The sequence below is a fragment of the Saccostrea cucullata genome, unplaced genomic scaffold (genome assembly GCF_032062105.1).
Source record: "Saccostrea cucullata isolate Sc308-1 unplaced genomic scaffold, CSIRO_AGI_Scuc_v1 ctg263, whole genome shotgun sequence".
In the NCBI taxonomy this organism is placed as follows: domain Eukaryota; kingdom Metazoa; phylum Mollusca; class Bivalvia; order Ostreida; family Ostreidae; genus Saccostrea; species Saccostrea cuccullata.
In genome coordinates, this window is record NW_026926479.1 from 43 (window position 1) to 144,221 (window position 144,179).

The 144,179-nt window shown below is 35.2% G+C and overlaps 6 protein-coding genes and 1 long non-coding RNA gene across 19 annotated transcripts in view; 3 read left to right on the forward strand and 4 right to left on the reverse strand.

Annotated features, from left to right (window-relative positions):
- Positions 1-5,503: 5,503 nt before the first annotated feature.
- Positions 5,504-34,019, forward strand: LOC134271787 (potassium voltage-gated channel subfamily B member 2-like). Of its 9 annotated transcripts, none has more exons than XM_062753997.1 (7): positions 5,504-5,528; positions 18,517-19,327; positions 27,236-27,271; positions 28,363-29,439; positions 30,519-31,209; positions 32,767-33,588; positions 33,674-34,019. In XM_062753997.1, exons 2-6 carry the CDS (start codon positions 18,737-18,739, stop codon positions 33,576-33,578), a joined length of 3,207 nt encoding a protein of 1,068 aa, XP_062609981.1. In that variant the 5' UTR covers positions 5,504-5,528; positions 18,517-18,736; the 3' UTR covers positions 33,579-33,588; positions 33,674-34,019. The 9 variants fall into 9 exon arrangements, with proteins under 9 accessions (XP_062609981.1, XP_062609985.1, XP_062609977.1 ...); XM_062754001.1 differs by lacking the exons at positions 5,504-5,528; positions 33,674-34,019 and adding exons at positions 10,557-10,808; positions 31,690-31,751 and having other exon boundaries at positions 32,767-32,905; XM_062753992.1 differs by lacking the exon at positions 5,504-5,528 and adding an exon at positions 10,563-10,808.
- Positions 34,020-39,997: 5,978 nt separating this feature from the next.
- LOC134271788 (WASH complex subunit 5-like) lies at positions 39,998-54,345 on the reverse strand. Its single transcript, XM_062754002.1, is given in 29 exon segments — positions 39,998-40,791; positions 40,794-40,808; positions 41,010-41,097; positions 44,650-44,806; positions 45,142-45,238; positions 45,534-45,663; positions 45,978-46,081; positions 46,271-46,350; positions 46,439-46,619; positions 46,747-46,837; positions 46,938-47,062; positions 47,190-47,369; positions 48,634-48,735; positions 49,102-49,182; positions 49,270-49,401; positions 49,490-49,609; positions 49,771-49,846; positions 50,006-50,172; positions 50,331-50,443; positions 50,588-50,717; positions 50,838-50,962; positions 51,339-51,516; positions 51,624-51,737; positions 51,843-52,068; positions 52,656-52,778; positions 53,006-53,106; positions 53,464-53,548; positions 53,679-53,785; positions 53,880-54,345. Coding segments are annotated over 29 exon segments (3,501 nt in total). The 5' UTR covers positions 54,105-54,345; the 3' UTR covers positions 39,998-40,743.
- Positions 54,346-56,189: 1,844 nt separating this feature from the next.
- On the reverse strand, positions 56,190-65,763 carry LOC134271789 (mitochondrial enolase superfamily member 1-like). 4 transcript variants are annotated; one of them, XM_062754003.1, is made up of 16 exons: positions 65,601-65,763; positions 63,586-63,688; positions 62,745-62,860; positions 61,038-61,124; positions 60,841-60,867; positions 60,617-60,657; positions 60,488-60,519; positions 60,159-60,197; positions 59,570-59,652; positions 59,425-59,459; positions 59,229-59,316; positions 58,051-58,185; positions 57,431-57,602; positions 57,202-57,301; positions 56,944-57,025; positions 56,193-56,594 (listed from the first exon to the last, which is right to left on the reverse strand). In XM_062754003.1, exons 1-16 carry the CDS (start codon positions 65,685-65,687, stop codon positions 56,484-56,486), a joined length of 1,338 nt encoding a protein of 445 aa, XP_062609987.1. In that variant the 5' UTR covers positions 65,688-65,763; the 3' UTR covers positions 56,193-56,483. The 4 variants fall into 4 exon arrangements, with proteins under 4 accessions (XP_062609990.1, XP_062609989.1, XP_062609988.1 ...); XM_062754006.1 differs by lacking the exons at positions 63,586-63,688; positions 65,601-65,763 and adding an exon at positions 63,346-63,376 and having other exon boundaries at positions 56,190-56,594; XM_062754005.1 differs by lacking the exons at positions 63,586-63,688; positions 65,601-65,763 and adding an exon at positions 63,802-63,984 and having other exon boundaries at positions 56,191-56,594.
- Positions 65,764-66,662: 899 nt separating this feature from the next.
- On the forward strand, positions 66,663-109,334 carry LOC134271798 (nucleoprotein TPR-like). Its single transcript, XM_062754021.1, has 63 exons — positions 66,663-66,842; positions 69,535-69,639; positions 69,849-69,922; positions 70,017-70,113; positions 70,322-70,425; positions 70,530-70,643; positions 70,872-71,015; positions 71,150-71,230; positions 71,517-71,673; positions 72,999-73,070; positions 73,164-73,342; positions 73,457-73,669; positions 74,694-74,824; positions 75,248-75,349; positions 75,769-75,853; positions 78,921-78,980; positions 79,426-79,607; positions 79,752-79,830; positions 80,159-80,302; positions 80,671-80,844; positions 81,250-81,390; positions 81,560-81,670; positions 82,053-82,119; positions 82,250-82,360; positions 82,599-82,693; positions 84,181-84,321; positions 85,392-85,526; positions 85,707-85,781; positions 86,146-86,223; positions 86,339-86,449; positions 86,623-86,747; positions 90,316-90,463; positions 91,649-91,797; positions 92,121-92,285; positions 92,543-92,605; positions 93,979-94,038; positions 94,076-94,105; positions 94,647-94,688; positions 95,851-95,892; positions 96,106-96,147; positions 97,223-97,301; positions 97,538-97,807; positions 98,152-98,347; positions 100,487-100,668; positions 100,843-100,961; positions 101,058-101,293; positions 101,388-101,480; positions 101,562-101,615; positions 101,726-101,921; positions 102,075-102,122; positions 102,227-102,275; positions 102,384-102,521; positions 103,531-103,620; positions 103,736-103,822; positions 103,956-104,051; positions 104,296-104,395; positions 104,638-104,801; positions 105,247-105,347; positions 105,516-105,610; positions 105,709-105,934; positions 106,193-106,269; positions 106,461-106,559; positions 108,634-109,334. The coding sequence occupies exons 1-63, from the start codon at positions 66,671-66,673 to the stop codon at positions 108,858-108,860; spliced, it is 7,422 nt and encodes a 2,473-aa protein (XP_062610005.1). The 5' UTR covers positions 66,663-66,670; the 3' UTR covers positions 108,861-109,334.
- Positions 109,335-110,691: 1,357 nt separating this feature from the next.
- On the reverse strand, positions 110,692-112,807 carry LOC134271781 (tektin-2-like). The gene is made up of 5 exons (XM_062753988.1): positions 112,623-112,807; positions 111,742-112,159; positions 111,387-111,601; positions 111,040-111,262; positions 110,692-110,919 (listed from the first exon to the last, which is right to left on the reverse strand). Exons 1-5 carry the CDS (start codon positions 112,790-112,792, stop codon positions 110,692-110,694), a joined length of 1,254 nt encoding a protein of 417 aa, XP_062609972.1. The 5' UTR covers positions 112,793-112,807.
- A 6,487-nt stretch (positions 112,808-119,294) lies between these two features.
- LOC134271790 (inactive rhomboid protein 1-like) lies at positions 119,295-137,417 on the reverse strand. Of its 2 annotated transcripts, none has more exons than XM_062754008.1 (16): positions 137,287-137,417; positions 135,548-135,612; positions 133,570-133,795; positions 132,531-132,629; positions 130,079-130,122; positions 129,707-129,763; positions 129,248-129,442; positions 129,011-129,122; positions 127,250-127,328; positions 126,431-126,588; positions 125,427-125,515; positions 124,269-124,335; positions 123,815-124,009; positions 122,992-123,092; positions 120,508-120,661; positions 119,295-119,932 (listed from the first exon to the last, which is right to left on the reverse strand). In XM_062754008.1, exons 2-16 carry the CDS (start codon positions 135,565-135,567, stop codon positions 119,456-119,458), a joined length of 2,073 nt encoding a protein of 690 aa, XP_062609992.1. In that variant the 5' UTR covers positions 135,568-135,612; positions 137,287-137,417; the 3' UTR covers positions 119,295-119,455. The 2 variants fall into 2 exon arrangements, with proteins under 2 accessions (XP_062609992.1, XP_062609991.1); XM_062754007.1 differs by having other exon boundaries at positions 119,296-119,932; positions 126,431-126,592; positions 127,254-127,328.
- Positions 137,418-142,392: 4,975 nt separating this feature from the next.
- LOC134271782 (uncharacterized) overlaps positions 142,393-144,179 on the forward strand; it is a 2,740-nt gene continuing 953 nt past the window's right edge. Inside the window, exons 1-2 of the long non-coding RNA XR_009993090.1 lie at positions 142,393-142,840; positions 144,036-144,179. The exon at positions 144,036-144,179 is cut by the window's right edge and continues 953 nt beyond it. This is a non-coding gene — a long non-coding RNA (uncharacterized LOC134271782). The remainder of the gene's footprint in view (positions 142,841-144,035) is intronic.

Genomic DNA, 144,179 nt, shown 5'->3' on the forward strand with positions numbered 1-144,179 from the left:
TAGTTTTTATTGTTTTCATGACGAGCATATTATAAGTTATATTAAAATTAGAGGTTCTGTGAGCAATGAGCTCACTAAATGATACCCCCGCCTCCGATATGGTAAAATGGCAAAGTCTATGATTTGCTCAGGGAGACCCGAAATAAGTGTCGAATCAAAAAGTAAAATAGGAGGTCACAAGGGCATTATGTAATAATAATAAAGAATCTGTGAAAGTATTGTTTAATTCTATTCAGTGGTATAGGAGGAGTTGTGGATAAGAGGTCATCTTCGCTAGCCAAGGGGTTTCGGTCCGCACCGCTCCCCATGGACAGAAAACCTTTGGCTAGCGAAGATGATAAGAGATGGGTACCCTTCAATATTATAAAGAATGCTCGTGTCCGTGTTTTGCTCCAGGAAACCAAAAATATGTGTCCAATCAAAAAGTAAAATAGAGGGTGCAAAATGGCACTATCTAAAAGATTATGTGAAAATTTCATTAAAATCCATTCAGTAGTATAAGAGGATTAGCGGATAAGAGATGGGTACCCCAAAGCGTAACAGACTGACGGACATTCCGATCACTTTATACTCTTCAACTTTTCAAGCAGGGAGTATAAATATTAAGAAGAAAATAGAGGTACTGTGAGCAATGAGCTAACTAAATGATACCCCCGCCATCCATATGAATATAGTGGCAGTGTCCATGCTTTGCTATGGGAAACCCAAAATATGTGTCGAATCAAAAAGTAAAATAGGAGGTGTATAATGGTAATATGTGTTAAAGATTCTTTAAAAGTCTCATGGAATTTCATTCAGTGCCAGTGGTATGAGAGGAGTTACGGATAAGAGATGAGAACTCCAAAGCGTAACAGACAGACGAACGTACAGACGGACGGACATCCCGATTACTATATACCCTCCCGCTGTTCAAGCGGGGGTATAAAAATCTGAATTTTCCAAGACTTCTTTTATAGGGTACTACATTGTTAGTACAGACTAAAATATGATATCCTTTAATTCATCAATGTATTTGTCGCGTCTCTTTCTGTTTTGGTTAGCAATGTAATGAAGACATGCAGTAGAAACTATTCTGTTACCCGCAAAAATTTATTTCATGTGTTTTAACTACAGGAGACATAGATGTATCATAAACAAATTGTCTTATCTTCTGCAGAGAAGAGTTTTATAAAATGAAATAACTATAGTCTTTGTTGACCAAACTTGCAAGGGTAACGCATACACCCAAAGATGCACACAGCTGGACATTTTCAGAAGCTGGAAAAAGTTTTTGGAACTATGCTAACCAAATTTGTATTTGAAGATTTATTTATAGATGCACACTAATAGAGTTGCTTTGAATGTGGAATCTGGCCTACATTTTCCAGTTTAGTGACTAGGTTAAAGTTTTTAGTGCAGTTTCAATACCAAGACATTATATTAGGCCTTTCTGAACCAAACTCGCATGAATGATATGCATCAATGAATGGACACTAATAGATTTGCTTCTGATGCTGTATTTGACTTTCTTTTTCAGTTGAGTGACCAGGTAAATGATTTTGGAACATGCTTATTCCAGAGTAACTTCAAGCCCTACCCAGATCAAATTGCATGGATGATGCATCAACAGATTAACACTCTTAAACTTATTTCAGACGCTGGATTTCAGATTTTTGCCGGATACTGAGCATTTTAAATTTAGGAAAAATTAATTTCCAGGTAACTGCAAGACCTGTCATGGTATCAAATGGCACAAAGTTGATAACAGCAAAATATCCGAATTTTAGTTGTTCTTTATGATAATTTGTAACAATTGTTAAAACCTTGACTTCAAGCACTTAGAAGAAAGCACCAATAACTTAGGTTGTGATATGGCAAAATACAAATTTTAGTTTGGCAGAAAACTTTATTTTAGTTTTTTTTTTAATTTGCTCAACAGAACTGCAAGTTGACATACTGTACGAGAGGTTTCGCGTTTTGGTCCCTCCCAACAATTTAATTCTTTTTTTTGGGAATTTAGTTAAGAGCTGAAAAGTTTGTTTATCAAATAAAGTTTTTACATTAGCAAGTGTTGTATAGGATTTTCTAAGTATTTTTTGGATATTCTGAGAAAATGGTTTACAAGAAAACGTAGCAATTATTTCAAATTATCTTTATTAAGATGATACATGTGAATATTGATATAGGTCGACAATATTATCAAACATTAGACTTCTTGATCCATAATGAATACCAGAGGCCAAAAGGTCACTATAAGAAATGACAAGAAATGATACCAAAATAGAAGTAATTAACGGCGGAATAAAAAAGTGCCGACTCTGGCGGAATGATTCTTTGCGATTTGGCTTTTCGGTAACTTTGATATAAGGTTTATTAATCCGAAGGAAGCAATTCCTGAAAGAAGCTTTCTTCATGTCTTGGTCAATAGCCTTATTCAATTACTGAGTCCATTTTTGAGTTGACTAGCCATCATCTGATTTATATTCATGTATATATATCTATGTTATATTCATTTTCACTGCGCTGGGTAAGTCTGCACTAGGGGCTGTTGTTAAACAGAATCGTTGATCTTGTACATTTAGAATAAATAGGAGAAGTCAAAATTTTGCAGACGAGAGTTTTCTTCTTGAAATGTGGTGATAACGAATAGTATATTAAAGCTCAAAGTCCAATTAACAATACTAATCGGTCACACTATCTTGTGTGTGGGATGGGAAAAATGTATGTTTCAAATATTTCAAAATCAAGGATTGAAATATGTATTTACGCAATTATTATATATGTAAGTCAGAAACTCCCCTGTATATTGTAACAGATAAAAAAATATTCAACATTGAAATTGAGGGTTTGTAAAAGAAAATAAAGAATGTCTGTCTCTATGACTACGCCTATGGAACTTTACTCAAAACATGTCAAAGCTTAACCTCTCTTTAATTCGATAACGAAAATAATATGTGAATATACTAGTCTAGTACATTGTATTACATCTATTTAAGGACAGATGATACCAACAAAAAATGGATGCCTGGATTGGTATATATTTTTGGGTTTATTTTTGTTGTAAATGATGCAAATAATAAATTTCTCAAATATTAAAAAATTGTAAACCTTCCATGATGTTCAAAGTTCTACCTTTCTGCAACCGTCCTTATTAATCTATACAAATATTTTTCACTTTAAATCCGTTTTTTTGGTGAAATTTTGAATGAAAAATTAAAAACTACGCGATGAATCTTGTTTATTTTAATCATCTAAAAATGACTCAGTGTGTTATTTTCACATTTTTTGACAAAAAATTATTTGTATCATCTGTCCTTAATCTGAAAAAATTTAGATGTATGAATTGAAGAACGTAAAATGTAGCAATCCTGAAATCCATCGTAAAAAAAATCAAAATCTTACAGGAAAAACATGAATACTACGAGGGATGATCAAAAAGTTCGCGAACAAATTAAATACTTTCATAAATAACATTAGGTTTCAGTGTTCATATGTTACATTGCCCTCTATGATTTAAATGTGAAATCACACAGGAACTGCATGCGCGAATCACGTGATTCCTGTCTGTTTCATGGCTTGTGTGTGTTTACGACAAGGGGTCCTCCAAGAATATATTTGTTTCGAATACTTTTTGTTTCACAATGAGATTCGATTTATCCTAAGTATGTCAAGAGACAATTTCTAAAATAAAAGATGTTTTAGGGATTTAATAATAATAATATTATTGTTAAGATATCCAGTCATTTTTCTAGCTGTAACTTGAATTCTTCGCAGTCTTTCACGAAGCCACTTAAAAAGATAAACATAATTGCACAATGATATATAATCCTCAGTTTTTTTCTTAATAAATTATACATGTATATACTGTTAACAGATATGTTGTCCCGCTATTGCCGTCAAGGGGCTGTAAGTAAACAATTTTTCAAAATGCTACTCCTCCTACAGTTTATATCTGATTTCAATAATAACTTGGCACACAATGTGGGGTGAAATCCTAAGTAATATATAATTCTGTTTGTTGGTTTTTGATTTTGATGAACAGTGTCATGCTTGGTTTAAAAATGCAGCAAGTAACTGTAAAATATAACAAAGAAAATATTTACCAAATACAGTTTTAGTTTGATTCATAATGTTATTTGGCTTGATAGTAGATGCACTGTATATGTTTTTAATTATCAGTTTTGTGTTTCTTGATGAAAATGTTGCCATGGTAACTAAAATTGAAAATTCTGTAAAATTTTAACCAATACCCATCTTGCTGTACAGTTATATTCTTATTGCAATCTTGCCAAAAAAGAAGACTTAATCAAGGATCATTATTCTACGAGTATTTATTGCTTGTGTGTGTTTTATGTCCCAACTGAATATATTTCTCTTCCTTTTGTTTCACAATGAGATTTGATTCATCCTAAGTATGTCAAGAGACAATTTTTAAATCAATTAACGTTTTTTTTAAAATGCATGTTTTTCTTTATTCCAGCTTTCTTAATTTTCTTTTCTATTTGAGGGTTTTGATTGTATCTTTACAACTACATGAAATGGTAACGTCTGTCTGTCTGTAAACAATTTTTCAATACATTTCATTTGGACACTTTTGGTATGATTTCAATTTACTTTGGCACACAAGTAGACTAAACTAAGATATATAATTCTGTGTATCGGTTTTTGATTTCGGTGAACGGTGTTGCCGTGGTTACTAAAAATAGAAATGTCTGTGAAATACTTTTTAAATGCTTCTCCTCCTACAGTTTTGGTCTTAACTATATAATTTAAACTGATAGTCCGGGAGTGATTCTCTATGTCATTTCAATTAACATTTTTGACTGGTAGCCCTTGAAAGTTCTGCCAAGATTTTTCTATTGTGATTTATGTCACCTGCTTGGTGCAGTGGTTAGTATATATTTGCTTTGGTGACGAAGTTATCGGTCCTTTTGATGAGAGCATATAAACCGTGGTCCCCTATCTCAGTAGTTGCTGGCATGCACGAAAAGAACCCTAATGCAGTGCTCAAAAGCTGTGAGTGCCGGGTACTAATGTCAATCTGAGTGAAAAGTTCTCGAAGGGACTTTCAACAATCAAAGCCAACCTATGATAAAATAAAACATGGCGATATTACACTTCTGTAGAATTCAGTTGCTTTTGGTATCAACTCTGTCATTGACGTACATAACCTTCTTTTCCTTTGCTGAGTAGAAGCCCGGAGAGGAAGAGGTGGAACTATTGTTTTCTGTTTTACAGAAAAATCCTCCCTTCATGTCAATATAACGTTGATTCTTGTTTGATACCATGCGAAATTCTGCATCAATTATACAACACAATAGTTCCTTAATTCTTCACTCTTGTATCAACGTGCGTAATATCAAGATATCTAAATTCAATTTGGCTGTGATAGCGTGCTCGGTTCCTGGGAGTTCTGAGAGTTCTGTACATCAATAAGATTTAATACAATCACCAGATAGATGCCCAATGCATAATTTACACTTCCATGAGCTACTGCACCAGACTTATGTTTTGTGTTGATGAAGATTGTATTGAAATTAACTCGAGGCGTAAGTACCAAGATAACCTCTAGCCTTTTTAAAATATAAATTAAAAAATACTCTGTCTTTAACACACATTGTAAGTTTCTGTTTGAACAACTTCTTTAAATTAAATCATTTTAATTGGTAACTATAGAATAATAAAGATTTGTCGATCTCGTTGATTCAGCTTTTAATGAGCATTCGTCACATTTTAGGGAATTCTATTTAATAAAAGGAAGCTTTCCCGGTGTCTGTTTCCTTTTCTGATGCCCCGTGATCGAAGGTTCGGGGACGTATATATAGTTTTTCTCCTGTCCGTCCACGTCTGTCTGTTTGTCCGTGACAAGACCTTTCTTTGGTTACCACCAAATTTGATCTCTTGACCTCGGAGTTTGACCCACTTAATCAAAAAATAATCTCACTGTAGCCTTTGTGATAATTTTTGAACAGTTGGTGCTAGGGCTTTCATACTCCACTTGTGTATTCATTGAGACAAGACCGGTGTGACCAGTCGACAGGGGATGCTTACTCCTCAGTGGCACCTGATCCCTTATTTTTTAAAGTCCTTGTTTGCTCTGCACCTGATTTGTATTGTTTAAATAGACTTTTGAGCTTGACTATAGTATTTTGCCTTCTTATTTCATATTCAAATATTGATATTTAATTTTCAGAATTTAGTCAGGGTTTCAAAATAGTCTGTTGTTGATGCAAATCAATTTCATGTTCGATCCTATAAGTAAAGTAAATGTTAGTTTAGACATGTATTCGATAAAGTATAATGTTTCGGAGCAGCAGCATCGAATTTGAGAAGATTACTCATGTATGTATTGTCCATCTTCAAATGTGAAAATTTACACCTTTAACTACTATGTTTGCTTTTTTTTTTATTTTTGACTGCAGCAAAACTGAGAACAGCTGTTCTCTGTTTTAAATGATTATCCTGCTTATTTTTATTATATCCCCGTAATCAAAGATTCGGGGGAACATAGTTTTTTTTGCTCTATCCATAAAAACTTTAAACTTGTCAACAACCTTTGCTTGGTTGGAGCTTTGCTTTTCATATTTCTTGTGACAATATCTTTCTTTGGGTACTGTTAATTTTTACTTCTTTTCTTTCAATTGACCCACATTTGCCAAAATTAACAAACTTAAACCTCGGAAATAACTTTTGAACGATTAATATTTCTTTTTGAGAAGAGCTTATCTTGGGTACCAATAACTTTGACCCATTGAAATTGTCTAGTTTTGAAAAAAGCTCTAGCCTTAGCCTGACTTTTGAGCAGTTGGTGCTAGAGCTGTCATTTTCACATGTATATTGTATATTCCTTGTTACAAAAGCTTTCCCTAGATTTCTTCAATTTTTAACCCTTTGGCCTTGACCTTTGAGATTGACCAGTTTTCGAAAACTTAAGCCTTGACTATAACCTTTGAATGCTTGGTGCAAGGGGTTTCACATTCCTTTTGAGATATCTCATCCTTCGGCATCAATATTTTGACCCTTTGATCTGGACCTTTGAGTTGACATTTAAAAAATGGCCATAACATGGCCATAACATCTAAACGATTGGTGCTAAGGCTTTCTTGTTAGACAGTTGCATTTGTTTTGACAAGAGCTTTCTTTGGGTACCGGTAATTTTGGTTTCTTGGCCTAGAAGTTTGAATGGTATTTAGATCTAAGAAATTTAAAAATCTTTCATTTTGTTTTCTTGAAAATGCATATCCAATTACAGAAGTTCACGTCAGTACAGATTTATTTGTATTTGAGCTTTCCTAGAAGTTTGAATGGTATTTAGATCTAAGAAATTTAAAAATCTTTCATTTTGTTTCACCTGGCATTATGAAAATGCATATCATCAATTACAGTCCAAATATTTGTTGTCTGACGTCACGACGTCAGACAGTACTAGATTTAACCAGGGCTTATTTATGCGGTCGTTCCATGAAATTGTTTAGATAGTTCGATGGTGGAAATTTCGATACATATAAATTTCCAAAGACACATGTAGTTCGTCCCAGGAGGAAATGAGCTTTTATTTACATTACTGAATGATCTTGTCTTTAGTATAATCCGTTCTTTCATTATTGAACATGTCCGCTTCAGTTCTCTATAAAATTGCTTTATTATATAAATCTCACTGTTTTGTGTTGTGTATCAAAGATTAAGTCATTTTACATGTTAAGGTTAAATAATTGATTGCTTATTTTCAGTAAAATTATACCTTGACAATGAATTACTAGTACCTTAACATCAGACACGTGGTCAAATATTTTCCTTAGTTGCCCTGCTCCAAGTATTGTAAAAACTGAAAATACGGTACCTGAGAAAAATGCAGTGAAAACAAGTTCGCTTTTAATTCTTTATTGTGTAAATAGATCTGTATGTTAGCTGTAGTGTTATACTTTACTTCCATCCAACGAGTATATTTTACACCATATGCATCTTCTTGGTTTTTTTTCCCCAGAATTTCATCAATCAATTACGTACCAGTGTTAAGTAGAGAATCACTGTACATATCAGCATATGTAACGCTCTGTCAATATTGTTATCGCCAGGGTTAGGGTTAGGGTTATACGCGCCCATTAAGTGATCAAAGATCTTCCCATTGATTTCATCATTTACAACCTTCATTTTATTCTGTTTGTTCAATAAAAAATCAGATAGGTCATTTAACATATAAAACATTACTTGAAAAATGCTGACCCAGGATCTTGAAACATCTTAAGCCTAAGTCGATCAAAATCTTTATTATACCCCCCCCCCCGCTTGAAAAGTGGGAGGGTACACTGTATATAGTAATCGGTATACTTAATGCTTTGGGGCCTTGAACTCCTCTCATACCACTGAAGGAAAGTTAATAAAACTTTTACAGAATCTTTGATACATATTGCCATTGTGCACATCCTATTTTACTTTTTGGACATATATTTTGCAAGGGGCCATTATATTCACGGGGGTATTATTTAGTGATTCCTTTGTACGCACAAACGTCCACATCATTTCTCAAAAAAATATTTAAAAAAATTTAAAAATCGGAAAAGAAAGAGAGAGGGGGAGAGGATAGCGAGACAGGCGTAATATTGTAAAGCGTACTCAAAATTTTTGCCAAATATTAGTAGATAATTTTTAAAATAAAAAGAATACTTAGAAACATTTAGAATTAACAATATTTTGATTTTCCCTTTGAAAATCTGGACCTTTGAGTTGACCTTTAAAAAATATTTTTGGCCATAACATCTAAACGATTGGTGCTAAGGCTTTCTTGTTAGACAGTTGCATTTGTTTTGACAAGAGCTTTCTTTGGGTACCGTTTGGGTACCGGTAATTTTGGTTTCTTGGCCTAGTACTTCTATTTTATATTAAAAGTTTGAATGGTATTTAGATCTAAGAAATTTAAAAATCTTTCATTTTGTTTCACCTGGCATTATGAAAATGCATATCATCAATTACAGTCCAAATATTTGTATAATTCCTATTTTTACTGAGTCTGACACCAGCAGAAAAGTTTTAAATGAAGGTTAATGTATGGATGGTCAGTTTACACGTCAAAGGCAATACTAGTAAGTCTTAACAGAGCCTGACACGATTTACCAGAAGTTTGATATGAATGAATATTGTAGGTTAATGAGTTATCTTGTATGAATGGTCAAGTTACACGTCCAAGGCAATACATCATCTCAGGTATCAGTGTTTTAACTCGATGTTCAGCATCAAACTAAAATGCTTTTCTTTGCAAAAGTCTCAAAAGTCTTCAGATGTTATTTCTTTGAAGTATGATATGTGGATAAAATTAATATACAAAATGTATTCTTGGAGTCATGCAGAGAAAGGCCAATTATCGTAATTATGTTTTTACGACCTCATCAGTAGAGTAGCGAAGGAGGGCGAATTTCAAGAAAAGAAACAAATTACATGTTTAAATTGTTAATGGCCTGGTAATATTCTTCTTTCTGCAGACTCTGTCTAGCGTGTGATTACATGTTTGGAGGGCTCTCTCGGCGATTACATTCACTCTTGACAATTATGCTTCAGTGTGCTGTGTTTCGCTTCATCATTGATTTTCCTTTATAAGCTCTAGAATATCAGCAATATTTAAATCCAATCAAATCTGAATGTAGCCACGATAATCATTCTTTATGATATATAATTATTTTGTATCTTACGTAATTCGCATCAAATTAAGCCTCGAAAATATATTATTTTACAAAGCTCTTCATCGGATAAAGGAAACACAAATTAACATTTACAACATACATGTATTCAAAAAATGAGTATGTCATAAAAGATATACGGTTAATCTTTAATTATAATGATTGCAACATTTACACAGATGCTGTAAAAATTAACAACTGTTTAACACTTGTCTATTTAACCAATAAGTCACGGTGCAGTGATTTCAGCTATGACTGAATATTGATTTATTTAATTTTATGCCATTAAGTGACAGGAGATATTTTTACCCCCGGAATATGGACTGATATTGACAATCGGCGAAAACAATCGTTATGTAATCGGTTAATCTGAACCTCGATACCGATAACTTGTCAAAGCCCCACGGAAACCTGACATAAAAATTCACTTGTCGTCTGCCAGCCACATTTCAAAGTCACATGACCCTCGTCATTATGAATACAGGAGCCATGGAGCTAGTGACGAACTAGAAATTCTTCCAAGAAAATGGTGTGATGTTAAATAATTGATACCAGCTCAATATGGAGGTTGACATAATGTGACGCGTTCTCCAGATCGAATCAGTTGTATCGAGTCTGTCTGTTCACTATATTGGATTAGGTCATGTCGTCTGCTTGACCGTTAACCTGTTAAAAATCAAAATAATCTTTGTCACATTTAAGCAGATGTAATCTTCTTCAGTTATCGAACAAAAACTCGGATTCTGTGTCACGGTTTTCTGTTTTCTCGACTTTCAACTGGCAGCTCAATATAAAGTAGAATTTCCAGCAGAATACGGAAGGTCCGCAATTTTTGGCACGAAGTTGTCGCTGACAGGACCCTTAGTGTATTGTGTACTGTAAGTTTCAAAACTTAAAACAACACAAGGATTTACGTACAAGACAAACTTTTGAATTGCGCACTTTTGCTTTCTTTTTGCCTTTTTTCCGTTTGCCTTAAGCCTGTGAGCATGGGAAACTATGTAATGGTTTTTGCCAATTGGTCAAGGATTTAGTCTGCTGGCTTCTTTAGTGTACATTTGCATGATAGGACCCTAGTTGGTCTGAGTGGGGCTTTTTGTTTTAGACACAATATATATCCATGATTCAAGTTGGAACCTGTGCCGTGGCCAATGAGGGGTAGGTAGTCATTAAATTTTAACCTCATCTCTGAATTCTTTTTTATTTTGGCTTCACTTTATTTTTTTGAAGCTCCTCTGGCACGCTTGTTATGCTATTTCCTTTCTTTGCCTTCCAGATTCAGCTGTGAATATTATTGAGTTACGGTCACAAAGAAAATATTATTAGCTTTGCAATGTATTGGTGTTTACTTCAAGACTTAATTTCTCCATTCTCTTATTTCTTCTTTGGATTATAACAGAATAATATAGATATAAACTCTAAACCCTCATCCTCTTATCATGAATTCTGCATAATTTGACCAATAAAGATTTTCTGATTACGAAGCACTTCATCGAAACAAAATGTTTCGAGGGATTACTGTACTACAATTGAAAATTATGTGTCCACATTTTTGTTGCATAAGGTGGATGAAATATCGCTTTCTTTTTTTGAGTTTATCTTGCAGTTATATAAGTTGAATCAAAATAACGCAAGATACTAACGAAATGTTAATAGACTATAAATTCAAAATACCATAGACCACAAACCTTTTGTGAAAATGTAAAACAAAAATGATCTTTTGATGAATATTTTATTTGTGTATGTCTTGAATCTAATTGATGCTGTAAAGTTGCTGGCGGTTTGAGATAAAATGTAGGCTGCATCTCAAATTGGGCCCCCGTCATTTCGCTAACTTAACCGACTTGGACAGATTTTTCGCTTAAATAGATATAGTTTGTAGCAAGCTTACTTGCTCATGATATAATGATATGGCTTTGTCATAAATATGTCAGATTCCCTTTTTTGTCAATACAGAAAAAATTGCGTTGGCTATCGAAGTGTATAGCACAATGTATTTCTGGAAGAAACAATTCTGTGGCGCTATTTCTTCATCTGTTGAGCAAGATAAAAATGCAGGAAGTTACGGAGATAATATTTTTTGTTGAGATGGCATGTTAATGTCCAGAATTGATGTAATAAAACGATAAAGATTAGAGGATTCTATCCTCTTCATGATTGATGAACCCTCAGTCGCCATCACTGATCCGTAGTTTTAAGAAGGAGTAGAAAATGTTGTGTATGTGGTAAGTTAAAGAAATGAATGAGGATAGCTGAAAAAGCAGGTACCCGTAATTTAATTTACAGTCGAGATGTTCATTGTTCTTGGTGCTACCCGTTACCATTTGCCATCAGATGAATTGGAGAAACAATCGATAGATTGACGAACAGTCGAGTACGCGGGATACCTGTTCACTATATGTTATCGATTTTATCGTTATAGTCGATGCATTATTAAAATATTCCACTTGTGGTCCATAAAATTATTTGTTGAATATCGGTTTATTAGAAAAAATAACAAACACAGTGTATTGTTTTTCCGGCTCCGTAAGAACAAAAGAGGTGTAAAAAGAGGGTGTTCTGTAAAATTAATGTTTCTTCATGCAATAGTTATTTTTATTCAAAATTAGCTAATGTCTCAGTAATAAGGTCAAAAATGGAAACATTCGAAGTTGGAATTGCAACTGAAATCAATTTTATACCCTGCCAGTCCAAATCCCGTTCTTGAAATATTCAGCAGCAAGGCTGTCGGAACTGTTTTCCTGATAGTGATGTTCCAATAGAAACTGCCATAAATTACAGAAGTGTAGCAATGCATATTGGATTTCGCAAAGTTACAACTTTTTTTTGAAATCTTATTTTTCAAAAATAATTTATTTACTTATTTTAGATACTTTTTATTTATTTATTATTTAGAAATTTACTTATATTTACTTTATTTACTTTATTTACTTTAAATATTTACTTTTTTAGAAAGAAATAATCTGACAATAATCATTCTTGAAAAACGTAATAATAAGAGGCATTTGCATAATACAAATCTTCAGCATACTGAGGGCAAAACGGCATCTCTGCAGCATATATAGAGACAGTTGAATTATTAAGAACATATCGGAAGCATACAGATGGCATAAAATCTACAGCAATCAGTTGATGAGATCACATGTAGTGATACTGATAAAATCAGTTGATATGGTCATATTCTGAGGATAGTGTAAAAGAGATTCACTACACTGATGACATTATAACATACAAAAGATTGACTGCACACTGATGATATCATTACAGATTTACAGTAAACTGATGATATCATTGCAGGTTTACAGTAAACTGATGATATCATTGCAGATTTACAGTAAACTGATGATATCATTGCAGATTTACAGTAAACTGATGATATCATTGCAGATTTACAGTAAACTGATGATATCATTGCAGATTTACAGTAAACTGATGATATATATTGCAGATTTACAGTAAGCTGATGATATCATTGCAGATTCACAGTAAACTAATGATATCATTACAGATTTACAGTAAACTGATGATATCAATACAGATTTACAGTAAATTGTTGATATCATTACAGATTTACAGTAAATTGTTGATATCAATACAGATTTACCGTAAACTGATGATATCATTCATTGCAGATTTACAGTGCATCGATTACATTGTCAGATATTTACAATTTTAGCATAACTGCAGAGTACAGCATATAGACTTACGGCGTAGGGATAGCATTTACAACATACATAATCTTTTACAACAGAATTACAGCATACTAATCATTCTGCAGTTTTACAAACACTTTTTAATAACATTATAAAGGATAATTTAAAGTTTTCTTCAAAAATCTTCAGCTTCACGGTGAAATGGTTTCTGTTCATTTGATGGTCTCAGATGTGCCATATGACTTCGAATTGGATCATAATTGAAAAAGTTAAGCCAATCAATCGCCATTTCCAAGTAAAATAACAAAATAGAGTCTAATGTGATAAAGCATTTCGTCAAATCAAGTTTGTATGAAAATAAAAAATTGAAATAAGACTAATACATTTCTACTTCTAGTTACCAGCAATTGCTGCATTTTGATTATGTACATATTTGTTGTTTTCCTGTCATCTATTCTCTAACTGTTGTTCCTTGGTTAAATTTCGTCTAACTGGTAAACATACACGCATTTGTTATGCATCAAAAGTTTGAACTCGGTCTTAATGAAAAAGGGGGAAGATAACGAACAGCTAGTGATATACGTAGCTCAACAAATACTTCCATTCAGACATTACAAATCTGTGAACTTGAAATGATTTCCAGAGGTGGGATCAGGTGCCTGGTAAGAGTAAGCACCCCCAATTGACCAGCACACCCGCCATACAAAATGATCCATTGGGATGCGATCCATCATAAGGTCTTTTGTCTGGTTCCCATATAAAGAGGAGCTATATCTTGTTCTCATATCTTTAAAATGACTAGAGATAGTTAAACACAAGAAGCTAGAGATATGGATTATAATTCATGCGTTTACCCCCAACTCAAATGAAAGCTAAGAAATATGTCAAAATTACACAGGAACGATAAATTGCAAACGAATTTACTCTTTTATACATTGTTTAAGAAGGTTTTAAGATTTTTATTGCAATAATGCTGTTAATCAATAACAAAGCACATGAAGTGCCCTTTCTGATATATTTTGTTTTATCAGTATAATACATGTATAGCTTGCCCCCCCCCGGGGGGGAATTGTTAAAACTACATTTCTTCAGCCCCAGCTTACTTGTCTGGCTTGAAGCTGATCAGAAGCGTACACAGTTCTGTTGTAACATCGATACAAAAGAGTAATCTTTTTTAATCTTATATCAATATCAGTGAATGTCTATCCAAACATTACCGAAGGACTAATATATTTACTTTATTCACATAATTACAAAACTAAATCAATTTTTGGTGCTGTTCCCAGATAGGACATCCCGGGCTGCTGTAGTTCAAGCAGGCGATGTTAATCATCGCTAATGGTAGGTATTGGGCATCCCATCTCATTCACTTGATTGATATTTACAAACCACTCCCCGGAGAAATTACGATCATTTTACATATACCGAACATCATATAATTATAATTATTGCTGTAGATGTGAACGAAATGACATGGGGTTTGATTGGAAATGCGAGTTGATATTTTTGCTCCTATGTGTTGTTTGCTAGAGGAAATTTTCACTTGTGAGTACATTTCATTATGATTATTTTATTCATTTCAGACATCTGGTTTTAATGTCGGTTGCATAATATTTTTTCCTCACTTATTAAGAGTATTCATATATTACATTTTTTTGTAGATTCTTCGGATGTCAACTCTAAACTCTCTCTTACTAAAAGCAATTTAATTAACATATTTATGTTATCTTGTTTAAGTGATAGCAAAGGATTACGATATAAATATAACATGTAGCAAGAGAAAACATTATGCTATAAAATAAAATATTGTTTATTGGAAAATTTTACACTCTCTAAATGAAAAAAGAAATGCATGTTAAATTCTAATCTCATGAGGTGCCTGAAGCTTAAAAACGTACAGCTTATAATATATATTGAGCTCAAATAATGACAAAGAGACAATACTAGTATCATAAAGTTATCAAAACTTTGAAGGCGACGTTTAAATCATAAATATCTATATTTTCACTAACTCGGAACAGTGCCAATGCCCTTTGCTACCATACATAATGAGACAAGGGCTTATGTATAATGCTATTTGACCAGCATGCTAATGCACCTTTGAGCAGTGGGCTAATGCGCCTTTGAGCAGTGAGGGATCTTTTCCCCTCTTCAATATAGGCTTTTGTATGGTATTTGAAAGGCATAGGCAGGGATACCACCTACCTTTCCAGCTAAACATGACGTCATAAAAAACCGCCTTTTACGAAGAAATTCTTAGAGTATAAGGAGTTATCCTTGCCTCGCATGGTCGAATCCCACTTCGGAACATGGAGACCGGTCCTTTGGATGAGAACGTATAAACAAACATCCCGTGTCGCAGTAGGTATTTGCAAGAAAAGGATCCCTCAGTGCTCAAAGGTCCTCATTCTGAATTTGCAACCCTATTTCGGCAAATGTTGGCCTCTCAAATTGAGTGAAAATTTTTCTAATGGACGTTAAACAAACGAGGCAATATCGGATTCATTAGTGATTTTTGATAAGGTTTAAAATTCTAAAAATGTACATCAAAACTATGTAATTTTCTTTTCTTAAATTATCCTTTGTCACTTGAAACACTATTTTGAGAGCAACTTCTCTGTTGTTCCTCTGACAGGGGGAGAAGTGCTTCTGCTTAGGTCTCATTGGTCATTCTTACAATGGAAAAGTCTGCAGTGTCGTCTGGTGTTCGACAAAATTCAAATCGGTTCTGTTCTTAAGAAAGTTTTATCCTTCTTTTATCTGTTAATCTATTTTATTTAAACAGTACTAGTATGTGTTCATCCAGTAAAAAGTATTGAATGTCTTGGTTTTTTAACATTTAAAAAAAAAATGCTGTCTAGGACTGTTCGCATATGAAATAAGGCCATGTATTTAAATAAGGTTCTGAAATATCTGTAAAATGTTCACAAGCGAAACACTAAAACATTTTTTTTTTTGGTTTTTGAAAATTAGTTTCTAAATTGGCGTGGGCGAGGAAAGCGCGTTTCCTAGATGGTTGTTATGGTAACAAGTGAGTAGAGACCGTGCGGACAGATCTTGATAAGATGAGACTGGTTTCCGTCTAGCGTTTGTTGACTGGGTCTAAGAATCATTTCCCGTCAATGTCGGAATTTTTCAAATCGATGAAATACAAATCACCTTGTAAATTGAGCCAAAATCACCTCTAAAAGCGAGGCGACATAATCACCGAACGTGGGAGATATACCAGCCACTGGCAACACGGTTTGACAGGGGGCGCAGTCTTGAACGGAAGTATGATGACGTCATAATAATTTATATGTTTTCTATTTTAAAATTAAATTAATTCTTTGTGTGTGTTGTGTTTGATTGTATTTAAATTCTCAAATGTCTATATGAGATACAAAGTTGATTTTACTGTGGCATTGAAGCAGAAATTTTCTGACCACGTGCCATTTCCTTGGAAAACATCGTTGATTTACGAGTCAAAATCTACAATACAATTTTATTGTAGTTTTAAGATTGTATATCTATTAATTCAAAGGTAGCTACAGATCTGTAGCTCTCCGAAAAAATATATACTGATAGACCGGAGACGGTCTATCAATAATTTTTTTTCGGAGAGCTACGATCTGCAGCTAATTCAAAGGATCCCTTTAAAATAAAATTGTTTTTAACATACATAATTAGACATTTTAAGGTGATATAAGAACAGAATTCGTTGTTCGCGGCTTTATGGTACTAATGTCTCTGGCGTTTTTTCACCGTGTTTCGCACAAATTGAGAGTGAAAGCTTTAGACAAGAAAATTACAGGAACGGATTACATAATAACAAAGGATCACAGTTATTCTGGAACTAAATAGGTTTCTGGGTTTTTGTTTTTTTTTGCACTCATGTTAGATGTATATGCTTTGTAAAGAATATTCAAGCGTCGTGTCAGCTCGGGTCTGGGTTGCGTTTGGTACAATACAGCTTGGTTAAAGTTTACTTTATACCATGCATGACGAGTATGTTTTATTTTGCTCCGTTAATGTCTTGGCGTGAATCAAGTAACATCGATTTCTCTTCTTGTTATGCAAGTGGTCTCGCTTTCTGTGGCTTACGTCAAGTGTTTAGGTGAAAATCTCGCACGCTGTAAAATGTTGCATTCGTAATGTTTACGATGATATTTATTATCGATTTTTCTTTCTCTTTGTCATGCTGGGAATCTATAAACTAACGATAGATTTTTAGATACATACGCGTAGATTTTAAAGATTTTATATAATTGTTGTAAGAGATATGCCTAATCCGTAACAGTGAATGTTTCGTTCGTATTAAGATTTAGGCCAATCACTGCCATCGTAGCAAACCGAAGTCTTAACCACTACTCAGCAAGACTGTTTTGTTGAACACGATCCTTCCCCCAAATTTTAATTGATAAACCTTTCATACGTGTGTTTATTATCTCATCTAATCCACAAATTACTTTTATACACGTATTATTTTATCGCTGCCAAGTCCATGTTGTTCGTGATAGATCTGTATCTCTCAAATTGCTGAGAATGAAGACGGGCATGCGTATATCGGGGTAGTCGCGTTTCCCTGCTGAGACAACTATATTAATTAGAGTGCAACACTGATAAACCGGAAAATCTTTTGTTTCAGTGGCAGCATTTTTTAGAAATTACATTGTTACAAGGGACAATATACTTCAATAAAAACAGTGTATATAAAAACCACTGGTCTGCCGATGTAGCGAAAAATAACTAATGACTAGAAATCGATATACCATGATGCGTGTGTTACTAACTCCCCATCACGAATGCGAAGTGGAGGCCTGTGGCCGTGTTTCTACTGTTTACACATTCAATGGGACCTGTTTCAGGTCATAAATCGAAGGAAATGCATAACTTCCTATTCTAGTGCAGCTTCAGATTTCTGCGACAAAATTATTGTTTATTCTGGGTGATTATTAACATCGATCAATCTATAACGGGAACAAACGACTGACGTCTACCTGTTTACCTTGTGTTTTTTTTAAATTTACACCAGGATGTTTTGATTTCTTTGTGAGTAGTGTATGACATCATCGTCTATCTCATATTGATGTCAGCTCACTGTTAGTTCTAACCTAATTCCAGTTGTTTTGAAGATGTAGATATTGCGTAAGCATGACATGTGGTATTTAATATCTTGCGGGTCTGGGTATCCGATGAGATGCCTTAATCAGATTTGTTGATGTTCTTTACAGGTCTGGGTCCCAGGGACACGACGGGGAGTCGGCAGCTTCATTAGTCCATCGAGTGTCATCACGCCGGAAGCGGGAATCCAATGTTAGTGTGGACCATTTCTCTGTCCGGAGACCCCGTGACAGTCTGAAACCTGAAGTAAAGATAGCTCCAAACCCTACCATCACGTCATATCCGCCGGCAAGCACTGGCACCTCAGATGCCGAGAGCTCGCCGCTCATCATGGGTGTGCAAGGTGGAGAGACGGGCGATAGTCCGGGACGGTATTATCCAGATGATAAGGAGGGCGGTCCCCCGGACAGTGAAGCCATCATGAGGAGCAAAAGGGTCTCCAAACGGGTGGTGCTAAATGTTGGTGGTGTAAAGCACGAGGTAATGTGGAGGACGTTAGATCGCATGCCACACACACGACTGGGGAAGTTACGCTCTTGTAACACTCACGAAAGTTTACTGGAAATCTGTGATGATTATTCTCTGGAATGTAATGAATATTTCTTTGACCGACACCCAAGGTCTTTTTCTTCCATTTTAAACTTCTATCGTACGGGTAAATTACACTTAGTGGAGGAGATGTGTGTGTTGTCTTTCAGTGATGATTTGGAATACTGGAATATAGACGAATTGTACTTAGAGTCGTGTTGTCAACACAAATACCACCAAAGGAAGGAACACGTGTACGAAGAAATACGTAAAGAGGCAGAAAGTCTGAGACAACGAGAATCCGACGAGGACTTTGGAAATGGCATGTGTGCAAAATGGAGGAAAAAAGTCTGGGACTTGCTTGAGAAGCCCCAATCTTCTATGGCTGCTAGGGTGGGTATTCTTTGTTGTAAGTGGAGACCTTTATCTCCCTTTTCTGGTATTTCTGTGTTTATTATTTTGACACTGTAATTAACTATCTTTCTCGTAATGCGTTTACTGGTGATAAACAGATGCTGAGATAGGCCCCTGTTATTTGACACCTCAACACTCTCAATCTGTTAACGAATGATAACACTCCAAGCAGGGAGTCTGTCCATCACATATAAACCAGTTGTTCTCTAATTCCTTTCTTTATTGTAAATAGTATTAATTCTTTTAAAAGAAATCGATCAAAAATCCCCATTGTTACTTATACAGTCGATAGAACAAAAACACAATAAAAGCCCTGAAATATTTTAAGAAAAGTTCTGATGAATGCTTCAAACTACGCGTAGGAGGGAAGAGCTATAAGAATCTTATTAATTGAGATGGTTAATGTGTAAGTTCACTGTATAATGATGGGGAATGGCGAGAGCAGGTTCTCTGGGGGTCAGACGGTGATGTAGGGAACTTAGAAAATTGTCATTCCTCCATGGCTCCCTGTCAGAAAAATCCAGTTGCAAATTAACCAATTAGCTGTGTATTGGAAACAAATTGTGGGCCGGAATTTACTTTTGGGATGATCTGGAACTCTGTGTAATGGGGGTTTATTTCCCTAGCTAGAAGAACATACTCACTGAAATTGGCCATCTTGTAAAGAAGATTGCTGGGCATGTGAATTATTGAACCCTGTTGCTCGGCTATGGTTTCTGTTCGTGATTTATTTTGCTACGTTTATTAATTTGCGATTGAAATATGTTCTGGCATAATTGAAATCAATACAACTGTAACCTTCTTTTTTTCTTTCTCCATGTAGCAATTTTCTTAACTTTCTAGATATTATCTGATAAAAATGAGAGTATTTGCCTTTAGTTAAGGGAAATTAGGAATGATTGTTATATAATTCATTTCCCAAGATAACTCATTTCATGGAAAATATTTTCATCTTAATTCAAGTAAAACTAATGAGATCCACGCTATCCGTCTTTTGGCAGATTTTCCAAAGAAAAGAATTTTGTTTAAGACATTTTGAAGGGCGAAGCACATTTGCTTTGTTGTGATAATTATTTTTGCACGTGTTTATGATTTTTCTTGCCCGAATTACCTCCACTAGACTCCCCCACTTGTTTATGTTATCGTTTCACGGTTAAACAGCAGTAGCATAAAATAGCTGTAGGCAGATGGCACTTATTTCCATCCTCTCTCGCTCGGCTCTCCTGCTTGGGATTCTGTTTTTATGGTCGTCCTGTCTTAGATGATCGATTTCTTTCTATTGTTTTTATCTGAGAATGTATGAGAGGAAACTTAGGTTTTTACCTTTTTTCTAAATTTAAAGATGCAATCATAAAATGCATTCATCGTCTAATTTCAGCATTGATTTGAGATATACGCGAAGAGCTTTTTAAACACAAACTTTTTATTTTCTAAATTCGTAAATGCAAGCCTATTAAAAAAGAAATAAATAACCTTTATTACCAGAACTGATAGATAAAATAAATCTTACTTTAAAGTTAAATGAATTTTAGCTAGATTTTCATTGGAAGAAGATAAAAATTTATTATTTCTTTTCGTTGTAAACACTTTTCTAAAGCTAAGTTATGTGCGTGGGTGTAGGCTTGCCTTCACGTCTGGGTTACCGTAGTGCTCATCAGTGGAATAAGTCTGACAGTTGTAAAGTTCCAGACGTATTACCAAGATAACGGCTCGTTGTGACTTCAGAATAGGTGTCAGTCTGAGAATGACCTGTAGCGCCCTGCTACTCGGTACTCTTTGCCCTTTAGTTTAAAATTTCTTTCTTTCTTTTGTTTTATAAAATCACCACACACTAATACATGTTTCCAAAATACTTGTAAATGATAAAAACACTTGTCTTTGTGGCATGACATTTCTTAGGTGAGGTAAAAATGAAACAAAATTGTTGCAACTTACAGCCAATAAAACACTTGTCTTTGTGGCATGACATTTCTTTATGTGGGATAAAAAAGAAAAATAAAGGGGAAGAACCTATTAAAATTGCACCTTCCAAGGGGGGGGACAAAATCGTTGACCATGTGATTCTGGTACTTTTTCTAATATTAAAAATAACCAGTATGCCCCGTCCTGCCTCAATGAAACCCGGAAATTCTACAACCTCTCTCATACCTTTAAAGTCTGTAGATTCCATTTACTTAACTTCGATATGTTTCATCCACTTGGACTTTATTTCTCTGTATTTTAATATGCAAACAATCTACTACAAATGCAAATGTACATTGCATTGATTGCACTGAGGGGTTTGTTGTTGTGCCTTTGAATGATAGAGTACTTCTTCTTCGGTTTTGATCTTTTTCACTGTTATTTACACTCCAGCCAATGTTAAGCATATGTAGTTTAAATTCATTGGCATAACTGTTCATATTAACAAGAAATCATAGTCAGAAATCAGAAAACTGACATCAATGCTTGGTATTTCACTGTGTCAATGTAAAAGTACATGTATAGAATTTACACCCGCCAGCTGCAATACATTGGCCTATTACTGTAAAATGACATGGATTTTTTAATTTCACTGTGTTAAGAGTTTTTATTTTTCGGAATAAAAACAATATGCTCTAAAAATTACAATCCAAATATTCAGCAATTATAAGTGGATGCCCTCGTCTTGTTTCTGCAACACGATATTTGTTTACAAGCCAAGAATCATTGATACTCAAGTGGCGCTGGGTCTGTGTATATTTAGGAATGTATGAAAACGTTTTTGATACGGCACAGAAAAGATGTTATGAAGGATTTTTATGACTTATAACATTATCTGTTGCAACTCTGGTAATACAATCATAGCAGTTTTCAAAGCTTTCCTGTTTACCGTTCCTTGGAATAAGACGTTTACAGAACTTGTGGCCGCTATTGCCCTTTCCATGGCCGAGATTGAACATCATTAGGAGAGTTATTATATTACGTTAGGAGAGTAATAACTCTGTTACACCATTTCGCCTAAGAACTGGTAGCAGGAGTTATTATCACGTTACTGTTATATAATATATAGACAGCTATTTTGTCTACATAATCATGATGGTCGTATGTTATTTGGTTTCTGGCTTTGATAGGGGGAAGGAAGACATGTATTAGTACTTGTAGTATCTCAGACATCCAGTATTTTTATTCTTCACGACTTCTGTGATAAAAATTCTTCGTAGACAGCCTTCACTAGCAATACAGCGGGTATTCCGGTTTGTTAGCCTGAGAGAGAGGCCATCTGTGCTAAATGTCTTGGAATCCATTAGGATCAATGCTGGAAACACTGAAACTTAATTTGCAAAATCTCAGATTTTATTCAGCACAGTGTAAAATTATTGACGTTTTTGTTTCATGGGCAATTGGTTGGAGCATCATTCAGTCCGATTCACATAGAACTCATGCATCAAAACATTTTTAGAAACTTTAAAATTCGTTTGATCTGCAACATGAAGTTAAGATTTGTTTCTAACTTTTATTTTCTTTTTTTAAATGGTCAAGCAGTTTGTACAAACTGATTTAGATTTGTTTCCCCGTAAAGCACCTCGTCAAACCTTAAACCTTAAAGGAAATTCAATGTAACGACAGCTGAGGTTGAGATTTAAATCTCTGATATACTTTTTTTTCAAATATAGGGTAACAATTTAACTTTTAATCAAGTTTAAACAAAACTCTTTACAAAAATTCATAAAGCTAAAACAACTGCAGATTTCGGATTGAAATCTATACTAGCTTTATCAATCTGGCATCATTGTTATCCTGGAAGCTGCATTTTGTAACTTCCTTCTTTAATTATAGATTCTTATTATATATGAACAGAATACCTTGTGTTTTCATCAGACAGGCTTTCGAAAATCAACACACATAATATACCAGATTTCTGATCAATACGCCATCATAAAGCAGCATGCTTGTCAAATTAATTTGGAGCGAGCAGAGATTTTATCTAACATTAATCAATTTGACTGTCAATGTTGTTTCATATTTTCTTTGAGACGTCCCAGTACATATCCTTTATTCAAAGGGATGAGTACTGAAAATTTAATTCCGTATTCCAACTAGTAAACCAAAACGCTGATGTTCCTAAGCTCATGGAGAAGGGTACCATTTCTCAATTGCATGTCAAACTCCCTAGCTCGTAGTCAAAAGGTCGAAATTGTTAGTAACACGGTACATAAGGAAAGGTCTTGTCTGAAGGAATACATCTGAGAAATATGAGTGTCTCTGCAATAACGTTTCAAAAGTAGATAAACTCAAAGGCCATGGTCAAACTAAAATGTCATGGTTAAAAGGTCAAAATGTTTGATTGAGAGAACGGTCATAGGCATTTTTGCATGTTGTTCAATCCATTTCATCAATTTGGATAAACATATTTTAAACCAAAATGTTTTTTACCCAAAGAAAGCTCTTGTCTGTTCACCATATGGAAATACGTTGCAATATGTATATGTGAAATGCGAGAGCCGTAGATTCAGCCATTTAAATAAATAAGGTAAAATGGTAAATGTTAATTTTTTCAAGAGATGGCCGAGATCAATGTCAAAATTGGTTTCCAAAAAAAAGTTCTCGTCAGACGAAAAAAAAAAATACAAAATATGAAAGCACTAGCTTTAACAAGTCAAAACTCATGACCAAGATAAAAATATTTCAAAAAGTGTGTTAAACTCTCATGTCACAAGGTCAAATCTTTTGGCACCTATAAAAGTTTTTGACACAAGGAATATACATGTGAAATATGTCAGCACAAAATATTTAAAACTAATCTTGCTTATGACTAAGGTTTAAATTTTTCTAAAGGAAGATATTCTCCAAGTTCAATAGATTAAAATTAGTACTTTCCAAAGAAAGTTTTTGTCAAAAGAAATAAATTTGAAATATTGAACTCCTAGTACCAATCGTTCAATGTCTTGACAAAGGTTGAGGTTTGGTAAGAGAAAAGAGGACCAAACAGCAAGGTCAAAGCCAAGAGGTCAAAGTCAAATATAATTGTATCCAAAGAAATTTCTTGTCACAGGGAAATCACTTGTAACGGTTGAAATCCCTAGCTCTGTGTCCAAATGATTTTCAGTAATAAACAAGATTTTGTTTTTGTGGGGTGACAGAGAGACAAAAGCAAAGAACAATTTGACCCTGAGTCTTCAGTTACGGGGGCATAAGGGGAACGTTATTTTTAAAATAAAGTACTTAAGGAAGTTAACTTGGACTTGTTTGTTTAACAACTACTGTAGACAAATCTTCTTTAACACCGTGCGTGACAAAAGATTTTGGATGCTTCAAAATTTCAATATTTTTTTCATATAAATATCAAATACAGTAATTGTGAGATTTGCCAATTTCTTAAAATTTTTAAAAACAGACGAATACTTTTTCTAAATTTTATAAAAAGATATAAATGTTTGTTTTAAAGCGTAAATTTACTATAATCAACTGCTGCTCAAAATATTGCGCAGTTCAAACCCCAGTCACCCGTAAAATCAATAACGAACCATCGGTAAATATTCTGAAACTAACAAAAATAAAAACCTAAGGTGAAGAAGAGTCGGATTTGATCAATGTGAAAATCATACGCCATGTTGTAAAGAATATCACTATATAGCAACTGTTACAAGTTCTTTTGTTTCATAGAATTGTTAATTACATTTCGTCAAGGACAAAGAAGCGGAAGATAATAACTATGTGCTAAAATATTGATATTAAATAATATGTTGTTTTTTCAATACTGAAATCGATTTAACGTAAACGGTGGAGAGAACGGACAATGATCGATCTAAAAAAACAACAAACAATACAAATATATAAAGAGGGCAAAAACACGGACTTCTGGGAATTCCAGAGGTGGGATCAGGGGCCTAGGGGGAGTAAGCGTCCCCTGCTGACCAGTCACGCCTACTGTGAGCCCTTTGTATATAGATAGACGGTTCAATCGCATTGCATTGTAAGAAAGGAAACTTTAAAGGGCAATAAAGGCGATGCTGATTACATTAGTATTTAAAATTCTCAATTTATATTTTTAGGAATTTTTTTTTAGGAAGCTTTCATATTTTTGTATTTTCATCGTCCAGAAAAAAACAAGAACATTTGAATAAAATGCAAAAAAGGATAAGCCAATGTGATAAAAGTGTGTGAATACAATTTCGATCATGTACATTCATAAGATTTTTAGCTCACTTCAACGAAGTTGGGGGAGCTTATTGTAATACCCTCGGCGTCGGCGTCCTGGGTTAAGGTTAAGTTTTTTGGAGCAGTTTTCTTTTTAAGTACTTCTATGTCCTATGATTAGACATGCATGGAAGATGTTTCTAGTGTGTTTCATTGTACCAGTCAAAGTTTCAGATGCTGCAATTTCAGCAAAGGAATGACCAGGTTAATGTTTTTGGAGCAGGTTAACATTTTTGAAGCAGTTTTTGGTGTAGGTCTCATTTCCGAGTAACTATAAGCCTATGTTGACCAAACTTGCATGGATGGTACATCTTAGGATGCACACTACCAGGCTTGCTTCGGATGCTGAATCTGACGCATGAGTGAACAGGTTAATGTGTTTGGTGCAGGTCTCATTTCCAAGTAACTATGAGCACTATAGTGATCAAACTTGCATGGATGATACAGCTAAGGATGCATATTACCAGACTTGCTTCGGATGCTGAATCTGACCTACATTTTCCGGTTGAGTGAACAGGTTAAATTTTTGGTGCAGGTTTCATTTCCAAGGTACTATGAGCCCTATAATGACCAAACTACAAATATATGGATGGTACATCTTAGGATGCATAAAACCAGACTTGCAAATATATCGGATGCTGAATCTGACCTACATTTTCCGGTTAAAAAAAGTGAACAGGTTAAAATTTTTGGTGCAGGTTTCATTTCCAAGTTACTATGAAGAACTATAGCCAATACAAATATATAAAGAGGGCTAAACTTGCATTGATGATACAAAAAGGATGCATATACCAGAATATATTCAGATGCTGAATCTGACCTACATTAAAAAAACGAGTGAACAGATTAAAGTTTTTGGTGCAGGATTCATTTCCAAGTTACTTTGAGCCCTATAATGACCAAACTTGGATGGTACATCTAGGGGTGCATTCTACTAGGCTAGCTTCGGATGCTGAATCTGACCTACATTTTCTGGATTAGTGAAAAGGTTAGTTTTTTATGCATGTTTCATTTCCAAGTAACTTTGAGCTCTATGTTGAGCAAACTTGCATGGATAATACATCTTAGGATACACACTAATGGACTTGCTTCAGATACTGAACAACGACATACATATTTCCAATGATAATGGACAACAAACAATAAAAGTATATGGGTGCAGGTCTATTACCAAGAAACTATAAACCCAACTTGCACAAATGATGCAACAAGGGATGAAAACTCTCGAACTTGCTTCAGATGCTGGATTTTAATTGCGTTTTCATGATGAAGAAGTAGTTTGAAGTTTTCATATAGGTCTATTCCAAAGTATCAAATCAAAATTGCATAAATTTTGCATTTTTGGATGTACACTTTTTGTTGGGTAATTGTGTGACTTTGTCTTACTTAAAGACAACATTCGTTGAGGTGAGCTCTGTAATCTCTGATTACCTATGTTTAAAGGATAAGATGTTTAGGAATCGTGTCTTGATACTAATAGAAAATTTAATTCTAGGATAAACTTTACAGCCAAGCAATGTATTTATATAGAATGGAACATTTGAGACAAATCTTAAGGTGTTTATACATAATTAATATAAATGTATTATATGTTTCCCGTTTTCTAGATAATGGCATTTTTGAAAGTTGAAAAACCTTGTATTTGAGATAAATTGCTCCAATGGAAAGAAATTCCTGGGAGACAAGGTTAACTGCAAAGAAAATGACAATTTTGGGATTTCATTTCAGACTCCATTTGAAAAATTTTGGGCCTACCTTGGCCAGGTATAGTACACAAAGCCTGTGTGTGTTACCACTTCCCTGAGAGCTCCGTATAATACCAAACGTATCGTACACAGATATGACAATACCACAAAAGAAGGCCAAATTTCAATGAGTTCTACCACAGCTTTCATTCTTGTAATGAATTGCAGGTTCGTTATGAAGTATATTTTGTGTAAGCTCGGTATTGTCATATCTCTGTACATATATTTGTAGCGGCTCACCCAACATTCACCATAACTAAAAAGATAAAGATTGATTTTGATCCAACTTGAAATATTTATAATAAGTAGCTGATTAAATGTATCTATATTCTTTTTTTCTTCTAACACATTCGGCTGTCACAAGCTCAGAATGTTTTCCTGCATAGTATGGCATTAAACAAAGGCTCACTTTTTATTTCGTTATATTGAGTATACATAATGCATGTCAATTTTTAGTTATTTTATAAAATGAGTATATTGCGTAGTTCGAAGGCTTTTTAGAGAGAAAAGATTCTGAATCAAATTTAATATTCTGAAGCCGCCTCTAGCTTGCTGATATAGTGTTAAGTTTTGTACCTATCCCTTGTTAATTGTTACTGGTTGATCGCATGTGATGATCTCTGTCTTATAGTAGGACACAACAGAAACTGAACTTAGAGTAGGTTTTAGACTGCATTGTTCTGAAAACTGTGAAATTAAATCTCCATTCAAAAATAATAAAAAAAATAATGTACAATTAATATTCCAGAATATCAAATGTTGTTCTCTTCGTAAATACTGTAATTTGTAACTCAGAATGACGTATTTTACATCATCTTTATCTGTACTGGTTCTCATCAGACACTATTGTTGTTGGTGTTCCTATACATTAATCTGCCATTGTTTACAACAAATACATGTACATTCCCAAGAATTTAACTTTTGTGAACTTGGAGGAAAGAGAAAAAAATCACAGTATTTTTCAGCGTACTCCTAAATCTTTTTGTTAATATTGTAAAGCATAAAAAATATGTAACTGCTGTTAGGTCGATATTTTGTATATACATGTATAATTCCCAATGAAGAATTTTGTACCACGTGATCATTAAACTGGTCTCCTTTCCTTTGCAGGTCTTAGCAATAGTGTCCGTACTGTTCATCGTTCTATCTACAGTCGCCCTCACTTTGAACACCATTCCCAGCCTCAACGAGGATAGCGAGGCCTCCAACGATCTGGAAATCATCGAGGCTGTGTGTATATGCTGGTTCACCTTAGAATACCTAGGAAGATTCTGGGCGTCTCCTAATAAGTGGAAATTCTTCAAAGGTCCCTTAAATATCATTGACTTATTAGCCATCTTGCCGTATTTCATCAGTTTAGGGTTGACGGAAACTAACAGACATACGACAGAACAGTTTCAGAACGTTCGTAGGGTAGTACAGATTTTTAGAATTATGCGAATTTTACGAATTTTAAAACTTGCGCGCCATTCAACAGGTTTGCAGTCGTTAGGATACACACTGCAAAGGAGTTACAAGGAACTAGGTCTTTTATTAATGTTTTTAGCTATTACTGTGTTATTGTTTTCAAGCTTGGCTTATTTTGCCGAGAAAGATGTAGATAAAACGAAATTCAAAAGTATTCCCGAGACCTTCTGGTGGGCTGCTATCACCATGACAACCGTAGGATACGGTGATATTTATCCAATGACTACACCGGGGAAGTTGGTGGGTGCAGTGTGCTGTATTTGTGGTGTGTTGGTCATTGCACTCCCCATCCCTATCATTGTCAATAATTTTGCCGAGTTTTACAAGGACCAAATGCGAAGAGAGAAGGCCTTACGAAGGCGAGATGCTCTGGAAAGGGCTAAACGTACCGGGAGCATTGTGTCGGTGCATTCCTTTAATATAAGAGATGTGTATGCAAGAAGTGTGGACCTTTTAGACGTTAACGTGGAGTCTGGCGGTGGCAGGGGGTCATGTGACAACGGACACAACTGTGATGTTGGGACTGTCAACAATGACGGCAAATGCGCAAGCGCACCACAATTCGTGACGAATTCGTCCGAGTCGGCCATTAAATCATCGAATGATCACTGTGATTTGAACAGTCTTCCTGACTATAAATGTGCAACAAATATAATAGAGACAGAGGAGGAAACAGACCCGAGGCTTTCCTCTAATCCAGCTTTACATTCGGAACATCAGGTACTCTTCTTGCAGTCTTTTGCATATTTCTAGTTCGCAATAAAAGCTCACTTTTTAAACAATTTAATGCTAATATACGATTCGATTCTTATTGTACATATGTTTTATGGATTGCTTGCTTGATTTTTACAAGATATTGGTTTTCCTCTTCTGAAATTTGTCATGTTCCAGTCCATTTAATCTTGATTGTTCAGAGTTCAGGTTCTCTTGCTTTTATTCCTTATACCAATGGATAATTGTAAATACAAAACTGCAAAAAGAGTCATGCTATCTATAGTGTGATACACTGTACTTATATATATGTCCCAAAATTGAGAAAATTTTTGTAAGCTAATCACAGGCCGTGGTCTGGGAAACAAAGTAGGTTCTTTGGCTAAACATCACTTTACAGAACTGCAACATAATGCCGTGGAGTTACCAAATTAATTAAGAAAGAACAGATCAATTACATTTACAGTGGACATGGTCGAAGTTGATTTCCTCATGTTTTAAAGAAGAAATCCAATAATAAAACAGACTAGTGGAGAAAATCAATTTTCTCTCAGGGGTTATCTTTTAGATACTTTTTAACGTTTTACACGCAGACCTCCACACCAGCAGAGAAACACAGCTTGAATATTGATCAGCTCTCATTAACGGAGATCTTTATCTCTAAGTCACATGTGAATACATTTAATTATCCTGACTGAAATTATGAAAAAAATGTAGCTTAAAATAATCAGATTTCAAGTGGAAGATATCTAAAGGATAAGATTATGTAATAAAGCAAACAGGCAACAAGATGAAACATATGCACATGGAATCTGCATGTTTAAGATAAACCAAGCTTGTCTCTAGATATCTGCATGACACCTCTCTGAAATCCTTTGCACAGTTTAAATTAAGGGTATATCAATCTGACAACGAAACCACTTTTGCTTTTTCAGACTTTCACCTGAATATGTAATTTGCTAGAAAAAGGCTGCATTTATATTGAGGCTTGAAATTTCAAAAAAAAAATCTTTTTTCATCACGTTAAAAAAAAAATGTTAAAACTTTTCTTTCTTTTGGTGAAATGACTTTTACCTTAATTCCTTCAGGGAAAGCTTGAATACCCATCAACTGCTGAAAATCTCATGCATGCGCGTTGTACCATTGAATTAAAACCGTTAATACGGCAGAGCAGCAACACAAGTACTGACACATTTAATAGCTGTCTGACTCACCCCTCAAGCCCCGGAGGCTCAGGGGCACAGGGTCATCTACAGAACAATTGCAACAGACATAATGTTTACATTAATCCATTGGAGAATTCCAGACTTAGTTCACTTTTTAATTTGACAGACAGTAGTTCTTGTAGCAAGCCGCTGGATTTGAATATAGATTATAAATGTCCCGAGAATGTATTTACAACTGACAGTGACTCTGTTCAAATTGTTCAGAAACTAGAAGATGGATATACTACGACTTGGAATCGCAGTGTTCTTCCAAACAATCAACCAAGTCCTCCACCACGACTTGTCCATCAGAAGAGTTCCGAAGAATCACCGAGAGCACCCGAAAGATCTCTTCTCAAACGTCACAAATCTGAGACGGGTAACCGACAAAGCAAAGTTTCTGGAATCAAGGAACGATCCTACTCGTCTTCGGATAACATTCATGATGAGAGCTCAAGCAAATCAAAAACTGCTAAATTTCGTAAAGCGGTGTCGTTGGCCAGTAGACTTCATTCAAGTCCTTCCACTGGTCGGAAATTAGCTAATTACCATTTAATCGCCAATCCACAATCAGGTATAGTCTTAGAATGACGACGTTCTCTATAAGTATGCATATTTAAGTGAAGGAGCTTAAATGAAAAATGCAAGTGAGCGAAAGGGTATAATAATCATTTTGTTTAAAAAAAAACATGGTAAGAAACCCTCGATTCATTTTTGGATAAATACAGACCCTTTGGAAGGAATGGAAGCGTTCATGAATGATTTTTAGAGAAATTTAATCAAACATTGTACCTGCATGTTTCCTTTGCTGTACAGCGCTCCGGCTTTAGCATTTTCTCTGCATTGTATCTTCACTAACAGCATCTTCATTACAATATGCATATTTATGTTACATGTACTAATGTCAAAAGTATATGTAGTTTGCCATGTTCAAGTATTTGAAAATATCATACATATATTCGTAAATTCACCAAGTTCATGATGATGATTTCAAACAAAAAAATGATAAAAGAAATGAATTTAAATGGAACATATTTTAACTGTTTGATTCCAGACGAGAAATTCCTTCTCTACTAACAAGCAGACGACAGAAGAAAAGAATGTGATGGGTTTCAGGTGTAGTACAGCGTTGGTGTGACCTTTGACCCTACTGTATTCTAGTTCCATGGCTTATCCCTCTGCTTTTCACTTGCTATGTCTGCACTGTACCTGCAATATTTAGTCCTCCAACCAAACCTTAAAAGTACTTTATACTTTAAGAATAATTCGTATAATGAACTTTACAATGGTAAAATTAAATACTCTTTGTTCTTTTAGGGTTTTGATATGATTTTAACTTTAAGTTTCACAGAGCAGCTTTTTATTCCCCTTTCCTTGCCCTACACTTTGGAGGTAAACCCGCAGCATGTGTGGTGCCGTTCTGCAAGAGTAGGATGTTGTCTATATTCGGCTTTTAGTCGTGGTCACACCAGTGTTATGTGCTTTCCTGAAACTCTTTCATGTATTATTACATTGCGATTTTGTCTGTGCCTTATCAATGCTTCATTGTATCAAATGACGTAACTTACACAGCTCAGATTTGCATTGGAATTTTAATTTTTCAATTCTTAGATTTGCAGGATAAATAAAAACTCAAAATTGATTTACAAAAAAAAAAAAAAAAAAAAAAAAAAAAAAAAAAAAAAGAAAGAAAGAAAAGAAAAGCTCGAGCAATTTACAAATCTTTATCCCTATAGAATTTTTTTCCATCTTTAATTCAATCCACGCAAATGATATCAATTTTTGCATTTTGCATATGAGTTCTACTTAGTCTATTGAACAATGATGGACAAAGAAGGTCATGTAATTTTTTGTAGCGCATGTCAAGCTCTGAGAGTCGCTGTCATGTTGGATATTTTGCTTCACCATCCAGTGCTTTATAGTAGACTTGCTTTATTTGCTCTGAAGCCAAGATTTATTTCAATTAAAAATACACCTGTATTAGGACTGTTAACATTTTATTGCACTCGATTATTGTTTGAGTCAGTTTGCTTAGAGCAGATGGATGTTTTTATATGCTTATGTATATGGATACAGTAGATAGTGTTCTTCCAGTACTGTCAGAAGACATAATTGTTTTCGTTTATTTAAGGTAAAACCAGTGAATGTGGAAAACTTCAAAACGGAATAACTACTGATTGTGATACTTGTACTCCATTCGAACCCCCTCAACCAGTGATGAAATCTATACTAAAAAAAGATTATAACGTCACTTCCGGTGATGACACTGAAACGCTTTTACATAATGCGTCAAATGATTGCGACGTATTTCAATGGGAAAATTCTCCAGAAAACCCTTCCAAAAACATTACACCCACGTCATGTTTTCCGGAAAGCGATCTACCTTCAAAAAAGGATAATGGAAATGAAGAAGACATATTTCCGGTGAGAGAAAACAGTGATGCAAAAACACTTCCGCTTTCTTCCTCCTTAAATTCATGTGGAACTCCTCTGACGGATAGGTTTGATGATTATAGTTTATTTGATTCTTCTGAAAATCGTGGTGAAGATGAGCTTGAATTTAGCGATAGTGTAGCGAGTCCCCAGAAAGGAAACTGTTGGAACAGAGATAGTGGGAACTCTTTGCCGTGGCAGAATAACGACACCAGCCCCTCTGACAATTTGGATATCGAGGAGAGCATGATCGGGTCGAACTCACTGGGACGGTCCCCGTCTGATGACAATAGTCTTTCATCTCATAACTTAATGCATATATCCCCTGTAGAAAATAATTCTAATACAGATCCAAAAAAGGATTTACAACAGACTGGCTTTGAATTTTTAACTGAAAGTGATTTAAATGGTCAACGAAAAGACTATCAGGTGGACACACTGTTAAATAATATCGGGCGACTGTCCTCGGACGAAAGCACCGAAATCTATTCCCAAGAAGCCAGTGGATAAGTGTTCATTTGTAAGTGATGTGAATGTGATAATCTTGTTTATAGTCATACCTTACGGATCACTATTTAATATTCTCGATTCTGTTCTTTTTTCAGAATATTGGAAGATAAGCTTCATTCGTTTTCAAAGAGAAGAATAGAACTAAAACTTTGTAATTTTTGCAGTCGATAAAAGAAACATTTTCAGTATTGTTAAAAATTTTCTTACTTAATTTTATTGCACATTCGTTGTTACGAATTTACAATTGCGTCAGTTGCAGGGGAATATTTTCTTTCTTATGTGATTGTTACATTTTAAAGTAATACATGTTATTTGCACTTTCCTGCAGTGTTTGATAGTTTATTGATTATTTGTTGTATAAATTTGTACAACGCCATCTTGTTCCTTCTAGAATTCAGAGCGTGCAAAATGAAATAAAATTGTTCTATTTGTGCGTTTTAATCAGTTTTCTAAATATCAATAGCAGTTGGTCTTATGTTTGGTAACCATTTATCGCCCAATGAGAAGCACGTTAAGTGTTATTTGATTAGAACTTAAAGTGTTCAGATCGTCCCAATTCTAAGACATTCTGTAAGTAGCAGTGTTGGCTCTCATTTCGATCTAAAGAATCGAGATGGCATTTCCTAGAACTTACATAATTAATTCTCCAAGAACTTTCTGATTTTCAATGTAGAGTCCTGAAAGATACTATTTTGGGATCGTATAGCTAAACAGGTTTATGAATTGACAATTATGAGCAAGTGAAAAATTCATTTCAGCTCAATACAAGCAGTAGTTGCTATGAGTATATCAACTTGACAAGCTTATTGCAGAACAGTATACTCTCTGATTGAGAGAATTTAGCTCACCTCAACGAAGTTGGGGAAGCTTACGTGATACCGTCGGGGTCGGCGTCCAAGGTCAAGTTTTTTGGAGCAGATTTCTTTGTAAGTCCTCCTATAGATGCCCTATATTGATTAGATACTAGTATGCATGGAAGATGCTTCTAACAGGGACGTAGCATCCGGGGGGGCCTGGCCCCCCCCACTTTTTTCCCCAACATAACCTTTACTATAGTAAATGTTAATCGATAGGATGGTTGGCCCCCCACTTTATAACCATAGTATAGTGATAGCAAGGATTGTAAGGAAAAAAATTGAAAGTGATAGTAAGTGGGCTTTGAAAAAGTTGGCCACTACCCCCCCCCCCCCCCCCCCCCCCCCCCCCCACGAAATAGGATTTTCGAGTTTGGGCAATTTTTAATTTTCGTTTTTTTTTCTTTTTTTTTTTTTGCTTGTCAACTTTTTCAGGTAAGTAAAAAAAAATTTTTCTCAGGTTGGCCCCCCCCCCCACTTTCAAAAACGATGCTACGTGCCTGTCTAATATGTTTCATGTACCAGTCAAGATTTCAGATGCTGCAATTTCAGCAAAGGAATGACCAGGTTAATGTTTTTGGAGCAGGTTAACATTTTTGATGCAGTTTTTGGTGTAGGTCTCATGTCCAAGGAACTATAAGCCCTATGTTGACCAAACTTGCATGGATGATACATCTAAGGATGCACACTACCAGGGTTGTTTCGGATGCGGAATCTGACCTACATTTTACAGATGAGTGAACAGGTTAATGTTTTTGGTGCAGGTCTCATATCCAAGAAACTATAAGCCTATGTTGACCAAACTTGTATGGATGATACATCTAAGGATGCATACTACCAGGCTTGCTTCGGAGGCTGAATCTGACCTACATTTTCCGGATAAGTGAACAGGTTCAAGTTTTTGGAGAGGTTTTATTTCCAAGTAACTATGAGCCCTATGATGACCAAACTTGCTTGGGTGATACATATAAGGATGCACACTACCAGACTTGCTTCGGATGCTGAATCTGACCTACATTTTACGGATGAGTGAACAGGTTAATGTTTTTGGTGCAGGTCTCATTTCCAAGTAACTATGAGCCCTATGATGACCAAACTTGCATGGATGATACATCTAAGGATGCACATTACCAGACTAGCTTCGGAGGCTGAATCTGACCTATGTTGACCAAACTTGCCAGGATGATACATCTAAGGATGCATACTACCAGGCTTGCTTCGGAGGCTGAATCTGACCTACATTTTCCGGATATGTGAACAGGTTAAGGTTTTTGGTGCAGGGATTATTTCCATGTTACAAGAAGGCCTATAATGACCAAACTTGCCAAGATTGTACATCTAAGGATGCATAATACCATGCTTGCTTCGGATTCTGAATCTGACCTATACTTTCTTAATGAGTGAAAAGATTAGTTTTTATTCAGGTTTCATTTCCACGTAACTATGGGCCCTATGTTGACCAAACTTGCATGGATAATACATCTCAAGATGCACTCTAATGGACTTGCTTCGGATGCTGAATTCGACATACATTTTCCAGATAATGGACCAGGTAAAAGTTATGGGTGCAGGTCTATTACCAAGAAACTATATGGCTTATATTAACCAAACTTGCACAAATTATGCATGAAGGGATGAAAACTCTCAAACTTGCTTCGGATGCTGGATTTGAATTACATTTTCTTGATGGTTGACTGGTTTGAAGTTTTTAGATAGGTCTATTCCACTATTCCAAAGTAACTGCAAGCCATATGAGATCAAAATTGCATAAATTTTGGATGTACACTTCTAGAATGTTGGTTAATTGTGCGACTTGGCCTAACTCAAACACAACATTCGTTGATGTGAGCTCTGTAATCTCTGATTACCTATGTTTACTTCTATTCTCGATACTTCTTAACCATTCATGGTTCGGTATTATAGCAAGACTTTAACATGGACGTAATGCGAATGTTTAAAGCTGATATTCCAGGAGCAAATATGTATGGCACGCCAAATTCACAAAAATGAGCAAATCATAGTTTCACAATCGATAAACTAGGTTTATCGGTTGTAAACTATAGTTTACGGACTGTAAACTATAGTTAACAACGTTAATCTATATTTTACATCCGTAAACCATAGTTAACGCGATAATCTATGTTTCACAACCGTAAACTATACTTAACACTGAAAACAATCATTTGCGATTGCAAAACATAGATTATCTGATAAATAAAGTTTCACGATTTGTAAACTGTAGTTTACAAACCGTTAACTATAGTTAACGATCTGATAAATATAGTTTCACGATTTGTGAAACTATGATTAACAACTCTTAACTATAGTTTACGATTGTAAACTATTATAGTTTGGTATGTTTATCAACAAAATCTATTGTTAACGCTTATTACAGACAGATAAACTTAGATTATCATTCGTAAACTATTGTTAACAACCGTTAAATATAGTTTTACAGATGAAAACTATACTTAACGAATCGTTAACTATACTTAACGAATCGTTAACTATAGTTTACGGTTTGTAAACTATAGTTTACAGTCGATAAACCTAGTTTATCAATTGTGAAACTAGGTTTATCTCATTTTTAGCTCTACTGGTCAGAGACCAGAAGAGCTTATGCGATAGTAATGCGTCCGGCGTCCGTCCGTCTATCTGTCTGTCCGTCTGTAAACAATTTTTCGAAATGCTACTCTTCCTTCAGTTTTGGTCTGATTTCAATTTAATTTGGCACACAAGTAGACTAAACTAAGATACATAATTCTGTGTATCGGTTTTTGATTTCGATGTACGTTGTTGCCATTGTTACTAAAAATAGTAATTTCTGTGAAAATCATTCAAAATGCTACTCCTCCTACAGTTTTGGTCTGATTTCAATATAACTTGGCACACAAGTAGACTATACTAAGATACATAATTCTGTGTATCGGTTTTTGATTTTGATGGGTGGTGTTGCCATTGTTACTAAAAATAGAAATTTTTGTGAAAATCATTCAAAATGCTACTTCTCCTACAGTTTTGGTCTGATTTCAATATCACTCGGCACACAAGTAAACTTTACTAAGAGACATAATTCTGTTTATTGGTTTTTGATTTCGATGAACGGTGTTGCCATTGTTACTAAAAATAGAATTTTAAAAAAATACTTTCAAAATGCTACACCTTCTACAGGTTTGGTCTGATTTTATTATAACTTGGCACACAAGCAGACTACACTAAGATACATAATTCTGTATATCAGTTTTTGATTTCAAAGAACGGTGTTTCCTTTGTTACTAAAAATAGAAATTTCTGTGAAAAACATTCAAAATGCTACTCCTCCTACAGTTTTGGTCTGATTTCAATATAACTTGGCACACAAGTAGACTACACTAAGATACATAATTCTGTATATCGGTTTTTGTCATTATTCTATTTATTGCTTTTGTAAAGTTTTATATCCCAACTACTACTTTTCTCTTTCTTTATTGTAAGTACAAACCAGTAGAGCTACAGTCTCGACAGAGACTTCTGGTTGTGAATTTGGCTTGCCATACATATGGCTTAGTTGCAGAACTATCCGTTTGTGGTTGAGAAAATTCAAACAGACAAAGAGAGTAAAAGATCCTTGAAGCATTGTAAAAACCTTTTATTTACGGCGACGCTTTTTCGTCGCTCGCTTCGGGTATTATTTCTTGTATAATCGTTTCCCGTTACTTCTATTTCTGGGACACTATTTATTTTTCAACGGTTCCAAACAGATCTACGTTGTTTATAGCCTTGGAATGTCAGCTTTAAACATTCACATTCAGGTGTCCATTTTGAAATCTTGCTAGAATAGTATAGAATTATAAAGAATAGGATTGATTGATTGTATATTGTTTAACCTCCCTCTCTAGAATTTTTCACTTATATGGAGACGCCACCACTTGCCAGTGTAGAGCTGCAAATTTTGCCCTATACTCGGCACTTAGGGCCGTTGAGCAGTGAGGGATGTTTTTCGTGCCAGCACCTACTGCGACAAGGGACCTCAGTTTATACGTTCTCATCTGAAGGAACGGTCTCCACGTCCCAGTGGGATTCGAACCCGCGACGTATAAAAGATCGACTCCTTACGTCGCGACTCTTCAGCAATTGCTCTAACCACTGCGCCACGCGGGCGACTACAAAGAATTGGAGTAAAATATTAGTTATGCTTAAAGCGAGGGAAACACATCTCGGTATCCTAGCCTAGCAAAACATGCAGGACTGTTTAACTGGAACCGTTGAAAGGTTAATAAAACATGAAATGATACCCGAAACAAGCGGGAAAAAATTGTCGCCGTAAATCAATCCTTGGATCTGTGGCTCTGGTTTGCCTGTCTAGTTTTTTTTTTCAACCAGAGAGCTTTAGTTCTTCAGTTACAACTACAAATCTGGTAACGTCGTTATAACAATTCAATATACCTGCGGGTATAAGATTAATGCTTAGTTTAAGGATATCCAATCCCTAGCCAGGAACGATAACTCTTCAAATTATTAATTTTAATCAAAATATTTCAAAATTAAGCTCGATATAAAAATTAATCCTTTCGTACAATTTTTTTAAATTCCAAATTCTTAAAACTATCCTGGGTTCTTGGAAGTCTTAGAAACGGACCTATAAAAATTTAACATTTGTTTTCCATAAAAGTAGAAAAGTAGACATTTTTAAAGAAATTAAATCCTCTAGCTTAATTCATGCACCAATATTTATTAACATATGACATTGGAAGTGATCTATAATGTTTTGTGTTTATGTGAAACGTTTTTACACTTAAACCATATAGTTTTCATATAGTTTTTTTTTTTTTTTTTTTTTTTTACAATTAGTTCATTTACAACAATATAAGTAAATGAACTAATCTAGTATTTTAAAAAATGCAATTTTCAATTAGAAAATACGTATGTACTTGTATTCCTTATTTTAATACCCCCAAGTATATTAATTTTGTTGATCAAGTAGAAAATGCACAAGGGTACTTCTATTTTAGTTTCATGTATATTTAAGGAATGAAGCTTATTTTAACTTTTGTTATATGGATCTGAATATCGGACTTGCTTGAACAGGATTCAATGTCTGACTTTTTATTCGCTTTCTGATTTTGATATAGCCTAGAACAATATACATGACTTTAGAAATTCGAAACGGAGCTGGTAATTCAGTTTAAAAAAAATGGAGGTAATCTGAGTTAATGAGGATCATAACAAAAAATATTTTCACTGAGCTAATTAAGAATGGCAAAAGATGTAACTAATAAATTTTTTGTTTTAAAAAAAAATATTGGTCTTAAATGTGATCATCAGACTCGCAACTAGAATTGACTCAACTACATGTACGTTCCCTAGACAATTTTAGTTTAGTAATGAAAAGGCATTATGATTTATATCGTAGTTCATCGAAGTTTTCGTAATCACAAATTTATTTTATCTTGCTCAGTTAAATAATTGTGTTATAGTGGTTTGTTGTGTAACACATTAAAAAATAAATATATTATGAAACCTGCGTTTAAAACTCTTCATAGAGACAAATTCTCTCAAGCAAAATAAGACCGCAAGAGCAGGGTTCCGTCCCCTTCACCACAAATAAATCCTGTGTTTGCAAAACCGTCTCGTGTTTATGCCGCGTAAACTATGAATATAATATACTTTTTCTGTCAATTTATATTCGCCCTATAAAATACTTTCTTTTAGTGTAATAAAAGAACAAATTGACGTAAGCAATAGTTTTTTTTCTAAAGATAGAGTAATGTTAATGTACAAATTTACTTAACAGTTACAATGCGTTTCTCGTGTTTTGGGGCTTTGCCGTTTTCATTCGCCTAGAGACCATTCTATTGGACAATAAATCAGACCGCTGACTAACAGGAAACCGACAAACCCGGAAACAAATTTCTCTTGAGGGTAATCCATCCTCTTTTCCAGTGAATTAGAAAGCTTCTTAAAATATAAGTGAAGAACATCTGATTCCTGGCCTGGCATTTAACTGTCCCCCGAGATTTCTGAATTTACTTCTACAGGAATTAAATTTATAATCCTTTGTGCAGAGCTTAAAACATATCATGTTTAGATGGACATGTATAATTACTATGAAATTAAACCCTTTTAGAGAAAAAGGCTAACATCTTTTCCATTGTCACTCCCATTTTCCATTACGGATATATCAACTCAATTCTTGTATTTTCTGACATCTTTCATTCAAATATAATTTTCAAATATCAATGTATAACAATATAGAATAGATAAAATATAAAATGTCTGGTAACAATGGCAGTCAGATATTGCACACAATATTTGTTCATTATTTGTTTTTCTCAAGGTGCAAACTGACTCCTGTACTCATCAAACAAGTAACTGGGTGTTTATGGGCCTCAATCACCTGAAAAGAGAAACCAGCAAAAACTTACAACTTTTTCCCTGGCTCCTTGATGCAAAACAAATCTATGATAGGGAACCAGGTACATTATGCTCTTATGAAATCGTGATCTACACCTGTCAATTTAAATCTGTTAATAATATTATGACAGAACTTTGGAATGATAGTTGATCAACAAACAATATGGCTCCCAGCGTAACTGACCTTTCTTGAGAGTCCACTAAAATAAATAAAGTCCTCCAGGAAAATCAGAGCATTTAGAACATCCTGGGACCCCTCCTGTGTCTTAGACCTGAAAATAATGTCAACAAAACTTCAATCTAACTCATTCATTGGAATAAGTTATGTCTTAGACCTGAAAATAGTGTCAACAATACTTAAATCTAACTCAACCTCTAAAATAGGTTTTTCTTTACTATCCAAATTATAAAAAATGTTATGAACCTGCATATAAATGTATTTTCATTATATAATCAAAAGAGCCCTTCCTTACCACCGAAACCCCTTTTTCAAGGGCTAAGAATATCATTGAAAAAGTCACCCTTGCTCATTAAAATCATGCAGTTAGTTTGTTTGCTTAATAACTTTGGCTTAGGTGAGCTAAAATGCATAAATTCTCCTCCCTTGTATATTTGGCAAACAGACTAAGTACAAGGTTAAGGTAAGCAAGGGCCTCTTCAAACAAGAGGCCCCTGGGCCTTATAGGTCACCTGAGCATTATTCAACAACTTTCCAGTGACTGAATTTGATCCATGTTTTAAGCCAGATGCTATAGCATTTACAATCTGGTCATCATAACTATACACTTAGCAGTTCCTTAGTTTGGTTACTTTATACCCATAGGCAGGGTAGGGGAACAAAAAATACATTTCAACTAATCAGTAATATTCAGCAATAATCAGTAGTGCCGCTACCACACATGAACCCTTGACTCTTAGGCCTAGATCCACACATTGCACTATTTTTGGAAAGGCATACTTGCTTTTCAAAAATATTTGATTAATACCAAGGAGCACATTTCAAACAATTCATTCATTTTCAGTACATAAGTACAGCCTCCCCCCCCCCTATGGTACAACTGACCCTGGGGCCTTGAAATTTACAATTCTTGAAGATTAGGGATTGCTCATAACTATATAGTTAATTCATCTGCTTAAAACCTAGGAGCAAAGATGAAAATATTCAAAGATTTAATGTTTTTTCACTATACATGTATAATCAATACAGCCCCGCCCTAACATAGAATCCCTGACCCTGGGGCCATAAAATTCACAATTTTGGCAGAGGCACTCTTGTTCATCATAACTATGTACTTAGTTAGTTTATTTAATACCCAGGAGTAAAGAAGAAGATTTTCAAAGAATTCATGTATTTCCTCTATATAATCAATACAGCCCCACCCTGACACCAGAACCCCTGACCCTGGGGCCATAAAATTCACAATTTTGGTAGTGGCACTCTTGCTCATCATAACTATGTACTTAGTTAGTTTATATAAAACCTAGGAGCAGAGAAGAAGATTTTCAAAGAATTCATGTATTTTCACTATATAATCAATAGAGCCCCGCCCATAAACCAGAACCCCTGACCCTGGGGCCATAAAATTCACAATTTTGGCAGAGGCACTCTTGTTCATCATAACTATGTACTTAGTTAGTTTATTTAATACCCAGGAGTAAAGAAGAAGATTTTCAAAGAATTCATGTATTTCCTCTATATAATCAATACAGCCCCACCCTGACACCAGAACCCCTGACCCTGGGGCCATAAAATTCACAATTTTGGTAGTGGCACTCTTGCTCATCATAACTATGTACTTAGTTAGTTTATATAAAACCTAGGAGCAGAGAAGAAGATTTTCAAAGAATTCATGTATTTTCACTATATAATCAATAGAGCCCCGCCCTAAAACCAGAACCCCTGACCCTGGGGCCATAAAATTCACAATTTTGGTAGAGGCACTCTTGCTCATCATAACTATGTACTTAGTTAAATTATATAAAATCTAGGAGCAGAGAAGAAGATTTTCAAAGAATTCATGTATTTTCACTACATAATCAATAGAGCCCCGCCCTAACACCAGAACCCCTGACCCTGGGGCCATAAAATTCACAATTTTGGTAGAGGCACTCTTGCTCATCATAACTATATACTTAGTTAGTTTATTTAATACCCAGGAGTAAAGAAGAAGATTTTCAAAGAATTCATGTATTTCCTCTATATAATCAATAGAGCCCCGCCCTGACACCAGAACCCCTGACCCTGGGGCCATAAAATTCACAATTTTGGTAGAGGCACTCTTGCTCATCATAACTATGTACTTAGTTAGTTTATTTAATACCCAGGAGCAGAGAAGAAGATTTTCAAAGAAATAATGCATTTTCACTATATACTTATTTAGCCCCGCCCTAGTACAAGAACCCCTGACCCCAGGGCCATGAATTTCACAATTTTGGTAAAGGACTCAATGCTGATTACAATCATGCAAACAGTTTGACTGCTTGATGTCCAGGAGTAAAGAAGAAGATTTTTGAAGATTGCATTAATTTTAGTGGGGGCAGGGATCATGAAATTCACAATTTTTGTTCCCCTTCACCCATAGATGCTTTGTGCCAAATTTGGTTGAAATTGGTTCAGTGGTTGCAGAGAAGAAGCTGAAAATGTTCAAAAAACCGATTGACGACGAACGACGTACGACGAACGACGTACGACAACGGACAAAAACAGATAGCAATAGGTCACCTGAGTGACTCAGGTGACCTAAAAATGTGAAATTCATAGCCCTGGGTAAGGGGTTCTGGTGTAATGGTAGGGCTGTGAAAATACATTCTTTTCTTCCTCTGGGTATTACAGGGAGCTGGACAAAGTTGCATTGCCATTTTTAATTTTCAATTTTATATTTTACAAAATATTCTCTGTTTAATGATTTGAGCTTACTTGAAAATTCTTATAACTCAGTGATATAAAAATTCATCATTACACCATCCCAAACACCTGTTATAAACAAGCTCTGTATTAATTATACCCCTGGTCCAAAGGAGAGGGAATGCATTGTTTTACCCTTGTGTGTCTTTCTGCCTAGTTGTCTGTATCATTTTTCTGAGGCAGTTTTCTCAGAAACTACACTTTGCCGATGCTTGAAATTTAAGCTCACACTTTATTTTGGCATTGCCACTTGGTGGAATTTATTTTTGTAAGAATCCAATGTCAACTTCCTGTTTATCTATGCATCTGTCCATACCAAATTTCTGTCACAGATATCTTATCAACTACTGAAGAAACATGCTTGAACTTTTAGCTCACTCCTTTGTTTAGCATTTGGCTCACAGACTTCTTGTTGTTAATGTTTACAGTTTACCATATGTTTTCAATTTATTTACTCTGCACACATCAACAGTACTTGTGATACGATGTTTTTTTCTTACATTAACATTACTATACTGAATTTTCTTGATTATAGTTTAATATTTTTCATTAATAAACACAAATTGTCCTTCTTTCTTAAATATAGAGGATAAAATTGACTTCATGAAGATGCCAGGATGTGTGTCAATCAATTGCATCAAAAAAGTCATAACTGTTTTAAAAATTTTCAGACAAAAGCGTTCTAATCATGCTTTTATTATATTTAGGTCTAACATACTATTTCTCTTGCTTTTAGGCTATATCTACACCCATTGGAGTATTTTATTTTATTTTGTACTTCTATGGATCCTTTACTATGTTGTATTATACTCTGGTGACCATAAAGGCCTTTGGCCTCTTTTTAAAAAATGATCATACTTTCTAAATTTGATCAAATTTGATATAGTAGGTAAGGTAGATAAGACAAGATCTCCCTTACCCTGGCAAAGCATCCACCTGTGACCTGACGTACTGTCCCAGGAGAGCTAGAAATATGTCGGTGTTCTCCTTGTGGTACTGCTTCAGCAGAGTCAGACAACCAATCACAAACGGTGGGGCATCCAGGTGGTCAGTCACCTTCTTACTGACCAATCCACCTGTAGCAAATTTGTTACTATAAATATCTTGTTACTATAAATATCACTTAAGGTATATTTTCAATAGAAATAGAAGGTTGCAGCTTAATCAAGAATTTCAGAATATTTCTATCCTCTACCTTTAGTACAGCAAATTAAGTGGATAGCAAAAATAGAAGGATAAAGAAGTCCAAATGCTAATGAAAATGCTCAAGTGGGGAAAATAAAAAATATAAGGATGGTACCTTTTTAAGATAAACTCGTTCCCTTTTCCTTATACCTTTACATTTAAATACATATTTAAATTTGAAACAAGAACACTGTAACCTAACCAATGTGTAGCTGTCAACACTTACTGATAGTTCTGCTATATGTTAGCTTTGGAAGATGGGAAACCACTAACAGAAAGTTGAAGAAAGAGAAAAATGGAAGCCTTTTTGTGGTAACATATATCTGAAAAAAATTTGACAATTAAAGTATCAGTAAAACGTGTCCCTCACTTCTCAGTAAATGTTCAGCTGAGTATATAAGTGTATATGTAGTAGGTATGTTATTTTAATATCTACATAACTTTTGTTCCTATTTCTGACTTCTTTAAGATTGATAAATCAATAAGTTGTTTTTCTCCAGGACATCTCGGACATTTTATGATACATACCAGCGACATTTATGTCAATCCTACATCCGGATAAATCTTCTCTTTACACTTAATGAAATTAATGATGTGAAAACCTAAGATAACACAAACCTTCTGTAAGGGATCATGAAATCCAGCTGATTCTAAATAAGACGTTAATTCAAACATCAGAGGATTCTCTTCTTTGGGATAAGGTAAAGTGGGATCCTGGTAATGCCGCTCAATGTCTGCTATAAGGGCACTAAAAATTGTCATCATAAAAAGGACTTTAAATTGTAGCATATAAATATTATAACTGTGTATTAAGTGTAAGACATTAAAAAAAACATGCATATGTAATACCATTTATCATTTTCATTATTTTTTACTAGCTAGTAAACCAGGATTGCAAACTGTAAATACGGTAATGATTGTGAAATTCTAATTTATAAAGTAATGTCATAACGTAAAACAGGATTTTTAGCTGATTGCTAGCTATTTTAATAACTTGAATATATAACATGTATAACTTCACATTTGCTGTAATTAAGTATAAAAAAAAAACTTGTTCCTCACTCATTCATGGTTTGAAGGGCACTTGAAAATATTTTGGAGTCAAACTTGCATGACGTGCTTAACTCATGTTGAATCTGCCTCCTTAGAAGCTGCATCTGTCCGACCTGTAAAGTATAAAAAACTATAGTGATTCCTGGTACACCCCCCTATATTCTCCACTTAAAGTGAGCTCCATTGTCTGTTCAATGCCAGATCAAATTCTCAATTATACTGGTATATGATGTGAAATATCATGCACTTAGTACATATCTAGAGTCAGTAGGTAAGTTACGTGCATAAAAGTACTGAAATACCTTCAGGATAATTTCAAGAAATGCTGGCCATATTCTAGTCATTTTTGACATCATACTAGGGTAGACCTTCTGTGGATGGGCTGAAATAAAAATATATCATCATAAGCATACTGCATGAAAAAAAAGGGTTGCTTTACTCATATACCAGACCCAGTATAATTTCCTGACCTACAAGTGTCTTGACATGGCCCAGACTCTTGGAGAAGGCATCCATTAGGTCGTGATATTGCCTGTCTTTGGCATTGTTTAGTAGTCTGGTACACATTGTCTGGAATGTCTGAAGCTCCTTCACCATCATAAAACACAGTAACCGGTCCAATCCTGCCAAACCAAAGCTCCCAACCGACTTCTGTAAAAAAAAAAATAGGTTTATACACATGTATCCTTACAGGTTTATAATTTTTATATTGTATTATAACTTCCTCATTCTTCAAAGACTCAATATTTATTTTAGGAAGTACAATTCTCAGGCTTACCTGTAACATCTGGAATAGAGTTCTGTTGACTTGTTCTGATTTGGTTTTTACATCATACCAGGCCTTCATCTGATCAATATATGCTGTGATTCTTTATAAAAAAACAAAAATATAAAATTAAAATAAAAACAAGGGACTCACCATGAGTAAAAAAAATTCTACATTTAGAGGTAGATTAGAAAGTAAACTACCTTGGATCTGTGATCCTAATGATTTCTCTGGCCAGTCTCCCAATGAAGTTTACACTTTCATCAACAGGAGAAAATCTGGGGATAGGTATGGCTGTGGACTGATAAACACTCTGCCAGTCCAGTATCTACAAAAACAAATGATGATTTATAAAAAATGAACTGTGCCAAAATCAAAAAATAAAAACATTGTTTTCTAGAGCCAAACCTCTTCTTTAGTCCAAGGAAACTTTTGGTCACCTGCCCCTCACTAACCTTGGTTCTGAGGAAGCTGTTACACTCCTGCTCCACGTTGTAGTTGATGATCCTGGAGACCTCCTCCTGCCAAATCTTCAGACCGTAAATATTGACGTAGTCTTGGATGTACTCAAAGGACCTCCGGAATCCATCCATAGTTTCCCCGAGGCTCTGAAGACGGGGCATAAGCTCACTCACCTAGCAATATGAAAACTAGAACTGTCCAATTGGGACAAAATACCCCCCGCTGGGTTTTTCAGAAGTAAGTTTTTGCATAATAAAGATATGTATCAAACACGAATTATAAAATTTTTCTTAGTGACCTTGAACTTCCCAAATGACCTTGGGTCAAGGTCATGACACACCCTTGGGTCATAGGCAATCTTTGAGTAAAATAAGAACCTACCAAGTTTATCAATAAGAAAGATATGGACCGGACACAAATTATGAAATTTTTCTTCCAGTGACCTTGAACTTTGACACACCCATAGGTCATGGGCAATCTTTGTGTGAAATGAAAACCTACCAAGTTTATCCTTTAGAAAGATATGGACCGGACACGAATTATTAAATTTTTCTACCAGTGACCTTGAACTTCTCCAAATGACCTTGGGTCAAGGTCATGACACACCCTTGGGTCATGGGCAATCTTTATGTGAAATGAAAACCTACCAAGTTTATCCATAAGAAAGATAAGACCGGACACGAATTATGAAATTTTTCTTCCAGTGACCTTGAACTTCCCCAAATGACCTTGGGTCAAGGTCATGACACACGCTTGGGTCATGGGCAATCTTTGCATGAAATGAGAACCTACCAAGTTTATCCATAAAAGATATGTGTCAAACATGAATTTTGAAATTTTTCTCCCAGTGACCTTGAACTTCCCCAAATGACCTTGGGTCAAAGTCATGACACACCCTTGGGTCATGGGCAATCTTTGTGTGAAATGAGAACCTACCAAGTTTATCCATAAGAAAGATATGGACCGGACACGAATTATGAAATTTTTCTTCCAGTGACCTTGAACTTCCCCAAATCACCTTGGGTCAAGGTCATGACACACCCTTAGGTTATGAGCAATCTTATTGTGGAGTAGTAGATTCTAATGTCCCTCTGTAAGAAAGATATGGACCGGACACAATTGCACAGACAGACGGACAGACCGACAGACAGACAGACAGACGGACAGACAGACAGACGGACAGACAGACAGACGGACAAGGTGATTCCTATATACCCCCCCAAACTTCGTTTGCGGGGGGTATAATGACAGTTTTGCTGAAAATAATTTCCATGCATAGACTTTGATTATTTATTTTCAAAGCGGAGAAAGCAAAATTAAAACACAAAATAATTTTTTTTTTTCTGAAAATGAATTTTCTTCACTTTATCCTGTTAACCCCTCCCTGTAAAAAAAAAATCAAGACATATTCCACTGGGGTATACATATAGTCCTCACCTTAGCCCTCGGATTAAACATCAGCCCTTTGTGTAGAGCAAGAGCCACCTGCTGTACAAGCTCTTTACGAATTCCATCTTCCAGGAGTTGCTTTGGATCTATCTGTTAGAGTGAGTCAATGAAGAATTACTTTTATTAACAGTTACTTGAGTAAGAGTTGCTTAGCAGTAATGTAATATCTATCTGTAAAGTCAAGTTTATTAACATTTACTTGACATCTACCCACGGTTAATAAAGTATCTTCTTGGACAAGGATAATCAAAGAACAGCTCTTAGAATTTTCAGCATTTGTCAGTTCAATCACATGTAATTTGTAATGTAGGTTACTAAAGATTCTTCTATGTCAGGTTAAGTTAATTGATACTTATTCTGTAATAGACTGATAACTCTTAAAAAATATTATTGAATAGGAATAATTAATAATAATATTTGTTCTCTTTAAAAAACACTGTCATTTTCATTACTAACCTTTATTATACCGACAAGTGTTGTTTTCATCATCAAAATTCCCTCAGTAAAAACTGATATGGCATGTGTGAGTTTTGCTACCTGAAAAAGATATGATAAAGAAAATGAAAATAGCTCCTGCTTCTTCTCAGACCTGTTGACGTGACCTTTACTTGACCTTTGACTGACCTCGTATCTTTCGTCCAGTTGAGCAAACTCCTTCATCTTGTCCTTCTCCAGTCTAGTGGGAACTTCCTTGATCTGGGTTGTCTGCAGATTTATGATTTTAGCTAGAAGTCCAAACATGGTCTGGGGAATGATCTACAAAAAATGCAGCAATTAAACCTTAGCCATCCAATTATTAACCCTGACTTATGATTACTGGACTATGAATAGACAAATTATTAACCTGTAGAACTTTTCTGACATATGCCACAAGTTCCCCTGAGTAGTACTGAGACACACTGAGTAGATCAGGACTGTTGGCTTGGTTAATTCTCAGTAGAGGTAGGTCTAGAGCTGAAGCCATCTGATAAAAACACAGATATTACAAACATTACTACAATGTCCTATACAGGAACTGAATACCAAATTATATGTTTTTAAAAAGAACTGTATGTTCTATATTACCTAGAAAATTCCACTTTATGTATTCAAGTATCATTTTTTCAGAAGGGCTGTATATCTTACCTTAAGAAATGTTGCTCTGAGTTTTATGACAAGAGAAGGATCCTTTTTGATGCCTTGCTGCATATACATTGTATAACTACAATAGATATTGTACATAATCATACATGTACTACAATCATTATAAAACTGTAGACTCAGCCACCGATATCTACCTATCCATGATGTTCCAGGCATAGGAGAGATCCCCTACAATCTGTACAGTGATAAGAACTTCCTGTTTGATGTTGATACCTACCTATCCATGATGTCCCAGGCATAAGACAGATCCCCTACAATCTGTACAGTGATGAGGACTTCCTCTTTGATGTTGATAGTTCTGATCATCTGATGTAAATACTTCCTGGTGTCGGCAAGAAACTGCTTGACCTGAAGGTTACTCTCTAGTTGATGGAACTCCTGGACCTAGGTATGACAAAACAGGAAGGGGTATTAAAACACATACAGAAACTTGACTGCAATATTGGAAAAATAAAAAGAACAATCAAATTTTCAAAATACCAAGAATCCTCCTATAATTAAGCGTTAAGTGACTTGGTAACTAGACATTTAGAATAACTGACCTCTTCCAGAGCTTGAATCAGCTGGACAATTTTACGTCCAGCGCTTGTGGAATCATCGTAGTTAAGGGAAGTAATCTGCTTGGCCATTTCTGTGAACCATGCTTGTAGATTTTCTAAAAAAAAAAATTGGGGTTTCATAAAGATAACATTTTTCTATGAATAACAAGGATTTCCTTATTTCCTCTCCTGCAATGATTCACTTTTTTTAATGATAAAAGAAAAACAAAGAAAATGTGCATAATCCTTTAATAACTGACCATTCTTCTCAACTCTGGTTAGTGGTTTAGTCCCTGAGAACACTTCCCCGAGTTCAGCCATTCTTTCACTGCCCTCTTTCTTATGGTCTTCCCACTTCTGTTGTTTTTCTACCAACATTTGCTTGAACATCTGAAATGTTATCAGCGAGAACAGTGTCATTTCACTGGATTACAGCTGTATTTACAATGCTAAATTCATTTTAATTTATAGATGAACAACATAAACATCTACATGTATATATTCACTGACCTCCTTGAGTTTGAATTCAAACTGTCCTGTGTTAAGGAGAAGCTGGAACACAGCTAGAGGGTTGTACTTAGAATCCACCATCACTTGTTCTCGGAGAGCTTTACATCTCTTATTTTGCTCAGCACCTGTTACACAAACATTGAAATCAATTTTTCCAGTTTCTCTCTGAAATGAAGTGAAGGTTTCATACTCTCATAACTTACACCTATCAAGAGACAATCTTTGGATCCATGGGAAAACAAGGTTTGAAAAAACACAAGTCTTCTAAATTTCTAAATTCTAGAAAATTCCTGTAATGGAATACATTTATTTGTGTTGCATATAATCCTCAGTTTTAAACTATTAATGAACCAAATACCAGATTTATGACACATCCAGATAAAAATTAAATGTGAGCTTTGTTCATGAAAATTACATGAATTTAAGATTAATACACACTGTACATGTAAATTCATTTGATCAAAGCAGATTACACACTCTCTGTGGGAACAAACAACTCACTTGGTGAGAGTCCTGCACTATGTAACATCAGCCAGCGTAGAGCAACATTACTATCCCTGAGAACGTTCATCATCTTAGGAATGTTATCCAAAACAAACTCCTCTGTCAACACTCCTTCCTTCAAGTACTTGTCCAGCGGAGCCATCAACTTCTGCATTTTTGTGGCATACTTCACTGACTGTACAAAATAGGCATAAACTGTTTATAGCTGTATATCAGCTAGGTAACTGAATCATTTCAGCACTCAGCAGACAGACCCCTCTCAATAGACGACCAGATACCTACCTGTTCTCTGACGTTGGAGACTTCTAAAGTGTTGTTTAAGGCCGTACAGGCTGCTCTGTAAGGTGCCCAGGCATCCAGTAAATTAACCGTCATTCCCATGTAAACACCTATCACCTGACAAATTAATTTGACAAGTGAAAAATAACTAACTACGAAACTTGAATGATTCAGTAAAGATTGAAGCAGAGACAGAAATATGTGAAGTATAACTGTATTTACCCAGTTATCTGGGAAGTGTTTGTCTACAATTTCCCTCATTTTTGCCTGCTGGTTGTGAAGAATTTCGGGGTCAAAGTAGAGGATGACATAGAGCATGCTGGCCTGTGTGGCTAATGCTGTGGACCGGTGCTCTGGGAGGGGGTAGGCTGAAATCTGATTATAAATGTCATCTGAACGTAAACGACCAATCACCATGTTCACAAACTCTGGGTTAATAGGAACTCGACTGAAATCAATTCAACATAATTTTTATTTTTATCAAATTTGAGTATCTTTTCAAAGAAAATTTAGAGTAAGGAAAATGTTAAGCAATTTTCAATACATTTGAAATCAATATATTTGCAAAGTTATTTAAGAGAATATCGGTATTTAGCCAAAACCCTAATTGGTTTCAATAGCCATAGCATTGTTTAATTAAAATAAGGATGAAAGCAAATATATGGACATTGCATTTTTTTTTATCCCCTACAAAACTTTAAACACTAATTTTACAAATTTGTCAATTACTTTGTATTGCACTGAATTTTAACACAATGAAATTTACATCTTTCATGTAAAATTAATATTTAATTTCAAAAAATGAACTGTCATGTATTTGTGTCTGTGTGTCTTTTTAAAAATTCAACTCATCAGAAAACTTATCACAGATATAGTGAAGTAGTCAAGTCACAGATCCCCAGGACATCACAATCACTAAAACTAAAGTTTTACTGTACCAGGTATTAAATAACACATTTTTTTAGTCTTCTCATTTTGAAAACAATAATAAAAAGATATGACATTGTATTTTCATGGTATTGATTAGTTTGTTACTTGAAATAGGATTCTGGGTAGTTTGGTGGTCTCCTTGCCGTGGCGGTGTTCTGATATCCTGTACCACACAACAGCTTACAGACATCGTCAATGTTCGAATCACCGGCTGCAGCCTTCTGAGCACTGAGTCAAAGACAAGGATTACTTAAAAAAGATGTGTGTTCCTATTTTAAGTCTGAGTAAATATATGCACAAGGTTAACATAATTTTGGTGTTTTATATTACCATTCTTTGATATTCTTTAAAATAATGTATAAAATTGTTATGACTGTGTCACACTGAAAGATTCTATTATAGAAACTAGGATCCCCTCCCTTACTTTGCTGTTACACTTACAAATATCTAATTACCTGTATCTATAGTAAGAGACTAGGATCCGCTCCCTAACTGTTCCCTCAATTTTGTTATCTATGATGATCAGCATTACACCATAAAGAAAGAGGGACTCACACTATTAAGAAATACAACAATGAATATTAACCATGGTAGTCATGCTTCAAAGTTCAAACCAATACAAGTATCTCAAAATTTAAATGATTTTGTCCAAATACAATTAGGAAACTCATATTATGATGAACTAGGAGAACACTTAACACTTTTTTCAATTGAATTGCAAAAAAAAAAAAAAAAAAAAAAAAAGATTTATTGGAATATTAACATTTTACACTAAGTCAATTTTCATTGTATCAAATATAAGGTAAAATTATATCCTTTTAAAAAAATAATTAAGCAGACTTGATCTTTTATCTTCTTATGTGCATCTTCACAATTGTGCATATTTTGTTTGGTATGACATATATCTTTTTACCATTAATTGTTTTCCATCATCATTGAGAAGAACACTTTCTAATGTCTGTTGAATGTAAACTCCTTCATCCAAATCTTCTAAAAATCTATGAGGAATGAAATCAATTATAATAAAATTATATAATGTATCTAAAATCTGAAAATCTTTCATTGAAAGAAATTGTCAATGATGGAAAAAAGAAATGAGCTGTAAGAGTGGAGCAGAGCTTTTGTTACCTGTTTAAATCCACAACATATTTATGAACACTGGCAAATGCTTGATAAAATCTGGTCAATATATCAATATGATTCTCGCGGAATTCTTCATCTAAATCTTGGAGTTCCTAAATTGAAAAACAATCTTTAACATGTAAATTGATTTTAAAGGATACTTTCTGTAGAAGAAACTTTGCATGTAAATAAAATGTATAGACTTACGGGCTTGCTATCTATCTTGTTGTCATAATATTCTTGGCTTTTAAAATATGCAAAATCAAATATGATATCTCCATATCTTAGTCGGTCTTGCTGTGTCTCTAATTTAAATACTGGTGGTATAAACTCCGCTAAGCGGCGCAGTTCGGCAATAATTGCATTTCCTCTTGAAGCTAACCGCAGGATATTTTGACCACAAGGATTGTTTTCTGCCAAAAAGTCTGCCATCGCTTCACTCCTTCAGTTTAGAAATCCTACTTTCACTTTCACCAGGGGGCGTGTTCGTTACACTTTCTTTCATCGATCATTTAATAAAAGAGGAGATGAGTAGCCCATGTAGTTATCCTGCAAACTGTATATATTTTGGATCCATATGATCAGCACAAATTAGTTGAAATATGTCTATGCACTGTCAGTAAAGCTCATGTGACGATTTTATCGTCTACGCCACCTAACGACAAAAATAGACTTCCGGTTGAAGCAAAAGTGAAAATCAGTTAACTCGGCCACAGTTAGGTTTGATTTTCTGCCAACGACTTACACTAACAGAAACTGATATTTTTCAATAAACATGTTAACTGTTTGAATAAACAATTGATTAGATTTTTTCAATTTCTGTAGAATTGATAGATTTCACACCAAGTTCAGGTCACCAGAGCTTATCTGAAGAGGAGATATTTTTTATCAAAATAAAAATTTCATGATAAAAAATACTTATATGTATATTAAATGTCTTCTTTTTCAAGATAAAATTTTGTTATAAAGACATAGCAACAACTTCAAATTGTTAATTGGATTGTTTCACCTTTTCTGGTCTATGGTCTTAGTCATTTTAATCAAGTTTCATTTAACATACTTATTTGTTATCCTTCCTTGAAAGAAAGCCCATGCATCTCTTCATTTTAAACAATTTTTTTTAACAAAAAAATCCTTTGTGACTAATTTGGTTAAGATCAGTCAAGTATAGTTTGCAATTTCATAATTTCAATTATGTGAGCCTTTTTACTAAGGTGAGCTAAAAAAAATATCACAAAAGAGAACAAAGAAAACTTTTAACATTTTATTTAGCATTACTTTATTGCACAGTTATATTGTAGCTTCTGCAATTCATGAATTGAGCTGTATATACTTTAAATCCTCACAAAAATCTAACCACATTCATTAAATAACTTTAGCAATATATATATATATATATATATATATATATATATATATATATATATATATATATATATATATATATATATATATATATATATATATATATATATATATATATATATATATATATATATATATATATATATATATATATATATATATATATATATATTAACATAATTAAATTGTCACAGTTCACCAGATCAAATAATAATTTTGTTTCAAAACTATAAATTCACTATAAGTATTTAAGTTTAAAACAAGTAAGTGGATTCATTGTAAATCATGGAGGCAGGGATGGGGCAATGTTAATTTCCTGGTCTGTATGGAGATTATTTTGTAGCCTATTAAACTTGTACTTACCCATACCAAAGATTCACTTCACTGATATTTAAAATACATGTATTTTCAAATTTAATGTTCAGTTGGATGTAAATTTATTAAGGGAAAGGATGACCAATGAAATCCAAGAAAATTGGTCGATCCCCATAAAAATATTGAATCCACAATAATTGTTTTCTTTTTCATTCATAATTTAAATCTAGTAATCTAGAATAAAATAAATTATCCATTCAATGTCCATCATGGTCTTGGAGAGATGACTATGACAGTATAGCTTGTTAACGTAAAAATGCTAGTAACAAATTAAGGTCTTTCCACCCTCACAATTCTAATGGTTCAAAGTACAAGAACTGCATTTATTTTTATTTAATATAGTTTCAATTTACCAATTATCACAAAAAATGTATAGGTCGGCATATTATTAAAGTTTGGAGACATACTGGTAAATAAGCATACCTATATGTCAACATAAAAAAATTGTACATTTTTTGTAAACAGTACGTATTATAAAAATTATGTAAAAAACTGGTTCAAATGCATAATTCTGATGCTGAAAGTTCGTATTTACTTGAGACTTATCAGATACTTTTGAATTTTGAATATCAGGGAAACTATTTTACATTAGAAGTGCAAAACAGATTGTGCCTAAATGAAGATACCTGAGAAGGAGTTATTGCCCTTGTCAACATTTTTTGAAGATTGAATAATTGATTAAATGAAGAAAATATTCATTTTTAAAATTCTTCAATTTAACAATATTTACCATCATACCTATTGCGAAGCATTCTTTCAAAAGATATTGTTCTATTAGGTATGGATTAATATAAATAACGGTTTTTGCAAAAACCTATGACATCATACGAGGATGGAAATACCTTAAATACTCATAACAATTTGCACTGAAAACTAAATGCACATTTCATAAATATGTACACTGGCTTATAAAATGAATATTTCATAATAAAAAATCAGGCACTTTAGTTCTTAAAAAGTTAATAATTCTGATCTGGTTATACATGTAAAAAGACAATAAATTTCATAATTAATATATTTATTGGCACTGATTGGACTACACATTAATTACACAGTTAATTGTTCTTTCACTCATTCCTGTTGAAACAATCCCTCCTTAAACATCCGCTGCCATTCGGCCCCCTCTGGGTAGACAAAATCAGCCAGAGACTGGTCCTTGATTCCCATAACATACCCTGGTGTCTAGAAAATAACACATATATTTTGATCATTGAAACTGTTTTAAAATGCTTTCTTTCTTTAATGCAGGAATCATCAGTTGCAGTCATTGCAGAAAAAAACATATTTTAAGAAGAGGTTAAACAGCTCAGGTGAGCTAAAAACCTATTCTGATTGGTATGTGAGAATTAATGGATGGAATAACAATATCTTTTCACAGAAAAATTAATGGGAAATTATTCAGTGGGTGTACATATAAATATATCACTATTAGGGGTGAAAAAAATCTTCATTACAAATAAAATATCATGAGAAATAATGAAAGAAAATAATCAGTAAGTGATAATGACATGTATTTTTCCTGAGAGTTTACCTTAGGTGCCATGTATCTTCCTCCTTTTAAGACGACTGGCGCCAACATGTGTTCATGAAGATGATCAGCAAATTCTATCATCCTAAAGGGAGACAAGACAGTACATCATCAGATTCATACAGTGTGTGACAAACTTGGCAGTAAATATAGTTTATCAAATTGATTTGCAGTAACAAATATAAGATTTTCTTGCAAACCCCTAACAGTAAACTTTTATGTAAAGCTAACATGAAAATTTTCATTAAAAAAATGACTTACCGATTTTCCATTGTCCCCGAAACACAGATGAAGTCAAACATGGAGAGATGCTGAACAAGTTCACACAGTGCCACGCCTCCTGCATGTGGACAAACAGGAACTAGAGGGAGGAAAAGGGGAGAATTAAAAGTTCTTTAAAAATTATCAGTTCCTGTAAGAACAATGTTAAAATCTTGACATTGCTGAAATTTTGGATTAAGAACTGAGTCTTTAATTAGTGATGACAAACCATTGTATTTGGCAGCCAATAGAATTACAGCCAGAACTTCATTAACTCCGCCTAGTCGACATGCATCAATCTGACAATACTGCATGGCCTTGGCCTTCAGAAACTGTTTAAACATGACTCTGTTCTGACACATCTCTCCAGTGGCAACTCCTATACCTAGAGGTACAAGGGCCTGGAATAAAGGTTTATATTTAGTTAGGATGGGATCGTAAAGAGCTATACATGGAAAAGAAATATACATGCATACATGACTGATAGTTTACATTATATAAAATAACAAAAGATTGAATCAGAAAAGATCTGGGCTTGATAATTTTCAATCAAAATAGCAAGGTAAAATTCATTAATTATTAAAATTTTGAATAAATGTCATTTTCTTTACATCATATCTAAAACTTATAACATCATGGTTGATTAAATCATCTAAAACTTGAAAAACTGCAAATATCTCCACTGGTTTAGAACTTAATTCAAGATATCTCCTTCAAAATTTGATTCTTGGGACAGATATTTATAGCTATTATAGATTTTAGTCTTTTCTTTTCTATTGCAAAAAACTAGCTAATGCTGATGATATGGATAAAGATTTATAAAGATTTTATTTAGGTAAGACCCCTGACCTCTGCGATGGCTGCATGACCCATGACATCATCAGGATTGGTTGGTTCCTCTATCCACAGAATCTTGTAGTCAGCCATCTGCTTCATCCAATCAATGGCTTCCTGGACCTCCCATTTCTGGTTAGCGTCCACCATCTGTCAAAAACAGTCAAATTATGCGATAAGTTTTTTATTACTGGATAATATCCTGTATACCTTAAACATAGGTAATCAAAGGTTATGAAGCTCACCTCAATGAATGCTATCTATAACTACAGCAAAATCTCATACCAAATAAATGCTCTGGTAGTTTGATAGTCTGCAAGATGTATCAGCTAGAAATGCAAATTTGTTCATAAGGCTTATACCGGTACATATAGTTACCTGTTAATGGATTGTGCCAAAAACTTAAACCTGTACACTTATCAGAAAATGTAGGTCAGATTCAGTAACCAAAGTAAGTCTGCTAGTGTGCATCAATTACTATACCTAGATGCATCATTAATGTTAGTTTGGTCACTACAAATTAATGCTGCATGAAAATGGACCTGCTAGAAAAAAATTGATCCCTTAACTTTTAACTTTGTTAAATATACAAGTAGGTCAGATTCAGCATCCAAATCTGATCAGGTAGTGTGCATCCCTAGAAGTATCACCCATACAAGTTTTGTCCAGGTTCGGCTCATCTTTACTTTGGAATGAACTTGCTCCTTAAACTTGAAAATTAGGGGCAGTCACATAAGTGCTGGGGTAAAGGATTATTAATTACATAGTCTTTTAGTGACAGGGTATGGGATGATACCTGGTTAGTAAATTTCATACCTGGCGAGGCGAAACCGAGTCAGGTATGAAATTTACTAACCAGGTATCATCCCATACCCTGTCACTAAAAGACTATGTAACGAATTTACCCCACCGATGAAACATTTACGTTTTATCTGTAGTTTATAAATGGTTTTCTATGTTAAATGCTTCATCACGCTTATACTGTGCCTATTATGACGTCACGTTTGTGTTTGTGACGTAATACACCGACCGGGTATAGATTTACAACTGACTGGGTATAAGTAATCCACCGCCTTCACGTGACAGACTTCAACCAATCATAAGCCAGGATTTCACGGAAAAATCGACAGAGGTGGGGTAAAAGCTAATCTATAACTTTGTAGAGGTAATCCAAATATGCACAATATACTCGCCAGAAGCATGTCTTCTTTGATCGTCTCCCTGAAGATTTTGGCGCGTCTGACATCATCATTTACATCTCCTCCTACTTTCATTTTAAATCTAGATAAAGAAATAAATCCTTACTATTATAACTTTTATCACTGCCTAAATACACTAATTTTCAAGGAAATTAAAGAAGTTGAACAATTAAGGAATAAAACTATTTACCTTGTCCATCCTGCTGCCATGGCCTCTGTTGCAAGCTATGTGTAAAACAAAAGAAATTCTTAATTTTAAAATGCCTTTCACTTCCACATTGACTAAACTTTATAAAATATTTCCTATGACACTGCTATGTATTTAGTAAACAAACCTTTTTAATTTTCTCGTCTGAGTACCCCAGCCATCCACAGGAGGTGGTGTAGGCAGGGAAACCTTTGGCCAGGAGCTCCTCCTCTATAACAAACATTTCCTTTAATTTGATTGATACCCAGTACATTCTGTTGAATATATTGCAAAGGAGAAACCATTTTCTTGCATTGAAATGCAAATGGTCTCAAATACTTTGTACTCTGTATAACTTCAACCATGAAAACCATCATCAGAACCCACGGGTTCACTCTTTGTTGTACTCCCACCTTTTGTGTCCAAAATATCCATGAGATTTAATAAATTAATATTTTGCATTCAGTGTAACAGAAAGAAAACCCATGGGTTCCGACAATGCATAAAAAATTGACCCCATGAAAATAACTGATTTTACAGTGTTGACTATGAAAAATCAGCTCATGAATATTTTTTATTCACAGTGTATATCAATAATCAGACTATTGAGTATACCCAATATTAAATTTCTTGTTTAATATTTATTTACATGTATTTATATTTTTATATTTGTTAGAAATCTACTATGTTCAATCATTAACTAAATTAATGATACAATAAATTGTTGCGACTGATACCTCTTGCCTTCTTTCCATCTTGCATTTTCTTCAAAATCTCTGAAGAAAAATAAAACATTCAATACATGTATATAAGATTTAAATCGTCTTGATACATTCACTTTCATCTTCATTTTCTTTTAGTTAACAACAATGCTTTTGTCATTGTTTGGGAGATAGCTGTAAAGAGGGATCTTAATTTGGAGCAGAGAAACTTGCCATGGGAAAGTTTTAAGGTCGATGCACATAAATTCTCACATGCAGGGAAAACCTGATACAGCTTTGATACATGTGTAGGGACAATGAAGTACAATCTTCAGAAGGAGAGGACAATTGAAATAGTGCTTTACCTATAGCTTCCTCTTTAGTCAGAGTATCAGACCTACAAAGTTTGGTACAGATCAGACGATTTCATGGCAGTCATTACACCTATTTTACTCTAATAGAGGATACACTTTTAAATAGATGTAGAATCTTACATATATCTGAAATCAATAGTAGACACAAGCTTTTCTGGCTCCTGAAAATAAAAAAAATAATTCTAAAAAGTTTGATGCCTTAAATACAATTGAACTTACATGAAAGTTTTGTTTCATACCGTTACATAACTGCTGTATGTACATAACTGCTGTATGTACATGAATGATGTGCAATGAATACTTGTATCATTGAATTATTCTATCTAATTTTGAAAGAGACTCACCATATCTACCAGCAATTTCCAAAGAGGCTGAAAAATACAGAAATTTATTTAATATCGGTGAGAAAAGTGATAGAGTTTAATGTATAAATTGACAACAATATCTACTTAGACCACAAATCATCAGATTTTTGTATGATAAAAATATTATGGCATACAAATCTATGTAACTATTTTTTCATTTATAATAGATATAGAACCTTGTTTTCTATTTTGGCCCACAAATCCCACAATGCATTGACAATGGCTGCTGTTGCTAAGTGAATCACTCCTTTTTCCGGACCAAGCTGGAAATAAATTTGATGCATTCAGACTATACACTCAGGATTAAAATAAAAAGATTTTGATATTAATTTATCACGAGTTAAATAAATATTCTTAATATTTCTATTTGAAAAATAATGATACATTATGCTTCCTGTGATATTACAAGACTTATCCTCACAGAAAAAATACAATGACTTTCTTTGATTTGGTCCTCACTGAGAAATTACAGAGACACTTATCTGTGAGATTTGGTCCTCACTGAGAAATTACACAAACCTACTTGTCTGATTTGGTCCTCACTAAGAAATTACAGAGACTTACTCGTCTGATTTGGTCCTCACTGAGAAATTACACAAACCTACTCATCTGATTTGGTCCTCACTAACAATTACATAGACTTTCCCATCTGATTTCGTTCTCAATGAAAAATGACACAGACCCACCCATCCAATTTGGTCCTCACTGAAAAATAACAAAGACTTACCCTTCTGATTTGGTCCTCACTGAGAAATGACAAAGACTTACCCATCTGATTTGGTCCTCACTGAGAAATGACACAGACCTACCCATCTGATATGGTCCTCACTGAGAAATTACAGAGACTTACTCATCTGATTTGGTCCTCACTGAGAAATAACAGAGACTTACTCATCTGCTTTGGTCCTCACTGAGAAATGACAGAGACTTACCTGTCTCATTTGGTCCTCACTGAGAAATTAGAGGCTTACTCATCTGATTTGTTCCTCACTGAGAAATTACACAGACTTACCCATCTGATTTGGTCCTCACTGAGAAATGACACAGACCTACCCATCTGATTTGGTCCTCACTGAGAAATAACAGAGACTTACCCCTCTGATTTGGTCCTCAATGAGAAATGACACAGACCCACCCATCTGATTTGGTCCTCACTGAGAAATGACACAGACCTACCCATCTGATTTGGTCCTCACTGAGAAATGACAGAGACTTACCCCTCTGATTTGGTCCTCGATGAGAAATAACAAAGACTTACCCGTCTGATTTGGTCCTCACTGAGAAATAACAGAGACTTACCCCTCTGATTTGGTCCTCACTGAAAAATAACAAAGACTTACCCTTCTGATTTGGCCCTCACTGAGAAATGACACAGACCTACCCATCTGATTTGGTCCTCACTGAGAAATGACACAGAAGAGACTTACCCATCTGATTTGGTCCTCACTGAGAAATGACAGAGACTTATCCATCTGATTTGGTCCCCACTAAGGAATGACAGAGACTTACCCATCTGATTTGGTCCTCAATGAGAAATGACACAGACCTACCCATCTGATTTGGTTCTCACTGAGAAATAACAGAGACTTACCCATCTGATTTGGTCCTCACTGAAAAATAACAAAGACTTACCCTTCTGATTTGGTCCTCACTGAGAAATGACAAAGACTTACTCATCTGATTTGGCCCTCACTGAGAAATGACACAGAAGAGACTTACCCATCTGATTTGGTCCTCACTGAGAAATGACAGAGACTTATCCATCTGATTTTGTCCCCACTAAGGAATGACAGAGACTTACCCATCTGATTTGGTCCTCACTGAGAAATAACAGAGACTTACCCATCTGATTTTGTCCTCACTGAAAAATTACAGAGACTTACCCATCTGATTTGGTCCTCACTGACAAGCGACTGCCAGAAATTCCCAAAGTCATCAAAGATCTCTGTGAGCTTTTTACCCACTAGCATCTTTTCAAAAACCTCCACAGCACAACAAACTGAAACAGAAAATAACAAGCTAGATAAAATTTCTCACTTCTTTTGCTTAGAAATAACCCAAAGAAAATATTTCAATTTATACTAAAATTTTGTGGTTTATCTATAATAGATAAAATTTGATGCATTGAGGTGCATATATAAGCATGATTATTAAGAGTTTGTCATGACTGACTAAAGATGAAGTTTCTTACAATTAATATGTCAATGGAAACTTACTCTGAAACTAACAAATTAAACACTTTACTTAACTAGCTACTGTCCTCACCATTAATTAAGCCCACCTATGTGGTTCCCTCATTCTACAGTAAATGTGGTGCCATTATTTAAGCCTACCTGGTGCCATTATTTAAACCTACCTCTGTGGTTCTCCCATACTACAGTAAATGTGGTGCCATTATTTAAGCCTACCTGGTGCCAGTATTCAAACCTACCTCTGTGGTTCTCCCATTCTACAGTAAATGTGGTGCCATTTTGTTCATACTACCTATGTGGTTCCCTCGTCCTACAGTAAATGTGGTGCCTTTCATTAACCCTACCTATGTGGTTCCCTGTCCTTCAGTAAATGTGGTGCTATTAATCCTACCTATGTGTTCCCTTGTCCCACAGTAAATGTGGTGCAATTAAACCTACCTATGTGGTTCCCTGTCCTACATTAAATGTGGTGTTATTAATCTTACCCATGTGTTCCCTTGTCCCATAGTAAATGTGGTGCCATTAAACCTACCTATGTGGTTCCCTCGTCCCACAGTAAATGTGGTCCCATTTCCCTGAAGAGCAGAGTCTGTCTGTATGGTGACATATGGACAGGAATAATCAGGGGCTTTATGCTAAAAGCAAAAAGCAGATCAACAAATAAATGGTTATAACGTGAGGCTATGCAGAGTTGGACTGAGCTACACAACAGGCTGTGGTGACATGGTCAGAGAACACTGAGTTTTACCAATGTTGGTCCCTCTTCCATTAGCAAATGTTGTTCCATATGCAGTGACATCTGAGTCCGTTTTCAGTGTCACATATGCTGCAGAATAATCTGGAGACTTATGCTACAAAGTAATATGTTGTAACTGACGTGTGAAATCTGAATTACATATATTTCTAATAGAATAAATTTGTCATCGTGAGTCAATTATGAACTTTACAATATATATGTATGAGTACATGTATCTTTTTCAACTCCACGAGCATTCCTATCAAAAGCCCCCGCCCTCCAACTTAAAAATATCAATTAATTAAAGTTCTTTAAAATTAGATTCTATTATCCTTGATAATAGAATCTAATTTTAAAGAACTTTAATTGATATTTTTAAGTTGGAAGGCGGGGGCTTTTGATAAGGATAGGAATGCTCATGGTGTTGAAAAAGATAATGCACTTTAAAGATTGTACACTTAAGTCCTAGCTGATGTGTCAACTACCCTCTAAAATGATACATAATACATGTGTTCAATATGGTCAATCAATTTTTATTTTTGCATAATTATCCCTGAGTTTTAATTCCAGTTAATCCACAGATTCTCCCCTTTTCATTTTACATTTGGTGCCCTGGCCAGGATTTGAGAATATTTTGGTTGTGTTGACCTGGGCTGTCGACCTGGGTGACTAATCATATAAGTGATTAGAGCACCTGACTTATTAACACGTCATGGCTCCCACAGCCAGATTCTGGTCCTGTCATAAATGCTTTCCTTTCTCTGTTTTATTTGGTGCTGTACCTCTAGGATTTGTATTTTAAAGTCCTAAATCAATCTAAATCGTGTTTCAATATGAGATTGAAAAAAAACTTATAGAGGGAGAAATATGTGGTATATTTGGGATTTAGTTTAATATAGTTAGATGGATTAGTGGATATATCCACCTGACTGGCAATGCACCCGACTGGCAATGCACCTGACTGGCAATGCACTCGACTGGCAATACACCCAACTGGCAATTTAATGCACCTGATTGGCAATGCACCTGACTGGCAATGCATCCGACTGGCAATGCACCTGACTGGCAATGCACTCGACTGGCAATACACCCAACTGGCAATTTAATGCACCTGACTGGCAATGCACCTGATTGGCAATTAATTAATGCACCTGACTGGCAATGCACCCGACTGGCAATGCACTCAACTGGCAATGCACCCAACTGGCAATTTAATGCACCTGATTGGCAATTAATTAATGCACCCGACTGGCAATGCACCCGACTGGCAATGCACCCGACTGGCAATGCACCTGACTGGCAATGCACCCGACTGTCAATGCACCTGACTGGCAATGCACTCGACTGGCAATGCACCCAACTGTCAATTTAATGCACCTGACTGGCAATGCACCTAGCTGCGTCTACCATTGCATGACTAGCAATGCAAGAGTATTGGGTACCCTTTTCAGTCCACATCATCCACCCACCGATTTCCCTTTCCTCTTACAAAACCATTTGTAAGATAAACTTCAGCTAACTTTTAAAAGTGTTGAATTTCAGAAAAAATATACAGCATCAAGGATTTCTTTTAGGAATTGTCTATATAATCCTAGGAATTGTCATAAAAACACATGTGCATACATTAGTTTAGGATCACATACAGAATTGTTTTCATTTCAAACATCATGCATAACAAAGTAAATCATAAAAATTACTACAATAATATTCAACAGTTAAATATTTTACACTGATCACCTGATGTTTGCTTGAGAAGTTCAATTTCACTTAGTTTAATTTCAAAAAAAGAATTATTATTCATTGTTGTTTACCATTGCATCTGATCCATCCTTCTCTAAAGACGTAGGGAATCTTATATCTTTCACTGTCACTGCCGTGATCTTTGTTGGACGTGACATATTTTGGCTTTGGAAGTAAGTCTTGATCTTTATTCAAAAGGGGGCGGGCATTGAAGTCACATCATATGTAAACTAGTTAGCAATTTAATGTTTCAATCCAAAAAATAAATTATGGGGATAGAAATAAAGATGTGCCCATTTGTTATTTATCTGATTTCCACATGATAAAGTCTTTTACAATAATAATTAAAATAAGAAAGTTATTTTTTCACATTAAAACAAAAAAATGAGTGGAATAGTTTTACCCAATTCTGCTCTCGCGTGCAACACTACTTCCGTCGCGGTGCGTCGATTTACCCAAAAGGACCCAAAAGGACCCAAAAGAACCCAAAAGGACCCAAAAGGAACCCAAAAGGACCCAAAAGGAAATCAGAAGGACCCAAAAGGAAATTAATAACAACCCAAAAGTACTTTAAATAAAGATAATAAATGGATATATAATAAACATTTTCATATTTTATTAAATCTGAAACTAGTTTTTTTGAGTGGAAAGTGTGTGTTTGGACTAGAGGTGGGAGGTCCCCCACCGACGCCCACCCCACCCAACCCCGATACCATATGCCTATAACATGTCATAAAATAAAACTTTTTTCATTTATTAAATATCATATAGTAAGATATGGTAAAACAAAAGGAGAAGTAATAATACTTTGTTAATTTCAGCTAAAAGAAATCAAAGCATACCTGACCAGATTTAGTGTTTGATGTGCTATAAAAGTTATATGTTATTGTTATAGTTGCAACAATATAAATGTATGTTTTTTGTAAACTTTTACGTAAATGTATAATATAATATTCATAATTTAATTAAAATTATTAATTTTCAATGTATTATAATATATTAATTAAAGTCCTTTTGGGTCCTTTTGGGTTCCTTTTGGGTTCCTTTTGGGTCCTTTTGGGTTCCTTTTGGGTCCTTTTGGGTTCTTTTGGGTCCTTTTGGGTCCTTTTGGGTAAATCGACGCACCCCTTCCGTCGCAATCATGGCGGGCATTGAAAATTTTAGACCACCTGATTTAAACAATATTTTGGAAGAACATGAATTAAATCAGTTGTCTGGTGGTGTGAAAGAGAAAATTCAACGTGCTTTTACATCTAGAACGTCACAGTATGAGGAACTGAAGGTCAAATACGAACGTCTTTCCGTTACCTCAGGTATTGGACGAGACGCCGGTGTAGGCATTTTTTAAATAACAGAAAATACGCACACATATTTGTGAGCATTAGAACAATACGGCTTAAGTATTTCTTTGTATATTATAACACATTTGAACAGTATCAAGATATGTATTGTGATATTTCACCTTTCATAATATTCTGTGTCCACATGCTTCTGAAAGGAGAAATGGAAATGATTATTCCTTCAATTCTCAAATCATCAGTGCCATATTTAGCTACATATGCGATTGGACCCCTATATAGCAATAGTTCACCTATATAATATAGACACCTTGAAAAAAAATGTTTTTCTTATCTCTCAACCAATCACATTAAGCAGGTCCAGCACAATCTCTTGATTAAGCTATATAGCTTTATTAAGCTATTCAAAATAGCTTGATAAAGCTAATATGTTTTACGGTGTGACCGTTGGGGCGAGCGCAGTTGTACCATCGTATAAACTTGAAAAATATTTATCCGCCATTTCAAACATCAGGCCGCACGAGACGTCTCGACTACCTGTGACGTCACACGATGTCACAGAGCTCGTTGGAGATTACGGGGACAGCCGAGCATCTGGCTGAAACTATAGACCTAGAGCAATTCTGGTCGAAAAACTTTGCAGAGTTATTTTTTGTTTATTTGAAAAATATCTACAAACTGATAGCCTTTCATGCTTTACGTTATTATTTATTATTTATTTATTTATTCGTGCAAAGGACATTGGGTAATCACAATTAGGAATGTTTCACAGAAAAATTTATCCAGCGTATCCAAACAATCCGAATGTTCTTTTTTGTCTAAAAGCTCGCTTTGCGAGAGTCACTTCGCGACGCTCGCTGTGCTCGCTATTAATATGCACTTTTTCACAAAAACGTTTTTTGCAAGAAATAAAAAAAAAGTCGCAAGTATTTGAATATTCATATATGTACTATGGACTATCAAAAATACAACCTAAATCATAGAAAGTTTTAACATTGCTGCTGTTGAATATAGCAAAATATGAATTTCCATTGTTTATAACTGTGTGTACGTGGTTAAGTATGATTGCTTATCATGTGCTAAACTCTTAATAATCAGTTATCCTGTTGGCCATAACTGGCCTCCTTTATAATTTCATTCAAGAAGTAACTGTGTGGTCATTCATCAATAGCCCTAAAACTTTGAGTACAAAGTCTCTCAAGGAGATGCAATTTGGTAAGTGATTTTTACATGCATTGTATTCAGAAGAGTTTAAACTTTAATATTCCCACTGCACCACAGTGCGACTTTTTGCACATGTTGAATAAAAAGTCTTGCAAAATAGCTTAATCAAGCTATTCTGAATACCTTGATAAAGCTGTATAACTAAATCAAGCTATATAGCTTAATCAAGAGATTGTGCCGGACCTGTTAAGCCATTTTATGATAAACAGCTAGTTACATGTGCATTGAAATCTTTTTCACATTTATATCGCAGTAAATATGAAAGTTTTTATTTGATTAGTGCTTCTCAATCAGAGAAGGCTTCAAGCAAGGTCTAAAATATCAAGTGAAACTGTCCATGGGACCAATGGCAATGTGTTGACTCATGGCATTGTGAAGATGTATGCAGTGTTTGTCTCCTGATACTGTTTTTGTCCATTACACAAGTATGTATCGCAACACCCTTATTTACATTGACTCTATAATTCTACAATTTAAAAGACCCTTTTAATGTGAAGCTGCTTGGTGAAGCATGTACAAATGTTAATGAGCATTTCGTCCTTATTCCAAAGGTGTTGAAATGGTTAAGTAGTCAAACAAGATTCCCAGTCTTATCATCTTTTATAATTTGTTTTCCACTTGATTTGGAAGGTTAAAAGTCACAAACTCAATCAAAATCAATAACAGCACATGGTAGTATTGCAAAATTGGACCAAATTTACAATCGATTATCAAATTGAATTGGAAGCATACAGTTGATTATATAATAGATAATATGAACTTTATTTTAAACAAAGTTATAAACCATGAAATTTTTATATATCATTGGAAATGAAAATGCTATTTCAATACAAATCTGTCAATTCAACATACCCAAAAATCAAGGTTCGGTCATAAAGGATTTATTTAATTTTTTTTGGCTAATGTACAATCTCACATATTAGCCTAATATATAAATAAATAAAGTTTTTGGTTTAAAACATTTATTTTCACTCTCCATAAATGTTTCAATAAAAAGGATCAAACATCCACAGACTGAATTAATCAGGTGTGGTATTTACAGTGTACAGTTATGTTTGAGTTGATAGATGATATAATGATGATCATTATTCATCATATTTAAGGTGAATGTTTTCTAAGCTGAAATATTTTATATCTCAAATAAAGTTACAATTAACATTCTTGGTAAAAATTAAATCAGCTGATTGATCAAACACAGATTTGGCAGGGAAAAATCCACCCAACTAAAACTTGAGTGGGCCCCATTTTAAGAAATAAAGGAACGTCTTTTAATAAAGTTCAAAGATAAACCATTTTGTTTATTTAGCGACTATCGATTTTAAAACTTTCTATCGATTGTTGCCAACATTCTATCCTCAGCGATGATTTTTTGATAGTCATTGACTATCTTAACAACACTATATAGCACATGGCATTATTCATTAAAGTTTAGAAGTCTGTTTTCACTTTATATAATGAGGTTTTGGTCTGAATATCATTCTAGAACAAAGACAGTTAGAAGTTGAGAGTCAGCTGGCAGAGATCCAGGGAAACCTAGAAAAGCTAGCTGCAGAAAATGCCCAGTTAAAGACAGAGTTGGCCGACACAGGTACATGTACTTGTTAATTTGTTTTTAAAAATATAAAACAGTCATTTTTAATTGGACTTTTTGTGAAAATGAAAATTTCTTCATACCCTCTGAAAAGAAATATGATACTCTTAAACTGGGTATAAACAAGCAATGTTCCAACTACACAAAGTTCATTTACACTATATTTGTATGGTATATTTGATTTATTTACATATTGATATTTTTAGTTGAAAAGTTAACAACAGCAACAGAAAAATTGAAGTCAACTCAGGAAGAAGAAAACTCTTCGCTCTCTACACAGGTACCTGTACACTGTTGTCAGAGTTTGTGTTTAATTCTGTGTGTGCCAGTTGAGGCTCCACAAATATTGCTATTCCTTATCCTTTTTCTTTCAGCTCCGTTTGACAAAAGCAAATGAAACCCTTGAATCAGAAAAAAGGGATCTGACAGTTTTACTGGAAAAGAGGAGTAAAGAGATAGAGAGACTAAATGGTAGGGAATGCTGAACCTTATTGAAAGTTAACTGTACCCGTAATTGACCTCTTTATCATTCATTCTTTTAATCTCTGACTGCTAGGACTTTTCTGCTTTTGCCCACCAAGCTACATGTGTATATCCCTGGAGTTTTTCACAGTTCATGCTTTTTTTACATTGGATATGACTGCTTTAGTTAGTTACACATGATTATTTATGATTACAGAGGAGTGGAGTAGTTTGTCTGATAAGTTAGCTCAGGCCAACAGAGAGAAGACGGAAGCTCAGGCCCAGACTGCTGAATTCCAGAGTCAGGTTGTCACATCACAGGTAAGTTCACCAGATTAAATCATCCCTGACTAAGGATTACATGATTTTTATGTGCACCATTACTCTGAGAGTTGACATTTAGATTTATATCCATGCTGTTGTAGTTTACACAGAAGAGACTGGAGGAAGAGAAGGAAGCTCTACAGAGACAGATTGATTTGTTAAACAAGGACTTGTCAGAGAAAACCCAGCAGTTATTTAATGTCAGGAAGGAACAGGTAACAGTTACACTAATTTCTTGTGATAGCTAAATCTTTCTTCTATTATACCTTTTTAGATGTTATATTAAACAGTACTTAGAACTTATGTAGCCATATAACATTAGACTATTTTAAATTAGAGGTACTTACTTTTCTATCTCAAAGTTATATAATAAAGAAAAAAGCACATGTATCTGACTTGCTTGTTAGTGTTAAATTTCTATATTTATTATGTTTTTTATACAGTCTGCAAGGAATTTGGACCTACAAAGTCGCTTAGAAGAACAGACAGATGAAAATCAACATCTGCAGAACACGCTAGAAACACTGAGAAAGACCAATGCAGAACAAGTCAAGAAGATTGAACAATACATAGAAAAACTACAAGATGTAAGGATTCTTCATTTGTAACACATACAATGTTGTTTGTACAACAATTGAATAGAAAAATCAGAATTTCAGTTTTCATACAGGAGAGTTATCTGCCATACTAGTGCATGTGTAAATATTTTTTTCTATATCAGGCCCATAACAATCAGGTTCAGGCAGATGAACAATTCAGACAGGAACTGGAGGCCAATCAGAAATTGTCTGATCTCTACAAGGTAAAAATAATATCTGTAACTCATAAACAGCAGCATACAAAGAAAACAACATCTGATACATGTATTCATATTTCATAAGTGTATGTGCATGTCGCAGAAAGTTACCATCTTTAAGCACAAAAGAAAAACACCATGTATACATACAATGTAGTCATTTCACCATGTATACATACAATGTAGTCATTTCAGGGCACAAATACCTGAACATGTGTATATTAATTGCCCCACACACCAAATGCTATGGGTATTGAAGAGTGAGGTACATATATTTGTGTGTGTTGATCAGGGTCAGGCCACGGACCTGGAGGAGAAGTGTAAGGAGTTGATGGGGGCTGTGGACGAGCTGAGAAAGTTACTGAAGGACGCCTCGATCTCCTACACTGAGCTACAGAGGCAGCACCAGACAGACGTAGAACAACTCAATGTGGAACTCACAGATAGAGGTACGTAGAACAACTCAACGTGGAACTCACAGATAGAGGTTAGATTAATAACGATAAAGTATGAGGGCGGGTGTAAAAGGTATAGGTACTAAATTAATAAAAGGAGTTTTGTGTCCGGTGAAAATATGAGAATTTTTGAAGCTAATGTTTTTAGCTCACCTGAGCCGAAGGCTCAAGTGAGCTTTTCTGATCACATTTTGTCCGGCGTCCGTCTGTCCGTCTAGCTGTCCGTCCGTCTGTCGAGCTGTCCGTTTGTCTGTCTGTCCGTAAACTTTTCACATTTTCGACTTCTTCTCAAGAACCGCTGGGCCAATTTCAACCAAACTTGCCACAAAGTATCCTTGGGTGAAGGGGATTCAACAAATGAAGGGCCAGGCCCTCATTCAAGGGGAGATAATTGGGAATTAATGAAAATTTGGTGGCATGTTTTAAAAATCTTCTTCTCAAGAACCACAGTGCCAGGAAAGATGAAACTTATGGGGAAACATCCTCAGGTAGTGTAGATTTAAGTTTGTTCAAATCATGACCCCCGGGGGTAGGGCGGGGCCACAATGGCCGACCAAATTTTTACATAGAAATATATAGGAAAATTCTTTAAAAATCTTCTTCTCAAGAATAACAAAGCCATAATTGATCATATTTATATGGAAGCATCCTCAGATAGTGTAGAATCAAGTTTGTTCAAATCATGACCCCGGGGGGGAGGGCGGGGCCACAATGGCCGACCAAAGTTTTACGTAGAAATATATAGGAAAATACTTTAAAAATCTTCTTCTTAAGAATAACAAAGCCGTAATTGATCATATTTATATGGAAGCATCCTCAGGTAGTGTAGAATCAAGTTTGTTCAAATCATGACCCCGGGGGGTAGGGCGGGGCCACAATGGCCGACCAAAGTTTTACATAGAAATATATAGGAAAATTCTTTAAAAATCTTCTTCTCAAGAATAGCAAAGCCATAATTGATCATATTTATATGGAAGCATCCTCAGGTAGTGTCGATTCAAGTTTGTTCAAATCATGACCCCCGGGGGTAGGGTGGAGCTACAATGGCCGATCAGAGTTTTACATAGACATATTTAGGAAAATTCTTTTAAAAATCATATCTTCTCAAGAATAGCAAAGACATGATTGGTCATGGGAATACTTTTGGATTTAAACTTTTCAATAATAAACCAGTTCTACTTTTTCCTATCCACAGTGCTCAGGTGAGCGATGTGGCCCATGGGCCTCTTGTTAAGACATTATGTTATAGTGACTAGTGACTTGCCAAGTCATGTTCATGTTTTGTTGCAATGCTCAATTTATGGTTTCTTATTTTACAGAAAATCAAATACAGAATTTGAGAAAGGAGTTGGAGAATGCTAATGAACTTATTGAGGAAATAAAAAAGAAAGGTAACACACAACATAAAGATGATTCAATATTAGTAATTTCAGAACAAGAAACTCAGACATATTTGTGATCTTTCTCTTATGTCTATTATTTAGCTGCCACCAGTGAACATGTGGAGACCCTCTTCCCTAACGCAGCAGCTACGAGTAAATTGGTAAACTCAGGAATGTCCCTAACACAGATCTATAATGAGTACATGCAGGCCTCTGAAAATCTCTACTTGGAGAAGGAGGAAACCAAACGACTTAACAGCTACATTGACACAATTCTCCAGGTATCATGCTTTTTGTCTCTGATATTAATTTAACCTAAAATCAAGGTGGAAAATTTTTGATAGATAATATCTTAAGAGTTATTAATTTTATTTCTCTGTGATTTTTTTCTGTAGGAGATAGAGGAGAAGGCTCCTATGATCCGTAAACAGCGGGAGGACTATGAGCAGACTCTGGAGACAGTAGAGCAGATGAACAAACAACTTGACGCCGCTTTACTGGAGAGTCAGAACATGAGGATCGAGGCAGACGAGGCCAACAGGAAATACAACTACATGAAACGGGAAAATCAGAAATTACAACAGCAGACTGAGGACCTGTCAAAACAGGTTAATACAGAAAAATTTGCTTCTCCAGAGATTAACAAATATAGATACTGATGTAGATATTTTAAATTGAGCATTTAAATATATAAGTTATGTTACATGTGTCTTAATTTGAGGGAAATTATTTCACATGGAGTAAAACCTCACCAATTGAGTGTTTCACAATCTTTCAGCAAATATGTATTATTGCATTGTACATGTGGTTTGGGATATTTTGTAGCTGTTGCTTATACTTAACTACATGTAGGTGCAGTTTCTTGTGTAAACATGCAGGTGCAGTTTCTTGTATTTACATGAAGGTGCAGTTTCTTGTGTAAACATGCAGGTGCATTTTCTTGTATTTACACGAAGGTGCAGTTTCTTGTGTAAACATGCAGGTGCAGTTTCTTGTATTTACATGAAGGTGCAGTTTCTTGTGTAAACATGCAGGTTCAGTTTCTTGTATTTACATGAAGGTGCAGTTTCTTGTGTAAACATGCAGGTGCAGTATTTTGTATTTACATGTAGGTGCAGTTTCTTGTATTTACATGAAGGTGCAGTTTCTTGTGTAAACATGCAGGTGCAGTTTCTTGTATTTACATGAAGGTGCAGTTTCTTGTGTAAACATACAGGTGCAGTTTCTTGTATTTACATGAAGGTGCAGTTTCTTGTGTAAACATGCAGGTGCAGTTTTTTGTATTTACATGTAGGTGCAGTTTCTTGTATTTACATGAAGGTGCAGTTTCTTGTGTAAACATTCAGGTGCATTTTCTTGTATTTACATGAAGGTGCAGTTTCTTGTGTAAACATGCAGGTGCAGTTTCTTGTATTTACATGAAGGTGCAGTTTCTTGTGTAAACATGCAGGTGCAGTTTCTTGTATTTACATGTAGGTGCAGTTTCTTGTATTTACATGTAGGTGCAGTTTCCTGTATATGCACATAGGTGCATTTTCTTGTTTATACCTGTAGGTGCATTTTCTTGTTTTTATCTGTTGGTACAGTATCTTGTTTATACCTGTAGGTGCAGTTTCTTGTTTATACCTGTAGGTGCAGTTTCTCGTGAAGGAGATAGAGGAAGTGAAGGGTAGGAGAATCCTACAGGAGGATGACATTTCTTGTGTTGACATCTCCAGTACCACCTCATCAGAAGTCATCTCAGGTCATCTGGTTACATTCAGGTAAATAGTGTCACCTGGTTACATTCAAATGAAATAGTATCTTCTGATTACATTCAGGTAAGTAGTGTCAAATCACATGGTTTCATGGACAGTTTCTGATTACATGGTTTGCATTCAGATAATATAGGGACATAATAGACCATATGGTCACATTCAGGTTATGTAGGGTCAAGTAAGATCAGCTTGCCTGGAATGGTGATCAGCTCCCTGATGTGTGTTTAATTTAACAAGAATGGCCCCATTTTACCACATAAAAAAATTTAAGTATTATGTGTAGTCATATAGTACATGTAACAACACTGTTAAAAATGTTCCCCATAAGAATCATGTGCATCTTGTCTGTCTGACAGGATTGAAGATTTTTTACAAGGCATACTTCACATTATTGAGGGTAATATATGCCCATAATTAATTTGTTGACAGAAACATTGAAGACTTACAGCGACAGAACCAGAGATTATTGGGGGTGGTCCGAGATCTCAGTGAGAAGAGAGATGAGGAGGAGAGTCTCGCCGCAGAGGAAAAGTAAGGTTTATATACATGTAGATAGAGGGGCACAGAGGAAAAGTAAGTTAATTGGGTGCAAAGGAAGCATAAGAGTAATGTCGGTAGGAAAAGCAAATAGAAATGTAGGAATAATAATTGTGTAGATAGGAGGAGACATGGGGAAAAGTAAGAGTAATGTGGATAAGAGGGATGCAGAGAGAAAAATAAAGTGTATATTTTATAGACGAGGGTATCACAATAATTAGAATTAGCAGCAGATAATGCAAACACATCAAAAATATTGTATTACAAAATAACTCTCAACCAAGTCAGTGCTTGAATACTTTTTCTTTATTGATGACAAAATGGTACTTTCCAATATTTTTGTTGATATAATCAACTAATCAACACAGGGTTTATATGTGATATTTTCTGTACATGTATAATGTATTTTACAGAACTAAGGATCTGAAGGATCAGCTGGAGAGAGCCCTCAGTGAGATGCAGGAACTCAAGTCAGCCAGGGACAGACAAGCTACCATGGTAAGTCAGCCAGGGACAGACAAGCTACCATGGTAAGTCAGCCAGGGACAGACAAGTTACCATGGTAAGTCAGCCTGGGACAGACAAGGTATATTGGTAACTCATCCAGGGACAGACAAGCTTTATTGGTAAGTCAGCCAGGGACAAACAAGTTAACATGGTAAGTCATCCAGGGACAGACAAGTTACCATAGTAAGTCAGCCAGGGACAGACAAGCCACCATGGTAAGTCAGCCAGGGACAGACAAGTTACCATGGTAAGTCAGCCAGGGACAGACAAGTTACCATGGTAAGTCAGCCAGGGACAGACAAGCTATCATGGTAAGTAAGCCAGGGACAGGAAAGATACCATGGTAAGTCAGCCAGGGACAGACAAGTTACCATGGTAAGTCAGCCAGAGACAGACAAGCTATATTTGTAAGTCAGCCAGGGACAGACAAGCTTTATTGGTAAGTCAGTCAGGGACAGACAAGTTACCATGGTAAGTCAGCCAGGGACAGACAAGCTACCATGGTAAGTCAGCCAGGGACAGACAAGCTGCTATGGTAAGACTTAAAATTCTGTTTACTGGACTATGACATCTTCGCTAGCCAAGGGTTTCTGATACGCTACCTTCCTCAGTGAGATGCAGGAACTCAAGTCAGCCAGGGACAGACAAGCTACCATGGTAAGTTAGCCAGGGACAGACAAGCTACCATGGTAAGTCAGCCAGGGACAGACAAGTTACCATGGTAAGTCAGCCTGGGACAGACAAGGTATATTGGTAACTCATCCAGGGACAGACAAGCTTTATTGGTAAGTCAGCCAGGGACAGACAAGTTACCATGGTAAGTCATCCAGGGACAGACAAGTTACCATGGTAAGTCAGCCAGGGACAGACAAGCCACCATGGTAAGTCAGCCAGGGACAGACAAGTTACCATGGTAAGTCAGCCAGGGACAGACAAGTTACCATGGTAAGTCAGCCAGGGACAGACAAGCTATCATGGTAAGTAAGCCAGGGACAGGAAAGATACCATGGTAAGTCAGCCAGGGACAGACAAGTTACCATGGTAAGTCAGCCAGAGACAGACAAGCTATATTTGTAAGTCAGCCAGGGACAGACAAGCTTTATTGGTAAGTCAGTCAGGGACAGACAAGTTACCATGGTAAGTCAGCCAGGGACAGACAAGCTACCATGGTAAGTCAGCCAGGGACAGACAAGCTGCTATGGTAAGACTTAAAATTCTGTTTACTGGACTATGACATCTTCGCTAGCCAAGGGTTTCTGATACGCTACCTTCCTCATAATCCCTTGGCATACGGTCTTGATAGAAGTTGGGTTTTTAGCTCTACTGGTCAGAGACCAGAAGAGCTTATGCGATAGTAATGCGTCCGGCGTCCGTCCGTCTGTCCGTCTGTCTGTCTGTCTGTAAACAATTATTCAAAATGCTACTCCTCCTACAGTTTTAATCTGATTTCAATATAACTTGGCATATAAGTAGATTACACTAAGATACATAATTCTGTGTATCGGTTTTTGATTTCGACGAACGGTGTTGGCGTTGTTACTAAAAATAGAAATTTCTGTGAAATTCTTTCAAAATGCTACTCCTCCTACAGTTTTGGTCTGACTTCAATATAACATGGCACACAAGTAGACTACACTAAGATACATAATTCTGTGTATCGGTTTTTGATTTCAACGAACGATGTTGGCGTTGTTACTAAAAATAGAAATTTCTGTGAAATTCTTTCAAAATGCTACTCCTCCTACAGTTTTGATATGATTTCAATATAACTTGGCAAACAAATAGACTACACTAAGTTACATAATTCTGTATATCGGTTTTTGATTTCGACGAACGGTGTTGGCGTTGTTACTAAAAATAGAAATTTCTGTAAAATTCTTTCAAAATGCTACTCCTCCTACAGTTTTGGTCTGATTTCAATATAACTTGGCACACAAGTAGACTACACTAAGATACATAATTCTATATATCGGTTTTTGATTTCAATGAACGGTGTTGGCATTGTTACTAAAAATAGAAATTTCTGTAAAATTCCTTCAAAATGCTACTCCTCCTACAGTTTTGGTCTGATTTCAATATAACTTGGCACACAAGTAGATTACACTAAGGTACATAATTCTTTATATCCGTTTTTGACTTCAATGAACATTATTACCTTGGTTAATAAAGATAGCAATTTCTGTTACTCTCAAAATGCTACTTCAAATACAGTTTTAGTCTGATTATAATATAATGTGGCATGCAAGTAGACTACACTAAGAACATAAAGAGACTTATTCAAGGATCATTATTCTCTTTTTTGCTAGTGTAAAGTTTCAATTCCCAACTGCTTAAGTACTTTCCTCTTCCTTTGCTATAAGTACAAACCAGTTGAGCTTCAGTCTCGACAGAGACTTCTGGTTTTTCTTGAGTTCTGATTGGGATTCGGTACACCCGGTTGACCAATCAGCAATTGTTTTTTGTAAATGACGATATTTGCGTTCCAGATACATCTTGACTCTTTAATCTCGGGAATGAAAAACGCAAGTAAACAACAATTCGTAAGATAACATGCAATTCATGGAATAACTATGATGTAATCCAATATCCTCTAAATACGTGATTAAGAATCTATATTGAAGCTTCAGATTTGTACTATAAATAATATATAAACATAACTCAATTATTGCTTCTTAATTATTCTTATAAAAACTTTGATTTCATTTTTTTTAAATACATGTCTTTATTTCTGTTGATAACGCAATCTGTGTGTACCTGGTAGATTCCAGATCAAGTGACGAAAACAATCCTGTCTTTTGACTTTACGTATGCCAAGGGTTCATGAGGAGAGTAGCGTATCAGAAACCCTTGGCTAGCGAAGATGGGACTGTGATAGCTATGTACATGTATGTACTGACAACTGACTAATGTCTGCAGCTTTTACATAAAAATCTAAGAATAATGATGAAAGAACTGATAATTCAAACATTATTCTATGGAAACAAATTATTTTAAGTTGCGAAAAGGTAAATGTATAATACAGTATGTGTATGAAATTGGAATGCTTTTTTTTCTGTAGGTGGAGTCCATAGTGAGACAGAGAGACTACTACCGGGTTCTGTTACAACAAAAAGAAGATGTAAGAAACACAAATAAACCTTTAATTTGACAAGAATTTTTTCCTCATGCTTCATGATATTTCAATACAAATTATTGCATATAGAAGAAAATCTGAAATCAATGCTATGAAATCTTTTGTAGTGGAAAAGTGCTGTTTTGTACACTTGTTTGTATTCTTGACAATGATGATAAGATAATTATTCTTGACATAGAGTATCACTTCTTTTTTTTAAAAAAACCCTCTTTCTCGAAATTTTTTTATGTTTTGAACATTATCTGTGATCACTTAAGATGATACAGAGTTAAGAAAAATCTGTTGTTTTCTGTTACCCATAATTTGAAATGAAGGTCTTTGTAAAATACATGGAAGTAAATATTTCTATATGCTAGTCTACAGATTATATTCTGTGGTAAACAGCCTAATGAGTAAGCAGTCTCACTGATTAAGTCTCATATTAATATAGGGTCAGGTGCTGGAAACGACATCAACAGCAGCTGTTACCCCCTTAAAGAGCCCCATGTTGAGAAGTCCCCTGAAGAGCCCCGCCCACGTCCCTGACAAGGCCCTGGAGGAGGTCAAGTCTGCCTTCAAACAATGTCAGGAGGAGTTTGATCGACACAAAACGGAAATGAAGGAACAAGTCAGGTACCTGTAGAGTATATACATGTAATTCTAAAAGTTGTTGTACATGTATCTCAATATTTCTTGTAATCTGTCAAATGCCTTTATTTTCTAGGTGATCGTAGTCAAACCTTAGCACTTTGTCTTATATTTCTTTTTAATTTTCAGAATGCTGAATGAAGAGTTGAGAGAAAAAGAATCCAAAATTTCAGAAATGTTGAGGCAAAACATGAAGTTATCATCACAGGTAAATTACCTCCTATCCGACAAAAGACACTGTAATATTTCTAAGTTCAATTTTTATGGAAGAATAAGTACTGTATTTAGTTCCAATGACCTTCACAAGTAGAAAGATAAAAAAACACAACTGACTGAACATAATTTAAAACCCCTAGCAAAATAAAATGTGGTTCATGAATGAAAGTACAGGTATCTGCAACTGAAACTTTTACACTTTTCAAAAATACTTGTACATGTTAGTCAGGTTGACTTGGTTTGAAAACATAACAGACAGGTTTCTGAAGAAAGTGACTGTTGACTATTAAATGTAATATCTCTACCTATTTTATTTCCAGCTGGAGTATGGAGCAGAGAGAAATAAAATTCTACAAGGGAATGCTGAAGGTTACAAGAAAGAGCTGGCCTCTCTTGGTGAAAAGGAGAAAAAGTTATTTTCCTCTGTGGCTAAACATGAACAGACTATCAACACACTTAGACAGGTCAGAATTCATCTTCTTTGTGTCCAGTAAATTTTACATGTGACATTGACATAAGTGGGCCAAGAAATATCTAATATGTGTCTCAGAACCATGTATTTCAAAAAGCAGGTCTCTTTTATGTTGCTTAAATTTTGCAAAAAAATTTTGGTTCTGTAAAAATGATCAAAATAAAACATAGAATTTCAAAATTTCATTTTTTTTTTCAAATGGAATAGAAATCTAAAAAATCATAAGGCAGAAAAAATCCTTTCTTTAAAATATACGTATAGTTCAAGCTGCAGTGATTGTTTCTAGTAATAAAATAAGTCAATTGAATGAGAATTTATAGAAAGATTCGCTTGTTAAACAGAATCCTACTCTTTTAACAGGACTTGCTGTCGACTCAAGAGAAGCTGTCTAGAGCCGAGGCCCAGTGTCATCATCTGAGGACCGAGAAGGAACTGTTAAGGAGCGCGGAGCAAAGACTTCTACTGGACATCGACAACTTACGGAGAGAGAAGACCTCACAGAGCATGCTTATGGCTAACTTACAGTCTATACAAGTATAATTTCTCTGTGCAATTAGAATCTTTTATTGGAAATCAATGCAATTGACTTCAAATGAAAGATTGATTTTAGTTTTGACTACTGTTATTTTCTGCCAAATATTTATCATTATGAAGCTTCTACTAAAAACAAATGATACTTGTCCAAATTTCATTATTTGTGAAACAATATAAATATAAGTAAATTGAAGTTCTTTATTTTGAAAGTGGATTGACAGTTCATGGATTGCTGTAACTTGTCAATACAGGTTTAGAATTCTTTCAGGTGGGGGTGGATGAGTTATGTGTTGAGACGAGCTGGACTGGGGTGTAGAACTATGATTTGGGTTGGGGTGGTTTTAAGACGACTGAATTCCAGAAAATATTCTTCCATTATTAAATATTTCTTGGCTTATGTTTCAGAATACTTTAGAACACTCAGAGAGAGAAGTGAAGACTAGATATACGAATCAGATAGAGAAGTTAGAGATGGAACTGAACTCAGCCAGGAGGAATCTGAAGGCGACGCAGGACGAACACCGGGCCGTGGTGGAGCTCTGGGAGGTAACGGCAGCACGAGGGATCACTAGAAATAAAATATAGATCGCCGCAAAATATAACTTTATCATAGAAACTTCATTACAATTGATAGTGCTGGTGTTCCTTTTCCAAATTCTTGAAATGAATAAGCTAAGTGCTTGTATGTAAGCAATTTAATTTTACTTTTGTACAGAATCAAACAAAACAACTTCGTCAGCAATTAGAAGGGGAGATAAAAAATCACGAAAATGTCAGAAAAATTCTACAGGACACTCGCAGACAGCTGGAAGAAGCCAAAGCACAGGTAGGGCTGAAAGAGATTCATCATTACAACACCCAAATACCATATGTGTTCTTTAAAAATCTGGCTTCATATTTTAGCAGCTTTGGCACGGATATTGATGCAGTAATTCATGAATACTGATAAGAATCGTATATAAATTCAAAATAGAGTGCAGAAGTGTGTGTAGGGCTAAGTCAAAACCCAGTGACTGGGCTAAATTTTGAATACACCACCACCTTATGTACATGTACAGTATAGTATTTCTTGTGTACATTTTGTTAAGTAGATACTTGTACATGTATATAGGAAGCACCACTTCTTGTTGAATAACTATGAACAGCAGTAGATACAGTATGTGTTACTGTATGAAAACAAAAATGTTTACAGTACATTTCATTTACAGTTAAAAACTACTGAAGCTAATCTTGCTGAGGCCCAGAGAAGATCAGAAAGTAACACGGTCAGAACAGGTGAGCTGATGAGTCGATCTGACATGTGGCTCTGTATTTGTGTTCACTTAATGTCAAAACATTCTGTACCATTTTTGGGATAAATTGTCTCCTCTAACGTTGAGGTTTTTACCATGTTTGTATCTGACAGATGGACTGAGGACTACTCCGGCAACCACCCCTGTAAGAACCCCCACTGCAAACACGGACGAAGTGAAGACACTGAAGTATCAAGTATCAGAGGCCAAGAGGGAGGTTCAAAGTAGGTCATCTCTGCTTCATATCACACTCACAGTAATGCTACTTATCTAATGATACTTGTATATACTTATATACATGTAATTATTTGTCAAAAAGTAATATTTTTGAAAATGTATTCCATCCAGCAAATATTTTTGCATTTAACATTCATGTAAAAAAAAAAAAAATTGAAACCGGCAGTAAATGAAAATGCAACAAAGTCTGCATTCATAGAATTTTCCATATTACTTCGTTTATAGATCTGAAGGAACAAATAGAGAGGGGTAAACAGCATGTGACTGAGTACAAAAGTATTGCTGACAACTTACAAAAGGCCCTCACAGAGCAAACAGAGGTATCATAGCTCTACAGTACATTATGTGTGTTTGTAGTCAAATGCATAAATAAACATATATTCACAAAACTTTTAAATAATCAACATATACATGTACACATAATTTGAAAATCTTTAGGATGCAAAATCTTGCTAAATCTATAAATTCGTGTGATCAGAGTTCATTATAGCCTTAAAATTTTAAATCTTGAATTGTCAAAAATTTTGCTGTAGGCAGAGACTTGGTAAAACTTATGATGTCTTTAAATTTGCATTATCAGTGTACTTACTAAATGAGTTTACTTTAGTTTGAATATAAGTATTTGAATAGGAAAGGGCGGGGCTTGAGGCGAGAGCGATACATCCTTACAGTAGGGGTTCTAAATGACTTGTGACATGACCTTTCTAATGACCTCACCAATTTACATTCATATTTGGGTACATATCTCTCAACCAATCAGATGATTTTAGCAGAAAGTTGATTTAGTATCCCATTTTAAGCATTCGCAACTGAAATGCCAAGTGAGGTGGACGTGCAGGTAATTATTTACTATTATTTTAAAAATAATTATTTGAGGGATGCAGTATATAATTTGTTTTCCAAAAAAATTATTTAGATTTGATTGGGTAGGTTTCTTTTTTTTCTCAATTCAGCTCTTGCTGACATTCTTTTTTATGTAAGCTATGAATTAATGCAAAACATTTTTATATATATATAAGAATCATATTTTGAAACAAAAATGCTTCGGGGATATCGTATACTGAGAGAAACCTCCGACAATATCCTCTAACCTGTAATCATATACAAAATTGAAATAAACAGATGAAAGAAAGGGGGGGGGGGGTATTTTACTTTCATGTTTCATTTAATAAAATGTAGAGTAACCAAAGGGGGGACTCACACTTGCCCCCCCCCCCCCCCCCATCCCACCCAACTTAAAGTTTTTTTTTTCTTTTTTCGCTTTTGTAAATTATTTTTGCCAATCGTATATACATACTATTTTTAATTTATCAACAAGTAACGATTTCACGCACATAGTGTCTTGATTGATTACAAACCTACCCCCCCCCCCCAAATACGATTTTCAGGGGTTTTTTAGGGGGGTCAAGGTAGCCCTTTTTGATCGGCCCCACTCCCTCCTTTCTAAATTTTTTGAATCCGACATTCATATAAGTTTATTTTGTAAAATTTTATTCTTAATAAAATCACCTCAAATTTTGAGTAATTACTAACAGTGCTATCATGCGAATTGAACGATTGTTGTGTCTGAATATGAATACGGCTTTCCGTCATCGCTAAAAATAAACCGTACTGTATCTTTGATATTTTGCAGATACAGTACAGTTTCTGCTCATTTGCATAAGAAACGCCCACAAAAAGTGTTCTGTATCGCAGTTACAGTACGGTTGACTTCAAAGGAAAACTCGCCGGGTCATGTCACAATTTGAATAGGAAACTTAACATCCTTCTGGGGTTTAAATGTTGATCAGCTGATAATTTCTTGCAGTGTACCAATCAGATGGAGGAACAGCTGAGGAGGGAGAAGGAAGAGAAGCAGGCTGGACTAGAGAGACTAAAGGTCATGGAGAGAGAATCTCAAAAGCAGACAGAGGAAATGATGAAGGGGCTAGACGAGCAGCATAAACTGGTAAGTCCGTAGTCAGAGAGGCTCAAGACCATAGAGGGAGAGTCTCAAAAGTAGACAGAGGAAATGATGAACAGACTAGATGAACAGCATAAACTGGTAAGTCTGTAGAGGGAGAGTCTCATAACAGAGGAAATGATGAAGGGGCTAGACGAGCAGCATAAACTGGTAAGTCCCTAGTCAGAGAGACTAAAGGCTATGGAGGGAGAGTCTCAAAAGCAGACAGAAGAAATGATGAAGGGACTAGACGAGCAGCATAAACAAGTAAGTCTTAAGAGGGAGAGTCTCAAAAGCAGACAGAAGAAATGATGAAGGGACTAGATGAGCAGCATAAACAAGTAAGTCTGTAGAGGGAGAGTCTCAAAAGCAGACAGAGGAAATGATGAAGGGGCTAGACGAACAGAATAAACTGGTAAGTCTTAAAAGGGAGAATCACAAAAGCAGACAGAAGAAATGATGAAGGGACTAGACGAGCAGCATAAACTGGTAAGTCTGTAGAGGGAGAGTCTCATAACAAAGGAAATGATGAAGGGACTAGACGAGCAGCATAAACTGGTAAGTCTATAGAGGGAGAGTCTGAAGGCCATGGAGGGAGAAACTCAAAAGCAGACAGAGGGAATGATAAAGGGAGTAGATGAGCAGCATAAACTAGTAAGTCAGTAGAGGGAGGGTCTCAAAAGCAGACAGAGGAAATGATGAAGGGTCTAGACGAGCAGCATAAACTAGTAAGTCTATAGAGGGAGAGGCTCAAAAGCAGACAGAGGAAATGATGAAGGGAGTAGATGAGCAACATAAACTAGTAAGTCAGTAGAGGGAGAGGCTCAAAAGCAGACAGAGGAAATGATAAAGGGACTAGAGCAATATAAGCTTGTAAATGATATGCTGTATAAACATGGATATCACAGCAAAATAGACCTCTGAATGTCTTAGATGTATAGATTATAGTGCCTGCAATCTAAAGAGATTCATCATAAGAGTTCTCTTAATAGGGAGATTAACTTTTACCACAATGTGTGACAAGCTGAATTTATCTGGATAGGAAGTTAACCTTTCCCTCTTATTTTGTCACACAGAATAGTGATCTGAAGAAGCAGTTGACCAAACTCCAGATGGAACTAGAGGAGGCAGTGTCCACCCGAGACTCGGCCCAGGCCCGGGAGTCAGCCAGTCGGGAGGAGTGTAATCAGCAGGTCCAGATGGCCAGTGAGGTATGGAGTGTACTCTGTATATTGTTTTCTGACCTAATTACGGGGTCATCTCTGTCTGTAGTTTATTTTACAGCATGTACATGTGTACTTAGAGTATTAGTAATCTGTAAAGAGATAAATGTAAGACAAATAATTGATATTTGGCAAAGTTTTCATACTTTTCTGATCTTACTTCTGTAGGCCAAGGACAAATACCAAAGAGAGCTGATGCTTCATGCTGCAGATGTGGAGGCACTGGCCGCTGTCAAGAAGCAGGTCAGAAATCAGAGTAAAGCCTGACATGTATTTAACAACATCTGACATTGACATCACTGTCAGAATACTGACTGTGCAGTAGGTTGTATTTTATAAGCTGATCTTGACAGAATGCCCACTATGGCTTATACCTGTTCACACCCAGTGGTGGTAGCAATCTGTGACAGTTTTCTTTATACTGGCTGTACATGTAGCATACACATGTAAACAGATGATATTTATGATGACATTGACAGCAGAATCAAGATTGTTGGTTGTCTTTTTCAGTAGACTAGTTTTATGACTGTGATTGTATTTGTGAGCTTTTATGCACATTGTATGGAACATGAAATGAATGGTATTTTTTTCAAAATATGCTTTTCAGCTTGAAGATTTCAATTCTAAGTTGGCAACTGAACAAGAAATCAGAATAAAAGCAGAAAAAGACTTGGAAGAAGGAAAGGTAGGTTTTATGTTATCCTCTAGATCTATGTTGCTATATAGAACTGAATAGTCTGCAGAATAGTTAACAGATGGAACAATAGTTACCCGAGTTTTTGTAATGTTTTCTGTTTTAGACCTCGTGGTTGGAGCAGGAGAGGATCCTGAAGGAGGAGTGTGAGAGGCTGGAGAAGAGGAGTGAAGAACTCTCCAGCCAGAACGACATCCTACACCAACAGATGGAGAAGGTGGGCGGATACTTAATTACACTAGATCATAGTCACAGAGAAAATTATTAATTAAAAAACTGAGATTTTCAACTAAATTTAATGCTACTGTGGATACACGAATTAAAAACTGGTATCAATATAACTCTGAAACAATTGTACAATATAAAACAATGATTTCTTTCTGACTGTAGATGAGCAGTGACGTATTGTCCATACAGAAAGCGGTCACTCGGTCCGGATCACCTCAGAAACTGGCCGACCTATCGTTTGATGAGGACACAGCTCGGTCCACGGAACAACTGCAGGAAGTCATCAGGTACCTAACAGTGATAACAATTCCTCTGTTGATAGTTTAACTCATTCATAGAATTGATACCTTTGTTGTTTATGGAAGGGAATTACCGCCAAAAGTCTATGTATCTTGCTTTTATTCTTATTCTGCCTACTTCTTTATGCTTTGTTATTATTGTAATTATATGTCACTTTATTGTTTTCGTATTCGTCTTTATTACATTACACTTGAGCTTTTATCGCTCTTTATATTGTCCTTACTTCTATGTTGCTTTATTCTTGTGAATACATTCTACTTTCTTTTAATTTGATACTGTTTTTTAAATAAACTATCTTGATTATCTCGATTACGAACGTAAATTCAATCATGTAAACAATTCTATGTATAATGCGGCACTAAATTCAATGAAGATATATGTATTACTGCGAATTTAGTGCCGCATTATAACGCTAGGTGGCAGGGTGTTTGCTATACGAGTGTTGGTAAAAATAGGTAAGCAAACCCGGACCGGGGTTATTAAAGATTTTTCAATTTTCTGCCTTATTACTTTATCAATCGAACTTAAATTTTCAAATGATGTTTGTTATAAGTTCAGGTATGTACCCGATAATGCCATTCCCTCGGAAAATGGTAAGTTTAATTTCCCCTGGAAGACTGACTACATAGTGATGCTTCCTTTGTTACAAAACAGACTATTCAAATTAAAGCCCCGGGGAAGTTTCAATATATAGCTAGTCTTCCGTGGGGAATTTTGTATATAGCAATTCGTCCCCCTACATAGCAACCCCTATAATATTTTTTTAAATCGTAAAACAATGTTTATATGCTAACGTTTTCAGTTTTTTAAGAAAAGTTATACGTCCTACATGAATAAATGTTTAAATGAAACCATTTAATAGTGGTTAATAATTAAATCATTTTAACCATTTAGTTTAACATAGATAATCTTCACGAGTACAAATGGATAATGAATCCCCCCCCCCCGGATGCCCCTCCACTCGGGTGCAATCGCCCGCGGGGCACTGTGGTTACGGCTTTTTCTAGGGTCACGAAACACAGTTAAGGAGTCAATCAATACGTCGTGGGTTCGAATCCCACTATGGGACGTGGAGTTCGGTCCTTCGGATGAGATCTAGAGCGTATTATTCGAGGTCACGTATCGCAATAGGTGCTGGCCTTATCAAGAATCAATCCCCCACTGCACAATGGCTATATGTGCCGAGTATATAGGACAAATTTGCAGCTATCCACCGGCAAGAGGTGGTTTCTCCATTTGAGTTAAAAATTCTCCAATTTAAAGGGACGTTATACAATCATACCAAGTCTCAATATATATATACTGACTTCCGTCTGTACGACCTCCTATGGGGTAAGTTTCACCGGTAGAGGGGAGGATGCCACGAAACATTTTCCTAAACGTAACATACTTTTTACTACTGGAAAAGTTCAGCGAGGTGGACTTGTTGCCCCCATCCCTTACACTTTTTGTTGCAGTACTAATCACATGCTAATACAATGTAGTCAATTCATATATTAAAGTAGTTATGTACTTAGTGGCATATGTACATATGAGTTATATTTGGTACTGAAAAAAAGATTTATGACCCCCCCCCCCCCCCCCCCCATATTCACACCACCACCATCAAATATAGAATTTTCAAGTTTTAAGATTTTTTTTAACTCTCCTGAGTCCTGGCTGATGTATAATACGGTGTGTACTAAAAGATATTTCTTTTCTTTATTAAAAAGTGCTATTTCAATATAAAAATTAATGCATGAAAAAAGACTGGGGAGTTTCTTTAACAGCCTGGGGTGTAGCCTGGTTCCAACTTTGCCTACCAATAACACTCCTCACTCCTTTGCAAAGCCCCGTCCCTAGAATCACACGCAGGGGCAATTACTATCTGTCGTGAAATAAAGTTCAAGTTCAGTGGAACCAGTGACGGATTTAAGGAGGGGGCGTTTTGGGTTTTAAAATTGTCAAAGTTAACATAAATCACAGTTTCGTCTAGAAAATGTAAATATGCCTACATGGTAGACCTCATTTTTATCCTACAAAATCTCTAGAACCCAGGGGCTTCCGGGGGTTTAAAACAGCCCCCACCAGGACTTTGCCCTTGACCTACTGGGAGCCTCAAGGCGGCCTCCAGACCCCTTGCCTTCTTTTGGCGCCCCTCTAACTTCAATAGATCCACGCCTGGGAATGTCCTAAAACAACTCAATTTATAAATTTATAAAGGGGCATCTAGTATCAAAATATTTAACATTTTTATGTCAATTAAACTGTAAAGCGGGAATTCAATTATCCAACAAATAACTTTAGTGGAGTGATATTTTTCAGGCGAGAGAACAGTGACGTAGCATCGTTTTTGAAAATTCAAGCTATCCACAAAACAACTTGACAAGTAAAAAAAAAAAATAAACAAAACAAAACAAAACAAAAAAAAAAACAAAAAACAAAAAACCAAGGAAATTGTCCAAACTTCAAAATATATTCGATTTGAATCTTTTATTTGTGATCCCCACTTTTTCCCAAAGTTAGACTTAGTATAGACATTGAACATTACTGCGTAGGTTTAGCCCCCCCCCCCCACACTTTCCATGGACTCGATGCAGATAGGTTTTAAATGTGGAAAGTGGTGATGTTTTGAAAAAAAGAAATTGGCACTGAAATTTGAACACCCCCCCCACCACCACCACCACACACACACGATATAGGATTTTTGTGTTTGGACAGTGGACATTTCTCCTTTTTTTTTTGCTTGTCAAGTTTTTTTTTTAAGGTCTTAAAAAATATTTCTTATATTATACCCCCCCCCCCCCCCCCAACTTTCACTTTGCTTCCGACGCCAATGAAATCCTATTTCGGGGGCGGGTGGGTTTTGGGTTAGATTCAACTTCTTCTATAGAATCAAATTCAAATTTTGTCCCTACTATACTACTATACCTTGTTTGACCCTTACCCTTACAAAAAGTGGGTCGGCCTTTCAATGAACATGTTCAGTAAAGTACCGGTATATAAAGTTATGTTTAAAAAAAGAAGATCTATTCCTGTGTTCCCAGAGGAGATAAATATGGAATGGTGGTGATCAGATTCGGCCTTCAGATGTTCGATTGATAAAGTATTAAGGCAGAAAATTGAAAAATCTTTAATAACCCTGGCCCGGGTTTGCTTACCTAGTTTTACCATCACTCGAAAGCGAACACCTCTGCCACCTAGCGTTATAATGCGGCACTAAATTTTGACAACTTGTATTCGTCTTCATTGAATATGCTTATTCTTTGTGTGATTGAATTCACGTTCGTAATATATAATCATTTAAGAAACTGTATCAATTTTAAAAGAAAGTAAAATGAATTAACAAGAATAAAGCAACATAGAAGTAAGGGCAAAATGTAGAAGGATAAAAGTCAAAATAAATGCAATGAAGACGAATATGAAAACAATAAAGTGACATATAATTACAATAATAACAAAGCATAAAGAATTATAGGCAGAATAAGAATAAAAGCAAGATACATAGACTTTTGGCGGTAATTCCCTTCCATAGTTGTTATAGGTGCTAAAACAAGAAAATAATTTATTTTGTAGATTCTTACGGAAAGAGAAAGAGATTGCCCAATCCAAGTTAGAGATAGTTAAGACTGAGTGTAATAACGTCAAGTATAGGTACGAGACACAAAAGAAGGAACTGGAGGACGTGAGAAAGGCACTCACAGAGCAACAGATAAAAGCACAGGTATAATTCTATGTACATGTACATTTGCTTAAGATAAATCTATTACTGCGAAATCACATATTTTCATGGGGGGTTGATTATACCCCCCGCAAACAAAGTTTGGGGGGGTATATAGGAATCACCTTGTCCGTCTGTCTGTCTGTCCGTCTGTCTGTCTGTCCGTCTGTCCGTCTGTCTGTCCGTCTGTCTGTGCAATCGTGTCCGGTCCATATCTTTCTTACAGAGGGACATTAGAATCTACTACTCCACAATAAGATTGCTCATGACCTAAGGGTGTGTCATGACCTTGACCCAAGGTCATTTGGGGAAGTTCAAGGTCACTGGAAGAAAAATTTAATAATTCGTGTCCGGTCCATATCTTTCTTATGGATAAACTTGGTAGGTTCTCATTTCACACAAAGATTGCCCATGACCCAAGGGTTTGTTATGACCTTGACCCAAGGTCATTTGGGGAAGTTCAAGGTCACTGGTAGAAAAATTTAATAATTTGTGTCCGGTCCATATCTTTCTTATGGATAAACTTGGTAGTTTCTTATTTCACACAAAGACTGCCCATGACCGAAGGGTGTGTCATTACCTTGACCCAAGGTCATTTGGGGAAGTTCAAGGTCACTGGAAGAAAAATTTCATAATTCATGTCCGGTCCATATCTTTCTTATGGATAAACTTGGTAGGTTCTCATTTCACTCAAAGATTGCCCATGACCCATGGGTGTGTCATGACCTTGACCCAAGGTCATTTGGGGAACTTCAAGGTCACTGGAAGAAAAATTTCATAATTCGTGTTTGATACATATCTTTATTATAGAAAAACTGACTTCTGAAAAACCCAGCGGGGGGTATTTTGTTCCGTTTGGACAGTTCTAGTTTTTGTTGTTTTCGAGGTGTGAAGAGATCCACAAATTCATGTTCATCACGAATTGTAAAATGTGACATATATAATTACTCAACAATTCTATATACACGAAATCAAATCCCCACGAACCAAGAGTTTTTTCTCAAACCACGAACATTTGACTCCACAAAAATAAGGGATTTTACAGTATTTTGTTACCAAAACAGAGCAGCAAATTAAAGCCAAGCAACAGTTCAATTTTGAAAGATAAATGTATTTTTATGTTACCAACTACAGAGATAATATAATGGATTTTTGTAAATTTATAATTTAACTGTTGGTGTTTGATAGGCCAATGTCCAGACGGCCTCCCAGCATGCTGATCTGATGAGGAAAGTGGAGAACTTGAACATTCTGACAGACAGTAACAAACTTCTGAGGGAGGATAAAAACCGCCTGGAGCAGCTCGTGCAGGAGCTCGAGGCTAAGGTAAAGCTTCTGCTTACTGTAGGTTATTGGCTTTTTCTAGATACTGTAAATCGCTTTTTATTTTGCGAAGACTTTATTTTCAAGTAATCATGCGAGACAGTGTGCTCCGAAAATTTAATTCTCGTGTATAATAGTATTCTCTGAGGATAACCACAATTCGTGGTGAAAATTTTGTCTTGCTTACAAAGCATGTTATCTCACGAAAATAAGGTGTCGTGAAAATTTTGTGATTTACAGTATCATACAGGGGGTTTATTTGCTATGTATATTACTTTTTCTGTGGATAAAGAAATTGAATGGAGAAAATTTTCTATCATAGGTGTCCAACCTTGAGACATGTAAACCCCCTACAAGCCTCCATCCGGGACCTGACAGCTGAAAAGGAGGCTCTGATGATCGAGAATACTCTGAAGAGCGAGGTGGACCGCTGGAAGAGTCGGGCTAATCACCTGATAGAGCAGGCCAACAGGACAGATCCAGATGAGCACAGGAAGATTCTGTAAGGATTATACAAGGAGGAGGTTATATTGTTTTTGCACAATCTCAGATTTATGAAGATGGGTTCATATTCACTTATCTTTGCAAAGGCTAAAAACATTTTCATGGTTATTTGGAATATTTATAACTTCCCTTTGAAGGTGATAGATTTATGTATTGTTTTACCAGGTTTTGCCTCTTTGTTCTTTTCATTACGACTGTATTTCAAATATTAGACTGCATAACATAAATGCTAAACACTGACATTCTCTTTAACAGCCTAGAAAGAGATGCTTTGAAATTAAGAGTGAAACAACTTATAGATGAATCTAGCAGATGCAGGTGAGTACAACTTAATCTGTAAACATTGTTCAGTTTTTTTCTTCTTCACTCTGAATGGGTCTGGTTTCTGTTTTGGGTTTTATATTTGTTTCATTGTTGATTTTAATAACACATTTTCGTTCAGATATTTACACATTTACTTTTTATGCATGTGAGTTAAACATTTTTGAACAGCCAAGAGAAGGAGAAATTTTCAGATTTTAAAACAGCTAACGAGGAGCAGTTTTACGAATCAAGTATGTAAAAAAACAGGATACCCATGGTGATAAATCAATTATGTAAACATATGTATAAGATATCCATGGTGATAATTCAAGTATGTAAGTATATAAGGTAGTCAAAATTATGAGTTTATTAATTCATGTAAGGTAGCCATTGTTACTAGTCAAGTATGTAAACATATGTATAAGATAGTTGTAAGTATAAGATAAGTTTGTCAACATACACAAGATAATTGTAGTTGTGAGTCAAGTATGTAAACAAAATATACGGCAAAATATACAAAGGGTAGATGCCTTATCAATAGCACTTCAGGTTTTGAGATAATTTTCACTTCAAAATTTTATTTGAATCTTTTATTTGTGATCCCTATTATTGCCCTAATAAAATGAATGATAAAGAGTGATAATATCGAAAAAAGCCAGAAAAAGGCTTGTATATGTCAAAGAAGTGTCTTATTTTATCAAGGAACCTGTATTGACTACTTGAAGACAGATGTTAACCCACCCCCCCCCCCTCTTTAAAATGGTTTTTGAGGAAAAGTAAAGCCTAGCAGTTAAGTTGTTGTTATAAAATTCCTTTAACATCTTCAATAATGCTTTCTTATGAATATACTACATATATACCTAGTAATATAGGTGTAACTTACCATGGATCAACAATGAATCTAGAAGTAGACCCCTAGCCTTGCCTAACACGTTTTGCACTGCCATCGTCCAAACAGAGTTCATTTTCATGATCCCATGGTTTTACTTTGATTCAGAAGTTTGTTTGATGTAAAGTGCCAGCAATTGTCACATAATGTTTTCAAAGACACAGATAGCAAAAATTCTAAAATAAAACGTATAAAAAAATAGAACATATATTGTGTGACTTTTAAAGAATTGATTTTTTGAAATATATATTTGATCAACCTCACAAAATATATACACCATTTCAACTCGTTGGATAAAGCCAATATCAAATCACACAATATAGGTATCCTCTATGTATATTGAAAACCATGCATATATCAAAGTGGAAAGTACCAACCTAGAGAACAAAGTGTTTCACATGATTTCCTTATTTACTTGACATTTGCAATTATTATATAACTAGAACACTGCTTTCCAAAAAGTTATGTTCTTTTGAATTTTTTCCTTTGTTTTGTACAGGAAATCACTACAAGACATAACAAACAAAACAGGAACTTACAGGATTGCCAATCTAAAGGGGTCTCATTACAAATTAGTATCTCATTACTTTCATTAGTATCTGCTGGGTCATAAAGGCCAATCTACAGTGAGTATCTCATTACTATCTCAAAATAAATTACTATCTCATTAAATCTGCCCTTTGATCTCAAAGGTCAATCTACAATTTGAATTTCTTTCTAAGGTGATTCTTTTTAAATACATGTATGATACAGGATTAACAGTCTACAGCTACACTGTACATGAAGTATGATATGAATTTTTCCCATTTGATTTTATAAGGTTTTTGATTAGCATGATTTATAGCATACAATATACTCTTAAGACTTATTTTATGTTTGGTATATGTATGTATTAAATTCTTGTCAGGAGCTTTATACAGTGGACCCTCATTTATCCGGATGCTTTGGTTCCCAGTCAATTTGTCCGGATATGTAAAGCATCCGGATATCTGAATCACCAGTTAAACAAGACAAAATAACATTTAAAAATTTTGTTCAGATGAAAAATAGTTCGGATACTGAAGCATCCGGATATCTGAGGGTCCACTGTATACTGATTGGTGGTGAACATTTCTGTATGCATACTTGTACATACATTTATATAACTCCTGGCAATTTTAATTGCAGAAAAGAACTCAGTCAATCACAAACTATTGCCAGCTCAAAAGAGTAAGTACTACCACCTACCAGTACATAGTAAACTTCTCTGTGGTATTTTCCCAGATAGAAAAAGATTCACAAGCTTTAAATACTCCAGATCAGATAAACCTTAACCAGTTTTTTTTTTCAACATAATAAAAGATAAAAACATATGCATCATATTTTTTTTGTTCAGTTTGATGACATTATAGCAATTGAAGTGATAACAACTACTTATATACATCGATTGCAACATGAATATGTACATTTATCCTACAACTACCCCTTGCATTGACCTAATAAAGGTAGCCTAATAAACTAAAGCTTTATTTGGTCAATGTCCTAAAAAAGCTTAGTGCATGTATTCCTACATTCTAAAAGCATTATATTTTCATTACACATGTTTTCTGCAAATAAAGTTAATGGAAATCTATTGCATTCAAAACACCATAACACAGACAGGTTGCCAAGAGGTTAAAGCATGCGTTTTAGTTTGACGTCATGATCGGTGAACGCAGAGGAATTGCAAAGTCATAAGCAAAAATCAAAAGTCAAGCTCACATTGACCAGAAGCTGTTACATTGGATCTTCTATCAACTGTAGCTTACACAAAGAGTAATACATAGGTTTTTAAATATTAAACACATTTGCAGTCAAGGTAGAAAGTTAAAAAATGTAAATATACAGTAAGCAATGAATCTTTTTTTTTTTGAAAGAGATAGTCTCATAACTGCAATGGTGTGTGCAAACAAATTTTGATAAGTGCTGACACATGTTACTCAATTTGTTTGCACATAATGTTGCAGTTATGAGACTATCTCTTTCAAAAAATAATGATGTAAGTGACGTCACATATATTGCAATGTTTTCCTATGGCATCTTAGTTTTCAATGCAGAGATGTGTCTAATTCAGGTTTAAAATAGTTCATTTTGGAGGTCACATGTAAATATATTTTGCATGATAAACAAAATACATGGTCATTATCTTGAAATACACATGTATAAGCGATATTTGGGCTCGTGTCGCAAATGTAATGGAGGGTTCGGCAAGCCTCACTCTCTATCACGTTTTCTTACCCTCGCCCAAATATCGCAGCACATTCGCTTATATTTCAAGACAGGTACCATGTATTTTATATATACTTATAGCAAGAGTGTAATAAAATGTTATTTATTTACCATAATTTTACAGAAAGGAGATTTTCCAGAGTAGAAATATTTTGGCTGAAAAAGAGTAAGTCAAGTGTGCAGTAATAATGTCAATAACAGTAAGAAAGAGTAAGTCAGATTTACAGTACCGGGTACTGTTATAATAATAAAGTCACACTAATGATGTCAGTAACAGTAAGAAATTTTGCATCACTTTTTCGCAGAAATAAATGTTCATGTATATTTCTTTCATGAAAGTCTACTTCTTATTACATGTGCATTTTTGTTTTACATTTAGAAATGAAATTACCCAGACTAGAAACAAAGTATCTGAACTTGAGTAAGTACTATGTACCTTCATTCAGATTGTTTAGTACTGTAGATGCACAGGGGCCTGTAACATACTGTTTTTGATTTTACGTAATCACTATATATATACATACTGTTTTTGATTTTACGTAATCACTATATACAAAAAAGGAAAGGGAAACAACCTCAGTCTGAATTTACACAGGGTCGATCTCGGAAATATTTCGTATTTCATAGAAAAAAGAATGTAGCCAATTAAATTATAACTAGAAATCATACTACACTAAATATTCTTTAATAAAACAAACCTCGTTACTTTTTATAGCATTTAAGTTGGGTTATACTAACTCGATATCCCGTTGTGCGAGTCGATGTACTTTAAGTCGTCCACTAAAAGGAGGCAAAATTCGCACATTTTCTCCAGTTTTGAAGTCTTTCCGTAGAAGGAAAACACAAAGTAAAGATCCAGCGTTCACGAAAATCATCTTTTTCTTTTGTTAATTGCAATTAAAAGGTACAACATCTCCGATTTGAATAAATACGGTAGCTTTTTTTGATCACAGAGAGGCTCGAGCCCAGAACAGACGACATTTTGGAACAACGCATGATTGGTAAAAGGCGGAGCATGATTGGTCAGATTTGTTCTAGAAAAGCACCATTGACCAATCAAATCTCGCGTTAAATATTGGATGCAATGTTTAGCGAATTTAGTGGACGACTTAAACTACATCACTTGCATGACAGGATATCGGATCTACAAAACACGACTTACACGATTCTTAAATGACCGCGATGGTATTTTTATTAAAGAGTGATTATTACTGAATGATCCCAGACGTTATTTCACTAACTGCAAGGTATTTTATTGAAAACACGAGTCATTTCCGAGATAGACCCTGTGTAAATTTGAGCTGACGTTGTTTCCCTTTCTCTTTTTGTATATATATATAGTGATTACGTAAAATCAAAAACAGTATGTTACAGGCCCCTGTGTGTAGATGTAATGCACTTCTTTGACTAAAATATCTAGAAGGAAATTTTGTCTTATCTCAATTTTACCCAAAACGTACAAAAAAAGTAATTTTGTCTTTCTCTCTGTTGTTCAGAGGGGAGATTCAAGGATTCAAAGCCCAAATTGAAGAGAAGGTGAAAGACATTGAGGAAAAAACTAAAACCATCAACCAGGTAAAATAACAATTCTTCGTCTGACAACTGTACAATGTAGAGTCAGTTTATTTGCCATTTTTGTCCATCAAAGCAGTATTTTATTAGCCAGCACACTGTTTATGTTCTTATGGTTTAAAATGAAAATTGTTTTAACATTTGGACAAAATACAGATAATATTAGTAGTTGTTAAATAAATATGCATACTAAATCTTAATATTAAAATATTTAGATGTAAACTCATCTCGTTTCTTAGCTGAGGAAAATCGGGCGGAAATACAAGGAGCAGGCAGAATCCCTAACCAAAGAGATAGAGGAACTTAAAGCTAAGACAGCAGCGGAACAGGCAAGCCAGCCCGCCAAGGAGGAAACCACTCCAGGTCAGGTAGAGGCCGACCAGCAGGTGGCGTCCCTCAGGGATCAGCTAACTCAGGCTGAACAGGAAAGGGAGGAGCTTAAACAGAAACTGGAGGTACAGAGCGGGGAGTACGGGGGAACAAGGATGCAGCTCAGCCAGGCGCAACAGGTGGGTTCACAAGCACAAAGATGTTGACTGTAAAATAACAGGTACAACAGAGTTGATGTAGGAATGGAGAGATGGTGATACTGTATACAGGGTTATTTTCACCCTGTGTAATCATTGTCTTTTTACGCATGCACACAATTCTGCTCCATTATAATTTCACCCAGTAATAGTTTTCTTAAAGATATTATATTGTTCTCTTTGAATTTTCCTAGTTTCATGTTAACCCACCTATGAGTAATGTGAAGATAATAAGTTTTGACAGAAGTTACAGTTTGTTCTTGTATTTGATGATTAATTGTGTTTGTAGAATACAGCTCTGAAATGAAAATTTGAAACATTTTTAGGAGATTGGACAATTAAAAGCAGAGATAGAACAATTAAAGAAGAAGACTGAAGAATATGAACAGAAACAAAATCAGTCTAAGAATGTTCTTCAAGCCGTGAAAAAGAAGCTAAATTCTCAGAACGAGGAAATCGGGAAACTGATGGCAGAGAATACGGAACTGAAACAGAGGGTCTCCGCAGAACCACCAAGTGGGGGTAAGACAAAGATAAACACTCAAAACAACACAGATTTAGACAGTCAGTGCTCTGGATGTTAAGTGGGCATATTGGTGGGGGGTCAAATTTTACATGGAAATCTTATGAGAAAATCTATTTTTTAGAAAATGGCTACATTTATTTAAATTGCCCAAGCAAAGGCCTCAAGGACAAATATAGGTCAAAAGTTTAGATTTGGATGTTACCGTATAAAGGGGATCTTTTACGTGGTGCTAATTTTTACCATTTTTTACGAGTTTTATAAATCCGTAAAATTTAAACACGTAAAATTTCACATTATTTATGAAACGGCTCGTGTAAATTTTCAACTTCGGATGTGTAAAAGTTATGCTAATTGTCATTTAGCTCACTCCATGGAGGCTATACTAGTATAATTAGTGTACTGTTGGTATTTTGAGCACTTTAAGTCAATCATAAATTGGGATCATACAAGTAAATCTCAGTTAACTTGTTTAAATTACACAAACATTGTCAATTATAATTAATCAGTTAGACCTACCTGGCTACTCATTTTTAGCTCACCTGAGCCGAATTTTTTGATCACATTTTGTCCGTCGTCCGTCCGTCCGTCTGTAAACTTTTCACATTTTCGACTTCTTCTCAAGAACCAATGGGCCAATTTTAACCAAACTTGGTACAAAGCATCCTTGGGTGAAGGGGAGTTTAAATTGTTAAAATAAAGGGCCAAGTCCCATTGCAAGGGGAGATAATCAATAAAAGACAAAAATAGGGTGGGGTCATTAAAAAATCTTCTTCTCAAGAACCACTGGGCCAGGAAAGCTGAAACTTTTGTGGAAGCATCCTTGGGTAGTGTAGATATTAAATTTTAAAAATCATGACCCCCGGGGGTAGGGCGGGGCCACAATAGGGAATCCAAGTTTTCCATAGAAATATATAGAACAAATTTTTAAATATCTTCTTCTCAAGAATCACTGGGCCAGGAAAGCTGAAACTTATGGGGAAGCATCCTTGGGTGGTGTAGATATTAAATTGTTAAAATCATGACCCCCAGGGGTAGGGCGGGGCCACAATAGGGAATTCCAAGTTTTACATAGAAAAGTATAGAACAAATCTTTAAAAATCCTCTTCTCAAGAACCACTGGGCCAGGAAAGCTGAAATTTATGTGGAAGCATCCTTGGGTAGTGTAGATTCTAAAGTATTAAAATCATAAAAGGGAAGGGGGTAGGGGGCACGGCAAGAGGGGAAATCTGGTAAAGAACTGCATCACCCAAGTTACTCAGGTGAGCGATGTGGCCCATGGGCCTCTTGTTTTAAGTATATTTACGAGAAGCATAACATCTGATAATGACTTAATAATTACAGGTCTTCCAAAGTTCCAGTTATACCCATGTTTTCAATCTTTGACACTTTCTTCTGTTTCATGTGCTTTGAATAAAACTTCGACTTCTATCAAATTACACTATACATGTATACTTTCACTTCAATTATGATAGCTTGAGTTGTCTCTCTTTGTTTTCGGTAAATACCAGACGAGCACGTGGTGTGCCTAGCAATGTGTTTTATAAAACATGAATAAATGAAGGGTACATTGTTCATGTACTATATGAATCATATATATAAAGGTAAATGATAAAAAATTATACATAATGTAATTTGTTGCATTGTTTATATTGTTATAATTTAATAAATCAATCTCTTTCTCTCTCTCTCTCTCTTACATTGGGTTTTCGGACACATTATTTGTACATAAACTCAGTGCTAACAATCAGTGATCTGGAATTTTACATCTGATGATTTTAATTTTTACAGACATGTTCAATTCATGAAAAATTAACGCGTAAAAATTTAAATCACCCTTTTTTGACCAAAATTCATAAAAATTTACAGCAGTAAAAATTACCCGTTATACAGTATGTTCAAATATAAGTTCTCTTCCTTAGAATAGTAGGTCTAGAGGAGAGAAATCTTCCTTAGAAATAAGACCATAATTTCTAAACTTGAATTATCAATCATCAACTTTCTGTAGCTTGAATTGATTGAAAGTGAAGTTTAATATATGGCCACTTTTATAATAGGTTTCTTTGATCAATACATTTATTTTGAAGGTAAATGATTCTCATATGATTTTTTCACCCTACAATCCAATTCTTTTTTAGCTACAGAGGAGGCGGAGTCAAGAATGGCTGCCATGAAATCGACGTATGAAAACAGAATCAGCACGTTAACAAAGGAAGTGGCTGACAATTCCCAGCAGGTTAGAACATCAGCCGCTGAGATAGCGGACAAAAATAAACAGCTGGAACAGTTAATGGCCGAGAAGGCAGAGCTCCAAGATAAGGTAATGGACCAAATATTCCTACAGTGTAGTCCCCTCTGGATGATTGTTCAAAGAAAAGTAGTAGGATTGAATGCTCTTTCTTTATGTACAGTATCACAGAATGGCTAAAAGACATGTCACAACCATCCATGATTTAGAATATTATAGACATCAGAGTTATTTGTACTATTACAGATTGCAGCCATGCAGAAACAGATTGATGCCCAGCCTAAGCCAGTGGCCCCACAACCCCAGGCGACTCGTCAGGCAGCCACAGCAACAGTGGAAAGGGCAAGGCCTGTAGACAGGTCAAGGTAAACAACTTCAATATTGGTGATATCTCAGCTGTGTTCAAATTCATCAAGTAACTTTTTTAAAGCATAGATAAATAAACTTGTCTTTTCTTTCAGTGTATCTGTGGCAGAGTCCCCCAAAACAGCTAACATCAAACCCATGTCCACGTCCCCAGCGGCAGTACGGCCTCAAGCCCCTACCTCCCAGTCTCAGACGGCAGGGTCAAGGGTCATAGCTAACATTCGCCCAATGGCTATTGCCCCTACCAGTATATCACCTTTAGCTGTCAGTGTGCCTACACCTACAGCGACAGTAATGCCCACCACAGTGTCTCAGCACGAAGTCTCTGATAGTAATAAGGCTATCCCACTCTCTAATTAAAAAAAAAAAAATTTGAATTAATTTTCTTGAGAAGAATTTATTCATAAAAACTTTTCTACCACTAGATGAGGTGACCCAGGCTCAGTTGTCCCCAGTGATGACCTCACGCCCGACTCAGCAGGTCCAGAGGGTCACACCTCAGGTAGAGGCCTCGGCAGGTCAGTCAATGTCAAGGGTAAAATTCTCGTAAAAATATTAGAAGTAATTCAATCCCTAACTCTTATGTTAATTGGCTTTAGATTCATCAACATCCTCTGGTGGAGTAATCATTCAAGAAGTTCCAAGCATTCAAGGTAATTATGCTAAAATGAAATTATTATCTAGGGAAAAAAAGGATTTTTTGTCTATTACAGACAACTTCAATGTCGTAATAACTTTCTATGAGTACATGTTAACTTTCCAGAACAAACAGTGACACAGTCGGAGGTAGAAGTTTCCTCGGCAGCATCAACAGCTGCCAGTGATAATAGTGAGAACCAATCAACATCAGCGCCTAGGGAAGCAGCGCCATCTACTTCCTCTTCCACTGTGACAAGGGAGGTCACTCCTACAACAACTATGGCACCAGGAGCCAGGGATACCACCAGTGTGGCTTCTGTCAACAGGGATACCACCAGTGTGGCTTCTGTCAGCAGGGATACCACCAGTGTGGCTTCTGTCAACAAGGATACCACTAGTGTGGGTTCTGTCAGCAGGGATACCACCAGTGTGGCTTCTGTCAGCAGGGATACCACCAGTGTGGCTTCTGTCAGCAGGGAGGGGCAGTCTCTAGGGAAAAGATCAAGAGAAGAGGCTGAAGGGTACTAATTTTGACAGTTTGAGAGTTCTTTCCCAGGAAATGAGTTTTAGTGTATAAAAAATTAGATGTATACATGTATATGATTTTTTTCTCCACTTTTAGCAGTCAAGGAGATGAAACAGAACCAAAGAGAACCAAGGTGTCAACAGCTCAGGTCAGATAAACAATTTCATATGCATGTACATGTAAGTGGCAATCAGATATTCTCTATTGCTATTTTAGTTTTCTGAATTATAATGACTTGCCTTGTAATGCTGTTTAGGGCTCACCGATTCCAGCCATAACAGTCACAGATGAACATGCCAATACACAGACAGTTACAGAGGAAGAACCAGTTCTGGAACTAGGACAAGAAGTCACTGAATTTCAAACCCCACAACTCTCGACCCAGGAATCTGAGGTATGCAACATTGTATTACTCAGCTTAATAGGGAGAAAAGGGGTCATCTCTATTGTCCCTAAGTCACAACTTAGAACCCAGGAATCAGAGGTTATTACTAATATTTACATTTGCAAATATCTTTCTTAGATGAACCTATTGCAGATAAAAATATGTTCAATTCTGTGTGAATGTTATTTGGGAGTCAGAGGTCATATTTCCGTTACGATGCAACTTGTTTCGGAATATTTCTAGGTCAATAACGATGAAAAAGATAAAATGATAAACAATATGGATATTTTCAATCTCGAGATGTACAATAAATCTTCTTGGTGTGAATAAGGTACGTTTTGATTAAACCGCACCCACCTTTTTAACCAGAAATTCCTTTGGAGTTATGTAAACTAAAACAGGCGATACCGCCGCTTTTGACTTCAAATATTGTAAAAACTTGTGAAAGAGTTAAATTATTCTCAGCAGTGATCATTATTCTTTCACTATATACAGATATTTCCTGAACTGGACTGATAAACTTGAATGTAAACATTCAAATGTTGGAGCAAGGTAAACTAACTTTGACCAAAAAAACTTCTAGGTCATTGTGCGTCACAAAATAATACGGAAGCCCGTTCGTGTTATAAATGCAATTTTACTCGAAATTTATTCGTCTCAAATGTAAATATAAGTAATAAACAACAATGTTAAAAAGTTCACTGGGAAATGAACTTTTAGTTGGTACATGATCAAATCTACTAAGAAGCCCTTTGGGCTTCACAGGATTTGATCACGTGACCAACTAAAAGTTCATTTCCCAGAGAACTTTTTAACATTGTTGTTTATTTCTTAAAAGGAACAGTCAGTGGGGGGGGGGGGGGGGAGGAGAGAGAGATTGAGGATCCCTCACCACAACTTAGTACATGTAGTCAGATTTTAGTTGGAGGGGAATACCAGTCCATGAGGCAGACTTAGGCATCACTTAATTACCATCACTAAGTCTTCCCTTTCTTGAGATGTTGGTTTTCTATTTCAGATATCCCTGGGACCGGCCGAGTCTACAGACGACTTGGTGGAAGATTTGTCGTCAGAACCTGCCATGCTCTCAGACTCACAAGGACAGCAGGTGAGTTATACACGGAACTCTCTACTTTAAACAACAAAGCAATTGCGTATTCCATATGTAATAGGTTACAAAATGTAATGTTGAAGGTTATAAGAGATTTTGTTACTATGTTTAGAATGTTGAGGAAATTCAGGAAGAAGAAGCCCCTGAGGAGGAGGATGAAGGAGATGAAGCCATCATTATTCTGGAGAGTGATGATGAGGTAAGTCTTCCTCAAGTCTACTGGGGCAATTAGTGTATACAAAATCATGAATACTGGGACAATTTGTATATACAAAGTAAGAGTTCCATTATCATGAATCAGTAGGCTCACTGTGTGTACTTAATTCTGGTAGGAAGATGAGAATGAAGGCATTGAAGATGATGAGGAAGATGAAGATATAGAAGAGGGGGAGGAAGAAGAAGATATTGAAGAAGTTGAGGAGGATTATGTAAGTCATGTCCAGGCTTCTTGACTCGGTAGTATTCATGCTATTTCATTATACTCTATAAATGAATCATAAACTGAGTAATCAATATAACAATCTTGATTAATTTTGAGAATTTGTATGCAAGCATTTTGGGACATTTTGCAAACTGAAGAAAAAAATGTTCTACATTATCAGTATAATTTTTGAGAGTATAACCTAGTGACTGATTGGTTAATAATTTAATGTGATGTGATACACGTTGTAGGGTGAGGATGAGGAGATGGAGGGGGAGTACACGGCGTCCCAGCTGGAGGAGATCCAGGCCCAGACAGAGGAGGAAGATGAGGATGTCATCCAGCTGGATGGTGAGTCAGTCAGCCACATCCAGCGTGTGGATTATCTGTGAAACATTAAACAAACCAAAAACAGAAAAAAAGGACAGTTTAGACTATTTGTACTAAGTTAGACTATTTGTACTGAAAATTATGGCATCTGATGTATTTATATGGTTTTACTGAACTTTGTTTTTATGACCTCATGTATCCCTAGGGGCATGGAGAACATACGTACTGAACAATTTTCCATAAAGAAGCTTTTCTCTTTTAAGATGATTCCAATGAGAGACCTATGGAGGCCCAGGAGGAAGAAGTCCCCCAGACGACTCAGTCTGCCCCCACTACCACCCCGACCGTCCTGTTTGGGCAGAGAGCCCCCTTCACCATGGAGAGACAAACATCCATGAACAGACAACTGGCTCCTTTTATTCTGGGGGTAGGTTTGATTCTCAGTTTTACTCCAGAATTGTTTTAGATAACTTATTTACAGAATTTTTGTTATACTGTAGATGTACTTTTTTCCACGGGGTCATAATTCCGCGGAATCTCAATTTCTGTTAAATCCGGGGTTAGAAAATTACGCGGATTTTCTAGATTGTCACTATATTTGCCTTACAATTATATTAAGTACGCTTGGACAAATTTCCGCGGAAAAATGATGAGCGCGTACATAGCGTAAATTAATACCACGCGGAAAAAAGTACTTATACAGTATATTAAATTCTTTATTACTAATAGTCACTTTTATTAGGTCTTTACATGGTAATTATGAGGCTTTTTATACACTGCATACAGTTTCTAAACTCTGTTGATTTGAACATATTTTATTGTACTAAATATATACAATGGGATTGTTATAACTCTGTTATATTCTGGGTTAGGGTCAGACTGGCACATTTGAGGAAGGAGAGGATGGAATTGTCCCCAGTACCCCTACACTGTTTGTCCCAAACAGAGGAGATGGCTATGCAGAAGTAGTCAGGTATAGTTACTGTACATTAAATTCTATAGCCTTTTAAAAACTCCAGAACAAAAGGACTTTTTTCAAACAAAAAGATGACAAGTTTTTCACAATCCTCATTTTCCACCTTTTTAGAAGACCTTATACATATAGGTTTAAATCTTATCTAATCTGTATGTAATATTTCAGCTCCCCCAGAATTTCTAATCAAAGGTTTACATTTGGAGCACTCAGTGAGTCTTCTTTAGCTCAACCAGAACTGGGAGAGCTGGCTTCCCAAGGAGGTAGGGCTTAGTCAAACTTGAATGATTGTGAATCATGAAGATTGTTGATGTATTAATATCTGCCTACTATTGTGTGTAATTGTGTGTATTTTATGCAGCTCTGGGAGGTATGGAGAGTACCAGTATGGACCTATCTGAGTTAGATGAGGGGACAGGACGCAGCGTACCCAGCACCCCCCTTAGGACAACAGCACCGGTCCCAGTCATCAGTGAAGCAGCGATTGCGTCCGCCCTCAACCCCCAGGCCACCGCCACAAGCTCAGCAGGGGAGACAACCCAGCCCGAGACTGAAGAAACTCAGGAGGAAGTCGATGTAGAGGAGGGGTACGTCTTAATGAGTATCTGCCGAGACTGGATGGGAATAATCACATAGAGAGGGAGTAGGTCTTAATGAGTCTCTGCTGGGGTGGGATTGGGAAGAAATAGTTTCAAAGAAAGAGAGTAGGTCTTATTTTCAAAGGTCGGAATAAAAAAAATACATATATCAAATTTTTTAAATCCAAAACATAAATTGTATGAAAATTTAAATCGGATATGCTTCTTTAAGGTTTGTTTATATTGCATTGTATTTTCTGTATTTAGGTCAGGAGAGCAAACAGAACCTGAATTATCATCAGAAGTGACAGAGACAACGGAAGGAGAGGTCACGACATCAGCTGGTGAGTTATTCAGGTCCTAGCTAAAACTTTCACATGTATTTGTACTTATGGATGTGTGAAGAAGTCATATATGTATATTTCTGTTGTATGAAAATTAACAAGGTATGATTAAAGGTAGAATCAAGATTAATAGATAAGATAGACATGTAGTGAGTGATAGAATTACTGTCATGTCTCTCACTAAATTATAGGTGAACCAGCTGGGGACACTACAGAACAAGAAAAAGAAGGTGCTGGTGCACTAAAAGAAGAGGAACCCAGCACTTCACAGGAAAAGACAGAAGTGATAGGTAGGTATTCAGTGCCAAAACTTCCTTAAAGAAACTTAGCAATGTTAAAAGTGAAAGTTTTGAAATTGATTCAAGTTTGATGAAGAATGCAGATTTTTTTTAAAATGGCCAGATCCTTTGTTTGTCAATTTGTTCTTACCACTTATAATTTTTCAGTGAAAATTTATAGATCAAGAACAAGTAAGAAATTATATGATTGACAACCATTATGTATTTTTGTTTCAGTGTTTTTAGCTCACCTGAGCCAAAGGCTCAAGTGAGCTTTTCTGATCAAAAATTGTCCGTCGTCTGTCGTCGTTGTCGTAAACTTTTCACAATTTCGACTTCTTCTCAAGAACCACTGGGCCAATTTAAACCAAACTTGCCACAAAGCATCCTTGGGTAAAGGGGATTCAAGTTTGTTCAAATAAAGGGCCATGCCCTTATTCAAGGGGAGATAATTGGGAATTAATGAAAATTTGGTGGTATATTTTAAAAATCTTCTTCTCAAGAACCACTGTGCCAGGAAAGATGAAACTTAAGGGGAAACACCCTCAGGTAGTGTAGATTCAAATTTGTTCAATTCATGACCCCCGGGGTAGGGCGGGGCCACAATAGACGACCAAAGTTTTACATAGAAATATATAGGAAAATTCTTTTAAAATCTTCTTCTCAAGAAAAGCAACGCCATAATTGATCGTATTTATGTGGAAGCATCCTCAAGTAGTGTAGATTCAAGTTTTTTCAATTCATGACCCCTGGGGCTAGGGCGGGGCCACAATGGCCGACCAAAGTTTTACATAGAAATATATAGGAAAATTCTTTAAAAATCTTCTTTTCAAGAATAGCAAAGCCATAATTGATCATATTTATATGGAAGCATCCTCAGGTAGTGTAGACTCAAATTTGTTCCAATCATGACCCCCGGGGATAGGGCGGGGCCACAATGGCCGACCAAAGTTGTTTTACATAGAAATATATAGGAAAATTCTTTAAAAATCTTCTTCTCAAGAATAGCAAAGTCATAATTGATCATATTTAGGTAGTGTAGATTCAAGTTTGTTCAAATCATGACCCTTGGGGGTAGGGCGGGGCCAAAAGGGCCAAACAAAGTTTTACATAGAAATATATAGGAAAATTCTTTAAAAATTTTCTTCTCAAGAATAGCAAAGCCAATTGATCATAAATTATATGGAAGCATCCTCAGATTATGGAGATTCAAATTTGTTTAAATCATGACCCCTAGGGATAGGGTGGGGGCCAAAATTGCCGATCATATTTTTACATAGAAATATATAGGATTTTGTAAAAAAAATATTTTTGTCAAGAATTGCAAAGCCATAATTGATCTTATTTATATGGAAGCATCCTCAGGTAGTGTAGATTCATGTGTGTTCAAATCATGCCCCTGGGGGGTAGGGCGGGGCCAAATTGGCAAACCAAAGTTTTACATAGAAAAATATAGGAAAATTCTTTTAAAGTCTTCTTCTCAAGAATAGCAAAGCCATAATTAATCATAATTAAATGGAAGCATCCTCAGGTAGTGTAGATTCAAGTTTGTTCAAATCATGACCACTTGGGTAAGGCGGAGCCACAATGGCCAATCAAAGTTTTACATAGATGTTTATAGGAAAATTCTTTAAAAATCATATTGTCAAGAATAGCAAAGCCATGATTGGTCATGGGACTACTTCTGGATATAAACTTTTCAATAATAAACCAATTTCTACTTTTTCCTAGCCACAGTGCTCAGGTGAGCGATGTGGCCCATGGGCCTCTTGTTGGACATTTCTTCATTTTCTGTATTAATTACTTTAGTTCTGCACAAGATATGTGCTTGCAATAATAAAGGGGTTAAGGTTACATTGTAGGTGGTTTTACAGGACCAGGTGCCCTGTTTTTGATTTGCTATCATTTCAGTTTCATTTTTTATATAACTCCTAGAGTGCCACTTTTTTTAACATTAAAAAGAAGTGATTTTGATTTATTAGATTGTTATACAGCAGATTTTTTTTAAAACACTGAAGCTTATTATAAACTTTTATCAATTAAGACCATAGACAATTATTTTAATCTTTGTTTACTTCTTACATAGAAAAGCCAAAGATCCAGCCCATCGTGTGGGAGGGATCTCCCTCATCCTCCGGCCAGCAGACAAGGGGTCGCCCCATCAGTACCAGAGGGACCCCACAGAGGGGCCAGCTACAGAGTCGGGGCAATCGTGGGGGCATGTTCCAGAGGGGGCGAGGTGCAATACAGAGAGCAAGGGGGACTGGCAGGGGTGCCCGGGGAGGGGTGTACAGGTCACCTAACATGTTCTGATCAGGAGGCCCAGCACGGGGAAATCTGATGATTGGAGACAATAAGACTGAGAGACAGGCTGTTACTGTAATCATGTTAAGATACATGTAATCATATGTGTTCTTTGTTTTGGAAGAAGTTAATTTCATTTACCAACATCAAGCAAAATCTGATCGAGGAAAATGTGTTAAAGTTTCCAGAGACACACTGGTCACAGATTGTGATTTTCAAGCATTAATCATGTCGTTTGTTAATCTGTTGTTTGTGTGACTGCACTATAAAAGATTGCCTGAGCTGACTTGATACATGTAGATCAAGAAAAATCATTGTCAAAGACTGTATCAGGTTCATAGACATGTATGAGTGGAAATTATTATAAAAGTGCTACATTAAATAAATCATTATTATCCACATGAAAATATTTTTGTGTTTAGTGATGTTTGCAGTCTTAAGACAGAGAGTATATTGTGAAAAATAAAATAAATGTCAAACTTCTGATTTGTTTTCCATTTCTTGTAGTGCAACTGACACCAATACTTTGTGTATAGGATGAGATGATGTCTTGGAGTTTAAAGTTATGATGAATTAATTAACAACTTCATATTGTCTTGCAATCTAGTTGCTTACTCTGATTGGCCTAGAGCAGAGGGCAATAAAGTTAAACAATGTGTTACAATGTTATAATTGTAATGTATATTCAATTTTGTTCAAATCATGATCCATTCAGGTAGGTTGGGACTACAATAAGTTACTCAGATGAGCATTGTGGTCCATGGACCTCCAATATCTTGTTAAACTTTTTTTTTTAATTGGAGATAAAGTACAAATTTAAAGCCAATGATTTACACATTTTATTTTTTGTTATGTACAACATTACCTATAAAGCACTACCAAAGATAAACCACTGAAACACTGTAATATTTGCTTCTATGCAAAATGACTCGTAAAATATTTCACATGCACACTTTTCCAGCCTCGTCAGACACAAATAACTAAACACACAGGAGATTGGGCGGATAATGTATAATATGAGCTTTACCAAAGATCTGCATAATATTTGGTAATGCAGTAATAACAATAATGAAAGACGTGTCAAATGTATATAAATAGAGTGCACCCAGTAAAAGTGAAGAACAGGACAAACTCAGGAGAAGTTCAACTTTATATCTTCAATACTCATATCCCATAATTCATTTTCATATATAAATAATTCAATGTAGTAAAACTGTTCAATAGTTTTAAATTCCATGATCACATGATACTTTTTTTAAAATACTGATAGCGTAAAACATGTTTGATCTAGATTCATATTGTAACAAAAATGCACTTGGATATTACACATTTTATTTTTTTATGCCAACATTACTATAAAGTACCAAAGATTTTCCCTGAAACACTGTAATAATTCCAGCAAAAGGGTTATGCACATTCCTCTCTAAACACACGGTCTGGGGGCGATAATGTATAATATGAGCATTACCAAAGATTTGCATTATATTTGGTAATGCGAACATCCATGCAAATTATATATTGTCCAAATTGAGTGAATTAATTTTCTGAGCAAGATCATCATTTATCCTGTGTAAAAGGTTTTGTTTTAAATTCCATGATCACAAGGCATGTTTAAAAAGGAAGCATAAAACATGTTTGACCTAGATTGAAAATGTTACCAAAGAATTACATCAACAAAAGCAATATAAATTACATGCATATCCCTTATATCCTGTTTGCACATTTTGAAAAGGCTAACTTTTGTAAATGTTTTACAGTGGTACTTTTACAGTCAAGGGAAAATTAAATTTAAAGCTGAATATGAGACTACCAAAATGTGATGACCGACTAGAGGCTTTACTTACTTTGCCTGTTTACATTTCTCCTCTAGAGCCCTCTTTGTGGCCTCAAGCTGCTTGACTTCATCTGTGAGACCGTACTGTGGGGCATCCCGACAGAGTTCAACGTTAGGTCTGTATGTACGGTTCTCCAAGCGGGTCTGAGCCAGCTTCATTGGGGCGATCTTTGCGCGGATTTTCTCCTCGATTCCTCTGATGTCATTCTCCAGCTCAGCAATTTCTTCCTCGGTCTATAATAAATAATGTGTGGAATTGCTATATACTCATTGTTCATAATTACCTGTATTCATTGCACTATTGTTCTTTTCAAAGAAATAACAGGTATAGTTATAAAATTATGAACATCTTACATTTTTCTTCTGCCATTCCAGCTCGCCCTTGGCTCTCTCGAATTCATGGATCCTTTTTCTGTAGGCATACTCTGTGGCGATTCTCTGGGCCTCCAAATCGTTAGCACACTGCTGAAGGGTGTGGTGGATGGCCTCCCTTAGGCGAGTTGAGGCCTTCATTTCGGCCTCGGCCCTCTCCTTGTTGTATCGACTGAAGTCCTCCCATTGCTGTGGGGTGGTGCTTCTGTGAAAACAAAATCAGTACACATCAATGAAAATCATGAAGAGGCTTTGCTGTGTTGCATCATCAACTTTTTAAAATTTAAAAACAATCATGTAGGAATGATTTAGAGTTACAATATCCCTACCCTTTGGGTACCCTTAAGGAGTCAGGTTTGAAGCTGATTTGGGGGGACCTGTCGGTGAGGTTGTACTGATCTACATCTATTCCTAGGGCTATATTCTTGTCCTGTAAGTCAGCCTGAAGCTGCTGTCTGGCCTCTTGTAGAAGGCAGAGCTGCTCAAATGAATCTCCAATTTTCTGCTGAAGAGCCTTTTTGATTCCTTCAATAACCTCCACTTCCTGATAACAAAATACACAAGTTGAAAAATGAAAATGACATATATATCCTTTGTGTATGGATTTGTAATAATTGTGTCAACATGGGTAAACATTTAGTATTTGCCTAAGCAGAATAATATAAATCATCAAATCAAACTTGCCTTGTGTAGCTGGTTCTCTGCCTCGTCCTGTACGATATCAATACCTTGACGTCCCTCCCTAAGGGTCAGGCATTCAATGGCAACATCAAGTGGAAGGTTTTTGGCTTCCAGGGCCTGCTCTGTGAGCTCCTTGGCATCAGACAAATCGGCAATCTCCTTGTCAATATCGGCCAGTGTTTTTTCTAGGATCTCCTTCCACTGTCTGATGTTATCTACTCGATCTGCCAGACGGACATTGTTTGAGTGTTGATCCCACTTTGTTTGGTTGTCTGTCTCATTTCGGAGAAATCGACTCTCCTGGCGAACTTGATGAGAGGCATCTCTCTGTCTCTCAGCGTTCGTGGAGATGGTGTAGTTACTTGTGAACCAGTCAGGTGGCTGGTGTCTTGTGGTTGGACGAAGTGCTGTTGCCATTTTTCTAATAATGAAAAATAAGATTTGGTCTTGACGGTTATGAGCAGAGGAATCTGATGTAAATATTTAGTCTGCATATAATTTTGTATAATTTTGTATATATGCATATACTATGAATATTTGCACAATCTTCTATGTCCAAGAAGTTAGTTCCTTTAAAAAAAAATCTCGATCATTAATTGTACTTTATATATCAACTAGCTATCATGCCGGAAAGAAAAGCATTATTATTATTAAAATGTTGTGTCACCATAATCTCCAAACTAGGAAATTGTGAGAAATCATTTAGCCTAGTTATATACACTCATAAATAATGGAGATTCATCAACATATGCTATTGTGAACAGAAGATACGAAAAACAAACTTGATGAGTTTGTATAACTAGAATGTATGTTAAATCAAATGATTATGGACCAGCAGATGCATTTTATTATCTCAAATTTAGTGCCAAATCACGTTTTCCTACCTTATTTTACGTCCAACGGTTAGAAAGTCTCCTTGTTGATACGGCCTTAATTTCCCTTGGTACTTTAGATGGTTGCTATCTAAACACCTACCAATGAATAAATAGTACGCCCGAAACAATTGGCTGATTCTTTGACCATTACCCAATCGCAGGAGATTTAACTTCACCATCGAATGTCGTCATAACAACAGTAATCGCTCACTAGGGCAGGCGAAGACTTTTATAGGCGGATCTTTGCTCTCTCAATTGAAAGCTATGGGGTTTTTAAAATTCAATATTGGGAGAAAAACTGTTTACAAACGAATTTACACTAATTCCTTCGTATCTGTAAGTGTAAAACATAATGGGTACATTTAGAAATAGATACCGTCCTTACAGTTTACACGTTTTTGAAAGGGGGGGGGGTGAAAAAATATTTAACGTACTTGGAGAAAAAACAAACAAACAAATAAATAAATGATAATAATTAAAAGAAAAAAGAAATAAGGAAAAATGTCTATATTCGAAATTCCAGCTTCTTTCAGTATCATTTTGTTCACTCAAACAATTCTTTGACTATACTGCAACAAAAAGTGTGTGTGTGTGTGTGTATGAGGGGGGGGGGAGCTTTCTAGTTCAAAGTCATTTTTAAAATTCTTAACAATTTTTCTTTTATTTATCATTTATATTGAACACATGATTTGTAAAAAAAATTTTTTGATAGTTGCAGAAAACTTTTCTCTGTCAATATGTATTTTTTCAGAGAGCTACAGTTCTGCAGCTAATTTTTTGATAAATAATGAAATAGCATACACTTCCCAAATCATTATCAGTGAAATTAACCATTTCCACGGTTTTGAACACAACTTCTTTCCAAGTGATGGGGTGGGTCCTCAATCCAATAAAGCACTAAAATAAACAACACTGTATATCCTTCCTTCTATTATGTCAGATCTACTAAACAGAAGATTATGGATATTTTTTCTACACAGCACTAATACCAATGACATATAAATAACATTATCGATAAATTAATAAAAAGAAATGAATATGTTATGAATGATTATAACGGAATGTGCAAAACCAAGGGCAAAGGATTGGAGAAAAAAAATCAAATTTATTGAAACTGATTGTCCAATCTCATCTGCACTTCAATTTTTATGCCCTTGTAATTGAAAATTTTGGGGCATATAGTTTTTGCCCTGTAATGCTGGCCATCTGTCTGTCTGTCCTGACTCCATTAAACCTCAGCTACAGAACTGCTGTAGCTCAGCTGATCTGAATTCTGAGAGCTGCTTTTTGAAGCTAACAAAAATTCTATAAGTAAATTCTGAAAATATTCCATAAGTATATTCTATGTGACAAGAAATTTCTTTAGGTACCAAAATAATTAATATTGATTCCTCAATTTTCATTCACATCTTGAGTTGTGTTTTATAGATAAAAGATGGTATAATATACACAAAGAGTAAAATGTTGCTATGCATTTTTTATTTCAAACAAAGCTAGAAACTCATTAAATAAATTTCATTTTCCTTAACTGCTAGAATAGATGGCACTAGATTTTTAATAAACATGTATCTTAAATAAAAACCTGATCCATTTCCAGTGAGTTAATGGAACAGACTTCTATCTTCTTTACTTAAGACTTGATGTACATTATATATAAACTACCTGGTTCATATAAATACACATGGTCTGAATAGCATCAATTGCCACTAACCTTAAAGTTCACATGTCAAAATGACAACACCAAAAATGCATAGTAAAAAACCAAAGAACATTTAACTAAAGACAAGAGGCCCATGGGCCTTATAGGTCACCTGAGCATTATGCAACAACTTTACAGTGATTGAATTTGATTAATGTCATGATGCTATGGCATTCACAATTTTGAAAGAGGCACCATTGATCATCATAACAATGGGGGGGGGGCAGTTGCTTAGTTTGTTTACTTAATACCCATATGCAGGGTAAGGGAACAAAAAATGCATTTCAACTAATCAGTAATATTCAGCAATAATAAGTAGTGCCCCTACCACACATGAACCCCTGGCCCTTAGGCCTTGATATTTGATTAATACCAAGGAGCAAATTTCAAACAATTCATTCATTTTCAGTATATAATACACCCCCTTCTATGGTATCCCTGACCCTGGGGCCTTGAAATTCACAATTCTGGAAATATACACTTGCCCAGCATAATTATATAGGTAGTTCATCTGCTTAATACCCTGGAGCAGAGAAGAAAATTTTCAAAGATTTAATGAATTTTCACTATATAATCAATAGAGCCCCGCCCTAACACCAGAACCCCTGACCCTGGGGCCATCAAATTCACAATTTTGGTAGAGGCACTCTTGCTCATCATAACTATGCACTTAGTTAGTTTATTTAATACCCAAGAGAAGAAAAGAAGATTTTCAAAGAATTCATGCATTTTCACTATATAATAAATAGCGCTCCACCCTAACACCAGAACCCCTGACCCTGGGGCCAAACAAATTCACAATTTTGGTAGAGGCACTCTTGCTCATCATAACTATGTACTTAGTTGGTTTATTTAATACCCAGGAGCAGAGAAGAAGATTTTCAAAGAATTCATGTATTTTCAATATATAATCAATAGAGCCCCGCCCTAACACCAGAACCCCTGACCCTGGGGCCATAAAATTCACAATTTTGGTTTAGGCACTCTTGCTCATCAAAACTATGCAAGTTTATTTAATACCCAGGAGTTAGAGAAGACGATTTTCAAATAATTATATTTTCACTATATAATCAATAGAGCCCCGCCCTAACACCAGAACTCCTGACCCTGGGGCCATAAAATTCACAATTTTGGTAGAGGCACTCTTGCTCATCATAACTTGCACTTAGTTAGTCTACTTAATACCTAGGAGCAGAGAAGAAAATTTTCAAAGAAATAATGCATTTTCACTATATACTTATTTAGCCCCGCCCTAGCACTAGAACCCCGACCCCAGGGCCATGAATTTCACCATTTTGGTAGAGGACTCATTGCTGATTACAATCATGCAAACAGTTTGACTGCTTGATGTCCAGGAGTAAAGAAGAAGATTTTTAAAGATTGCATTAATTTTTGTGGTTTTGGCCCCACCCCTCAGGCCCCAGGGGGGCAGGGATCAGGGAAATTCACAATTTTTGTTCCCCTTCACCCATAGATGCTTTAGGCCAAATTTGGTTGAAATTGGTTCAGTGGTTGCAGAGAAGAAGCTGAAAATGTTCAAATGTTAACGCACAACGCACGACGCACAACGCACGACGAAAACAGATAGCAATAGGTCACCTGAGTTTACTCAGGTGACCTAAAAATAAAATTTAAAAGAAGTCAATGAACATGTAAACCTGACCCAATTTTTAATGTTCTTCACTAAACAATGACATCTATGTAGAAACATGGGGATATAGAAACAAACTTATGAAAAAAATGGTTTGTAAGAAGAAAATTAATTGAGCAAATATCCAGGGGTTATAGAATGAAATCAGATGGGACGTATGCGTGTTTGAAAGTATAAATCAATGAAATCACACACTACAAATCTGAGGATACATATGTAAAAAAAAAATACCTAAAAAATAAACTCAATACTAGAAAACTGACCAGTCAGCAAGGGCCCCATCATTTTTGAAAGTAAGGGTGCAGCTTATGGAATGATTCAAAAATATATGACAAATAAGAAACAGCAAGTGTATTCTTAAAATTTCAAGATAATTCCTGAATATCCAAAAACCTGTTAATAATATCCTTGTATTTACATAAGGCAGTAAAGAACAACTCAACACTGAATGTATATCTGAACAATAATGAAGTTCGTGTTATATAAAATGCCAGCTTTCAATGAAGGCAAATACATATCATGAAGGCTTGACCTTAACTTCCAAACAGACAGCAGTTGCAGACAAAGGTTTTCATTAATCTTAAAGTGACAGATAAAGATAAGCCTTCTAAATTTTTTGCAGCAGACTAGTATATTCTAAGGGATTAATTGAAATTCTCTTCATCATTTTCTTCTGAATTTATAATAAGAACTTTTTCAGTAATGATAGAATGAGGTTTTTTTTTAAAAATCAATAATATTCTTGAATTTACATGAAGCAAGAAAAAAAAAATAAATAAAAATAAATACATCTTCTTCAATCTATTTCTTGTTTTAAGAATTCAATGAAATCAGAACTCATTGTGTCGGGTATTTCAACAAAAATAAAGTAAAAACATTTATACTTCAATCCACTTAAATGGACTTAACTTCAAAACAAATTTCATTTGTAGACAGAGGTGGTAATTAATCTCAATGTGACAGATAAAGATAATGCTTTGGATTTTCTTCAGGAGGAAAGCTAATTAATCCCAAGGGACTCATTCATTGCAGTATTCAGTTTACAATGGGAACATTTTCAGAAGTTATCTCTCTTTGCCAATTCATTCTTATATAAAGTTAAGGAATCTACCCCACCACCCCAGCTCCAAACCAGAGGACATAGAGAAACAAACTTAGCATCAAAATATGTCTTTTTGCCTACTGAACTACCATACCAAATTTGAACTTAATTGGACTACCATAAAAAAAGTTATTAGGAAAAGACAGAAAATTTGTGGACGGAAGAATGACAGACGGAGAGACAGACAGACAGACAGAATGATTACTATAGGGCACCCGCAAATCCTTGCGGGGCCCTAATGAAGAATATAAAACGAAATTATATACAATTGTTTGTATAAAATGGTATGGGATATGATCAAGAAAAATTAGAAATCCTCTAAAACAATTAAAATTAAAGGACTTACTTAGAAAACATGAGGTATTTCAAAGTTCATTGAATTTAATTGATCACATTAGAGCTGAAAAAACATGATTTCACAGTCTCATATTCTTGTCATACTAATCACAGTTTTATATTGTTATTTTCACCATTCCTCTATAAAGGTGGCCTTAAAGGTACTTGGACACAGATTTGAAGTTAATATTTTCTCATTTTTTCTGTATGATATCACGAATTATATATTTTAATAGCATTTCACACAAAAATTAATTGAAAATCTTATTTCGTTTAAAAGTTATTAAAACTTTAAATTTTTTGGCGGGTTTGATTGACACATCCTTGCACTTTCACAAATTTTAACTTAATTCTTAATCCTTAGGAAAAGTGACCATTTTGATGTGTTTTAATGAGAAATAATAAAACTTTTATCAAGAAAAATAATTTTATTCAGAGTAGAAATGTTAGAAAGCAAAACACTTTCACAAGTATCGTCATTCCGAACTAAGAGATGCGTGCAGAGTTTAGCAAATCGAGCACACTCGTGTTATGTACACAGTTTTTGTAAACAGGGCTCGAGTTCTGTTATAGTTTATATTTAGAATTCACCGGGTTAAAAAATCACAGTATGCTTACCACAACTATAAAACTGACAATATATTGTGCGTTTGTTTTGCTTTCAAACATGTCTACTCTGAATTCTCTGGATTATAGTATTGATATTTTCATTTATACACAATGAGATTGCCACTTTTCCTAAGGATTAAGAATAAGGTTAAAATTTGTGAGAGTGCAATGATATGTCAATCAAACCCACCGAAAAATTTGAAATTTCAATATCTTTTAAACGAAATAAGATTTTTAAATAATTTCTGTGTGAAATGCTATTAAAATATATAAGTCGTAATATTATAGAGAAAATAATAACTTCAAATCTGTGTCCAAGTACCTTTAAATGTTTAACAATATTGTACTAACAGACATCAGTTAATATATACACAAACAATGCACCAAACTGTCCAATAAATCAAACGATATTTATTTAAGGTCATAGGCAATGTAGTTTAAACTAATTGTGCTCTACCATGGAGTTGAAGAGTTCCACTAAATGATGGACCTGTGTGCAATACTTTTAATGTCTATGTATGGATTTGTACACCTCTTCTAAAACAAATTTTGATGAAAAAAAATTTTGCAATTTATGTTTCATAATTTTTGTATTGTATATTTTTCTTTGAATAATGCAAAAAATTTCATAATTTGATATCTTCCAAAAAACCCTGGTTATGCATGCTGAATTTTTGTCTATGAACATCTGATGGCACTATAATCTTAAATTAAGAATGAAGCATTAAAAATTATCAGTAGGTAAGGTACCTTGCCTATGTCCTTAAATTAGCTCAATAGCAGGCATAATGAAAATGACAAACATAAATGCATACATGAATGGGGACTTCAATTACAAGATGTAGAGAAACAAATTTTGAACTAAAGCAAAATCAAGTCCTGGAGAAGTTAAAAACTACAGTACACCAACTTTTAGTCGTGTGCCAGAAATATCTGTGAGTTGTGTAACATAGATTATCTTGTTTTTAATAATAATCACCACAAACCATTTATTTCGGTTTTGAATTGTACATCTTGAAGAAATATGTAGTAAATAGATATTATAATCAAATATTTAAATTATTAAAGGTGTTTTAGTAAACCGTGGCTTTGTTGATTAGGTCAGTGTTCTCAGGAAAACAAGTGTCTGGATAAATGATGGTCTACTTGATAAATTTTGCACCAGTATCATAAGAAAACATTTATTTAAATTTTGCACCAGTATCATGGGAAAACATTTATTTAATTTTCAAAGTACACAGTATCATTCTTTAAACAAAACTGTGAGTTTATGAAATACATACATAATGTTGCTATTATGCTTAAAATACCTTATTATAGAGAAAAAATCTAACAAAAAGACATCATACAACCCAATTTCATGCTGCTCTTTAGCAAAAAAGTAAACATATTTTTCTCTTAAAAAACAATAATTGCTGCATTAAAAGTACAAAGTACAACCAGATTTACTTGACATATTTTGAATATGTAGATCCCCTATTAATGGTGACGTCCATGTTTTTACAGAAGGTGTCTGAGAAGGGAATACAATTGATGTATTGTAGCCAGGTGCTCTCTGTGAGTGGGGCAGCATAGAACATAATGATAAGAAACAAGAATAAGGCTAAAGACAGAATGCCAAATGTAACGACGATGTGGAGGCGCGTAATTCCCTTATCCTTTATGTCTGTTTCCTTCATCACAACCAGAGAGATGAACAGTCCAAAGATAAAGCCAAAAATGTGGGACCAGTTATCCATCCATGGGAACACTCCAAGGAAGAATAGTAGGAGGAGTATTGCACTATAAGCACCTAAGTTAAAGTAAAGGCCTCGATTTTCTGCTGATTTGTCTTCTGATGAAAACTTGTTGACAAGTATTTGGTTGACAATGTCTACAAACATACAGGCCAGGATACCAAACTGTGCTCCAGAGGGACCCACCTGAAATAAAAACCCCACAATTATTAAATTTTGTGCCATCTTTGATCATTGAAATTTTTGTACTGGTTATATATCCGAGGGAGGTGGATGAATTAGTCTGAAATATCTGACATTTTCCCAGCTTATTTGGATTGTGATATTTTACGTGCCAGGAAATCGTTAGAACCGGAGCGTAAACTTAGAATTCGCCGCCCCCTAACCAGAGACGGCCTTCTTGGGTTAATTTTCGATACTTATGAAATGAATTAAACATCAAACTCATGAGATATCAGTAGTACAATACTTTTACAGTAATATCCCATTATTACGATGTTCATTTTGTCACGGTAAAATATCGTTACACGAGGGCAATGTAATAAATGTTCCCAATAAAAACATATTATTGTATTTGGGGGTGTATTTTTCTCCTTTCGTCTCCTTTTTATGCTCCAATTCTTAATTAAAATGCTAAATACACATAATTTATTGATTACATCTGGATGCAGTCCTGTAATCAGGTAAGACAAACAACAGACGTGCAGAGAGAGAGAGGCATGGTACAAAGAAATGTTCATCTTAAGCCCTTGGTGACATACCTCCACCTGGTAGGGGGTGAGTATAGCGCTGGCTAGTGTCCCCGCACAGCCACTGCTGATGTAGATAATCATCATCCTGATCCAGCCAATCATCTGCTCGGTAAGTCTCATGACCCACAGCTGGAAGATCAAGGTCACTAACAGGTGGAACAGACTGAAACAAAGTTATAAAGATATCACACAAACTGAAACAAAGTTATAAAAATATCACACAAATATCAAACAGATTGAAACAAAGTTAGACAGATATCAAACAAAGTGAAACACTGATATCCATGCATGGCACCTCATTGCTATGGTTAAAGTTTTTAATGTTAGGTCAAACTTTGAGGTCAAGGTCAAAGGTCAGAAATTTTAGTACCTAAACAAGAGGCCCAAGGGCCTTGAATCGCTCTTCTGATAAATTGTACAACCTATCACTTCTATTTGAAGCCTCTAACCCTAAGTATTCTAAGAGCCAAGTTGCATCAACTGACAAAGTTTGATGATTCTTAGCCAATTATTACTGAAGACATTTTAATAAAGCTATAAAAAAAACATAAGTAGGTCACAATGACCTACTTTAAGATTGAAGTTTTCTGAGGACTCAAGATGCATTAATAGACAAAGATTGAAGATTCTAAGCCAATAAGTATGTGAGATAGTAAAAAGTAAGTCACTTTGACCTACTTTTTCATCTACATTCTTGGAAAAACCAAAATGCATCAACTGACAAAGTTTGATTACTCCAAGCCAATAAGTACTGGAGATACTTAATTATAGCCATAAAATGTTAAAAGTAGGTCACTGTGACCTAATTTTTAGTAGGCGATTTTCGAAAGCCCAACATACATCAACTGACAAAGTTTGATGATTCTCAGCCAATATGTATCCGAGATATTCAAAAGTAGGTCACCATGACCTACTTTTTGGTCATCACTCTCCGAAAACCCAAAATGCATCAACCCACAAAGTTTGATGATTCTAAGCTTATAAATACCTAAGATACTTAAATAAAGCTATAAAATGTCAAAAGTAGGTCACCATGACCTACTTTTTAAAGATTTTTCACTATATATTCCGAAAACCCAAGATGCATCAACTCACAAAGTTTGATGATTCTAAGCTTATTAATACCTAAGATGATTAAATAAAGCCATAAAATGTCAAAAGTAGGTCACCGTGACCTACTTTTTGGTCGTCACTCTCCAAAAACCCAAGATGCATCAACACAGGTTTGATGATTCTAAGCTTATAAATACCTAAGATACTTAAATAAAGCTATAAAATGTCAAAAGTAGGTCACCGTGACCTACTTTTTGATTTGAACAAACTCTGAAAACCCAAGATGCATCAACTCACAATGTTTGATGATTCTTAGCCAATAAATACCGAAGATACTTAAATAAAGCCATAAAATGTCAAAAGTAGGTCACCGTGACCTACATTTTAGTCAACATTTTTCAAAGTCCTAAGATGCATCTGCTGACCAAGTTTGATGATCGTAGGTCTGAAGGTAATCAAAATATGCCTTTTAAACAATATGAAAACATATGCCTGCAAAATTCAAAAAGTAGGTCACAGTGACCTACTTTTTCATAAATATGTTTCAAGGTCCCAAGATGCAGCAATTTACAAGATTTGATGATTCTAACCCTCTCATTGTCTGCAATAATGGGATTAAATGTTTTAAAAAGGATAAGTCATAAAGTTCAAAAAGTAGGTCAAGGTGACCTACTTTTAAGTTGATGTTTTTCAAGGACCCAAGATGCATCAACTAACAAAGTTTGATGATCATAGGCCTTATAGTAAGCAAAATATAAACGTTTTTATCAATTGTAAATTTAGGTCAACTTTGAAGTGACCTTGAGACCACGCCCTTTGCCCCAGGGTCATGCCTTGAACAATTTTTAATCTTCAACATATTCTGATCCTTGTGTGTAAGTTTGGTGAAAATCTGCCTGGTGGTTCTGGAGAAGAAGATTTTTTAGCAACCAGTACTTTTGGTTTTGTTTTCCTGATTATCTCCCCTTGTTTAAGGGTCCCAACCCTTATTTTTAAATAGTATAAATGGTAGCCCTTGGGCCAAGGATACCCTGTGACAAATTTGACACTGATTGGCCAAGGCGTTCTTGAGTTATGGCCCATTTTCTAAAAAGTTAACGCACACCGCACGACGCACACCGCACAAATGGCCATAGCATTAGCTCTTTGAGCCTTTGGCTCAGAAGAGCTAAAAAGGGCCTTAACAAAGGTAACATAAATATAAAATTATAAGTTTTATCTTCAGCTGTAAAATGTTATGAGCAAGGTTGAAGATTTCGCACACTAACAAGCAGATTAACAGGCAACCAAACAGATGGACAAACAAAATACTACAAGCATAAAAGCCCCTTAATCTCAGGTTATGGAAGCATGAAAATTTCATCTAAATTTAGTTCCTCAACAGCCGTTACAAAATTGACTTCTATTTTCATAGTGTACCTACTGGTACATGTATCTTACCCAGCATGCAGTAAATTGGCCGAAAGAATTCTGCCAAATTGGTCAGGTCGATCATCGTAAACAAACGGTATCATACCACAGATCTCTTCAAAGCAGTTCACCTACAATACAGGATTAAGTCATTAAAGAATATCTACAACAACCCATTACATTACAAAGCAGTTCACCTACTTAAGTCATTAAAGAATATCTACAACAACCCATTACATTACAAAGCAGTTCACCTACAATACAGGATTAACTCATTAAAGAATATCTACAACAACCCATTACATTAAAATCCTAACAGAATGTTTTCTTGTCTGAACCAATTAAGAGTAAAGAATAAACAAAAGTCATAATTGGAAACCCATGGTCAATCTGGCATACACTTATTGACAGGATGATGAGTTAAATCCAAGGTCACTTGTAGGTATCTGACAATGAAAGGTACAACTTGTGTGATCCAGGGTTTTTTTGTTTGTTATGCTTAATTCCCTTGCAAGACTTCAAAAGTACTAAGCCCTAGAAAACAGAACAGTTACTATCTGTTTCTTTTTTTTTAAATCAATATAGGTTAGTTAAAGTTGGAGGGGGAAGCACCATACATCCTTCCAATTCTCCTTCCAGTGCTAGAGATAAATCCAACAATATTTAAATTGTTACTCAGAAAATAGATTGAAATATTGTTTTCATCAAATGAGCAGCAAAAATCAATTTACATGCATATATGTGCCTGTAAAATTCTTACAGAAGATTCATGCTTTAAAGCAAGGCAAAAATACCCTCTTTTATGCGCTAGAATTGTTTTTGCTTTATTTTAAGGCATGTTATGATAACCAACCTGAGAACATAAAAATTTGTCATCATGGAAGTATCCCTGTCTAAATTCACAATGCTCCCTGGTGGTGATCATGCATTCTCCTTGGATACCAAAACAACATGGCCGCCCCAGTAAATCACAGGTCATGTGACAGTCAGAACCAGGCTGGGAGCAACCTTTAAAACTACGACTCACATTCTTTGTCGCTTTACAAACCTACAAATAAAACTTAATACAGTATAAACTGGTACATTTTTCAGAATACAAATAGTATAATCATCATGAATCTACTAATGAATTAATCAGTGATTTTTCATAACATTGATCAAAGTTTTGGATTATTTTTAAGAGGGAAAACCCTACCTATACCAACCTTGAAAGTGCAAGTTTGAGTATATCAAACAAAATTTGTAATAATTTTATATATTGTATAATGCCAATCATATTGATAATTAAGAAATGGTGGATAACCTACAGGCCAGTTGGTGAAGTCCTTCTTGTCCCATTCAAAGGGCGGGGTAGAGGAGGGGCTCTTACAGTGGCTGAAAGAGAATCAAAGTCATCATTTTGTGTTACAATTCATTAGATTATTGGTCTGTACATTTTCATGTCTTTCTTATTTTAATTATGAATAAATAGAAAATTTCCTGCATGAATACAGTTAATTCTCGATAAACCGCCACCTTTTGTAATTTAGAAATAATGGCGGTATAACGAATTTGGCGATGAATTGAATTTCCCATCTTTTAGGAAACAAGAGTTACCGTTCTTAGAAATACCATTTAGCGTTTCTATTCTTATTATTACATGTACATGTATATAAAAACACATTTATAAATTTGAAAATACTTTTTATGTACAATTTTGCTAAAACAAAATGTACGGTTATGAAATAAAGACAAGTACATATGTTTGCATGTAAATCTGCACATCTGATATCGAAAAAAAAACGTGATATATTGCCAATAGTAGGTAAAATGAATTCTTGGATGAATTCATTGTTTATGGCATCATTGTTAATGAAACGTTCACAATTTATACCATATAATTATTTTTTTAATTTTAAAGCAGAGATCATCAAAATAATATCGTTATCGGTGTACTTTAACAACGACCGCTTTCATCACAGTGGCGAAGCCGTGACTAAATGATTTTTATTAAACGGAATACAAAATTATTATAACAGTTCATGTTAAAATTATTGTTTATTTAAATCTTATTTAATTATTTAATTGCATGTACCTTGCTGGGTTTGCATACTTTACAACAGGGAAAGCGTCAACCAATTTGCCGCGCTTCACTGACCACATGCACCTGTGGCGGTATATCGAGAAAATTAACACTTAAAAAATGGACGTTTGTTGTGAAAACAGGGTGGCGGATGGCGGTATGCGAATTTGGCATTATAAAGAGAATTTTATATAGTAGGAAAAATGTTCTTGGGAAATCATGGCGGTATTGCGAAAATGGCGATGAATCGAATGGCGATAATTCGAGAATTGACTGTATGTAGATGATGATTATTTCCTTTATGTGAAGATAATTTATTATTGCACGTTTCTATTTTTTTTACTGAAAATTGAGATATTATACACGTAAATACCTGTACATTGTACTTTTGTACGACACTTACTTGGGGTCCAGACCACACACTGCCCCCGACTTGTAGCCATTGTCTATCTTACTGGAGTCATTCCACTTAACAAAGGTTGAGATCAGTTTCTACAAAATTAAGCAAACTATGTAAGCTAATAGACCATGTGCTGTACATGTATAGTTTTCTTTTTGAACATTACAATTTCACTCCTGTAACTTACACTACACTTGTGTACAGTGGTCTGTAACTTAAACTACACTTGTGTACGGTGGTCTTTCTGTGACTTAAACTACACTTGTGTACGGTGGTCTGTAACTTACACTACACTTGTGTACGGTGGTCTATCTGTGACTTAAACTACACTTGTGTACGGTGGTCTGTAACTTACACTACACTTGTGTATGGTGGTCTGTAACTTACACTACACTTGTGTACGGTGGTCTGTAACTTACACTACACTTGTGTATGGTGGTCTGTAACTTACACTACACTTGTGTACGGTGGTCTGTAACTTACACTACACTTGTGTACGGTGTACTATCTGTGACTTAAACTACACTTGTGTACGGTGGTCTGTAACTTACACTACACTTGTGTATGGTGGTCTGTAACTTACACTACACTTGTGTACGGTGGTCTGTAACTTACACTACACTTGTGTACGGTGGTCTGTGACTTACACTACACTTGTGTACGGTGGTCTGTGACTTACACTACACTTGTGTACGGTGGTCTGTGACTTACACTACACTTGTGTACGGTGGTCTGTGACTTACACTACACTTGTGTACGGTGGTCTGTAACTTACACTACACTTGTGTACAGTGGTCTATCTGTGACTTAAACTACACTTGTGTATGGTGGTCTGTAACTTACACTACACTTGTGTACGGTGGTCTATCTGTGACTTAAACTACACTTGTGTACAGTGTTCTATAACTTACACTACACTTGTGTACGGTGGTCTGTAACTTACACTACACTTGTGTACAGTGTTCTATAACTTACACTACACTTGTGTACGGTGGTCTGTAACTTACACTACACTTGTGTACGGTGGTCTGTACACACCCTGACCCATCGTCACGGACACAACACCCCGTCCCTCTCTCCTCCTGCCTCTGCTCTGCCAGGGCTGCCTCTAGGTTGGGATCTTTTCTCATACAAGGGGAATACTTAGCTCCAAGATGGATCAAGTCTTTCTATTTGTTAAGAGACTCAAATTCAGCAAACAGCAAAGTGAATAAAGAACAAACATATATGTACATATGAAGTGCATATGCTAGAAATATGAAAGTCATAGTGTATTTAAACAATAAAATGCTTTCTTTGTTTGTTGTTACTGGAATGAATGGAAGCAGCTGTTGCAGAAAAAATACATAACCCGCGTAAGCGGGTTATGTAATTTTTTCTGCAATAGCTGCGACAGTTCATTCCAGTAATAACAAACAAAGAAAGACATTTTATTGTTTATATTTATATCTTTTTAAATTATCATTTTAAGTAGGATTAAAAATATTAATTATTGTGTTAATGATGCGAGCGTCTTTGTACGTTTCATTGATGGAACGGCCACTGATCAAGAAATCTGTACAGGTGATATGCCTAATGTAGTTCATGCAGTGATGAACGCAATGGGTTTTCTTAAGAAATAAAGAAGAAAATATTCAGTGGATATAAATATATAATTGTGAATATTGAGCACCAATACATTCATGTATATATCAAAGAATAAACTTAGACTCAGCACTTGCAAAAGTTAAGTGTACAGATTATACATATCTAAAAATTAAAAATAATAGTACTAATTTTCATTTTTAAGAACAAAAATATGAGTTAATTACAAAAAAAAAAAGAACTTGCCTGACTAGGACCTAACCACATGTTTCCAAACTCCCGCCTTGCCTCTGCTTCCAAAGCCAGATTTGGTTTTAATACCTGAAAGAAATTTCCCATAGCTTTTATTTTTTTTATTGTGAAGGAAAATGAAACAAGGGGCCCAGGGCCACATCGCTCACCTGAGCACTGAGCAGCTAGGATAAGGCTGTCCGTAAAATACCAACCTGTTCAAAGTGTACTAACTTCTCTGAACTACCTAGATATGATGTCATAATAGAATATGACATCAAGTCTCTGCATACTTGAGCTTACATGATGGGGAAAGTGTCATAAATCTTTACATTCCTTTCACATGGCATGTAATAATTTTTTTTTTTTTTGGGGGGGGGGGGGGCTTTGTTGTTTAATTCAAGTGTCAGGATTGTTTTTTAAGCTACAGATTGCTGTTATAATGTTGAACATTTGAAATTTACATATCTCTTAATTCTCTTTTCCTTTTTACTTGTCCCATATGCACATATTCAAATAATAACGAAAAAATTGAATGAGAAATGGTCCCCTTACTTACTGTAGACAGAGTTCAAATTTATGAAATGGTTTTATACATTTGACTGGCACAAGTGATTACAAGGATAAATTGAAAATATTCTTTGTAAATCTACAAGCGAAGTATGTTCTCAAACTGAATTTTGCTGGGGGATTGCATGTAAATTATCTGTTTTTGCATAAATCACGATAAAGAGTGGAAAATATCCCTTCTTATGTTGGTAAGTTGAGTTTCTCATAAAATACTTTCTTAAGAAGTAAAACTCAGACTTGCCCCCAGCAATTTATATGTACCAGAGATCCCAATGAATTCATCTATGTAACAAACTTTTCACAATAATTTTATTTTGCACTTGTGCTGCTGCGATTTTGTGCAACATTTAAGAATATCATAAATGTTCGTCACATGATCAACAAAGTCATGTGACATCACAAAAATGCTTTATTATAATACCTGATCAAACCCTCATCAAAAGTTGACTGCAAATTAAACAAGGATTACATATTGAAATTAAAATTTAGCAAAAATAAAATATATATTTTTTATGCACTTTAAGCCTTAATTCGGAAAGGATTATCATACATGTAACTGCATGGCTAAGAAAAAACAAAAAAAAAAACAGCATAGTTTTAAAAAGTTTAAATGAATAAGTAGTCCTGACCTACCCCTAAAAGGGAGAGGGGTATGATTTGAACAAAATTGAATGTACACTAACAAAGCAAGAGTACATATTTTTTTGACAAACTTGTTTCCTACGATTTTGAACTTTCGCTGTGGCCCTACTCCCCCCCCCCCCCCCCCCCAAGGTCATGATTTGAAAAAAAAAACTTGAATCTACACCACATGACGATGCTTCCACACAAGTTTCATCTTTACTAGCCCAGTGGTTCTTGAATTGAAGATTAATGAAAGATGCCATTATTAATATTTCACTACGGTAATTCATTTATTATCTCTCCTTGGAAGAGGGTGTGGCCCCTTCATTTGAACAAACTTGAATCCCCTTCACCCAGGAATACTTTGTGGCAAGTTTGATTGAAATTGGCCCTGTGGTTCTTGAGAAGATGAAAAAGTGAAAAGTTTATGAGGACAACAATGCCAACAACAACAGACAACTGACAAATTTTGATCAGAAAAGCTCACTTAAGCCTTCAGTTCTTGTGAGCTAAAAAAAATCATTTACACATGTAATTTATTGTAAATTTATTACATTTTTATCCCATAAATTACTCACCACATCCTGAACGACAACCTCATCCACCCCAAAAGGACCAATTCCATAAATAGCCAACGCACAGATAAGTATAACTGTTTGTACAAAGGTGATAAAGTAGGTAAAGTAAGGTCTGCAAAAGAAAACAGAAAGTTGTGAACAAACATATATAAAGTGTTTTCAACATACATGTATAAAATGGAGAGCAAGTACCTGCTGGGACAGGTGTCTCTTTGTATCTGAGATTTCTGAATTTACCTGTTCATGAAATCGTCTTCATCTATAACAGAGTTCTTCTCTTTCCACCTACAGCTGAGCAGTTTACAGACGTTTTCTTCTAGGACCTGTAACACCACAGCGTCCACCACATCCTGAGACATAGAGGACATTCCAACAGTCGGCTTCCCACCCACCACATCCAGCTCAACATCCCCAGGAGCAGCACCACTAACACTACAAAACCAGAAAACTACATAACAACAGACTCAGCATCCATAACCTTAGATGTAGACCCCCCCCCCCCCCTTTACACTACACATAGCCAGGATTTACATGTACATGTAGTCAGATTTAATGTAGAGAGTTGAACCTGGAGGGTTGTACAGATTAGAAAAAATATTTCAGAGAAATTTTGGTATTTCAAAAAAGTTTTCAAAATATAATTTCTACAATAACTTTCATATTCAGTGATTAATTTTTGGAGTTAAATAATTCTACCTTTTCTTTTTTTTGCCCATTCTAAAATCCAATTCATCCTCATTAGACTCAACAATACTGAAACAAAAAACGAGTCAATTCAGACACAAAGCATGGATAAACTCAGATTTCTATTTACTGTAGATTGGCAATAATCACGATGGTTTTAATTTTGTTATTTTAATTTCTCATTTTTCTGCGAAATTAAACCCATCGTGAATGTCATTATTAGTTTTTAGAAGCTTTAAATGCTTATACGAACTTTTGAATTACTTTCCTGCATCGTGAAATTAAAACCATCACGATTGGTACTTTTTGAGATATCGTCAAATTTTAACACCATAGAATTAAAACAATATACAGTATGTACAGATATAAAATTTCAGAACTTACTCTATTGCCTCTTTGTCATCAAAAAACACCTCTGTCTTCCAAGGCTATGATAAAATAAATGTAGTACATGTATATCTAAATTTCTATGCATATGTATAATATTTGATAATATTATACTTCTGTTAAAATGTTTCCTATATAAAGTTCAGAAGGTAAAATAACTATCTTTTATAGTTCACCCATAGCAAAGCTATACCCAAGGGTATAGATTTTGTTATTATACCTCTACTGTAATTACTCTTCATAAAATTAATACCATAAAACTGTCTATTTCCCCGAGAAGAGACTTTTTCCCTCATCTGAAGACTACTCCCTGGAAAATCAGAGCTACTCCCTGGGACTACTCCCTCATGAATATTTATTAGTAATTTTAACCAATCAAAGTGTTCAGTGGGCGGAGCGTTCAAGGAACCTCGAGTTTAAGACGTCATGTTATTAGCAATGTAACTACGACGTCAAAACATTTCGACATGCGAAGTCAAAATCATACTTGAATTCTAGCAAAATGAAGACAACGACAATTCTTTGCAATGTCAGTGAAAATATTTTTTTTTAAATACTGTAATTTATTGTTCTAGGACACAATGCATTATTTAGTTATCCCTTAAACTGTGTGCATTTGTGATTATGTCTCTATAGTGTTTTTTTTTTTAAATGTGGGAATATCTGGTTTTTAAAAAAATTCGCCTATGATTGTTTTGGTATAATAAAACAGTTATGGAATAGGAACTCGGGAAATAGCAAATTTATGGTTTCCCTCGGCAGGAAACTATTTCCCTCGGCGGCTTCTCAAAGTTTCTCAACCCCGTCTGGTTCGATATAAGGAAGTTTGAATGTACGTATAAATTTAAGGAGTAAACATGTCAGCATATATTAACCATTTCTAGTACAAAAAAATCATTAAATTGATGTGTGTTTTTTTTTTTTATTCCTATTGCCAAATTTTCTGTTTTTATTTACACTTATGCCCCCCATTGGATTTTTCTAAGTCCAAAGGGGCATAACTCTGTCAAAAATGGCATGATCATACCCAAAACAAAGCTTGACCTAGATATTCATCTGATTAATCTGTATACTAAATTTCATTTCAGTATGTGCAACCTCTCTGAAGAAAATGAACGGAAACTGCAAATAATTGGAATTTTTTCTAAGTCCAAGGGGCATAACTCTGTCAAAAATGACAGAACATGACCTAGATATTCATCTGACAAATCTGTATACTATATTTCATTTCAGTATGTGCAACTTCTCTGAAGAAAATGAACGGAAACTGCAAATAATTGGAATTTTTTCTAAGTCCAAGGGGCATAACTCTGTCAAAAATGGTGCTATCGTTTCTAAAACAAAACTTGACCTAGATATTCATCTGATATACCTGTATACCAAATTTCATTTCAGTATGTGCAACGGTTTTGAAAACCAGAGGCCTCTGTCGAGACTGTAGCTCTACTGGTTTGTACTTATCAAAAACCATTGCACTATTCTATGTATCTTTGTGTAGTCTACTTGTGAGCCAACTTATTTTGAAATCAAACTAAAACTGTAGAAGGAGTAGCGTTTTAAAGGAATTTCACAGAGAATTCTATTTTTAGTAACCATGGTAACACTGTTCATCGAAGTCAAAAACCGATGCACTATTCTTTGTATCTTAGTGTAGTCTACTTGTCTGCCAAGTTATATTGAAATCAGACCAAAACTGTAGAAGGAGTAGCGTTTTAAAGGAATTTCACAGAGAATTCTATTTTTAGTAACCATGGCAACACCGTTCATCGAAATTGAAAACCAGTGCACTATTCTATGTATCTTAGTGTAGTCTACTTGTGTGCCAAATAATATTGAAATCAGACTAAAATTGTAGGAGGAGTAGCGTTTTGAAAAATTGTTTACAGACAAACGGACAGACAGACAGCTAGACAGACGCCGGACGCATTACTATCGCATAAGCTCTTCTGGTCTCTGACCAGTAGAGCTAAAAATGAACGGAAACTAAATGGACCGACAGACCGACATACCAACCGACAGACAGCAGCAAAGCAATATGCCCTCCCTTCTTTGAAGGGGGGAATAAAAATACTGCATTTACAGGGTTATTTTGGCCTTTTCACATTCACCTATTTGTGAGTTGGACACAAGGAGCAAAAATCAAATGGGGGCAAAATATTTCCTGTATGCAGTATCAATACTGTAGATTCCATATTTTCAGGAGTACTTAATATCGTGAATTGGCTATTCAATGGCAAATCGCGAGAACAATTATTTGCAAATGGACGGTTAATCAAGAGATTTTACATAAATTTCAGCACCATAATTATAATAATAAAAGCGAGTAATTTTATTTTTTTTCGTGTGGTGCTCCTCACAAAATTACCAATAATTTATTCCACATGTATATTTCGGAATTTACAGTAATACAAAAAAAACAACTTGTTCTGTCATTACAATCTTGACCAACCTCATCAAAAGTAGGTTTAGGATGCTTGTCCAACGTTGCCGGGGCAAAGCTTCTCAGTGGTTCCCCTTCTGTTGTTTTCCTCTTTTCTTTTGATAATCCCTACAATATAGGAGTTTTCTATATATAAATACACACAACAAATTTTCACCTAGTATCGGTTCTCATAGGCTAGAATCTGCAATAGCACAATTAATTGAATTTTTTCTGCAAGATAAAAAAAATTGATACTTTGTGGCAATTTTCTTTTGTTTTCTTGCCATTTGTGCAAGACTTGAGAAAACATACTGTATGTAATCATACTTATACACGTACTGTTAGTATAAAGTAAAAAAAAAAATTATCTGGATAATTTTTAACACTAAATATTCCAACATGTACCAACACCTTTTACTTATTTTATTCAGTTTTCATAACAAAGAAGTCCAAGCATTGTGGAAATAACCGTTGTACCTACATTCAACCTAAAAAAGGCCACTGACCTCAAAAGAGGATACTGTGAAATCATTAATTTTTGTGGGGGGGGGGGGGTTAATTTTCATTGTTTTCAGGGTATGTAGAGACCCACGAATTTATGACCTTCACTAAATGTAAAATTTGACATGCATTACTACTACACATTTTTTCCAACCACGAAATTAAATCCCAACAAACCAAGATTTTTCCCCCGAACCTCGAAAATTTGACCCCTCTAAAATATGTGTTTTTACAGTATTACATTTATGGAATGTGCCATATTCCTTCCCCTTATGTAATTCATGTTCTAGGACATACATTGGCTTTCGTATGTAAATTAATTTCCTTTACAATAAGAAATCACCTTAAAGACTGACTTTTAAAAAAAATAAATCCACTTCAAAGTAATTTTCATAAGCTAGCATACAAGTATGTATTTAGCCATAATTTTGAGTCGTCTGTCTTTTTAATCAGATACCCGGTACATATGAAAGTGCATGTATTTACTTAATGGTTTTTATCATTTTATAACAGTTAAGTATCATATGGGATCTATCATAAGTAAACAATAAGTATAAATTCTGACCATTGCGTTAGCTGAGGAGTCCAATAAGAGTCTTGCTACAGCTTTCTTTGGTTTTTTATGTGGTATCCTCCGAGTGGTGCGGGCATCCACCTCGTCTCCTTGCCCCTTTTCCGGGGCAATCAGGAGGGTCCTTTTCCTCCTTGCCCGCCATCGCTCTTTCAGTTCCTTTTTGATATCCTCAGGTAACTCCTCCTCTGTTTCTAACCCAAGAAACTCGAACACTGACCTATAATCCAGGTAAAGACGTATTTCAAAGCTATAAGTGAATGACTGAATGTATGTGTATTTTCTCATAAATATTAATGTATATTTTTTCTGGCACTAAATGTAATTGCATGTTGTGAAATAATACCATTCTTGAATAAATTAGTTAGCAATGACCCATACCAATACTATGGCAAGTCAAAAGTTGCAATATTCGATCTTTTCCATTTGTATTGTAAAATTTTCATTTGTATTGTATAATTTTTATTTGTATTCTATAATTTCTATTTGCATTGTAAATTTTTCATTTATATTAGAAAAAATCATTTGTATTGTATAATTTTTCATTTGCATTCTATATTTTCCATTTGCATTGTATAAATTTTCATTTGCATTGTATAATTTTCATTTGCATTGTTTAATTTTTCATTTATATTGTATAGAAAGATCATTTGTATTTTTTAAATTTGTATTCTATATTTTCTAATTGTATTGTATAATTTTTCATTTGCATTGTATCCGAGGGATTGTTTATTTTGGTTTAATTGTTACGAGGGATTTCACTGCTTAAACTAATCATATATATCGGATTTGGTAATACCCAAGATGTTCCGGGAAGTTTACACATGTTAATCAGTCTGAGCATAGACTGACTTTCCTGTCTGACCCTCGATATACAGACAGGTGACAAATACTGTATTGGACCGTGCTCATTGGCTGATGGTTGCCCACGTGGTGCAGTGGTTAGAGCGTCTGCTCTAGAGTTGTGACGTAAGGAGTCAATCCTTACGTTGTGGGTTCCAATCACTGTGGGATGTGGAGACCGGTCCTTCGGATGTGGCCGAATAAACCTAGGTCCCGTGTCGCAGTAGGTGCTGGCACAAAAAAGATCCCTCACTGCTCAATGGCCCTGAGTGCTGAGTATAGGACAAAATTTGTAGCTGTCCACCGGCAAGTGGTGGCGTCTCCATATGAGTGAAAATTTCTCGAGAGGGACGTTAAACAACATACAATCATTCAATGAATCATTGGCTGATAAAAAGTCTCGCTGACGTAGAAATATAAAAGTCTCGGGGAAACCAAAACAGATCACATAGTGCAGAGACATCGGCCATTATAATTGATAGCCAATGAATGTGGCCCCACCCCTTTGGCCCCAGGGGGGCAGGGATCATGAAATTCACAATTTTTGTTCCCCTTCACCCATAGATGCTTTGTGCCAAATTTGGTTGAAATTGGTTCAGTGGTTGCAGAGAAGAAGCTGAAAATGTTCAAATGTTAACACACGACGGACGACGACGGACGAAAACAGATAGCAATCGGTCACCTGAGTTTACTCAGGTGACCTAATAAATACAAATGAAAAATATACAATGCAAATGAAAAATTATACAATGCAAATGGAAAATATATAATGCAAATGGAAAATATATCATGCAAATGAAAAATTATACAATACAAATTTAAAAATATAGAATACAAATGGAAAATTATACAGTGCAAATAAAAATTATAGAATACAAATAAAAATGTTACAATACAAATGGAAAATTTTACAATACAAATGGAAAAGATTGAAAATTGCAACGTTTGACTTGCCATACAATACTTCAATACGTACATATCAAAATAAAACAAAATATCATTTGAAAATTTAATTTTTATTCAAAGTGACAAAAAGAAATTGCACCAACTTAATCCAGTCTAAGCAGCTCTCAAACAAAACTTTAAACATTAGAAAAATTATCGTTTGTGAAATGTATAGGAATCCTACCTTTTTGCGTTGTTAAACATGTTGTAATTTTTTAATTTTTTTCTCTCTATAGTCTCTTGGAAGTCCTAAAAAAATTAAAATTTTATTCTAATGAGTGGATATAACATACATTCAAGCATATGAAAATAAATTGTGTTCATTGCCACATGAATAGGGTGAGGGTTGGGGATAGGTGGGGAGAAACTTCAAACTTGACTATCAATATTTCTGCCAACAACTGTAAAATGAGATATTTAATAATTCATTATTCATAAAAATTTTAGCAGCAATGTACCTGAGGAACTTATGAAAATTAATGAGCATAAGGCATCAAAATAAACTGACTATTATTGGACAAACTTGATTTACTGGCACTGAGTACACTGTTCTTAATCCAGTACACTCTCTTTAACCAAAATCAGAGCATGTGTTGAAAGGTGTGGCACTGAATCCAATATGGTTGAGAATATTCTGATGATGACCGTCACAGGTCGAAACCGGTCAACAAAATAAATTTGCTGCTGCATCCTCACGAAGTGTTGGTGATCTGTCTTATATTTTAAAGTTTATGGTTGAGAATGGTACAATTGAAGTTAAGCTAAATCAAGTCTGCCCAATTGTTGAATGTTTACAGTAAAACTCAAGGCATGTCTAAGAACACAGAAAGCTTCTGTAAGACGTATTAACATATCAGAAACATGTGGCAGTGAGAGTGATTGTGCATGTTTGAAAATTAAAGACAAAGTGAGTAAAAGATGTCCTCCATAATCCTCCCCTTCCAACCACCCTTTAAACATAAGTTGTTTTGGTAGATGACTGACAAATGACGTTGGACATACAATAATGCATGCAAACAAAATCAAGCACAGGGTTGTTGCTATGCAGGGAGGAAAGGGGAAAATTGCAGATTTATCATGAATGAGCCAGAAGATCATGATGTATTAGACATGGATAACTATATCTGCATTTTTGGCATAGATACTTGGTTTAAGGATGACATATTTTGTGTATTATGTGTTTTCTACGATTGTCTGAATACATTCATAAATATAAAAATCAAAAATCACTGAAATTGCACTGGCACTTAAATATCCATATTTCCTCAGGGGGTAAGACCCCATGAACCCCCCACCAGTGGAGGCCTGAGGCAGCCCCCATATGAATTGTAGTCAGATGTGGGAAATTTAAAACAAGCGAGTTTATAGGTCTGTAGAGACGACTATAAAGGGTCAGGAGGTGAATAAAATATACAGGTTGTTAAGAAAAAGTATCTAAAAGTAGGGAGTGAAAGGTAGTTAATCGACCAATGCTCAAAAGTGGAGAAATTCTCCCCAAAAGTCTGCTGGAAATCTTGCACCGTTAATTGTACATTATTTGCATTACAGGATCTGTAGCGTTATTGTCCAAGACTAAAATATAAAACCAAAATGCTATAGTTCTGCAGCTAATTGGTAATACACAAAATACACCATCCTGAAACCAGAACCAAGCACCTTTGACTTAATTTGGTTGGTGGTTCTGTTGCATTATTCCTCAGTTTTAAATAAATCACCCTGAGCTATTTTAAAGATTTTTCTAAGAAAGGGTGCAATTAATTGCGTTCCAACGGCCTTTTGACAAGAAAACATCCAGCTCAGGGCCTACATGTATAATTCTACTTTCACTTTCGCAGTTCCTTGTGTTATAGTTGTTGTGCTACAAATAATACTTCACTGTATGTTAAAGATAATCATATCCTGTGCCAGGTGTTTGCAACTTACTTTTAAATATCACAGACAGGTATCCAACCAACACTTTTCATGAAAAGCTCTTCTTCTATTACGCCTCAGCTCAGACGGGTAACTCCCTTGCTTATTATGCGTTTTCAAATCTCGGTGCCAAAAACGCTTGCATATTCTGAAGAATAACCTGCCTATTTTAGGATAGTTATCATGGTTACATACCTAATAGACAAATAGATAATTAAAAGTAACTTGAATTTATATTGCTGTTAAAGATGTTATTATAACGAAAATAGACAATACAGAAAAAGATATAAAGATATAGGCAAACAATGAGAACTTTTCTGGCAAGCAAAAAATATGGCAACCTACCCACATGGTAGGACCGTGTTAGAGCGTCAGAAATAGTTATGAGTTCCCCCAACTTCCCTAATTTTGTAAATTTCAGAAGCCAGGTCGTACATTTATACCCACGGCCCTGTGAAGGACCAATTTAGAGAAGAGCTCGACCGTGCGTCGGGGCAGCGGGAGCTCCACGATCCAGAATGTGTGCATAATAGGGACAAGCACTGGACAGATCAGCCGAATTTCCAGCGATCAATGTTCAGAGTGTCACCAGGACACACGCTCCGATACATACCTGTTAATTCACCGTTTTATATACTAGTTATTTATGCTCTAAAAATTTACCATTTTTATATTTTTAAATTTTTCTTCATATATATTAATAATATAATTCTTAAGTTTCAGCAAAATCAGTTGAGTAATTTAAAATTGAGGAGAAAATTAAACCATTATAATTATGGTCTTTTGTTGGCATCATTAAATTTTTTGCAAATGCCTTATTTCATTCAAAATGATCGGAAATTGAATTCTTGTATAATGTAAATAAGAAAGAGTTATCCTTCTTGTTCTTAAATCCCTACAATATATTTCTTAAAATCTCTAGAACAAGATTGTGAATTTCAATTTAATTTATCGCATTTATTTAAGAATATTTCCTCGACTTATACATTACAAAATAAAAATAAAGATTGAAATGGAAATTTTCCTCTTTTTCAATTTCTTCACTGATATTATCAGTATATAGCAAAACTATGTAGATACATGTAAAAATGTTTTGATGTTCAACACGGATAAAATACTTACTTCATTTCTGTATCTATACTGGAAATGGTCAATATGATGGAATCTGTCAAGTTCATCTTACGTATACCACCAAAGGGATGCTCCGATCGAATGTAATTTTCATAATATGCACAGTGGCGGATCCAGGATTTAAAGATAAGAAGACGTCAGGAAAAAGAGGGACCGTTTTAGGCCCATAAGTGATTCTACAAGAAAGTTCCTTTGAACTCATGTATCCTTGCTCTTTGATAGGGCACAATGAAATGATCTAAGTTGAAGAGTTTGATTATTTATTCGCTATACTGCAAATATAGATGCGTATCAGAGTTTAACTGAAAAAAATCTCAAATTCTTAATTTACAATTAGATTACACGAATTAAAACTAAATAAATAATGATATGATAACAAAACAACACTTTCACAAATACTTCAGTATTAAATAGATCGAAACATACCTCTACGGAAACCCATTTAGGACCTATCAAAAATAATTTTGAATTCGATGAAACGAGTTGTCGATTTTGTTATTACATGTACGAATTTAATTCGATATTATGACGATTTCTTTGTATTCCTTAAAATGAATGTAATATGTTATTAAAAATTGTTGAATTCGTAATAAAGAATTAAAGAAATCGTAAATAAATAAGGAATTAAATTCGTTAAAACGAAAAATCGCAGATCCATGATTTTTTTTCCAGGGGGGGGGGGACACCCAGTCAAAAAAGAAATTCAGCCCAGAAATTTCTTAACAAGCAAAAAGCCTGAAAAGATAACAAACCAACAACTATATGAAAGAACAAGATCTATACCTCTATCAAGCACAATCAAAAGAAAAAGATGGAGATGGATAGGCCACATCCTCCGAAGGGAAGATAGCTCACACATGAGAACAGCTCTCACATGGGCCACTGAGGGAAAGAGACGAAGAGGACGGACAAAGAACACCCGATGACGCTCTGTTGAGAGAGAAAGGGAAGAAATGGGCTGGAACAGTTGGAAGGAGGGGCAGGCTGTTGCCAGTGACCGCCGTAAGTGGTGTTCATTGTAGAACGGCCTCATGCGTCCTCCGGGGCACGGGGAGGATAAGTAAGTAAGTAAGTAAGTAAAAAAAAAAAAAACAGAAGAAAAAAAACAACCGTGAACTCCTTTCCCAAACGTGAAAAACCTATTTTGTGTGGGAGGGCTGGTGTATACTTTTAAAGCTTCATAGCTAGAAATCTAGTATTTCTCATAGTCACTTAGCACATATTCGAATATTTACATTTCCAATGTCTTTGTCCGAGGTAAATGTAATTGATTTCCTCATGAATGTTTTGGCGCGGTTCCAAAAAAAACCACGTGCAGGGCGGGACAACACATAGGGAGAAGCAGGCATGAAGCCCGTGGATTGGCGGAATCAAAGCATGTAAATATAAGGAATAACTGTCAGATTTTTCGAATTCATGAAGATGATCAATGGATTGGCTTGTGTGATAATTTTATGCATAAACGCCTTCGGCGTTTATGCAAATTATCACACAAGCCAATCCATTGATCACTTCATGAATTCGAAAAATAAGACAGTTATTCCTTAAATCAATCAGTACACGGAATAATGCATGGTCTATAAAACAAAAACAGAATTGGTATGATAGATACGGACATTTCAGCCAAACTTCGACCAAAAAGCACGAGGGGGGATCAAAAAGTTCGCAAACAGTTCAACAAATTGAATAACTTCCGTAAAACAAAGAAATCAGATTGCAGTGTTCACTATTTTTTAGAGTAGCCCTTTCTGACATTTTAAAAATGCATAGACAATTTACCACCGTTCTGCCCATGCACGAAGCACGTGATCCAGGCGGTTACGTGACATACCCTGACGCATTTTAATCATAGATGCTAAAATATTTACCCGAGTCTTATATTTCCTACCATGCAAGTTATCTTTTTATAACAAGAACAGTCCATTTGTCAGAAATGATCAAATCTCGGAAATAGAATGGTTTGATATGGACACTCTTTCTCAGAAAGAGCATGGTGACCATTACAATCCGTGTCCTCTGTCTTAGGAACGTCGGTTTTCCAATATGGATATGTAGTAAAGGAACCTTCTTTTTATCATATTTAATATGTTTACCGTCTAAAGTAAATTGTGTTTTAGGGATTTAATACATAGGCGTCGGAACCGGGGGGGCTAGGGGGGGCTTAGCCCCCCCACTTTTTTTCCCAATATATACTTGTATAGACATTGAACATATCTTCGTAAGTTTAGCCCCCCCCCCACTTTCCATAGACATGTCTTAGTATAGGTTAAAAGTGGTAAAAGTATTGGTGTTTGGAAGAAAATTTGTTGGTACTAGTTTTTTTTTCCCAATATATACTTAGTATAGACATTGAACATATCTTCGTAAGTTTAGCCCCCCCCCCCCACTTTCCATAGATATGTTTTAGTATAGGTTAAAAGTGGTAAAAGTATTGGTGTTTGGAAGAAAATTTGTTGGTACTAGTTCCCCCCCCCCCCCCCCCCCCCCCCCCCCCCCCCCCCACGAAATAGGATTTTCGTGTTTGGGAAATAGACATTTCCTTTTTTTTTTTTTTTTTTTTTTTTTTGCTTGTCAGGTTTTTTTGGAGGTACAAAAAAATTTTTCTTACACTTAGCCCCCCCACTTTCAATTTGCTTCCGACGCCAATGTAATAATAATATCATTGTTAAGATATTCAAATATTTTTCTAGCTGTAAGTTCGCGATCTTTCATAACAAATTGTCCCACAAAGGACACATCTCTTTCCCCCAGCTTGCCTTCGCTGAGCTACAAAACAAAGTTCATTTTTAATCATCACCCCCCTTTTATTTTAACAGTCAATTCAATTTATGATTGAACGTCTAAGGAGTTTATTGTTTTCATAAATCTTGTACACATTATTAAAAGATACTTCAAAGTAATTCCCAAGTTATACGCTTAACTTTACAGCCGTTCGTTGCTCGAGTAAGACTGCGAAACCATTTTTCGTCACGAGTCCCCTACATGTTGACGTCATTTGCACAATGTGACGTCACAATGATGGAGAAAATGATTACTTTTCATATGCTATTTATAAAACATGAACATGACTAAAGGTGTGCCAAATTCCATTCTGATCTGAATCGCAGTTTTCTAAATATAGAGATAGTTCGCCAACTTTTTGATCACCCCTCGTGTATTTGGTTTAAATGCAAGGTCAATAAAACAACCATAGACGAGGATTTTGAAATTCCTCTGACTCAAATACAGTAGCCAGTCTCGGTTTCAACTTGAAAGTAACCGTATTTTGAGCATACTCTGGATTTTTGAATACTAAGTAAGTTAGAATTTAGATAGATTACATAATCAGTACGTATTGATCCCTGCTGACAAAGCAGTTAACAAAATTGACTTTATTAGTAAGGCTCATTATATTTAAATAGTATGTTAGAAGAACTTGGAGTTATACCAGTGGTAGTCCAGCTTTTACTTATAGTTCCTTTTTTAAGGAAAAAATTCTTCAAAATCACGTATCAGTTTTTATTCTTTTGAATATCTTTAATACTTAGTATTCTAAACTACCAAACTGAATTTTTAAATTACCATATCTATATTGGATTCCGAAACTTCATAAAAATCCTTACAAACAAAGATACATAGCGGGTTCCAGTAAATGTTCAGCCAAACCTCTTTCTTTACTCCACACTAAGATATTGACATTAGTGAAGGAGAAACCACAATAATACCTTGCAACAATATGTACTCGAGAAGTGGTGCAAATCAGATGTGAATACTAAAAGATTCCAATTGAAGGAACTTTTGGACAATTTGAAATCACACGATTTTATCAAATCCAACAGCTTAAAAACTAACGCCATTATAAATTAAAGTCCAATTTAAAAAATATATATATATAATTGACAGCTGCTTTTGTAAAATAAAAATGGAACTCGTTATTATCAGACCTATTTTTGTATACATATGAAGCAAAGAATCAGGGGCAGTAAGCATATATGAGCTGCCCAATTTTTAAAAAAAAATTTTATACCAGTGCTATCCTTAAGCTGGTTTATTTTTCATATAAAGAGATGTCCAGTTTGATGTAAATAGCAATAAAAATTTCAACATTTGACTTGTAGTTGAGTTATCACGATGTGAAGTTGTGTGATTTTTCCGGAATTGAGAAATTTCCATCAAATTCTCACATTCAAAACAAGATTTAGATATGGCCGCACGCAAACAACACGATAAAAATTTAATAGATTGTTTAAAATTGCACAATAAATTATTTCCCAGAGTATCATTCTGTTGTTTGCATGCGGCCACCATGAAAAATATATAAAACGATGTTTTTTTAGGCCGATTTTGATCGCTTCCGGTTTCGGTTTTTATATTCAGACGTAAACAACAGGTGAACAAAGTTGGAGGAAACAGAAAATGTGACAGTAGATTTATCGAAGTTCTAACCATTTAACAGGTAGGGATGAATTGAAAATCAGAGCAATTGTAATTTTACATGCACTGTTCAAAATTAAATCCCCTCCTATACTTATAAATGATAGAAGATTCGACATGACAGACTCCGCTAACTCCATGAACTCGGGGGGGGGGGGGTAATCATCACATGCATGTCAAATAGTTGAAAATAGAAAATGTGTATCTCAAATATATCAAACAGGAACACAACATGCTATCTTCTTTCAAAGAAAAAAATAGATTATAAAAAAATGACTTAATCATCGATTCTTTTTGATTTACGCCCTAATATTTATGATTCATGAACCCGGCCTGGATCGGCCGGTTGATCTGCATGATTAGCCGCGTTTTATCAGTTGTGAAAATCTTTACATCTACGGCATTAAAATATAAATATACTACATTTCTAGGTTGGTGTTTATAACATATTTTTCTGTCTGAGTACAAATACAACCGAGTCTAGCGTTTGTGTATTCAAGTTCAATTCAAGAGACCTTACCCTGGTACCTGTGTACTTTGTGTAAATGTATGGTGTGCTATAACAGTCAAAAATATAAAAAAAATGGTAAGAGGTTTTTTTGTTTGTTTGTTTGTTTGTTTTTTTTAATGTTAAACCGTTAAAGAAATAAAAAAAAATTGCTTTCTTAAAAATAGGGTAATATCACTAAATCTAATTAATGTTCTTTGCAGAATAAACAGTATAAATTCTTTCTATTTTTCTTGTGGGAACAATGTATTTTTGTTGTTTTTTTTAACTTATTAATTAAAATATTATTAATGTAAAATTAAACTATTGCAAGTATTAAAAAAAAATAATTAGATTACCTTGGAATATTTATAAATTCATTTAAATCACCATTTAAATGAAAAAGAAATTTTGTCATTACAAGGTTCATCTTTTTTTGTTTTAATTTAAAGTACCCAATAATGTCCTTGCCTCAGATTTTATTCATTAAACTCAAATAGGTAAATCAATAAAACTGCTATTTAAATTGATTTCATGAATGAAATAATTTTATATTATACCTGGTGATATTAATAAATTATTCCCTTTTTCTCATACATAAAGAAAATCTTATGCAAATGTATATACACTGTACAAGTAACCTCCCTCATTCCATAGTTATAGACAAAATGTGCATACATAATATATATATTATAGTAATTTAATTTTGATATTTATATTTTAATTGTAGGATGCCTGGAGATGGTCCAAAACAATATCCTGTTACTGGAGCTGTTACTTGTTGGTATTGTCAGTGTCGTGCCCATGTGGCCTCAGTGTTGTGGTTTCTTGGCTATGAAAGACACACGAACTTTGCAGTAAGACCTATTCAAGA

What these genes read in the sequence shown, in the direction of transcription:
- LOC134271787 (XM_062753992.1), top strand. Translation starts at nt 10,771, where the DNA reads ATGATTCAAGTTGGAACCTGTGCCGTGGCCAATGAGGG. An exon ending in TTTGGGCCTACCTTGGCCAG is followed by an intron (nt 27,272 to 28,362) that starts GTATAGTACACA and finishes TTTCCTTTGCAG; the next exon opens with GTCTTAGCAATAGTGTCCGT. An exon ending in AATCGCCAATCCACAATCAG is followed by an intron (nt 31,210 to 32,766) that starts GTATAGTCTTAG and finishes CGTTTATTTAAG; the next exon opens with GTAAAACCAGTGAATGTGGA.
- LOC134271789 (XM_062754003.1), bottom strand. Translation starts at nt 65,687, where the DNA reads ATGTCACGTCCAACAAAGATCACGGCAGTGACAGTGAAAGATATAAGA. An exon ending in AGATGGAAAGAAGGCAAGAG is followed by an intron (nt 59,653 to 60,158) that starts GTATCAGTCGCA and finishes TGTTTGTTATAG; the next exon opens with AGGAGGAGCTCCTGGCCAAA. An exon ending in TCGGGGACAATGGAAAATCG is followed by an intron (nt 57,026 to 57,201) that starts GTAAGTCATTTT and finishes GTCTCCCTTTAG; the next exon opens with GATGATAGAATTTGCTGATC.
- LOC134271798 (XM_062754021.1), top strand. Translation starts at nt 66,671, where the DNA reads ATGGCGGGCATTGAAAATTTTAGACCACCTGATTTAAACAATATTTTG. An exon ending in AAGACTTGGAAGAAGGAAAG is followed by an intron (nt 86,224 to 86,338) that starts GTAGGTTTTATG and finishes TTTCTGTTTTAG; the next exon opens with ACCTCGTGGTTGGAGCAGGA. An exon ending in TACACCAACAGATGGAGAAG is followed by an intron (nt 86,450 to 86,622) that starts GTGGGCGGATAC and finishes TTCTGACTGTAG; the next exon opens with ATGAGCAGTGACGTATTGTC.
- LOC134271781 (XM_062753988.1), bottom strand. Translation starts at nt 112,792, where the DNA reads ATGGTGAAGTTAAATCTCCTGCGATTGGGTAATGGTCAAAGAATCAGC. An exon ending in CAGAGAACCAGCTACACAAG is followed by an intron (nt 111,602 to 111,741) that starts GCAAGTTTGATT and finishes TTTTGTTATCAG; the next exon opens with GAAGTGGAGGTTATTGAAGG. An exon ending in TCCTTAAGGGTACCCAAAGG is followed by an intron (nt 111,263 to 111,386) that starts GTAGGGATATTG and finishes TTGTTTTCACAG; the next exon opens with AAGCACCACCCCACAGCAAT.
- LOC134271790 (XM_062754008.1), bottom strand. Translation starts at nt 135,567, where the DNA reads ATGTTTAACAACGCAAAAAG. An exon ending in ACTCCTCAGCTAACGCAATG is followed by an intron (nt 132,630 to 133,569) that starts GTCAGAATTTAT and finishes CCTATATTGTAG; the next exon opens with GGATTATCAAAAGAAAAGAG. An exon ending in CCACCGTACACAAGTGTAGT is followed by an intron (nt 125,516 to 126,430) that starts GTAAGTTACAGA and finishes TTAATTTTGTAG; the next exon opens with AAACTGATCTCAACCTTTGT.